Raw genomic sequence first — 134,223 nt, 5'->3', positions numbered from 1 at the left:
GGTTAAGCCGCTGCCTTCGGCTCAGGTCATGATCTCAGGGTCCTGGGATCGAGTCCCGCATCGGGCTCTCTGCTCAGCAGGGAGCCTGCTTCCTCCTCTCTCTCTCTGCCTGCCTCTCTGCCTACTTGTAATCTCTCTCTGTCAAATAAATAAATAAATCTTTAAAAAAAAAAAAAAAGAAAGGGAATTCTGGGAAAAGCACTTCAACCTAGTGAAGCTGACACATTACAAATCCATTAAAGATAACCCCACAGTCTGAATTTATTATAGGACACTTTTGAGGGCCATAGTGTTGTACTGGTTTTCATTCTTGATGCCTTTTTTTTTTTTTTTTTAAAGATTGTATTTATTTATTTGTCAGAGAGTGAGCGAGGGCAAGCAGGGGAGCAGCAAGCAGAGGGAGAGGGAGAAGCAGACTCCTGCTGAGCAAGGAGCCTGACATGGAGCTCGATCCCAGGACCCCTGGATCATGACCTGAGCTGAAGGCAGACACTCAACTGACTGAGGCACTGAAGCGTCCCTGTTGGTATCTTTTTTAAAAAATGTACTTTGTTATTTTTTATTGTGACCGCTCATTTTCCTTAGAATTTTGTTTGTGAGGATTCTTTTTTTTGTAAATATTTTATTTATTTATTTGACAGAGAGAGACCACAAGTAGGCAGAGAGACCGACAGAGAGAGAGAGAGAGAGGGAGGGAGGGAGGGAAGCAGACTCCCTCCCTCCCGAGCAGAGAGCCCGATATGGGGCTCCATCCCAGGACCCTGAGATCATGACTCCAGCCAAAGGCAGTGGCCCAACCCACTGAGCCACCCAGGTGCCCTACTTATGAGGATTCTTACTGGCTTGGTTGGAAGTTGAATTTCTGCAGAGTGTATTTCCATTTGCCTTTTTCAGGAACCTGGGGTATTACCAGTAAAGGATTATGTTGAATTCTCAGCTTCAGATTTTTGCACTGCACATATGTGATCTTAGATGCAAACCCACAATGAGAACTGAGTTGTGGATCCAAATTCTTAGCATCATTTCCCCCCTTTTATCAGTGTCACATTTGACAGAGTTGATTTTTTTTTGCAATTCTTGGGTCGAGAATAGATTTACTTCAGGCTTACATTTATAGTGAGAATAAGCCCTCTAGGTCCCAGAGTTGGCTTGCAGAAGGGAAAGAATATATTTTGTTAGGTTTATACATTAACTTGTCCCCAGGTTTTATATTAATTCCCCATTGTGGGATTAAGAGAAAGAAATACCTTGAAGGGAATATTTTTAAAAGCATAATTGAATTTGAACATTAAAGTTAAAATTATTTTAAGTGAAAATATTTCTAAAATATTTCCCTGTCAATGTTTAATAGAGAATATCAAGAGTAATTTAACTTGTTTATGCTTACTCAGAATAATCATTGTAACTTCTTGAACTTCTAATCAAAACAACAACCCTACAAGGCAGATATTATTAAAATTATTCACTTAAATAAAACATAAAACACTAAACTGAAGTTCTGAGATCACCAGGGAGTAAGAAATGATAAAAAGAGTCCCAGATGATAATTTTTATTATTGGCAAGATCCACAATTATTACATTTTAAAAGATGTGTCCCCTCATTGGTATTTCTTATTCAGTCTTGCCTTAAGAGATGGTCAGTGCCCGTTCATAGATTCAACCGACAATTATTGACTGCTTGATATTTGCCAGCATCGCTCTACATGTTTAATTCTCACAAAAATTTTATGTGGTTGGTGCTATTTTTATCTCCATTTTATAGTTGTGGAAACTGAGGCAAAAGGAAGTTAAATAATTGGTTCAAAGCCACCCATTTACTATGTTAAAAAAGTTGCAACAGGAGGGCAGGAAGTTTGGCTCCCTAGCCTATTCCTTTAACACCACACCACATGGCCCCTCACCAGGCTGTTGGTTTTTTTTTTTTTAATTTAAATTCAATTAGTTAACATAAAATGTATTATTAGTTTCAGAGGTAGAGGTCAGTGATTCATCAGTCATATATAACATCCAGTGTTCATCACATCACATGCCCTCCTTAATGTCCATCACCCTGTTACTCCATCCCCCCACCCGTCTCCCCTCCAGCAACCCTTAGTTTGTTTCCTATGATTAAGAGTCTCTTGGGACGCCTGGGTGGCTCAGTTGGTTGGACGACTGCCTTCGGCTCAGGTCATGATCCCGGAGTCCTGGGATCGAGTCCCGCATCGGGCTCCCAGCTGCATGGGGAGTCTGCTTCTCCCTCTGACCTTCTCCTCGCTCATGCTCTCTCTCACTGTCTCTCTCTCTCTCAAATAAATAAATAAAATATTAAAAAAAAAAAAAAAAAAAAGAGTCTCTTACAATTTGTCGCCCTCTCTGATTTTGTCTTGTTTTGCACAGAGAGTGGATGTAGAGAGCTGTTCTCCACTTCTGGAGAATAAATACTAAATAAATAAAGGAAATAAATCTCCACTTTAGGAGGCAGAGTCTTTGCACTGTCTTCTTTTCATCTCATTCCTATTTTGAAAGATTTCAAGCCCACAGAAAATTTGCAAGGACAATGAGCAACTATATATTCTTTATCTAGACTTGCTCATTTTTAATCTTTTGCTTCTCTGTTTGTATCTTTCTGAGCTGTTTGCAAACATCATAATCTATAAGCCCTCAGGAGGTACAAGCAATTTGTATATGAAGCTATTCTCTTACATTAGGGTCTCTAACCCTAACCCTAACCCTAACACATTACCAAATTTCTGTAATTATTTGAGTAGTCTACTTTATAGGTTTATTCATTTTTTTTTAAATCCAGGATCTAAAAAAGGATAACTCATTGCAATTAGCTGTTGTACTTCTTTAGTATCTAATCCAGAGAAGTTTCCCAACTTCCTTTTTTTTTTTTAAACTCACATTGACACTTTTTTTGGGGGGGGGGGTCCAGGACAGTTATTATTACAGATTGCTCCTCAGTTTAATTTTATTTGATTGCTTTCTCATGATTCGATGCAGGTAAAACATTTTGGAAAGGAGTACCATAGGCAATATGGGACCTTCTCCATGAATCACATCATGGGCAAACAGGGTGAGGTTGTGTCATTATGGATAATGTTGAATCTGGTCATTTGGTTAAGGTAGTTTCTGCTAGATTTCTCTATGGTAAAACCAACATTTCCTTTTCAAATTAATAACTAATACTAAGGTGAAATCTGGTGACCATGTAAATATTTTTTCTCACATAATCTTTTACCCAGTAGGCCTGATACCCATTTATGACTCTTGGTGAATCACTTATTACTCTGGTGATTGTAAAATTGTAAACATGTAAATTTTCTACTTCCATCATGCCTTTGCATTCAGTAGTTGGCATTTTTTGGCAAAGAACTCTTCCTCCACCTGGACTTTCTAAAAAAAATTTTTTTATCAGCATCAATAAAACTTCATGGATCCTTTCTCTTCAGTGTGTAATATCCATTCCAGTGTTTTTTTTTTTTCTTTTTTTCCCAAGATTTTTAAAATTTATTTGACAGAGATCACAAGTAGGCAGAGAGGCAGGCAGAGAGAGAGGAGTAAGCAGGGTCCCCGCTGAGTAGAGAGCCCGATGCAGGGCTTGATCCCAGGACCCTGATATCATGACCTGAGCCAAATGCTTAGACCAGAGGCTTAACCCACTGAGCCACCCAGGCACCCCTGAGTGGTTTTCATTTTGATGAAAGCACTGTCTGGAATATTGCCAGTAGTTGCCCCTTCATGATGACTCCTATAATATTTTAAAATGTTCTCATTTGTTTTCAGTACTACCTTGCTTTCTGGCACTTCCTTAATTTTCTACAATAAGATGTCCTAGGTCATGGGAAGTCCTATTTAGGGTCTTCTATCTCTGCTCGTGATACAGTGTCCATTCATAGATTCACATCTTTCTCGATTTCTTCTCTCTTCTTCCATCCTTTCCATAGTTTTCCTCCATTCTCCTATTCACTTCAGCCATTGTGCTCACGTAATGGTCTTTCACACATATTATAGGAAATCAAAATGCATCATGCCATAAAACTTTGGTCTAATCTGTAATCTGAAATAGTCTCCTAACTTGTCCTCTGCTTCTCTCTTGCTTCCTACAGTTCATTCTTCTGAAAGCAATCATTTAAAAACATAAATGAGATACTAGTTACTTTCGTGCTTATGAACTTCCAGTGGCATCCCATCCATACAGACCAGAAACATACAGCATAATGATTTGACTTACATATATTGTAAAAGTTTACCACAATAGTTTCAGCTAACATCCATCTTCTCGTATAGATACAGTAAAAAGAAAAGAAAGAAAAAAAGAGAAAGAAAAAAATTATTTTTGTGATGAGAAGTCTTAGGATTTACTCTCTTAATAACTTCCTTAAGTGTCATACATTAGTGTTAGCTATGTTATCATGTTGTATTTTAGCTATATTATCATGTTGTACATTATATCCTTAGTACGTATTTATTGTATAACTGGAAGTTTGTACCTTTCAAGCATCTTCCTTTCATTCTACCCCCACCCCTTCTCCTCTAGTAACCACAAGACTGATCTCTTTTTTAATGAGTTTGCTTTTTTCCCTTCTTTTTAGATTCCACTATAAGTGAGAACATACTGTATTTGTCTGTCTCTGTCTGACTTATTTCACTTAGCATAATGTCCTTAAGGTCTATCCATATTGTTGCAAATAATGGAATTTCCTCTTTTTTGTGGCTGAATAATATTCCATTACACACACACACACACACACACATATTTATCTTTATCCATTCATCCATTGATAGACACTTAGGTGTTTCCATATCTTGGTTATTATAAATAATACCACTATGAACATGAGATATCTTTTTGAGTTAGTGTTTTTGTTCCTTTGGATATATTCCCAGAAATAGAATTGCTGGCTCATATGGTAATTCTATTTTTTTACTTTTTGAGGATCTTCTATATTATTTTTGATAGTAGCTAAATATATTTACATTCCCACCAACAGTGCATAGGAGATCTTTTTTCTCCATATGCACACAGGCATTGTTGTCTCATCTTTTTGATGATGGCCATTCTGAAAGGCATGAGGTGATATTTCATTATGTTTTAATTTGCATTTTACTAATGACTAATATGGAGCATCTTTTCAGTTACGCATTGGCCTTTCATATATCTTTTTTGGAGAGGGTGCCTGGGTGGTCAGTTAAGCATCTGTCTTGGGCTCAGATCATGACCCCATGGTCCCTGCATCAGGCTCCCTGCTCAGCAGGGAGTCTGCTTCTCCCTCTGCCTCTCCCCCCTACCACCCACTTCCAGCTCATGCTCTCATGTCCTCTCTCCCTCTCTCAAAAATAAATAAGTAAAATCTTAAACCAACCAACTAACCAACCAAACAAACAAACTTATCTGTTATGGAGAAGGTCTATGCAGGTCCTTTGTCCATTTTAAAAATGGGCTATTTGTCTTTTTCCTATTCAGTTGTGTAAATTCTTTGTGTGTGCTGGATACAACCCCCCTACCAGATATATGGTTTGTGCGTATTTTTTTACTATCTTGTAGATTATCTTTTCACTTTTTTGATAGTTTCTTTTGCTGTGCAGAGTTTGATATAGTCTCATTTTTAATTTTATTGCCTGTGCTTTAGGGATCATATCCAAATTAGAAAGAAAAAAATGAAACTGTCACTCTTTACAGGTGACATAACATTATATGAGGAAAACCCTAAAGATTCCGCCAAAAAATTATAGAACTAATAAGCAAATTCAGCAAAGTTGCATGATACAAAATCAATATAGAAAAATCTATTGTACTTCTATATGCTAATAATGAATTATCAGAAAGAGAAATTAAGAAAATAATCCAATTTATAATGGCATCAAAAAGAAAAAAATACCAAGGAATAAATTTAACTAAGGAGGTAAAAAAACTGTATATTGAAAACTAGAAGACATTAATAAAAGAAATTGAACAGTACACAAAAAAATGGAAAGATATTTTGTGCTCATGCATTGGTAGAATTAACATTGTTAAAAGGTACATACTACTCAGAGCAATCTACAGATTCAGTGCAAATCCTATGAAGATACTGGTGGCATTTTTAGAGAAACAGAACAAACAGTACTAATATTTGTATAAAACCATAAAAGACCTTGAATAATCAAAACAATCTTAAGAAAGAACAAAGCTGGAGGCATCACCACCCCCTGATTTCAAATGTTTACTGATATATGTATAGATAAAGAAATTGTGAAACAGACACACATGGAATATTATTCAGTCACAAAAATGAGGAAATTCCAGCATTATGACAACATAGATGGACCACAAGGACATCATGCTAAGTGAAATAAGTTAGCCAGAGAGAAACAAATACTGTATGATCTCTTTTATGTGTGGAATCTATATATATACTTATATATTAATATATTTAAGATAATATAATTAATATTAATGATTTATATATTTGTAACAACAATGTATATATCATTAATAATAATTTATATTTATTTATATAATAATATTATTTATATATATTATATATTAAATCTCATAGATACAGAGGCAGATTGATTGGTTGCCAGAGGCAAAGGTAGAAGGTGGGAGAGAAATGGGTGAACTGTTTTTGTTTTTGTTTTAGTTTAAATAAATTGATATATAACTAAATTAAATTAAATTTTTAAAAAAGACATAAAGAAATGCCAGGCTGAGAACAGAGAATTTAGACCTATTCTAGAATTTAGACATACTTCCTCAAAGTACAGGTGCTAGACCACCCACATCAGGGATATTTTTAAAATACAGATTCCAGGGATGCCTGGGTGGCTCAGTCAGTTAAGTGTCTGCCTTTGGCTCAGGTCATGATCTGGGGGTCCAGGGATTGAGCCCTGCATTGGGCTCCCTGCTCAGTGGGGAGCCTGCTTCTCCCTTTCCCACTCCTCCTGCTTGTGTTTCCTCTCTCACTGTGTCTCTCTCTGTCAAATAAATAAATAAAATCCTTAATAAAATAAAATACAGATTCCTGAGCCCTTCTGGATTCTGAGGATTAAAGATTAAGATGGAGAGGAAGAAAAGAAAAATCCAGTCCCTAAGCTCTAAAGTAACTATAGATCTCATAGTTGTAAAATAACATACATGTAACAGACCATCAATAATTATAAGTTGAATGAATAATTCATACTTTCCATATCCATCTTAACTTTCTTAGTGTTATCCGAATGCTGTTTTTCTCAAGCTTTGGTAATCATTTACTCAATACAAATGAATGTATGTTGAAACTAAGTTGTACGTTCTGTGTGTGTTTCCAGTTTCCTGTACTTTCCTTCATGCAAGGGATATCATTGAGCTCCTCGTGAAAGGTAGAGCTTGCACATGTGTTAGCAAAAGCAAACACTGGATTTTAGGAATATTTAGAAAGACATTCATTAAAAGGAACAATCAGCAAAACTGGGGCATTGGGAGTTAAAGGACCTTTCTCCCCACCCCAAAGCCTCAGGATGGCTGCAGGGACCCTTTTCATTTTAGTGTATATATAGTCTGTGTACGAGGCTCACATGATCCTTATCAGACTCAAAGACTAGGAACTGACATCTGAACTCCCTCAGCTTCCCATGAATTTATATTCAACTTTATGTGGAATTCCACTGAACAAACTACACTTCAGGTTTTCATACCCTTGAGGTATTCACAATGTAGGCATGCCATGGAAATGAACTGTCACCCAACACCTCAAATCCTATCCCAGGATGCACTGGCATTTTGTTGTTAGTGCTTACTCAGTTATATCTCTTATGCATTCTGGACTTTAAGCAATGGGCAAAGGGAACTGTGCTGATTTTGTTACCCATTTTCTGTCTGGTAGCTAACACAATGCCTGACACACAGTAGGAGTTATTATTAACTATTCCAGGCACTGCGGGGGTAAGGAGGCAGCACAAATGTGAAAGAACTGGTTGTTTCCCCCAAGAACTTGTAACTTTGGTAAGGAAGATTGATGGGAAAATAACTAACAGTAGTGTAAGTCATTAACATAAATGGTAGGAAGAGATTTAAATGATCAGCTCTAGTAGTCTCCGAAACAGGGGAAGTTAATTGCTAATTTATGGGCTCAAGGAAGGCTTTACAAAGGAAGTGTTTTTCAGCTGCATCTGGAAATAATGCAGTCGAATATATGGTAGATTCCTTCTGTAGCATGCATTCCCCTTTTCCTGACTTCTAGTCTTTTTCCTGAAAGGAGAAATTTTTAGAAGTCTTCCTGTTACTAAGGGTCTGCTTCCTGCGGAAAATCCTGAATAGTATTCAGTGATTTAAAAACAAGAACTTCTGTGTGGTAATAATGGATGCAGATCTGCGTGCTTCAGTCTGGAAGGAAAATATTAACCAAATTTTCAACCCAGATGTTAGTCCAGGGCCTTTGTGTGTCTCTCTGCTTTGGTTTAAGCAATTGGTTTTTGACTCACAAATAATCTCAGATAATAGCAGCTTTTCTAATTAGATCTTAGTCCTGCTTACTATAATTCATTCAAGGGTATGAACAATTTTTTAAACTGGATTCATTGTGTTTCTGAATGTTCTGATGACTAAGTGAAAATATATAGATTTCTGTAATTGGATTTTCCAACTGAAGGGTAACTCTCTCTCTCAAAAGAGAGAGAATATATAAGAAATCCATTTGAACTCTGGTATTTTCTTATAAAAGGATTACACACTTATATAAAATATTTTGCTAAAATACTGCAAGTTTTGGTAGGCTATGTCACTGGTTTACATGAGGAACCTGGCTGAAAAAGTGAAAGAGAGACAAATCATATTGTTTTTCTTTAAATGATTTCTTTAGCACAGAAAGTTTAAAAGACCTGCTTTAAACTTTAAAAGAAAGTTTAAAGACCTCTTTATCGCACAGCAGAATCATTAACTGTATGCTATATTATGTGCTTGCTTTGTGGCTATAAAAGTATTAAAAAAAACCTTTGCCCTTAATAATAGAGTTTTCACTAACCACTCAAAAAATGAGGGTGTTACATTGAGATACCACCTTACATGAATTAGAATGGCCAAAATTAACAAGACAGTAAATGATGTGTGTTGGAGAGGATGTGGAGAAAGGGGAACCCTCTTACACTATTAGTGGGAATGCAAGTTGGTGCAGCCACTTTGGAAAACAGTGTGGAGATTCCTTAATAAATTAAAAATAGAGCTTCCCTATGACCCTGCAATTGCACTACTGGGTATTTATCCCAAAGATACAGATGGAGTGAAAAGAAGGGCCATCTATAACCCAATGTTTATAGCAGCAATGGCCACGTTTGCCAAACTGTGGAAAGAACCAAGATGCCCTTCAACGGAAGAATGGATGAGGAAGATGTGGTCCGTATACACTATGGAGTATTGTGCCTCCATTCAGAAAGGATGAATACCCAACTTTGGTAGCAACATGGGTGGGACTGGAAGAGATTCTGCTGAGGGAAATAAATCAAGCAGAGAGAGGCAATTATCATATGGTTTCACTTATGTGTGAAGTATAGCAAATAGCATGGAGGGCAAGGGGAGATGGAGAGCAGAAGCTCCTTGGTTAACTAAAGTAAATTTATATTTTATGTAGTGAAAGAAACATTAATTTATTACATAGGCTTATTAATTCAGTATGTAGACTTTTCACAAAATATTTGAGGCTTCTTTTTACATCATGGAAGAAAGTCAGGAAAAGGTTCATCAGAAAACAAAGAATAAAAGATATTTTGTCTGTCTCTTTCGAGTGTTTTCCTCTGCAATTTGACTTAACTCTGGATGAAAGCAACACAAGCTCATCAACGTTGTTGCTGTGATAATCTCCACTTTGAGAAAGAATTGCAAATGAGCAAGGTGATATTTTGAGCATGCTTAATCAAAGGTAGGTGCTCTTGCTAGTAACCAAAGAAAGGCAATTCAGAGTTATCATTTTATGTCATCTGAGTTGAAGGTCAAGTTTAGATACAAATATGTGACAAAGAATATTTCAAATTGACATATTTACCTTTAAAATGTGTAAGATAACACTGAGTAAAAGCTACAAAGATATTCATGTACTTTGACTAAGTAATTCTACACTAGAGAATTTTTCCTAAGGAAATATTTTGACAGACACGGGACAGATGTTTCTATCTGTAAAAGAAAAAAAAAAGGAAAATATTAAATATCCAACAATAAGGAGATAGTGTAGTTAATTACAGATTGTAAACAAGAGGGACTCCAGTACAACCATTAAATACAATTTACGTAAGCTAGTAAGAATACAGAAAATGTATTTTTTAAAAGCACAATACATAAAATGACATGTAAACTATGTAATTGTAGATAGGATCTGGAAGTTACATGAAAAAATAAAAATAGTGTTTAGAGCAAGGTGGAATTGAGGGTGATCTCTTTCATTTGTTCCATCTTAGTCCAAAATATTTTACTATTTGTGCCAAGCATTGTGTCATGCCAAGGTCACCACCTATGCGTAGAAATAAATGTTTTCCCTCTCTCCAAACATCATGTAGACTTAAGAATTTGCTTGTTTTATGTTCTTATGTTGAATAATCTGAATGATGGAGAACTCTTTATGAGTACAGGACTACCAACACAAAGGACAGAAATGTTCAACACAAAGTTCTTCAAGGCTTTAGCAAGATTGATGATATAGTGTCCGGTAAGTATCAGAGTGGCCTACTTTCTTCATAATCCATAATTTCTCTTTGTTGTTTATCAGGCAGCTACTTGTCTCTTATCCTTGGGGAAATTCTTGAGATTAACAAGGCCTGCTGTAGTTCACTCACATGGAGGTTGTATTCAAGACACACCATATCTGTTGCTAGGAAAAGACCTCAGTGAATAAAAGTAGTTCCTTTTACTAGAACTGAGAGTCTTTCTTGAAAAGAATGCAACTGATGCAATAATATCTAGAAAACACTTTCATTTGCCCTTTCAGATGAGGAAGTACTGGACCATGGTGAATGTAGGCAGAGCTGGGCTAAGACAGCTTGAGAGGGTGAAGCAAATACATACACTTTTACTTCCACATTGCTCCGAGTCTCCATATAAGATTAGAAAACCCTAAATTATAACAACAATCATGTGTCATGGTCAGAATGGGACCATGTTCAGTAGGAACCACACCTTCAGCAGAGAGGAATACACTTCTGGAGAGAAACCTCTGCACTATGAGTAAGAAAACTTGTGTCCCAGTCACAAGAAATATAAATTGTGAGAGACAGTAGTTGTCCATACAGAAGCATACATTAGAGGTATAGTGGTTCTCAATCACAGGAGTACGACCTCTTGGTAGGCATTTGGAAATGTGGGGAGAATGTGTGATGTCAGAAGAACTAGGAGATGCTGCTCAATGCAGTGAGTTAGGAATACTAATGTGTCCTACAATGTCCTAGACTGTCTTGAACAGTGAAGAATCATCCCCCATAAAATTCCATTATGGCCCTACAGAAAACACTAGAAGATCAAAGCTGGGAATAATCATGAAATTATCATCAAAAATGGAAAAAGGAGGGGGGATGCAAACAAAAAACATTCTTCTCTGAATAGTGAGTTTTGTTTTGATGGTAATGATTCAACAATGTAGCAATTACTGAGAATGTTAAGAAAAGCTTTATTAAAGACTCTTATGTAACATTGTTCGAGGAAAAACCAGTTGCTTTGGAATTCCCCAGTTAGATGCATTCTGAAAGTAGTCACATTGAGAGATTTAAATAATTAATTTATTTTTAAAAATTTATTTATTTATTTGAGAGAGGGAGAGAGTGAGGTGGGCAGAGAGAGAGAGAGAGAATACTAAGCAGACTCCCTGCTAAGAGTGGAGCCTGGCATAGGACTCAATCCCATGACTCCAAGATCATGACCTGAGCTAAAATCAAGAGTCAGATGCTTAACTGACTGATCCACCCCAACACCCTGAAAGATTTATTTTAGAGAGAAGCTTACAAAAATCAGGTTTCAAAAATATACCCGCTAGAGTTTTTATTGACTTTATAGTTTTTCTAGGCTTTACAATTTTACCTACTTTTAGGATGGAGAATTTGTATACAGAGAATACCAAACAGATAAAGAATACTTTTCATTTACATTTTTAATTTTGAGCCTAATTCTACTCAAAACAATCCAATACAGAAAGAATATCCAATGCATAGCCATCAAAAGAAATGAAATCTTGACATTTACAATGACATGAATGGAACTAGAGAGTATTAGGCTGAGCGAAGTAAGTCAATCAGAGAATGACAATTATCATATAATCTCCCTGATATGAGGAATTTGAGAGGCAAAGTGGGGGGCTTGGAGGGTAGGGAAGGAAAAAATGAAACAAGATGGGATCAGGAGGCAGATAAACCATAAGAGATTCTTAATCTGAGGGTTGCCAGGGGGAAGGGGGTATGGAGAGGGTGGTTGGGTTATGGACATTGGGGAGGGTATGTGCTATGGTGAGTGCTGTGAAGTGTGTAAGCCTGATGATTCACAGACCTGTAACCCTGGGGCAAATAGTACATCATATGTTAATTAAAGAAAATGTTAAGGGCACCTGGGTGGCTCAGTGGGTTAAAGCCTCTGCCTTCAGCTCAGGTTATGGTCTCAGGATCCTGGGATCCAGCCCCGCATTGGGTTCTCTGCTCAGCGGGGACCCTGCTTCCTCCTCTCTCTCTGCCTGCCTCTCTGACTACTTGTAATCTCTACCAAAAAAATAAATAAAATCTTTAAAAAAAAGAAAATGTTAAAAAAAAAAAAGAATATCCAATGCATAAAGAGGTGAAATATACACACAATGGAAGATTATACAGCCATGAAAAAGAATGAAATCTTGCCATTGTGATAACATGGGTGGACCTAGAAGGTATTACGTTAGATGAAATAAGTCAGACAGAGAAAGACAAATATGGTAGGATTTCACTTACATGTGGAATCTAAAGAAACAAAACAAATGAACAAACAAAACAGAAATAGACTAATAGATATAGAGACAAATTTGGTGGTTTCCAAAGGAGAGGACCATCTTGGGATGGGTGAAATAAAGGAATGGGATTAAAAGGTACAAACTTGGGGTGCCTGGGTGGCTCAGTGGGTTAAAGCCTCTGCCTTTGGCTCAGGTCATGATCTCAGTGTCCTGGGATAGGGCCCCATGTCGGGCTCTCTGCTCCTCGGGGAGCCTGCTTCCTCCTCTCTCTCTCTCTGCCTGCCTCTCTGCCTACTTGTGATCTCTGTCTGTCAAATAAGTAAATAAAATATTTTTTTTAAAAAGATGCAAATTCATAGTTATAAATAAATAAGTTACAGGGATATAGTGTACAGTATAGGGAATATAGTTAATAATATTTTTAGAACTTGGGTAATAGATGGTAGTTAAATTTATCTTAGTGATCATTTCCAAATGTATATAAATGCTCATTATGTGGACATTTATACCTATGTTGTACACCTGAAATTAGTATAATATTATATGTTGATTATACTTCAGAAAAAAAGTCTGATAGTCTTTTGGCCTCACATTCTTTTTTTGTCCAATTTGTGGATAGTTGGGTTGTACTAATGTGTTTATCCATGCAGCATGATAGACTTTTAATGAAAACTATTCTCAGTAATGAACTTACTGAGCATAAGGATGTCTCCATGACACATATTCTTCATTTGTTAGCTTCATGCAAAGGCATTCTGGCAACCATAGAGCTGCAGCTCTGTGTTCAATCTGTAGTTTTAGGGTTTGACCAAGCCTTTTAATTTTAATCTTCTTTTCCCTATGACTGATTCTTCTTTATTACAGAAGATTAATATACGGGAAGGATTAGTCTAATAATGACCGTTCCCTAATTGCATTTTATATTATAAATAAGGAAGAAAACCGTAATTGAAGTACACCACCCATCAAATTAAGGGCAAGTAAACACACTGAGAAGAGATATTATCAACTTTTTTTCAGTCTTTTCCAGATGCTACTAATGTATTTGAAAGTATTTGCAACTTGGGAGGTGGGTGGGGGGTGGGCAAGATGGGTGATGGGCATTAAAGAGGGCACTTGTTCTGATGAGCACTCGGTGTTGTATGTTAGTGATGAACCACTGAATTCTATTCCTGAAACCACTATTGCACTGCATGTTAACTAAATAGAATTTACATTTTAAAAAGTATTTGTAATCCTAAATCTAGGTTTCCTCATAGAAGAGACTTTAGTTTCCCTTAAAGAAAAATTAAAATCTTTCACTCACTCACTTTGACTCTGTCCCTTCCTTTTTTCCTCCTTCTTTTATGAAGAGGATTCTAGTGCTTTGGCTACTTCTCAATATATTTTCGTTCTCCAAGTGCTTTATTTTTACCCATCTTGAATAATGGAAGCCAGTGAAGAAGAAGTACCTTTAAAATCTTGTCACACCTTCTCACCCCTTCGCTGTTCTCCTGGTACAACTCGTGCCATGTTGCTTTTGGCTAAGTCCTCTGGCACATTTACTGCTGGGTCATCCGGAGAACAGGGTATGGGTCAGCTTCCTAGGTGGATTTTTGGAGCCTGAACTTCTGCACGGACAGGAGAAAAACTCTCTAGTGATTGGAGAGAAAAGATAAAAGACTGTTTTTCTTAGTTTATAGATCAAAATAGGAACCTGATACTTGAGCTTGGATTTTTGGTGCTCCCTAACCCAAAGAAGCCGGTCAGAAGAGGGAGGGCAGGGAGTTTCTCTCCACTTAGGAGGTCATAACTCCATTCCCAGAGGCATTCTCTCCAGAGCAAAATACTGCTCACAGCCTGGGTGGCCCTGAAGTTCCCTCCTGGAGAGATGAACTGAGAGTAAGGGAGTGGCCTGAGCAGTGGGTAGGTGAGCTGTTTGTGCTAATAATTCTTCCCTACACTGCCCAGGGGGCTTCTGTTGGGAGCTCAAGTTGGGAGGGCTGATGGAAACAATTTCTGTTTTGAGTTGTTTTAAGTGAGAGAAATATGACTGTATCATTCCATTCTGTATCTTCTCTTCAGCCCTACTTCTAGAGTATACATTTTTTTTTCTCTTCAGTTGATAGCACTAACTTTAAAAACAGTTTGTAATGATGGTTACTTGAGTGTATATAAGACGACACACAAGGTAGTCTGAAGAGACACATTTCCCTCCTGATAAATTCTGGTAGAGGCAGAGCACCTGAAGGGCTCAGTCAGTTAAGCTTCTGACTCTTAGTTTTGGTTCAGGTCGTGATCTCAGTGCTGTAAAATCAAGTCCCTCCTTGGGCTCCACGCTCAGCAGGGAGTCTGCTTGAATTCTCTTTCTTTCCCTCTGCACTCTCCCCCCAACACTGCACATGTGTGTGCATGCTCTCTCTCTCAAATAAGCAAATTTCTTTAAAACTTGAAAAAGTAATTTCTTTAAAAAGAAATTCTAGTAGAGGCTTATCATGCTGTTTCTGTTGCTTTCATTGTCCACTGCATTTTCGTGTGCTTGGAGAACCGCTACTAATCCTTCTTGGCAAGACCTTCCCTGAGAGCATTTCCTTCCCATCTTGTTATGACTTCCCAGTGCCTTACCCTGGTGGAAATAGCACTTTATTAAAACAGCATTCTCAGGGCACCTGGGTGGCTCAGAGGGTTGGGCCTCTGCCTTCAGCTCAGGTCGTGGTCACAGGGTCCTGGGATCAAGCCCCCCATGAGGCTATCCTCTTAGTGGGGAGCCTGCTTCCCCCTGCCTCTCTGCCTGCCTCTCTGCCTGCTTGTGATCTCTCTCTGTGTCAAATAGATAAATAAAATATTAAAAACAAAAAACAAAAAACACAGCAGCATTCTCTTAGCACCCCTAAGCGGGCAAGTTTCTTACTAGGATTTTGTCTGCTCTGGGACAACAGATCAAGTAGTCAGTTGGGCTCAACCAATCCCCATGGCTTTCTGGGATGGCACCTATAGAGGGGTTCTTGAACTTGAGATTTTCAGAAAGGCAAAAGCAACAAATCTACAGAAAAAAGATGACTGAATCTATAGGATGAATGAAAAAAGTTTACATTTGGCTACAGTATTACCTTAAATCATTGTGCTGGATTTTCTGTTGGGATCTAAGCAATATTCCAATTCCACAATATTAATCTCCCCTCCAACCCAGCCCTGTATTCCCTATTGTAGGGTTTGCAGGCCTGGAAACTACTTTTTCCAAACTGCTTTGCCATTAGGCTTATAGTATAGGTTCCAAAAATGCGAAACACTCCTACATTTAGGACATAACAGGAAGAAAAAAGAGAAATAGAAGTTATCATTGACTCAGCTGCTGTGGATAAGCATATAAATTCTAGCAATGGGCAGACATAAGGCTTTGCCTGAAGTTTCTAAATATTCTTCTGGAAATCACTCACTCTCGTGCTGTGGAAAGCTGAGATCATTGGCAGAGGTTTCTTCTGAACCCTGAACTTCTTGATTTCTAAATACTGCAAGGAGCTTCCCTGACATTTATTCTCTGCATCCTTCCAGTGGTTTTGTGCAAGAGCTCTGATTCTCTGTGTTAAATTCCTCACTGCTTGAAACACCTCGAGTGGTTTCTGTTTTCTTGACCAGACTCTGACCGACACAATCTATATAATCCCATAGAAAAGACATTAAGGGTGAAAGGGTGGATTTCTTGATACGAGATTTTGGTTACTGCTCATTAAGGCTCAAATGATTAAACAACGGTCATGCTTTTTCTGATGCTGTCAACTCTGCTCATCCTCTTTCGTGTGTTCCATTCCTGTTTTGTTTCATACTTGCATTGTGATTTGCTTTTCATGTAACAGCTCTTACTCTTACATAGTACAACGCTCTGCACATAGTAGGACCACAATACTTAATTTGCTGAATTAAAAAAATATGCTTATGTTCTTGCCTTAAATTCATTTCAGCTTTAATATTTGGTAACTGATTAGCAAGTAAAGGAGGCTGCTCTAATTCCAAAATGTTTTGCAAAATGTCTTATGGTAATACACACCAAGAAATAGTTTATAATTCAATGTAAATGGTGTTGAATCATTGCTTATTTGTTCTTCCATATTTTACTCTCTCAGTAAATATTTATCGATCCCCTACTAGGTGTCAGGAATCACTATAAGTACTTGGGATGTATCAGGGAACAAAACTCACTGCTCTAGTCATCTCACTGCTTTGATCTGATTTTGAAACCTGAGACTGAATGCTATTTTCTTTGGTTCTTTGTTAAGTGCCTCATTGTGACTAAGGCAATCACTCTTGGTGGGATAGCCAAGTGTTCTGATTGCCAATACAAATGGAAAACAGAGTCTCCTTATTTAGAAGCAGAGTCCAAAGCCCTGTCTGTGAACCTCATATTCCTGGGATGCTTAATACAGGGGTGGCACTTTCTATCTTCCTTGTTACTCAATGTCACATACAGATATGAACACATTTTTTTTCCTGTGTGAAAATCCAAACATCTTCCTCTTTATTTGTAGAAGAGTAAGGCATAGTTTCTCCCCAAGTCTTAGCAAGTTGTTCTACAGAGATGGATAATATGCAATAGCACTCATTCAAGTTTTTTCTTGTCTATGGTTTATAATACAGCTCTTATTGTTTATATTTAGACATAAAATAGTCTGGAGTAGTTTCTTATTCTGTATCTTGTTTTTGGCGTATTTCCATGAAAACGTCCTCCTTATCTTTGCTCCTATACAACTTCTGAGTGATTTCTGGGATGAGACTGACTCATTGCTTAGGACTATGTTTGGTAGATTTTCTTTGGAAGGGATTACAGTTAGCCTTAATACGTAACAATTCTGAAATACTGAGTAATTTAATTATGGGTATATGATGGAGAGGTACTGACTTAATGTATATATGTGGTCCTTTTTAGTAGGAGGACATCAGGAGAACTCACCGAAGCATAATTTAAGTTAATTTTACTTCTATTTATGAATAAAGGAGGCTGAAGTAGTCACTGTACTCCTGGTGGTCTCAAAGAGTGGCCAGAAGGAAACCAGGGACTGTTCGTGTTTCTGGTTGATTGAGTCCCAGAGATAATGCCTTGCCTTTATTTCCTTCTTCAGTCTGTAGCTCCTGCCTTGCATCAAGGGGGTGATCCTCTGAACAAGGCTGAGAAGGGCAGGGCGAGGTGAGATCTGCTGACCTAGGCCAGAAGAGTAATGGGGAGTCAGGCAATATCATTACTTATTTCCAGCCTTTAAGATGTTTGGTTTGGGCAGCTGGGATTTGGCTCTATTCAAAGGAACCTGTGATTAAAGGCATAACATAGGCCAACTGAATTTGGATTTTAACAATTCAGGCCAATTAGTACGGCATGGATTTTTTTTTTTTTCCCCAGAAGATGGGAAACACACACTTCCAGATTTTTACTCTCTGTCCAGACATAAAGGTAGAAAACAGCAAGTCAGGACAACTGTATTTTACAGTGTGTATATCATGTTGCCTGGTTGCATATTGAAACACACTGACCTAGGTGGAGGAAAGACCAAAAAATTGTGAAAGGAGTAGGCCGAGAAAAAAAAGAGCAAGGTAGTGGGGAAGACTTATAAATCAGTTATTGAAAACAAAAAATACAAGGGTGGGGCACCTGGGTGGCTCAGTTGGTTAAGTATCCAACTCTTGATTTCGGCTCAGGTCATGACCTCAGGCTCCTGAGATCTAGCGAGAGTAGGGCACTCAGAAGTGTGCTCAGCAAGGAGTCTGCCTGAGATTCAGTCTCTCCCTCTGCCCTCCCCCCTGCTCTCCCTCAAATAAATAAATAAATCCTTAAAAAATGACAAGGAAAGGAAATACTAGAGGCTTACTTTTAAAAACGCTTATGAATTGTCTTAAATCAACAAAGGAACCCGAGCCAAAAACAAATGAGCAAAACACCTCAAACAAACTTTGTAGGGCAGTATACCAACTGAGAAATTAATTTTACTTTGTCATATAAATAAAATCATAATAAAGGGTTTTAACTCTCAGGAAAAAAAGTGCTGTAAGCCTGAGGCAGAGATGGAAGGAGAAAGATGAGGCTTAATGATTGCTCTCCCTTTTGTAGTGTAGTTCCACTTTAATCCGGTCTTTTAACATTTTGCATGTTATTTATTCAAACTGAGGAAGGTATATAAATACACTAAATATAGGGAAGGCATAGCTGGAGATGTTCCAGCTTTGAAAATGTGGGTAGGTAAAATGGCAGTGGAGCTCTCCTGGCCAGCAAATTCCAGTTCCCTTGGCTAACCTAAGGGTGGTAGTGCAAAGAAATCCTAAGCAAATATTTTTTCAGTTAATGGGAACAATTATTGAAATTTCACACAACACTTCCATCTTGCTCTGCAGTTCAATTTCCCTTCCATACTTAATATCCAACCTTTAAAAATAAACATTTACAGAGCTAAATTTACTTTAGTAAGCTTCAAAAAGTCCTATGAAATGGGTGGGAACATGCTTTGTCTTGTTTTAGGCTGTGAATTTCTTCTCTTTCCCACCTCTTTTTTTCTCCACATTTTCTTGTCCTGATTTAGGGGATGTGTTAAAGCAGGGAAGCAGGTGGGGTCTAGAGGCAAGAATATGAAAGGGAGATTCCTGTATACTAGCTGGGGTATCTTTTCTTAGGATGAAATCTTCTTAGTCAACATCCACAACCTTTTACATACCAATCAACATATCTTTAGTATCTTCTTTATTTTACCAAGATTATTTCTACAAAGAAAGATGTGAGATTGTAATTAAAACCATATCCAATGAATGGAATAAGAAAGTAAATTTAAAGGTCATATAGTGCAGGAAATGAAAATGTAATGGACTATTGCTTATATTTAGATCTTTAGAGTAACCAAAACAAGAAAAGAAATACATGCATGTATTTATTGAGATTTTTGCAATGTGCCCAGCTCTGTATTTGAACACAGAAAAGCACTCATAATAATAGATAATAATGTCCAACTATATCATCTTTGGCATCTTCACCCTGAAGAAAATTTGGTGATAATTAGCTTTATTCTGACTATAGTTAATATACTATATATTAACTGTATATATATTATATATATACATATATACTGTATATATATTATATATACATATATATATATGACTGTAATTTACTGTGATAGTCAAAATACACATTAAGCAGTAGTCATACCTAGGGAATTAGAGACCTTTTGTAAACATGTCTAAGGACGTGAAAAGGTGTTGTTAGCATAGGTAATTGAGGAGTCTGGCTCCAGACCAAAATTCTATGTGTGATCTTTCAAGCCCAATTATAGGCAATTAGAAAGGTTTTATCTGGTAGACCTCTTGAGAGAAAGCTGCCTTTGCCACTGTTGATGCTGTCTGGAGGGTATTTCAGACACTTGGTTCCCCCACAGGCCAGCTGTGCTGTTGCACATATCTATATTCCTAGTCCAAATGCCTTCACTCAGTGGCCTTCTTCTCAAGCAGACTTCAAGACCCTTTTCTACACTCTGCCTCAGTGTTTAGTACTTTTCCACTCTTGTCCTCCTCCCCATCCAGAGCTTCCCAAATAGTGAGACAATCTCCTCATCCTTGTTAATACATCTAAATCTCACCTAGAGCTGACCTATGAGACAGAAATAGAACACTGAGGGAGACAATGCTTTTATTATTTTGCCTCTTTATTATACTATTGTGACAAGTCAATGTAGGCTAATAGACCCTGCTCTGTAATTTGAGCATAAAATATCAACCAAATTCTTTGGGTTCCAGTTTACTCCACTATAAAATGGAGACTTTAGACAAGTGGATACCTAAGATGACTTTCACTCTATGATTTTATGAAGAGAGTGATTGCCTGGCTCATCACCTCTTCATTCTTGGGTGTAGGTCATGTGATTTATAAATAACTTTACTAGGATGTGAGAAAGGTGGAGAAAGTAGATTGGGCAAGAGGGCATAGTCTTTGGTGTCTTCAAGAACAACTGTCTGGTCCTAGATCATTCAAGGGGGAGCTCTAGGATTTCGAAAAGAATTTGTGTTTCTCCAAGAACAAGAGTAATTTGGCTTGGGAATTTTACAACTTTATATATATTTTCCTGAGCAGACAAGCCCATGGTTTCATTTTAGGGCATCCCCAGGTTAGTTTCTAGATATTTGGTAAATAATGCTTTTCTCTATTTATGGACATAGGGGATTACTTATTCTAGTATTTACTAAATGTGTAGATTTTGAAAAAACATGGCTGTTTTGGATTGGATTGTATCCTTCCAAAATTCATACACTGAAACTCTAATACCCAAGGTAACTCTGCTTAGAAATAGGACCTTTAGGAAGACAATGAATGTTAAATGAGGTCATAAAAGTGGGGCTGTAGATATATATATAGGGCTAGAGTCTGCATAAGAAGAAGAAGATCTCCAGTGATGAGGCCAAATGAGTACACAGTGAGAAAGTGGCCATCTACAAGCCAGGAAGAGAGATCTCATCAGAAACCAACTCTATCAACGCCCTGGTCTTGAGCTTCCAGCATCCAGAACTATAAGAAAATAAATATGTTGTTTAAGTCACCTAGTCTGTGGTGTTTTGTTGTGGAAGCCTGAGCTGATTAACACAGTGGGAGAAAACAATCATCTGTATAAAACTCATTGTCTGAATATGAAGCAAACAAAACATGTGGCATGATAATGATTGATGAAATATAGGAAAAGAATATTCATTTCATCTCAACATTGGAAAATTTCCTTCAAGTAGCAATGTTTATTGACATAAGCTTCAGTTCCACTCTTTCATTTGTTCTGCTGAGAATAGCATTTCCTTAATCATATATTAAATATTTGTAATTGTTTTTTAGTTTTCATAATTCGGCTTTTAGACAAAGTTTAGAACATTGAATTATAATTGCATGTATGTAAATCCACATAAAGTAAAAATACCATAAACTTCAATAATGTACATATTAAATGTAGAGCTGATAAGCTGGAAGATGATGTAGAAGGGAAGTTGGAGCAAGAATGTAGGGAACTAATTCTTCATTTTATAAATTTGGTAGTTGAGAAATACTATCTGAAGCGGGGGATAGGGAAATAGGAGCTATAGTTCTTTAACATTACAAAGATTATGAATAGTAGAGTCATAAGTAAGTGTTGTTGGAGCCTCTGAAGAGAACTTGTCAATGGAACTCCTCTTTCCCAACCAGTTTCTGAACAAATTGGTGGGTAAGGCAAGGGTAGGTTGATGGGAGATTCCAGTGTAACTCTAGTATTTATAAAAGCTAAGCTGGAGTATATGATGGTTGTGAGAACTAAAAGGCTCATTCACTGCCTGTCAGTCAGAGGAACTTGAGCCACGCAGTCTTATATAAAAGTGCTAGACCAGGGTAGCCCTTCCTGAAGTGCAGGCAGAGCCCACATCTGGACGAGCAGCAGAGGACAGCTTCCCCCTGAAGGTCCAGCCCACAGTTTCTTTCTCAAATTCTCAGATTAAGCCATTTATTTATTTTCATTTTTATTTATTTATTTGTTTTTTAAAAGATTTTATTTATTTATTTGTGAGAGAGAGTGAGAAAGAGGCAGAGAGCATGAGAGGGGAGAAGGTCAGAGGGAAGAGCAGACTCCTCCTGGAGCTGGGAGCCAATGCTGGATTCCATCCTGGGACTCCAGGATCATGACCTGAGCCAAAGGCAGTTGCTTAACCAACTGAGCCACCCAGGCACCCAGATTAAGCCATTTAAAAAACAAATTCCATTGTAGAATGGAGACAGGCCAGGAATGACACATCCCCATGTGGAAGGAAAAATCAGGCATAGGAAGTATTTCCCTTAATTGTCTCTGGGGAGCTGAGCCTGTGTAGGGTGTGGGGTGAGGGCAGGAGAAGAATTTTACTTTTCATTATATATTCTTTTGTACTCTTTATAGTGACTCATAATAATATAATGATATTAAAAAAAAAAAAACGTAGGAAGACTAACTAACAGTAGAGGGAAAGAGGTGAGTGATGGCCTGGTCTGTGCCTCACCTTCACTATGGCCTATTTTTGTTCTTATTTTACCACTTCTTAATCCCCCTGGATTTAGGTTGAGCCAAATGAGAGGAGGAGATGATGAAAGATTAAAGTAAGAAGAGAGGAACAAGTGCCAGCTCAATATTGTAAGTCATTCTCCTCAATATTTATCTCCAACCCACATCACCTCTAATGTAGAAGCCACACCTCCATCTCCTTCTACAGACTTACCTTTATTTTGTTCGCTGAGACATGGGCCTGAGGTGCTACCTCAGCCACAGTGACCCGTTTTGGGGATTCTCAACAGCCTTGCTTTCTTTTCTTACATGTCAATAAATTCTAACAAAGAATGAAAGTCAAGGGAAGACCCTCAGGCCCTGTGAACAGACTGAGATGGGCTACTCCCAACAATACAGATCTCTCTTGACTTAAGATGGGGTTATGTCCTGCTAAAACTATCAAAAGTTGAGAATATCTTAAGGTAAAAATGCATTCAATACATCCAACCTACCAAACATTATAGCTTAGCCTAGCCTACCTTAAACGTGCTCAGAACACTTACATTAGGCTACAGTTGGGCAAAATCCTTTAACATACAGCCCATTTCATAATAGTGTTGAATATCTCATGTAACTTATTAAAATACTGTATTAGAGTGAAAACCAGAATGGGTGGCAAGCATAGAATGATTGTATCTGTTGTTCACCCCTGGGAGCGGCAGTTCGCTGTTCCCGCTCAGCATCGTGAGAGAAGATCACACTGCATAGCGTGTTGGGCAGCTGTGGCTAGAAATGTTTGACATGAGAATGTTTAATGGTTTATATTCTTAGAATCCAGAAGCGCTGGACATAAGAGTTTAATTTTTTGAGGAGTGCTTCTTTCTAGTGATGCCGCCCACAATCCACTTATTTTATCAAAATAACAAGATTTCGGGAAGAAAATAAAGACCTCCTTCAACTTTCCACCAAGAAAGAAAAGAGAGGAAAAGATGAGATTCTTGAGAATGTTGCGGAGTACAGATGTGTCCCGTCTCCCCCTGCCCGCCAAGTGGAGGTGAAGATGTTGCGGGAAAATAGGAAAGGGTAGTTGAGAAATGAGATGACGTAAAAGCCTCTCCTAAACAGAGTAAGGAGAAAGAGGAGAAATGGAGGGCATCTAAGAGGGAATAACAGGAGTCAAAAGAACTGCCATTTGTTCTTTGTGGTAAGGTGGTGGGGCCTTGAACCTTCTGCTGTCCTTATGAGCACAAGGAGTTAACACTTCCAAAAGAGGATAGGAGGCAAACAACCCAATGTCCACCAATGAGGACTAGTCTAATGAACCATTGTCTATCCACCTGACGGGATGATTCTAGTTCCGAAAGGGAAGGAACATTATGTCTCTCTACTATTATAGACTGATCTCCGGGATATGCTTCTTGAAAAGTAAGGAGGATAAAATCATGGATAATGAACTACCATTTAGTTAAGTGTGTAGCTATCTATCTATCTATCTCTCATCTATCTATCTTTATCTAATGTATACACAGATTTGCTTTAAAAAAGCAGGAGGATAAACTATAAAATTAAACAAAATGAATTATAAATGAGGAAAGAGTGGAATGGGGAAGGGGGTAGAAGTTAATCTTTGAATATACTTTGTTCTATGGTTTTAATTTTGGAATAATGTATGTTTTACATAATTGTAAAATAAGAGAACAAATTAAAAATCAATTCCCCAAAATATAAATTAAGAAAAAGACAAGTGAAATCTAACTCTGAATCAAGTTAGAGGCATAACCATTTAGTAAGTAGCTATTCTAAATGACTCTTTATAGCAGCAATTTGTAATCCTAGAGGGGTATTTTCTACGGGAAACTATAAAACAGAGAAACTGTTTCATCCAACAATGACAACAACAAAAAATTTCCAAGGAAAATAAAACGAAGAGAGATGGAGAGGGAAACCTATAGACTTAAGAAGTCTGAGGGGGCATATCCAAATCCATTGCAATGTATGGATCACGTGTAGATTCTGATTCAATTGAAAACAAACATTCGAAGACAAAACATTTCTAAATAATGCAAAAAACCCAAATCATTCTAAGACAATAGGGAAAATGATACGGACTGGAAATTTCATGATGTTAAGAAACAATTGTTAATTTTTAAGATAGGAAACCTTTATTGGTTAAATTTGATTTTGAAAAGAATTCTTAGGACTTAGTGATATAAATAGAAATAGTTCAAGACAAAATGAAGCCTGGGATGGCTTCAAAATAATCCTGGGAGAGGGGAAGTGGTGATAAGTACATGGAGGCTCATTATACATCTTTTTATATCTTTGAAATTTTCCAGTCTAAAAAATAAGTTATATATAGGCCAGTAGGAGAGAAAATTCTCATTGAATGGTACATTTGCAAGTTTTATGAGTAAAGTTTTCTTCACACAATTGAGGTCTTTAGTTAGATTTGGGTATGTGTTCCCTCCTGTGAGATTCAAAGCTCTAGAGATAACGTACTTTTTCAGACCACAAGAGAATAATGAAGGCTTCAGGAGATCAGAATTCAGAGGTTCATGAGGTCTGCCAATTTTCAAATGGTCCCTCAATTTGTTTCACTCATTCATCTTTTTTTTTTTCTATTGCCACCAGCCTAATTCCAACCTTTTAATAATTCATGCTTACGCTATTATAGTCACTACTTTATTATTTTCTCCTATAGTATAAGGCTAATAGAATAGTATCATCTCTATAATAAACACACTTGAGACCTCCTTAAATTTTAGTTTAAAAAGAGTTTAACCAAAAAACCATTATATTGAAGAGGCACTATTGATTAAAGACATTTTGCACTAATGATCAGAATTTATTTAGGCTTATTGTCTAGTCAGGTAAATAGTGATTTTTAAAAAACAAATTGAAAAAATGGAATTATATACACATGATAGAAAATTCAAAAAGTACAAAAAAATATACTGTAAAAACAAGTCTCCTTTCTACATCTAGTCCCCCCAGTTCTCTCCTTGGAAGCACTAATATTAGCAGTTTATTTTGTATTTCTCCAGAGATATTCTAAATATATTTGCAGAAAATATAATTATATATCATAATGGTAGAAAATTAAATTATTGAATAGTTTTTAACTTTTCCCAATCTGTGATTTATTTTAGTGCTTCTTTTTATTTCTGAACTATCATTTACATAGCCAGCTCAGAAAAACACAATTCTAAAAAAATATTTACCTCACATTTATATTTTTCTTTGGTTTGAAAAACCCACTGAATGTCAGGAATATTGTAGACATTGGGATGCAAAGACGAAGAGGGCATTCCTTCAGAGGGAATTCAATCTAGTTACAGACAGTCATATTTTCAAATAGAGTTAACATTTGACTGTCTTCATGTATTCATCACTTTAATGGGGACTGCATTATATATATTAAAATATAATATTAAATATTAATTTAATATATATTTAAACCTGTAAGACAAAAAATTCACATTAATCAATTTATTTGAAGTCTGAAAATTATAAACTCTCCACTTAAAAAATCAGAGGAGGGGGCGCCTGGGTGGCTCAGTGGGTTAATGCCTCTGCCTTCGGCTCAGGTCATGATCCCAGGGTCCTGGGATCGACCCTGCATCAGGCTCTCTGCTCAGCCAGGAGACTGCTTCCTCCTCTCTCTGCCTGCCTCTCTGCTTACTTGTGATCTCTCTCTGTCACATAAATAAATAAAATCTTAAAAAAAAAAATCAGAGGAGAATGTTTACCAATAACTTAATACATTAATGATTGATGTTTAAAGTTATTTGAAAACCATAAAAACACACCTCCATTTGTTACAGATTTTCCTAGTGATGAAGAAAACCAACTCCCTCTTCTACGTGCCTGATTATTGCATTTACAGATGATTCAGATCTTTAATTTTTCCACTTTTCTGTGGACTTTATTTTTTAATTAAAATCTCTCCCTAAGATGAGTAGAAGGAGACAGGGAATGAAGGTTAGAGCAACGCTCAGGTATACCTAGGCTAGTCATGTAACTTCTTGCTAGCACCTCTGTTCAATTTCTGTGGTGCGAGTAAGCCAAGTCACTAACTACTGTGAGTCTTCAGGGTTATCACTGAAGTCTTGCCAGTTGTGATCATATGTATTTTTTACGAAGATCCTCTTTATTAAAAAATGCTATTAACTCCCTTGGTGGTTCTTCTTTCAAACCAAGTCTCCAATATACTAGGTGTTGCTGACACTGGTTGCCCAGAAAATGGAGAAATGGATTGTCTAAAGCACTTTTTCATAAGTAATAGATCTGGGAAGACAATTTATTTGCCAGATGGCAACCAATCTATTATTCTACCTCTGGTATTTAATACATACTTCACCCTTACATATTTCATATACTTACAAGTGTCTAACCATGATATTCCAAGAAGGGATAGAGAGTATTCTGAACTGTTTCAGATAATTGCTGATGTTTATTCTGGCAGCCAGAGTCCTTGCTGAAGACAAAATAGGATATTCTGGGCAGTTACTTCCCAAAGCAAGATTCTTGGTTTAGACAGGAATATCTTCTTTATTATTATTTTGGCAGGATTTAAGGGAGGCCAATGGAGATTGAGAGGCAAGTTTTGCATTATTATCATTATTAATTGTTTTACTTTTAGTTTTGTGCTCATCTTAGTTAGCCATGAGTGAGGAAAGAAATAAACTTGTCTCTGATCATTGGCTAATTTGATCAGTTGTTGCTTCTGCTATTACTGAAAACCAAGAGGGTGAGCATTATCCCATGCAAGAAATTATTCAGCAGAGACATACAGAGGTATACCATCAATTACCATAGCAAATTACGTTTCCATGTTTTGAACCTAAATTTCAATATTTTCCTCATTAACTGTGAACAGTGTTTGAAAACAAACGGTTTCAGATGGAACGAAATGAAGGTCAAGCTTGCCTTTCACACCTGAAAATGATGAAGTTCTCTGGAAACATAAGCCGTCAAAAATACAGCATGAATAGTATTTATAAACATGTGCCTTGGACTTGGCCAAGTGTATATAGATCACCCTAGAAAATTTGAATGGCAGCAGTGCTCTCTACTGGAATGTTGTAATTTTGATATCAAGAGCACATACCACATTGGTTTTTGTCGGCTTAAAGAAACTAGGATCAGTGCTAGCAAGTGGAAGACAGAATATAACCCCAAGCGTAAGAAATAGAAATAAAAAAGAAGACCGGATGTTCTAATAGGCAAGCAAGCATTATGAGCTATTTCCTTTCTTATAGCCATGGGCAGAAAGGTTGGTTACTAAGTGGTAAACAGAAGCAGCATTAAAATAAGTCTGTCGCTCTGTAGGCTTAGTAATTGGCAAGTCATTAATATTGTCATTAGTTCCTCTTTTAGAAGTCATATATGGTTCATTCTCTAAGAAGGACTGAGTCTGAAAAGTCCAGGAAGATGGTTACCTGGAGTTATTTTCTTAAGTATTTTCATTTATTTCATAATTAGAGAATAGATAGATATTTAATTTTTTTAAAAGGGTACTCAGATAATGGGTATCCAGGTTGGGAATGAAGCATAAAATTACAAAATGTAGTTTATCACCACTAAATCATGTCCACGATGGTAACCATGGCCATATGGGGCCAATGACCACTTAAAATGTGGCTAATGCTCCTGAGAAACTGACATTTTAATTTAAATTTAAAAATACTCAGTTTAGATATGTGAAAAAAAATTTCATCTTCATCCTCTCCAATATTCTGCAACTCTCTTAGTCTGAACCCATCATTCACCACTGGGGCTCTTGCAGTAGCTTCTTAACTACTTTTTGGCCTCTAGTCTTAAACTCTGCTAGGGCAGTCTTAAAAAAACTTCCTGTTATAATTAAAATTCAAACTTTTCACAAGGTATATGAGAAATACATAAAAGTACACACTTATAAGTATACAGTTTGATATATCATAAAATGAACATGACTGATAAATGAACAACCAGTTAAAAAAATAGAATGTTAATTAACATTAGTTAATCACACTGCAGAAGTTCCCCTTTCCTGGTCTTTTCCTTCTCTCCAAAGACACAAATGACTTGTTTTATATAAATGGAATTGTAAGATTATGCATTACTTTGTGTCATTCGTTTTCCTCAATATCATGCTTGTAGAATTCACCCATATTATGATAGTTATCTGGATTTCACTCATTTTCACTGTTGTCTAGGAATTTAATATATGAATTTGCCACAATTTATTTACCTCTTCTACTCTTCATAGACCCTTTGATTATTTCAAGTTTTGGGCTATTATGAAAAGGACTGCTTAGAACATTTAAAATTTGGTTTTGTGCACACATTTCTGTATGATCTTTTCCTAAAAGTGAGTTACTGGCTGACAGAGTATGCTTATATCCAGGTTTGGAAGATACTGCCCAACAGTTTTCCGAAGTAGTTTTTATCAGTTCATTCCTATAAATGGTATATGAAAGCTTACATCCTACATCTTCATCAATGTTTGATTTGTCAACCTTTTTTACATTTATTCTGTGAGGATTTAAACTGTGAGGATTATCATTGCGTTTTATTTAATTTCTAGATGATTAATAAAGTTCAGCATCTTTTTGTATTAGAAAATAGAAATTTGTTGTCTTTGAAGTGTCTGCTCATCACTTTCTCATTTTTCTATGAATTTTTATTTTTTTAAATTTTTTTCTATGAACTTTTTTATTTATTTGCAGGAATTATTTATATATTCACTTATGAGTTGCAAATATCTTCCATTCTATGGTTTTCTTTTTCATTATTAATGGTGTATTTGATGAATGTGTTTTTCATTTTATGTTACCCATTTTATCATTGTTTTCCTTCATTGACAAAAGTGTTTTGGGTTCTATTTAAGAAATCTTTCCATATTCCTAGGTTTTGAAGATATTCTAAGTAATCTTTTAGAAGTGTTATCTCATCTACTAGTTTAGATTTATAATCCACCTGAAGTGTATTTTGTATATAGAGTGAGGTGAGGGCTGTTTAATTTTACATGATTATCCAATTGCCCCACTATAATTTATTGTAAAGACCATCTTTTTCTTACAGCTCTAAAGTGCCACTTTTGCTTAGGGTGATCAACTCATCCCAATTTGCCTGGAACTTTCCTAATTTTAGCTCTGAAAGTTCTGTGACCTGGGAACAGCCTTTCTTAGGCAAACTAGGATGTATGGTCATCTCACTTTTGTCATAAATCATATGTGCATATACTTTTGGGTCCATTTCTGGATTCTTCTGAACAGAATAATTAGCTCACTCTGTGTTTATTTTAGCTTTGTAATAAGCCTTGTTATCTTGTAAAGAAAGTCATCCTAACTTGTTTTTCATTTTCAAGAATCTGGCTAGTTTTGATAAATTTTCCATTTCTATCTTAGAATCAGCTTCTCAATTAATAAAAAATGAAAAAAATACTCCCAAGATTGGGAATATCTTGATTCTATATGTCAGTTTAAGAAAAATTAGATATTTATAATATCGAGCCTTCTAAGCCATGATTTATTTGGGTCTTTTTTTTTTTTTAAGATTTTTATTTATTTATTTGACAGAGAGATCACAAGTAGGCAGAGAGGCAGGCAAAGAGAGGGGGTAAGCAGACTCCCCGCTGAGCAGAGAGCCCAATGTGGGGCTCCATCCCATGACCCTGAGCTCATGACCCAAGCAGAAGGCAGAGGCTTTAACCCACTGAGCCACCCAGGCGCCCCGATTTGGGTCTCCTAAATGTTTTGTAGTATTCTGTGTGGAGGTCTTATACATCTATTATTAGGTTCTAAAAGATGGATTTTTAAAATATTACTATATATGGTATTATTGAATTTTATATTCTAATACTTGTCCTGATGTATAGATATACACTTAAATTTTATATATTGGCTTTGTATTCAGAGAACTTGTTAAACTTCTTAATTCTAAAAGTTTATATGTTATATATAGCATTCTTATATCATTTTGGATTTTCTATGTAAATAAGTGGCTGGCTCTCACAGGGTATAGCTTGCTAAATCCTAGTTTAATCCGTGTTTATACTTCTTTTCCTGGAAGGTAGTCTCTTGTCTTTATGGTATGTGCTAGATGCATGGTGGATCAGCAGGATATCTAAATTGCTGCTCATGGGCACAGTGTGAGTCTTGAGCTTTTCCAAAGCCGTTCCTCCATTCATGGATATTCTATAGAGTCAGTGGTGCCAAATCTGCTCCCAGTATTCTTCATTCATTTATGTAGATCCAAGTTTCCATCTGGTATCATTTTCCGTCAGCCCAAATAATTTTTTTTTAACGTATCAGGGAGTGCAAATCTTCAAGGAAAAATTCTTGCTTTTGTCTATAAATATCTATTTCATCTTCATTTTGAATGACTTTTTCACGGATGCAGTGATTATTCACAGGTTCACAATTTTTTTTTCTTTCTGCACTTTTTAGATCGAAGTCATTCCATTGTCTTTTAGCTTGCCTATTTTAAGACTGTTTTTCTTTGTTTTTATCGGGGGTCACCTTTTTATTTTAAAAAAATAAAGTGTTCTAATAAATATTTTTGGCTTTGTGGGCCATATGGGCTGTCACAACTACTCAACTCTGCCTTTGTAGTGTGAAAATAGCCACAGACAATAGGTAAACAAGTAGCTGTGGTGGTGTTCCTATAAAACTTTGTGAAAAACCTGGAGGCAGGGTAGATTTGGCTTGAGGGTCGTATATAGTTTGCTGACTTTTTGTGGGTAATGTGTTCTTTTTCTTTGGCTGCTTTAAAGAATTTCTTTGTCCTGGTTTTTAAGTAACTTGATTATGATGTCATCATGAGATTTCATGTTATTCTGCTAGGGTTGAACCTCTTCAACTTTCCACTCCTTTCTCCATTGTGTTCATGTTTTTCTTTACATTCTTTTAAACTCCTAGTTTGTCAATTCCCTTTCATAATTTCTGAATCTGTTTGTATTCTCTCCATCCCCCTACCCCGAATATCTATATATTTTTTCCTTTGAATGTCTGGTAAGTTTTTAAAAGATGCTAGAATTTTATCTTCTTAGTCTATGTGCTGCCGAAGCAAGCACTAGAATTTTATCTTCTTAAATGGTAGGCTTATTGTACACCTTTAAAAAGCGCTGGAGTTTGTACTACAATTAAATTACTCACAGATGAGTTTGATTGTTTTAAGGCCTGCTTTTAATCTTTATTGTGTGTACATAATCAGCCTTTACTTTAGGACTAATTTCATTCCACTACTAAGCCATGGCCTTTTCAAGCAGAAGCAGTAAGATGCAATCCAGAATAAAATGGGAGACTAATCAGCTTGGGAGTATAGTATGAGAACACTTGAGCATAGTAAAAGGTGAGCAGGAATTAGTGAACAGAATGCAGAGAGGGGAAAGTAGATTAAGGAGAATGGTATGCTCTACTGAGACTTGTATGTGCAAAAGCCTAGAGATGGCAAGAACACAATGTTTGAATAAGAACTATGGAAGATCTGGTAGGACTGAGGGAGGACAGAAGGGGAAAAATGGAAGAAATTAGGCAGGTAAGCAGAATTAAACTGGTCTAGCAAATGAGTTTGCTAAGAATCATGTTTTAACCATTTAGATAATTACCAACAGGTTTTAACAAAGCAGATCTCTATTTTTGGAATCATATGTAAGGGCACAAGAAGTGAAACATAGAAATTTTGTTTCAAAAATTTATTGCCAAGCCTTTATTAATATGTAATTTGCGTAGTTTTTAGTTCACATTTATTCTTGTTACTATATTTCCACTAGAATACTGGCTCTGGAGTTCTTAAGACTTAGGTTAAAATTCAATTTTGATTTTAAGAAATCTCAATTTTTTATTTTTTAGCTGCATGATTTCGAGCAAGTTCCTTAATAAGAATTTACTTATTGATCTGTAATGGGGTTAGGGAAAGCAAAGTTATGAGCAAAAAATACATATAAATATCAACCAGTCTCCTGCACATGGTAGACAGTCAATATGCTAGTTCTCTTGGATAAAAGCCCTAGGAAAAAACTCCTTTTCTAGTCCAGAAGTTCTCAACCAATGCTGCACATCAAAATCACATGAGGAACTTCAAAAAATATTGATGCCCAGTCCCCACATAATTTAATTGGTCTGGGGTGAGGCCTGGGTATGCTATTATTTTTTATAAACTCTCTTAGTGATTTTAACATGAATGCAAAGTTGAATACTGCTGATCTAGCTAGGGAAGGCTTTTTCATCTCTCTGAAATCAAGGTGTATGTGTACGTGTTTATGTGTATGTGTGTGTGTGTCTAGCACACAAAGCAAAATGTGAAAACATGAGATCAAGAAAAAAACAACTGCATGCCATAACTGACACTGATGAGCGCTGGCAACACACTTGGCTGACTTCTTAGATTCTATTTTTAATGCCAAATCCACACTGGTTATATAACATTGGGGCTAAAAGTTTTACATAACAAGTCCCTTTGAATCTGTAAAACTCAGGTTGTTGATTTTATAAAAATCTTTATTTCGTTTCTTTAAAAATTAGTTCTATTGCGATTTCTTTTTATAAAGGGAAGCTGCAGTTTCTTTACAAGATTTTTTTTTTTTAAGCCCTCTTTATTTTAAATCCTCCATTCATTCTGAGATTCACTCACTCCTATGAAGAACTCTTTTAGAAAATTAACTTAGTAATATCAAAAAAGGCTAATACTATAATGGTACGTAATAGTTTGGTAAGTGCTTAAGATTGTATATATGGAGCAACATATATTTTAGATTTATTTTTTAAGCTTGAGATAATTTTTAATTTAAATTTGCTAGCTGTTGCACTTTAAGCTCTCAGATTACATTATCCAAGGTTTAGCCTTACTCCCTCAGATGACCACATTACTGAGTTGTTAATAAAAGTCAGTTAACGCTTCTCTGTATGCTTTTATAAAATGTGAATGATTTATCCTTCTTTACTTCACAATAGTTTTAGAAATCTAAACTCATTAGAAAAAAGCCAAGGATGAAAGGATTTAGAAAGCATAGCATTCATACAAGAGAAGATACTATACATAAAGGTATGGTATTTTCTCTGAACAGTCACTTAAAAATCTCTCCTTGTATAGTGTATATTATGTGAAGTGCACAATCACAAGAAAAAGATATACTGAGAATTAAGAACTGGAACAAAGTATACAACATTAAAATGGCAATTTCCATTAACATCTGTGTACTGCACAGACTATGACAATTTTGTTTTTCTTCAACTGTGGTGCACACATAAGCAGCATTCAACCCCTTCTTCTAAGAAGGTAGCAGAAGTTTTTTAAAGGGGTAGTATATGAAAAGACAACTGTTTTTGTAAATAACATGACCATAAAAGGAATAGAACTAACTGAGAAGAAATACTACAGATTTCAGCTTAAAACTTTAGTTTTGGAATATTTTTTGTTCTTTCTAGATTTCAGCTAATACTAGGCTTTTTTGAACCTGTTATAAGGATCCCCACTACCTCTACACATTATGAGGAATCTTTATTTTTACATCCAAAGGATTCTTCTGGAGTCTTAAGGTATGGAGACCAAAGTTAGGGATCTCAAGCCCAATGCTGCTCTATCTCTGATTATTCAGCGGGAAGAGAGGTGGTGGGAAGAAGCTTGAACAAAGAATGAATTAGATTCCATTCTCCAACTTGAGCTATGTAAATTGTCATGAGGCAGAGCTGCATAGGCACCTGCTTAGTGAATGGATTACAAGGGCTTGCATGACTGACCACATTACACACATTTTCTTCTTTGCCTATCTCTCTGAAGAAAAAAATCTATTTTTTTCAATGTGTCAATAAAGATCTTTGAAAGGAACAGACTTAGATTTCCGGTTTTTCATTTTTGTTGGCGGTGTGGTGTAATGTGCTCTTTTAAGCAGCACTGAGCAGCTTCATTTGAACTGATTACCTTGGCATGAACTAAAACAGCAATAATATTCTGGCCGAGTCAGACCTTATAAAATTTGCAAGAGGCAGAGGAAAGCACAAGGGTTAGGAATGTAAGAAATGGAGCCTCTGGTTATTCTGGTTTCAAGTTTCAAGTTCATTTACATAGATATAAATACTTTAAATTCAGCAAATGATTAATGTTATTACAGTTTTAATCTGAGAAGGAAATCCTTAATTTCAAGTTTTTGCTACTGGTATGAAATTATCATCTGAATAGTCCTAGTATTATTCCATCTTTTTATCATTTTGAAAACTCAGTATGTATCACCTTGACAGACAAAATCCTTGAATGATTTGGTATTCATAGATAAAACCACGTGTAGGTCGGTCTTTAAGAAAGTTCCCAGGGGCAGCTGAGCCCAATATGAATGTACCAAGAATTAAATAACTTCACCAATTTCAGTAAATGCTAACACTAATAAAATCTGATAATAAATCATTAATTAGCCAGTGGGTAACTGAACACATAGAGTATCTCCAGAATACACTATTAAGACAAGAGGAAGCGCACAGGAAAAGACAGCATGATAAAAATTTGTGTTTCATTCATTTATAGAAAAGACAAATCTCAATCAATTCTGCAAAGAATTTCCAGTTCTAATCCAATCAGTTTTCCTAATTTTCCTGGTGACTGGAAACAAGTTAGGAGTGGGATACAGTGGAATGAAGATGAGGAATTCTGTTTTTAACAGAATTAAAAGGTTAGGAAAAAGATAAACTCCAAATCACCAAAGAACACCCTTTCCTTTAAGTGTTTTCAAAATAAATATGAGATAGATTTTAGAACAATGTACAACCATGGATAAGTTAAAAGTTTTAGGGAAAGGGAAAACTGGGATAACTATAGAATACATATAATCAAGACCCAGGAGAACTGACTTGTTTTTCACTCTCTGGTAAAAGAAAATGCAGGATGGTAGGGTCTTACATTTCAACATTTTATATGAAACTATGAAATAGAAACAACTGTGCAAAGCACAAGATTCAAATGAAAGAAAAATCCCAAATGTCCAACTCTAAGAATATGCAATTGATGTTTAATAATCAGAGGATTAAGTAACAAAATCAAAAGATTTTTTACTTGCCTAGATTCATTCCCTCTGAATTCTTCTATGATTTAAAAATAATCTATCATACTTATTGATTTAGAACCGTCAGATTTTACTTCAGGAATATCTAATATCTTTCAAAAAGTTATAATTTTAATGTTAGCACAAAAAATTACTTTCTAACATTTCATTTTTAAAAACTTTTCCGCAGCCAAAGATTCCTATTTTTTAATTACAGTACTGCAAGGCACATACAGAACTCACCTTCTTCAAAACACACAGAAGATATACTCCCTGAAATAGAATTTAAAAATCCTTAAACAATTAGAAATACTACAAAGTTAGCAATTTTTAGGTAAAAATGTTGTTCCTACAGGATCATGCACCTTTCTTAAAATCAGTTCAGCATATATGTATAAATAATCCTTTTTTAAAACATTTATACTTGAATTGCAGATACAGTGATGCTGAAGACAGCACTAAACAAAAACCTTTAAAGTTCTATAGCTTGATAAATTTTATGTTATTGCCTTCATTAGAGACTGTATTATCTTTAGCATTTTAAAAGATTTGAATTTAATAATGGGGTACTATGCATGAAATAAAGGATTTTTTCTTTCTTTTTAAACAATATTTTCATTATTTGTAGCATCAATTCTTTTATAAAAGATGCTAAATGAATCTTTTTTTTTTGTTAAGTACAACTGAGAATGAGACCATTTAAATGCCTTTGCTAAATTTAATGCAGCTTAATTAGGGACCGGGTACATATTTTCCTCTGAAAATTTTTGGTCAAGCATGTCTAACCATGAAAGCAAAATGGAATTTTAAGAGGTAGATTTTTTTTCCCATGATGCACTTGTTAATAAAGGTATTGTCAAGAAAAAATCAAAACAAGCACTGAGTGTGTTTTCTTAAAGTATAAGGGTCTAATGAAAAGAAAAATAAAAGATAGGTATGATATTTGTTAACAGTCATAGTATTAGATTTTTGTGACCAGTGCATTTTGGATTCTCTCAGGATCAAAATACGAGTCTGCCAACTGTATTAAATCCTCCTCCACCCCCTCCACCAGTTGGTCCACAGCTTCCTGGTGGGTCATTGTCATCAAATCCATTGGGCCGAAATGAACAGGAGGCAGATGCAGCTTGTAGGGCCCGGGCTCGAGCATTCAACTCTTGTTCCTAAAATTAAAAAGAATTTTTATAACGTTAAGATCTTAAATACAATGGATGTATAAATATTTTAAAACTGACTTAATTCTTAATAAGCATCCATCAATCTCAGTAATTTAAAAAGTATTGACTATACTAATCCTTACCAAATATTACTAAATAAAGTACATAATCACAGATGGAACAAGTAAGACAGAGAACAAAATCCTGGTGTAACTCTACAGAATGACAAACCCTATGGCTTGTTCTGTTTCAATACTTCAGTCTGCAGAAGAGAAAACTGAAGCCCCACATCCTAAAATTCCTCTACAGGAATTCTATAGTTCTTGTAAATACTCACCAATACACATAAAAATAGATTTCCTTGCTAATATACAGAATGTAGATATTTAAAAGTTACAACAATGGATTATCTACTCTTTATCAAGTGGGGCTATTTTGTATGTGGGTGATACAGTAAAAGGTATAAATAATGAAAGAAGGCTGAATGTTAGCTACCCTTTCCTTAGAATATTTCTCAGTAAATAAAGGTAGAATTTCAATAACATTGCTAAGGAAAATGGAACCTTACAGTATTACTTATAACATTTTCTCTACCAGATTATCAGAACTTTTATGAGGAACCAGTTGTACTGGTCTATGTGCCAGACACATATTAGGTGTTCAATAAATACTAATGATCTCAGATTAGAAAACTTTATTTATTTATAGAATTTATTTATAAATATTTTTAGGATTTACAAATATAAATATAGAATTTATATATTTATAATTTATATTTATAAATTATATATATGCTATAATTATATATAATTATTTATTTATAATTTATATATGTTACATATTATATATATTATTTGTACTTATATGTATAATTTATATTTATGTGACCTTAGATAAGAAATTCTTGTAACAGAATGGCCTCATTAACCAGTCACAGGAAGGATTTAGAAAGGTTTTTAAAACTTAATTTGTAAGATAATTCTCAAAAACTTTTTAAATTACTGTACTGATTCCTTTGTATAATGTTTTTTTTTTTTTTTTTTTTTTTTTTTTAATTTTGTATTTTTTATAAACATATATTTTTTTTTAAGACATAATCTATTATTTAGTCTGTAGAATTAAAGAAAAAATCAAAATAGAAACTAAAATTTTCAATATTACTGATAGAAAATAAAAGCTATAGGTATGTATATAAGAAACAGACACAAAAATAAGAAACAAAATCCTCATTGCGCTAGCTCTATAACCTGTTAAACTATCCAAACAAGCAATGAAAATGACTCTAAGATCTGGTTTCAGATATAGATCATGTTCCCTAATGAAATAAATAAAACTGAATATGCAAGGTAGAGTTCAAGAAGTTCTGCTCCCAAAAGATAGGCCAGATTTTGTTACAAAGTAATTCCCCCCCAGAAGCAGTGTTAAAGGACACACACAATACAAATTTAACCCCATTGCTTCTGTGATGCATGAGAGCTACATTGTATTTCAAAACAGCTTCCTAAGGAAGGAATATTCCTTTTTTGCTTTTTTTTTTTTTTTAAATTTTTTATTTTTTATAAACATACTTATAAAAATATATGGCTGACAGAGAAAAATGTATGATATCCAGTTTTCAGAAGCTTAATGGACTGAAGCAGGGAAAACTGCTTCTCATTTTACTTCTTTTAGCACAGTGAGAGCACTGTGTAGAATGCTAAAAATTATGATTCTCAGAGTGTATATTTTATATTCCAATTTTATATCAAGTATTAAAATTAATTCTTAGTACAGTAATGGACTATAGGCCTGGAGTTATTGTTGCTTTGGGACAAATAACTTTCAGAATATTTAGATCTCTCATTTAAGTAAATATGTTAACATTAAACTAATCCATCTTTTATTTTTCTTCAAACTACACAGATATATTATATATATTCTTTTGTATGTATGATAAAGAAAAATATTAAGACACTAAACTACCACCTCCTTCAAAGAAACAAAGGAAAGAAACCAAAAATAAAGGACAGAAGGTCTGTCTGTAGTTGATGCGGGACACGTGGAGATAGGTGGTGATATCACTTCACAGTGTGGTGCTGGTGCTACTCACACAACATTTTTCTCGCTGGATCCTAACTAAAAGCATAATTTTTGGAGTGTAGACACTAAAATAATAGAGACATTCTTTATGCAAGTTGGATCTAAGGGAAAGAAATAAAAGAAGAATAAAACCTTCCCAAAATTTACTTTGAGATCCACCATCTGCACTGCTATGTGTCAGGCTATGATACACAGTTATGATACTGCTATCCTATGTGTCAGGTATGATGATACAAAGCAGAAAATGGTTTGGTCACATAGGATTTTTTGCCTACTTTTCAAAATCACTAGTCTCATCAGCACCAGAAAGAGCAAGAGTTTTTCTCCAACACATGTCAATCTAGATGTGATTTTAGTAAAATTTAAAAATGGAATCCCCCCAAATTATACAAGATGAATTTCCAATGTAATTATGAAGAATTAAAAAAGAAAGTAGCTACCCTGATATGTACTATGGTGGTAAATTCATTTGGAGTATTACTCAAGAGCAAAGGAACTCAAAATATTCACTCTGCATTCTACTAAGACTTAGTTAAGTTTTTGCAGTTGTTTTATAAATAGGTATAAAGCTATACCTTAAAACCAAAGTTGTAAAGCATTATTACTATGAAATGAGCAGAAATTTTGAACTATGCCTCAAAAATATAAAAAAATGAAAATAAAAAAAATATATGCCCTGTATTCAAAAAAGTACAAGTCTCTTAATACTAACTTAAAATACCACAATGATTCAGTTAAATAGTATGAGAACCATCACAATTCAAATTTCATCATAAATCAATTACATTATTGAATTTAAAAGTAAATAATACAAAGTATAAATGTATTTAAATTTTTAAGAGTTGAGTTTTTATTATCATAATTCGCTTTAAAAAGGTAGTTTGATAATATGTTTTAGGAGCCTGTCTTAATGCAGGTTCATAAACATCTTAATGTAAACAGACACATAGACCAGAAGAACAGAGAGCCCAGATACGGACCCACAACTCTATGGTCAACTAATCTTTGACAAAGCAGGAAAAAATATCCAGTGGAAAAAAGACAGTCTCTTCAATAAATGGTGCTGGGAAAATTGGACAGCTATGTATAGAAGAATGAAATTCAACCATTCTCTTATACCATATACAAAGATAAACTCGAAATGGATAAAAGACCTCAAAATGAGGCAGGAATCTATCAAAATCCTAGAGGAGAACACAGGCAGTAGCCTCTTTGACATTGGCCACAGCAACTTCTTTTAAGACATGTCTCCAAAGGCAAAGGAAACAAAAGCAAAAATGAACTTTTGGGATTTCAAGATCAAAAGCTTCTGCACAGCAAAGAAAGAGTCAACAAAACAAAGAGGCAACCCATGGAATAGAAGATATTCACAAATGACACTACATACAAAGGGCTGATATCCAAGATCTATAAAGAACTCCTCAAACTCAATACATACAAAACAGATAATATGTCAAAAAATGGGCAGAAGACATGAACGGACACTTCTCCAAAGAAGACATACAAATGGCTAACAGACACATGAAAAAATGTTCATCATCATTAGCCATCAGGGAGATTAAAATCAAAACCACATTGAGATATCACCTTACACCAGCTAGAATGGCCAAAATTAAAAAACAGGAAACAAGTGTTGGAGAGGATGTGGAGAAAGGGAAACCCTCTTACACTGTTGGTGGGAATGCAAATTGGTGCGGCCACTTTGGAAACCAGTGTGGAGATTCCTTAAGAAATGAAAAATAGAGCTACCCTATGACCTTGCAATTGCACTCCTGGGTATTTACCCCAAAGATACTGATGTAGTGAAAAGAAGGGCCATCTGTACCCCAATGTTCACAGCAGCAATGGCCAGAGTTGCCAAACTGGAAAGAACTAAGATGCACTTCAATGGATGAATGGATAAAGAAGATATGGCCCATATATACAATGGAGTATTATGCCTCCATCAGAAAGGATGAATACCCAACTTTTGTATCCCATGACGGGACTGGAGGAGATTATGCTGAATGAAGTAAGTCAAGCAGAGAGAGTCAATTATATGGTTTCACTTACTCATGGAGCATAAGGAATAACACGGAAGACATTGGGAGGAGAGAAGTGAGTTGGGGGAAATTGGAGGGGGAGACAAACCATGAGAGACTCTGGACTCTGAGAAACAAACTGAGGGTTTTGGAGGGGAGTGGGTTGGGGGTTGGGTAAACCTGGTGCTAGGTATTAAGGAGGGCACTTATTGCATGGAGCACTGGGTGTGGTGCATAAACAATGAATCTTGAACACTGAAAAATAAAATAAAATAAATCAGTTGAAAAAAAAATAAAGCAAAAAGGAAACAGAAAAATAAAAAAATAAAATTTGGCAATATCTTTTAAATTACATTAACTTGCCAATCTGAGACTTCGGATGGAATTTAGAAAAACTGCAGACACTGAAAAACTGAATTAACAAAGTACATAATGCTTTCCTTTATAGTGACAATGAAACAATAATGAAAAGAATGGCTTATCACACCCAGATATTGTAAATACTATAATGGGGGAAATAGTTAAGACAGAGAAAATCATTTGGAGGTAGGCTATAATGAAATAGTTATGGTTACAAGAGCTTTTGGCAATCCAATCACAGAAAGAGAGTAGTAGGTTCCTCATCTTTTTAAAATCTATGTCTCTATCCTTGGATAAAGATACTATTTTACCCATCATTGAAATATAATCTGCATACTTCCACAAGTCAAGATTATACTGGGTCTTATTTTCTGTATCTTATATCACAGAAAATTTCTATTTCAACCTAACCCTCTTGCCCTTACTCCTCCTTTTAATCTCCAAGAATCATGACAATTAATATCAGTGCTTATGGAATATCTAGCAAGAAGGATATGATTGAATACATCCTGTTAACTTAATCATAAGTCTTCTGACTGAAAGTCAGAATTTTTGGTGGTGAATCAGGCTTAATAGTATTTCTATTATTTTTTCTGTAAAGTATAAAATTTTTCTGTTACTCCAGGACATTGCCAAACTAATAATCTTTTCAGTGTGCTTTATCTTATCCACCTGAATGTTAGTAAGTGCCCTTAGAATACCTGTCAAACAGTGTAGAATGAAATAAACACCAGATCCAGCAGCTGTTTCCTCTGGTAGGCGGGATTAAAGAGGAGAGGGAAGATACTTCCATTTTACTAAGCTTCCTGTATTTCTGTACGGAATGACTGTATAATGAGCACATCTTTTGTAATTAAAAACAAGTGAGGTCTTTTAAACTGCATCTAACTCCAACTTTTCATAGCTAATTCATAGCATTAGAAAGTAATGGCTTTCTATATATGTAGAAGTATATATAGAAATATATATAGAAATATATATAGTATATATATATACAGTATATAGGCTGATTTCTATATAAACCCAGACCCAAATTTCAGAACTGCCACTGTAAATTCCTTGAAAATGCAGAAGTTGGATTTCAAAATTAGGATACTCATTTAACCACTGTTAAACCAATTGTTTAAATATTTTCCACAGATTAAGTTTCTATATCCAACTTACCTGTAAATATAGTTTATTGTCTTTTGTTATAGCATCCATAAGTTCTTTCTGTAGAGGTGGGTCTCCATTTACCCAGAGTCCACTGGTTGAACTGTTACCACTTAAACCATTAGTGCTATTCTGTTTTTTATACAAAAGCACATAAGCTGTGTCCTTTGGAAACCTACTCGTAATTTTCTGGACTGACTGAAATGAAGTAAATGTCACTCTGCTGTCATTAAATAAAAACCATTCTTTTGACATTTCCTTATTCTCTAAATCCTGTTCAATAACTGCACTGGGACTATTTCTCTCTAGGAAATGACTTTGGGAGGATGCTAATGCCAGAGTCTCAGACTGATGGCACATCTGGTATGAGGACTCTGTACCTGTGATGTTTCTAGCATAAGAATAGTAATGCCCACTTTCAGAGGATATACCAGAGTGAACAACAACAGAACTTAATAGATATGGCACCAATCTGGAGCAGCAAGTTTCTTCAGTTCCAGAAGGCTTTAATTTTTTAGCTAGGTTCTCACTAACATCAGTGAAGTCAACATCTATAGACCAACTTTCTGACAATGAAGAGAAAGAAGTAGTTCTTTTAACTGGCAACTCCAAAACCAGTGGCAGTGACACGTTGTCTAAAATCTTTCTTCTCACATGATACTTTTGATCATATGAAAATCTCAGGAGAGTAAGAATAAGGTACTCAGGCTCCTCCGTGATTTGCATAGTTTTCTCAGCATTCTGCAAAGAGGCACAGTTTTCACAATAATACTGGTTATCGCCAGTAAGAATCTCTGGAGCCAAAAAATAATTTAGTAAGTCAGTTACTGAAGGTGTGCTTCCACCTCCTGGTTTCTGAGGTACATCTTTATTAACAAGAATTGTGCTAGATTCACTGGGGACACAAGTGTTTTCAGTACAGCAAAACTCATCAGAAGGACTGCCTAACATTCTTTCATTCATAGCTGAGTCACAAACAAAGGCAGCTGTTGCTGGATTATAAACTCCTGGTTCTTCTGAAGGACCAGGTACACTGGCTTGCATTAGGCCACCGTCTTGTGTACTGGCTGATGATGCTGGATCTTGAAAAGACAAGTTTTCGACAGAAGAGGAAGGACAAAAGGCCAGTGAAAGATCGGTAAAGGCTTCCACTTTTTGTGAGGTACTCCTGCAGTTCAAACAACATATATGAGTTCGTAGTTTTCCTCCAAACATTTTTTCTATTAAAGTCTTCTCACCATCACTTGTGCAAGGGCTCTCTGCTAGTACAGCTGCCTTACTGGCTACTTCCTGTAAAGAAGTTTCATTGCACCCCAGACTTTCAGATGGCTTGTGTGAGGACTGAACTTTCAAGATCTTTTCTTCTTCATGTAGCCTGCAGGAGAGTATATATCATTATATTGCTGCTTCACTTATGTTTCAATATCATTGCTATTTAAAAATATTGGTGGCTTAGGGGCGCCTGGGTAGCTCAGTGAGTTAAGCCTCTGCCTCAGCTCAGGTCATGGTCTCAGGGTCCTGGGATTGAGCCCAGCATCGGGCTCTTTGCTTGGTGTGGAGCCTGCTTCCCCACCTCCTCCCACCCCCCACCTGCCTCTCTACCTTCTTGTGATCTCTGTCAAATAAATAAATAAAATCTTTTAAAAAAAATTGGTGGCTTATATAAATAGCCAAATTATTTTTTAATCAAATATAATAACTTAAAAAATCAAGTTTTTCCTCTTTTAATCCAGAGGAATATTGAACAATTTAAGAATATAGATTAGAAGTTAGGGGCTATCACTACCTTATAGTCTCATTCTTTCTTCATACTGCTATTTTATAGCACTTATTACATGATAGTAAATGATATATGTCCACTAATTATCTTCTATGTCTTTGTCTGCCTGACATCTCATAGAAAGCCTGGTACAAAGAAACCGCTCAACATGTCCTTAGCAATCAGCTAATCAGCACATGTTAAGTTCAACTAACTTTACTAGTCATTTATGTAATAGAAGGAAGGCAATGATCTGGAGAAGAAGATAGAGGTTTTATTAACTAAGTGGTAAGGATACAACAAAATACACCAAACTCATCTAATTATATACTGATCTAAAGGAGCAACTATTAAATTTTTGGTCTCCAAATCCCTTTATACTCTTAAAAGGAACTGAGGAAAATTGAGGAACCCAACAGCTTCCATTCATGTCGTTATGCCCATCAATATTTACTGTATTCAAAAACTGAGAATAAAAGTAATAAAATAATACATTTGAAAATAATAAACCCATTATGTGTTAATATTCATTATGAAAAAGTTGTATTTTCTAAACCCACAAGATTTAGTGAGAAGAATGGCACTGTTTTACATTTTGCAAATATTTCAAGTATCTGGCTTAATAGAAGACAGCTGGATCCTCATAGCTGCTCTGCATTTAATCTATTGTGATATGTTGCTCTGGATGAAACATATGAAGAAAATCTGGCTCAATTACATATACACAGATATATAGTTAGAAAAGGGAAGACCCCTGAGAATGTTTTTGGAACCCGCAGGGGGTCTTTGTACCACACTCTAAGAACAGCTGGTCCAAAGTAAGAAAATCAAAAAAAGAAGCCAAATTAAAAACAAAAGAACACTTAAATATATACAGTAAATGCAAGGTATTTTAAAGATTAACATTTGAATTATGTTTTTAAAGGCAAAAACAATATGCCACAGAAATAATGTTATGAAAGAAAACAATTCAAATCATAACTTTCAAATACTTTTTACCTGTCTAGCAGAAACCTGAGGTATTCAGAACAGTCTTGTTGTGATCTGGGGGTAAACCATGGAGGTCTAGAAGCCTCAAAGAATACCCGAGGTGCATATGCTTCTCTCTTGATATCCGTAGAGAAAATACAAGGAAGTGATTCTCATACCATGAATCAAATAACTAAAATCTTAATATACAATGTTTAATAAAGATCAATTAAAATTATATTGCACTTAACACTACTACAAAGACCCAGAAATGGGGACAGATAAAATTAGAAATAAATTTAGGTAATCTTCAGTCATAACTTCTCATTCTGCAGATAAGAATTAATATCTAAAGAAACATGTGACTTGCCCAAGGTTTTACAGTTAAAATAGTACCAGAGGGAACCCAGGTCTCTCAAACACTTAATATAATGCTACTGGCATTATCTCTCTTACAGTCACATGCTTGCATCCAAATTTTTTGTAAAACCAAATCTGAAAAAGACATGCTAATGAATACATATTTTGGATAAAATAATAAGGGGAGTACCATATAGGGCCACACATATTTACTTTAGGTGAAAATTTCCTTGACTAGGTACACACTTCATAAATGCACAGAATGTAAGTATACTGTTTAGGGTCCTTGCTGATCTTTTTTGGTGTGGTGGAGGTTTAGTGAAGTGGATGCTCATTGACTTTGAAGCAATCTTGGCTCAAATCCTAGATTTTGCAACAACAAAAAGTAACTGAAAAGGCATCTGAAAAGATGTGATTTAAACCTGAAAACTTAGAATTCTGACATTTTGAATATTTGTGGAATGTAACAGAGTCCTCAGTTGAAAAAATTTTTTATCAAAATGGGGTGTTGATAGCATTCTGAAGGAAGGAACTTTAACATACTAGTTAAGCATGAGTTCTAGAGTCATTTGGTTCATATCATACCCCAATTTGCCACTTGTCTGCATGACGCTGAAAAGCAGGTAATATAAACCCAGTTTTTTCATCTGTAAAATGGGGATACTATCTTATTACTTCATAGATTGTTTCTGAGGATTGAGAAATAATACATGTAAACTACTTAGGATAGAAGCTAGGCAAATTTAAATGCTTAATAAATGTTAGCTTCCTCAGTTGTAAGAAAAAAAGGCTTTTCAATTATATAGTGAAATCTATCAATCCAAAAAAATCCTTGCTGGCTTGCTATCAGACAAGGTCTCAACTATGACAGAACTTTTATTAGGTTCTCTGGTGAATTCCTGTCTTCTTTTCCTTGGGAGCATGGAACCCTCCTATAGTTTTTTTTTCTAACAGCTCTGATTCAGAAAGGTAATATAGTATATATAATGTATTTATAGCTACCTATACACACATAGATATATATACATTTTATATAATATATGGTAAATACAGACTAGTGATAAAGCAAGTACAGAAATCAATTTACTAGGAAAATAATGTTTGGCAATTGGAGGGAAGAGATTTCATCTCCCTTGGTCCTGAGATGTTAAATTTAATTTGTGAACAGATTTTCTTCAGAAAGAGAATAAAATTATTTCTTTGAGTATACTACTACTTATAGGCCATCACTCATATGTTAATTTTTTCCATTTAAGAAGTTATACTAGGGCGCCTGGGTGGCTCAGTGGGTTAAGCCTCTGCCTTCGGCTCAGGTCATGATCTCAGGGTCCTGGGATCAAGTCCCGCATTGGGCTCTCTGCTTGGCAGGGAGCCTGCTTCCTCCTCTCTCTCTCTTTCTGCCTGCCTCTCTGCCTACTTATGATCTCGCTCTGTCAAATAAATAAATAAAATCTTAAAAAAAAAAAAGAAGTTATACTTGAGCTATTTCACAGCTTATATATAGGAAACAGGCATTCTTATCAACTCAATCCCAGTAAAGCTATCTTCTCTTCTGATTCTCCCACCTACTCCTTTTACAGAAGTAAGACAGAGTAAAAGTAAGACAATCAGAGTAAAACCAGAAAAAAATAGTATACATTATTTATAAATGATATATATATTGTTCATATGTAGTACTCAAAACTTAAGAGTTCCTTGAGTGTAAGGATTGCCTTCCCCTTTGAATGCTTACCAGACTCCATATTGTCTCTCAATAAATGTCTTTATTTATTTAAGTAATTAATTAACATATAAAGTATTATTTGTTTCAGAGGTACAGGTCTGTGATTCATCAGTCTTAATAATTCACAGTGTTCATCACAGCACATATCCTCCCCCAATGTCCATCAATAAATGTCTTTCAAATGAATGTTTACTATATGTGACTTTCTTGCCAGTAGCATAAATTCATTTCCTTGGATTAATTTGTGGACATAAAAGATCATCTTAAATCTTAAGCCTTAGAACTTAATGGATAAAGTTGTTTACCCATTAGGCTCTAGAGCTTAAAATTTTGGTCATAATAAGAATGAGAAGGTACATACATTAGAAATAGGAGATAAAAGCCAATGTGCCACAAAATTATTTTATTAATTATTATGAAAAATCTATCAATTTAGTATTATAAACAATTAGAGATGCATTTAAAAAGATGTTTTCATGAAGATATTTATTTATTAGAGAAGTAATCGGAGTTTATCTATATTAGAAGAATGGGTCAGCATAATATTCATCTACAAGAATGGGAAACAGGAGGAAGAAATAAAAACTCAAAGCATATCCCGATTTTAGGCAGGATTTCTAGTACATCTAAGTGGATTTGTTATGCTGCGTCAAATACATATTATTTAAACAAGATTCATCAAGGTTGGTATAATGTGAAGTTTAAAGAATATTATCAATGAAGTTAACATATACATACTATACACACTTACACTCACCTGTGTATGAGCCAAAAAGGCAAAGAGATGCTGTAACTTTTTCATTAATGAATTGCACCCATTTAGATTTAAAGATAATACTTGTCTCCTGAAACTGACAGAGAATAAAACAGTGATTCTTGTATACATGTACATGTATATACACACACATTTTTTAAAAGCTAAAAGGAAATTAGTTCAAGAACTTATTACCTTCAAAGTAAAACATCACTCATCTGATGGCCCTTTACCTAGCAGAGTTACTACTTACAATGTCGTGAAGAAGGAAGGGAAGAATGACAATAAAACAGTTACTATGGGACCAGACAATGGCCTACGTGCTGTCATATATTATTACTATTTTCTGGATTAGCAAACAGAAATGGATTAAGCTATTAATTAGTAACTAAATAAGCAACTTTTAAATTCTTTCATACACCTGCATGAAATAAAATATATTGTCAACAAAACATACTATAACTTTAGAGTGCTTTATAGACTGGTACAAGTTCGGGATGGGAAAAGGATAAATTATTCAAACAAAAGAATAGGAACAATTTGATATCCATTTAGAAAAAAATGGAATTAAATAAAATTTTAAATTATTACAAATGTCACACAGGAGTAATGAGCTAATGTAAAATAAGAAAACTATTGAAGTATTTAAAAGAAAAAAGATGGGGGAAATGTCGAGCAGGAAGCCTTCCTACGATTCAGACACTATAAATGAGAAATAGCAGATTTCACTGGGATGCCTGGGTGGCTTAGTGGGTTAAGCCTCTGCCTTCGGTTCAGGTCATATTCTCAGGGTCCTGAGATCAAATCCCGCATTGGGCTCTCTGATCAGCAGGGAGCCTGCTTCCCTCTCTCTCTCAGCCTGCCTCTCTGCCTACTTGTGATCTCTCTGTCAAATAAATAAAATATTCATTTGTAATAAAATTACAAATGAAACACTCTATAAATCTGAATCACACCGACTAGAAGGGAGCATGATAAAGGATTATCATCCAGAGTATATATAAATCAGTATGAAAAAGAAAAAGACCCAATAGAAAGGTGCACAAAAGAAAGAACGGGTTATTCAGAAAACAAACACAAATGAACAAAGCAAAATATAGACAGAAAACTCTGTAATGGTCAGTAATACTACAAATTAAAGCAAAAAGACACTTTTGCCCCAATTAGAAAAAAATCTCAAAGACTAACTATATCAAGTACCACTAAAGGAATGGGGTCACAGGTATAATTATATATTAATATGTAAGTTCAAATGCTACAGTCTTTCTGGAGAGCAACTGGCATACCTATTCAAAGCAAATCCTCTACATCTGCATATGGGCAGAGAGATGTTAATTATGAGCAAAACAATCTAATGTTCATCAACAGGAGTATGGTTACCTAAAATATAGTACATCTATTTATTCAGAATGACAGTTCTTTCATTACCCTATCATGGGGATACTGCCAACATGAATCATTAAAAAATAAAAGTTCTAGGAAAAAACCATATAAATAAGATTATAAATATTTTTTAAAAACAATGCATTTGTTCTTGTTCTAAATAAAATCTTGTTAACTGTAAAAAAAATTATCTGAAACAATGCACACAAAACTGTTAACCAATTACTTTTATGAATGGGGATGTCTGATAAAAAAATTTTTATACCTGATTTTTATTTTACATACTTCTAAATTTATCTTTTTAAACCACAAAGAATTCACATATTACCAAGAAATAAAATATGTTATATGCCTATTTTTAGATAGTATAATTGGCTTATTCAATAAGATGGCTTTATGAATTGCTGTTGCCAGTTACACTTGCTTTGGGTTTCTGCTTTCACCATCATCTGGCTGGACTAGATGACATCTGGTGGTGAGATACAGATTTGAATTTAGTTTTATGCTTGTGTCTGAGTGTACACATTAAAAAAAAATTTAATAATCTCAAATACAAACAAATAAAAAAAATAAAACACTGAGCCAAACAAAAAATCACTAGTGTTATAGCAGATTCTGGGGCCAGAAAATAAACTAAACCTAAGAATTCATCTTTTAGTTTATGATTCCTCTAGGGAAGCATAAAAACTTACAAAGGCATGGAACTCAATTTGTAAAGACCATTGGTCAAGTTCCATAAACACTCTACTGGCAATGAAGAGAAATATCCAACCATATTTTTGTCTTTAGGAAAGGTTTATCATTATTTTGTACTTTTACACACAGCACTCAAGTAGCTAACAGCCTCTGATTTCGTATTTGCTTGGCTACAAAAAAAGAAAATTAATTTGAAAGCAAATCTGTAAGAGAACAAAGGAACATAAATGTTTACATATTTGTTCAGTATCTGCAACTTGTGGAGGGAAACAGAGCTTATGCTTCTTTCACAGTAACAGAGAAGTTATCAATCTGATAAACAGCAAAATAGCTATAAGCAGAAAAAACTAAACATAACTCCCTTAAAAGATATATAGGCTAAAAAAAATACACTGTCTTATAGGATAATAATAAATTAGTACTTGAGGACACTTAAACTCTTTGGAATAAGCCCACTTAATGCTTCTGTTATACTAAGAAATATCCAGCCAGAATAATCAAAAGAGTCTCAATGCAATACACAATATAAATATAGAGCAGAATTAATATAAGTTAACATTTTAATAGCTCCTGAGCACTGACAGCAATTACATTTCTAAATAAGGCAATTATATACAAATATTAATATTTCTGCCATTTATAAGAAATAATGTCAAGACAATCCCATCATCTTACATTTCATCAGTATGCATCAATTTCTACAGTTAACAAAAAAGGTTCAAATTTAAACTTACTCTGTAGCCATAAACAATGCTTGTATAACACTGTTCATATAACATGTATTTCCTAGATTAATAAGACCAGTTTTCCCAGTTTCAGATTTTCCAGAAAGTCTAGACAAGCAAGAGGCCAAAGAATTGGATTGAGAAGTCCAGGCACTTTGACTGAGAATCAATTTGATCTTCTCTTCACTGGGCTTAGGAAAATCCTGTAGAACATCAAGAAGAGAAAAGCTTAAAAATAGAAACTATTTTTGTTATTAAATTAACATCATAAAGAAGATTCTTCCACTGACATTTAACTTTTCTTTTCCTCCACTAGTTTTGAAATCACCCCTAATACTTGACAAAATACTTGGCAAAAATAATTGTCTCTTAAAATAAATAACTACGTCCTAACAGTAGAGTTTATCAAGTGAAGAAATATTCAAGAACCAGGGATTCAAGTCACAATGGAACTATTTATGTTCCAATGTGCCAGCAAAATGTTTCAGAATAGAACTCTGAGACCAGAGAATATACTGCAGTGCTACTCAAAGACATCAGAATGAGGACCTAAATTAGCATACAACTGAATAGCCTAGACAATTTGCTTTCAAATTTTCTAGTGAAAGTAAAAAATATCTCCTTTTCATTCACTACTATTTACTCAATATTAACCCTTAGAAATAAAAGCTCAAAGTAATCAGGATATGAAAAACAAAGCACCTAAGCACAATGACTTCTGACTTCAAAAAATTAAACTCAATCTCATGTTTAACAATATAATTATAAGATATAGATTTTTTTATTTGCTCTATGATAATTGAGATATAATTATTTATTTATTTATTCAAAAGATTTTTTTTTTTTTTTATTTGAGAGAAAGAGAAGGCAAGAACAGGGGGAACGGCAGAGGGAGAAGCAATGAGCAGGGACTCCAATGCGGGGCTCCATCTCAGGACTTGGGGATCATGACCTGAGCAGAAAACAGATGCTTAACAGACGGAGCCACCCAGGTGCCCCACGATACAATTTTAAATCTAAGTGATTTCAAGTATGAATGGAGCAATGCAGAATAATGGAAGTTGGTAACATCATTAAGCCTATTTTTGGACTGATATTATCATCTGGTTCTTAGACCTCAGAAAACATTTTCTGAAGGAATTTTAATCTCTTTAATTCTCTTGTTGTTGACAGCTAATAGAACAGTGTTGCCCTTGGATTGAGAGTGAGAACCTTGCTTCTTCTGAGCCTATTTCAGTTATCAGAATTCTCAACACATAAAGCACTGAAAAATGGCAATTAACAGCAAGAGGTTTCATCTATGGACACAGAGCGACACTGTAGAGAGAGATTAACATTATTATTAAATCCATGATAAAATGCTACTGTACATAAAAACATTTACTTTTTTTTTTTTTTAAGATTTTATTTATTTATTTGACAGAGATCACAAGTAGGCAGAGAGACAGGCAGAGGGGGAAGAGGAAGCAGGCTCCCTGCTGATCAGAGAGCCTGGTGTGGGCCTCGATCCCAGGACCCTGAGATCATGACCGGAGCCAAAGGCCCAGGCTTAACCCACTGAGCCACCTGGGAGCCCCAAAATATTTACTTTTGAAATGTCAAATATAACACTAGTGGGATACCTAGTGGAATACCTTGTTCAACAGTCTTGTTTTACATTCAACCAAAATCAGTTTGATTTAGCTAGAGCTATATAGTAAAAAGATGTATTCATTTCAGATATAGAAGAGGTAATAAAGATAATGAGGCTTATCTTGTATTTCAGCGTAAAAAGGAACATTATTAATAGAACTGATTTCTAATAACTTCTCATTAGGTCTGCCTGAGGCACATTTTCCAATTCTTTTGCAATACCCTGATTATGTAGTCAATTTAAGAGTGAAGTATGTCTATGTGTGACCGATTCTTTAAGACAAATAGAATCAGTGCTTTTTAGGTCTACTAGTTACACAAAGTTGAAAAACAGGGTGAGTTCACAAAGAACTCAAGTAAAGATTCTATAAAATATGGATATACATGAATAGTTCACAACAAAAATGGAATAAAAGTAAGTAAAGAAACAAAGTCAAATATTTTGTTAAACTGTCTTTTCTTGATTCTAAGATTTTCTTAAATATTTTAACACTACGACAGGAGCCTGGGTGGCTCAGTCCATTAGTTAAGTGTCTGCCTTTGTCTCAGGTCATGATCCAGGAGTCCTGGGATCAATCCCCATGTTGGGCTTCCTGCTCAGCAGGGAGTTTGCCTCTCCCTCTCTTTCTGCCTGTCCCCCTGCTCATGCTTTCTCTCTCTCACAAATAAACAAAATCTTTAAAAAAATATTTTAACAATTCTGATATTAGATATTGTACGGATTCACTTAATGTAGCATTTAATTTTAAACAAATTTCCCCAACAGCTGTTATAAATTTAAAGATATGCCTTATAACTGATGGTATTGTAGAACTGAAGAAATATGGTTATTAATTTAGATTAGTTATAGCAAATAAGAAAGAGATTACTCCCTAAATATTAATGAACCCCCATTCTAATTACATTTTTCAAATAAAAAGCATATTACCATAGAACAGTAAATTGAGTATCTAGTTATATAAATGTTTCACTACATTCATCTATCACATCATGGTTTGCAGCTGAACAAATACTGGTGCAACTACCATCATACCTTTATTGCTTCCAGAATAGGTTCGTAGAGATCTGGAAATCCAGAATAATGATACATCATACAGTGTATCAGTTCTGTTAACTGCACTAAGAAGGCTGTACTGGAAGGCAGACCATCACTTTTGAAGGAGTGAACCAAACTAACTACGTGAGGAACAATCTGAAGAGAAAAAAGACACATATTCCAATATAAAAAGACAAACATTCTAATATACAAATGGACAACAAATTCTCTAGCCTACAAATGGAATGCAAATGTTACATGATCAGCAAGTACTTTTCTGTATGTTCAGTCACAGTCTTTTTCTAAAAAAGTTATGAATTTAAAATTTCTAGAGTATCAAGGTAAATCAAAATTTCAAAGTCACATGTAATTTTAATTCCATATAAGACCTCTTTCCTTATTCTTATACTCCACCTAAAACACAAACTAAGGTACAAAATAGAAGTCGTAGTCACTTCTGCCATTCTGAAAAATGCTAGGCTGAAAAATGTTAGGACTATTTTATTTACCAGATTGTTCAATAGGAACAAACTTTTTAAAAAATGTAAACCTAGAATTAGCTTAAGAGCTCCATCTAGTGTGAAGTTCAGATTTTTCACTTGAAAGAATTAAACACAGTACATTGCACATTAAAGTCTACTTCAAGAAAGTAACGAACTTAACTGAAATTAGAGCTCAGCTCTTCTTTTAGGTAAGTATGGAGAAGATACCGAGAAGATGTCTTATGTTAGCATTGTTATTCTTTTTAACAACTCCATTTCCCCACCTCCAAAAAGAGGAGATGGTTCTAAAGAATAAATGGAATCAAAAATTTCTATTACTTTTAAGAAACTAGAGTTAAAATGGAAATCTAAAATGCTCATTGTTCAAAAACATGCGGAAAACTTAGTATTGATAATAAGCACAACAGTGTGCTTTCATTACAAAATTAAAGTCAATACAGGGTCATCACATATTCAAGAGGTTATTAACAACATGAACTCGGTTTTGCAGAAATGCCTCTTTCCATGAGTGCAGATATCTTTGTTCCAATTAATTATTAATCATAATCTAATAATACATGTTTATACTTCACATGTAAAAGGTCTCTAATAATATTACGTTCTATTTGTAGAACACTTTTTTGGTTGTTAACTTGTGATAAAGGTGAAGTTACGGCTCTATCGTCTTATCACTAAACGGCAATAACAACAATTATAGTAGCATCATAATCAACTCCCTTTCCTTCCTCCTAAAAGGAACAATCATACTCTTTTTTTTTTTTTTTAGAGATTTTATTTATTTATTTGACAGACAGAGATCACAAGGAGGTATAGAAGCAGGCAGAGAGAGAGGAGGAAGCAGGGTCCCTGCTAAGCAGAGAGCCCGATCCAGGGTGCGATCCGAGGACCACCTGAGCCGAAGGCAAAGGCTTAAACCACTGAGCCACCCAGGCACCCCAGGAACAATCATATTCTTAAATTAACAGTGCTACTCTCATTTTGCTCTGATTCTATGCCTGAGGTCTCAAAATCGCTTTTTAACTTTTGCACATCCTTCTTTGATCTTACCTCCATCACCATGAAACCATCAGTTTCTAATGAGCTCACTGTATTGCTCTCATCTCATTTCTAAACAAAGCTGAATTATAATTTTGCTTCATATAGCTATATCTATCAGATAGTCTCTTGCTAAAATAGCAGAAATCCAAAATTATTATGCTTCCTCACAGGTGAAAAGAGAGAGAGAAGTGGAAGAGAAGAGGAAATAATTTTAAAAAAATGATTATTTAATTTACAACTCTAAATCTTCCAAACACCTTCCTAGTGTAGATTTGGTCTTTGCAATCAGGTAATATAGTTGTCTACTACTATATCCTGTATGGTCAAAATTATCACTGACATAGAAATGAGACTAAGTTCTTCACAGGTACATAGATACATGTCCAAGAAGGCTATTACATTCTAACTGCTTGAAAGTTGCTTTTTTTGGAGTGAGTAAATCTAAATATTTGTGGACATTACTGTAATACTCACTAAACTTAAGTTACCATTTGAGAAAATGTGTATGACTTATTAGCAACTTTGATATTTTTCTTTGGTTTAAAATAAATTTCTTTCCACTTATAAAAAGCATATGAAAAGCAATTTGGTCTATAATAATATATATTATAACATCAATCTTAGTTTGCTCTAAAATGCTATGAATAATGATGTTGGTGATTCCCAGTTATTGCTCACATTTAAGAACTTCTAAGCCTGCATCCTTTACTGAGTTAGAGTAATACTGATTTAACTACTACATGACCATTAGATGCCCAAGTTCATTTTAGTTGAGTAGCCAGTCAGGCTACATACAGTATATAAGCAATAATTAGATCTTAGTTTTTAGAATTTACTAAGCCAGATGACAATTTTCAATTTCAGATCTAACTAAACCTTAAGTAAATGATTTCATATCAATAGTTCAATAAGCCAAATATTTCAAAGTCAACCATTTTTATTTCAACTATGTTTTTCAGAAAAAGAAGTAATACAACATATGGAGGTATCTTCCATCTTTTAAAAAAACTGGGAGCCAAAAAATAGGTTTAGAGTATGGCATAAGTGACAAATCAGATTAAGAAATGTCGTCAGTGAGAGGAGCAGTAAACATTAGAATGGATGAGTAAGTTTTATTAAAGAATCTCCTTCTCAAGAGAATCTGAAAATAAACCTTTTCTCAACTGGCCTACACATGATTATGCCTGAAGACAGACACAAATAATTGATGTTCTTTACCTTGTTAGACTTAGCTAGTACACATGCTATCTTAGCTTGAGTTCTGAGTTTTGTTTATGTAACAAACCAATATCGGGTTATTGGTTGATGCATCAATTATGAAATTAATTGTAGAAATTCTCAGAAAAACCCTTTCGAAGTGACAATGGATGACAGAATTACTTGTTGATAAGGATTACTTTCTATAAAGCCTGCAGATTTTCCTTCAGTGGCAGTGAGGCACTAAGCAGCCTAAGTATGTACATGGTTCTTTGAGGCTAGTTTTGTTTCTAGCTAATAATCAACAACTGGAATTCAGCACTTCTTCATCAGTCTCCCTTGAATTTGCTTGTATTGGGTCAGCATTCCTAAGATATTTATATTGTGGGTGTACTAGTAATAAGATTCTAATCCTGTAAAACTGGGGACCAGACCCTAAAAGAAGCAAATAACCATATAAAGCACTGCTTTCCTGCGATGCACTAGACAGATAAATGGACAGTCTCAAAATAACATTTTGTCATTTCCACCTGTAATGACTGATAATCAAAGAACTGAAATCAAATCAAATCAAAACCAGTGATATAGCATATTAAAAGTGGTAGGGTTCTGGATATATTTTAAAGGTGGAGTTAACTGGATTTATAGGTTATGGGTTGGGAGAGAATGACATCTCAATTCTGGGGCTATAAAAACAACATCTAATCTTTTCACATTTCTGAAATTCTAAAGCATTTTTCTTCTACATTGTTCCTATGTGCAAGAGACAACCATCAGTGATGCTGACATGTAACATCTCTCATGTAGAGCAATAATATTTAACTGCTGGTAGTGGTTCCAAGTGCAGCAGTTTTCGTGAGACTCAAAACATTTTGAAAATATACTTTTTGGAGGGAAAACCCACAACCTCAATTTTCTAAGAAATCATAAAGCTACAAGAAAATAGATTCAGGACTAACTTATAATCTTTTTCACTATATACAAATGTGACTCCATATTAAACTAAAATTTTAACACAAAGTTCTTCAGTGCAGAAAGCTTGTGTCCTAACTTACCAGATGGAACGCCTCTGGAGAATGCTGAAAACTGAGCAGCATGTGAGAAAGAACTGCAAGAGCACCAGGTCTCACAAGAGGAAACCAAAGTCGATTAAAAACCTTCAAAAAAGAGAAGACATCCACCTTAGGAGTTTGTAGGGAAATCATTAACCCAATCAGTGGCTCTTTTCCTTGGACCAAAAATATTTATGTGACTATCTCCCTTCCTGGAAAGTTCCATCATAACATGTCACTTTGGGAGAGAAAGTTGGGAAATAACAACATAACAGAGATCAAGAGAATATAGTGGTCTAAAAAACTCTTAAAACCCCTTGATCAAATACAAATCTGTCAAGCTTTACCTACAAAGTGATCGTTCCTTGGCCCACACTTCATTCAATTTCATTCAACAAACATTGATTGAGTATCTACCATTGCTTGGCATTGTTCTAGGCACTGAGGATACAAGAGTGGATTAAAAAAAATCCCCAATTTGATAGGGCTTACTGTCTCTAGGGCAGGTAGACAATAAAAAGTAACATGGAGATAAATACCGAAAATAGGGTATGAAGATAGGGACTGCTGAGTAGCAAAGGGACCTGCTATTTTATTATTCAAAAAATGTGTCATTTAAAAGGTGATATCTGTATATATAAAAAAGCTGAAGGAAATGAAAGTAAGCCTGCAGACACCTGAGAGAAGAGCATAATAAGCAAAGCAAAGGCCAAGTACTGCAAAGGCCCTGATGTCTTCAGCCTAGTACTAGAGATAGAGCAAAAAGGGCAGTGTAAGCAAAGTACAGAGACTGAGGCAATAATAGTGGAAGACTTGAGGAGAGAAGGAGCAATGGACTAGATCATGTAGGTCTTGTGTGACACCTGTCGGGGCCAAAGGGGAGGAGCAGGGAGACTACTGCAATCTGTACAGCAAGGGATGATGAGAGCTTTGGACCAAGGTGGTAGTGATATAGCTGGTTAAAAGTGATAGGATTCTGGACATTTTAAAGGTGGAGTCAATAGGATTTGTAGGTTAAGGGCTGAGAGAGAATGAAAAGCAAGAAGGATAGCTTTCAGGTTTTGTCCTGAGCAAGTAGAAGGATGGAGTCACTATTTAAGATAGGGAAGACCAGGTCTGGGAGGGCAAAATCAGAAATTAGATCGTGGATAAGCTGGATTTGATATTCAAGTATAGACACTTGGATACATGACTCTGGAGTTCATGGGACTATAATGAACAAGAAATATATACCTGGCAGTCATTAACTTAGAAACATTATTTTAAAGTGATGGGACCCATATGCTGTGAGAATGGACTGAGTAGAAAATGGCTGAAAAATTAAACTCTAAAGCACTCTAAAGTTAGAAAGATCCATTATGGGAGACTGAAGTGCCAGTAATAAACTAGGACAAAAGCCAAGAGAACTAGGACAAAGTGAGGCAAGTGTTTCAAGAGGGAGCGATCAACTGTGTCAAATGCTGCTGATAGGTCAAATGAGAGGAGGCCTAAGAAACAACTCCTGAGTTTAGCAATACTGGCAAGCACTGGTGTCAAAGATGGTTTTGGTAGGATAAGGGTGGTAAAAGCTTGATTAGCCAGATTTAAGAGATAATGGGAGGAATGTTTTCATATTAGATACTTGAAAACAGCAAAATTCTTTTAATTATCTATACTAAAATACCATTCTTAATTTCTATTTCAAAATTATGATTCAAAACCAACTAAAACCAAGAACATATTCAACATTAGATGCTTTATAGGGGACTACCCAAAGATTAAAAGATTGAGACCATTCATTCAAAGAGATTTATATACTCCCACTTACCAGTTCTATTTTCAGTAAAGTAACATCTATCAAAATAGTAAACTTCTGGACAGCTGCCAGTCCTTTTAGGAGTGCAATCACCCATGTATCCACATGCTGAGCCAATGGCCAGGATAGCCAGTCAATCATTCTGAAAATTGAAAAAGAAAACTATCAGTCTTGAAAATGTTTTCAACATCTTTTAGTTGGGAATAATAAAGTTACAGTAGACAATCTCTCCCTTTGTGACTCAATATTTACTGAGCTGGCTTGTGAAAAGCACTGTTCTAGATGCAGAAATAAGTATAAAGGTGCTTGTACAGAAGGAGTTTCCGAACTTGTAAGAAAGTTTCTTACATATTTCAATAAAAAGAAATTCTGATAAAGTGTCATTTCACATAAATGCAGTTTTAAGTTGACTCTACACAGTGCTAGTTAGAATTTATTAGGCAAATTCACCCTAAGAAGAAGAGCTCAAATGTAGCTATTGACTAAGATATACGGAAACAAAATTTTTCCTTTCTGGTGATTGCAGTCTAAAAATGAAATGCACTGTTAAAAATGACTATTTTGAATTGAGAAATAGGTCTTTTTATCCCTTTCATTATCCTACTATACCAAGACAAAGAAGGAAGCTTTACATAGATAAAAGGGCACTGAATCTGTAAATACACTAAATGGCCTCATACTGAATTAATCAGTGTTCTTCTTGAATATCAACCCAGTTAAATGGAAATAAAGACAAAATAATATGGGGTGTGATGGAGACTGTCCTTAATGTTAAATATCGATCACATTAAAGAGCAGTACAACTGTTTTGATCCAATAATCCAGTTTTGGGGATTACATAATAAGAAAATAGTAGTAGGAAAAAAAAAGGGTTTTAAAATCAGAGTGATCTGGTTTCAAAATCTTAACTTACCATTTATTAGTTGGAGGGGCCCTAATATCTATGTCTCAATTTCCTTATCTATGGATTATAGATAAACATGTTTATTTTACAGGGCTGATTTGAAGACTACATGAGTTAATATATGACACTGGAAATACTCATTGTGAATGCCTCTCTTCTACCAAATATTAACACATATGGCAATAAATAAACAACTAAATAAAATGTCAAACATAAATACTAAGTACAAAAGCACATGACCAAAAAGAGCAACTAATATCTTAAAAAAACTGACTTCAAAATTGATATGGTTATTTTCATAACAGCTAATGTTATAACCATCTATATTAACACTGGAGTGTTATCTTCTTTTTTAAAGTTTTTGCTCTTAAGATTAAAATGTTCCATCAGATGTTAAAAGTAGCCCAAAGTCCAAATGCATGTTAGTTATCTATATGTTCCTTATGTTTCCTATTTTAAATCCATATTTTATTTCCTTTCTTGTTTTTCTGGCCATCTTCTTTAAACAATGATAATTACAAATCGTTAAAAGAGCCTCTGACAGCTAGCTGTTCTACATATTCTAACTGTTGTTAAGTTGATTTTCATAGAAGTTTGTAGCCACTCTACATATAGGGAGTAGAGAGACACTTGTATTGGTGTATAAAGAGTAAGTTCACTGTTGCACTGTATTTAGGATATGGAAAAATGCAAATAATCTAAACGTCCATCAATGAGGGAATGGCTAAATATACTATGGAACATTATGTAGAATTTTATTCCTTTTTTTTTTTAAACTTAGTATTTTTTTTTTAAAGATTTTATTTATTTATTTATTTGACACACAGAGAGAGATCACAAGTAGGCAGAGATGTAGGCGTAGAGCAGAGAGCCTGATGGGGGGCTTGATCCCAGGACCCTGAGACCCTGACCTGAGCTGAAGGCACAGACTTAACCCACTGAGCCACTCAGGCGCCCCTAATTTTAAAGAATGAGATGGATCTATATGAATCTATCTGTGGGGATCTAACATGGAAAGATCTGAGATATTGTCCAATTAAAGAAGAAAAAAAGTGCCAATAACTTCTAAAAACTGTTCTTGTTTAAAAAAATCATGCTGGACACAGTTCATATTTTTTTAGTACAAATATACACACATTAAAAAATGTGATTCAGAGAAGTATATGTGAGCACATCTCCTTGGCTTTGTGGACACTGTCCTCTGTGGGGAATGGTACCATCAGAGTAGAAAGAAACTGGGCTCTCCAGAACAGGGGGCGCTGGGCCAGAACTCCCTTTAGCTCAGGTCTAAGAGTAGAGTAGAAAGTTCCATTTGGCCATGGTTCTGCATTATACCTAATCACCCAATCAGCTTTTTCCTCTTCTTCCCATTTCTAGCTTCCCATCTCAAAAGCCTTTACTCTTTACCTTATCCCATATGTCCACAATGTCCTCCAGCATACTAAAGAAACTTCCAGTCAAAAGTAAATGAGTAAGAAGCCATTCACTCAACAAATATTGTGCTTATTCCATAACAGTTACTCTGTTAAGTGCTGAAAACAAAATAATTACAATTTCTGCTTTCAAATTGGCAAGAAAAATTAGGAATTTTGTCAACAGTTATATAATTAATAAACAGCAGTACTGGTGTTTGAACTAAGCTCCGCTGGTGTATAAATGCAATGCTTTGAGCTACACATTAATTATATTCCAGTTCTGCTTCAATTTGATTGGACTCGCATATGCCCAAATCCTTTCAGGCACTGGTATTGTAGGATGAATTATTTTTATGATTAACTACACTAATTTTGTCCAACATATATTGGTTTCTACATGAATTTTAAGGATACTTAACCCTGATATATTGAGTTAATTTCTTACTATTTAAAGAACATTGATTATAGTTATAATTTATGTACTTTGAAATCTTCTTTCCTCCATTAGACCATGAGCTTAAGAACAATGATCTTTAATTTATGGATCTCCAGTACTTAGCATACTATTTGGAGCTGAGAAGGAATTCAAATTTGATGAATAAATGAAACTATCCAAGTTGCAAAAAAATGCAACTTGAAAATCTTTTTTTTTTAAATCTTTTTTTTTTTTTTAAGATTTTATTTATTTATTTGACAGAGAAAGATGACAAGTAGATGGAGAGGCAGGCAGAGAGAGAGAGAGAGAGAGGGAAGCAGGCTCCCTGCTGAGCAGAGAGCCCGATGCGGGACTCGATCCCAGGACCCTGAGATCATGACCTAAGCTGAAGGCAGCGGCTTAACCCACTGAGCCACCCAGGCACCCCAGCAACTTGAAAATCTTAACATTAAAACCGGCAATATTACAAAAGACAAAAAAAAGATTTATTCTTAATTTGTAGAGAATAAAACCAATTTTCACTTTTAGATGGCACCTTCATGGCTAGAGCCAGCCTCAGTTTACCTTGTTCCACTGTTTTAAAAGTTGGGAAATTTCACATAAAAAACTGGATTACAGGCTTTTGAAAAATCAGATCAGCCATACTGAATTCAAATTTCCTTATGGCAACAAGAAAACTGGAGTTAGGATCAGCATTCTCTTTTAGAAGGTACTTATGTACCCCATTCCTTATTATTTCACTTACATCTGGCTAATCTCATACTTTAATGTTACTTATCTGTTTCTGGTATGGTATTTGCATTTTTTTGGATTACAGAAAATAACAGTTCAAGCATAGTAAGTGCTACGTGTGGGGAAATACAGACTATGAGGAAGGAGAAGGTAGGAGAATGATAAAAATAAACACTGCTATCCTGTTGAGTTACATCTTACTATAAGAATAACTACTTCAGATAGACTATGGGTTAAACAGGATCATACAGGATAAATTAAAAATGCAATACTTTTAAAAAGTGGATCATAGCTTCCCACAGAAACAAACAGGCAAAAATTAACTACCAAATATATTTTTAAAAACAAGAAAAATTCAGAAGTTAGATACCATGGCTATTTTGAAAAGGTTGAAAAATTAAGATGAAAAGTGCCAACTGCCAAGAAATGGAATTTGCACTTGATTTAGTACTGTTTGGAAGTCACTGCAGTTTGTTAATCAGAAGGGAGAACTGAATAGATCAGGATGACTTAGAGAAGAGAGAGAAGTGTAAGTCACTGTTGGCAAAAAGACCAATTAGAAGCCTCTGTTGCAATAACTTACAGCATGTAATGAAAAATGTTAGATATTATTACCTAGGCAATGAAGGTGAAAGACCAATGGATTTTTAATTTCACTTTCAGCTATGAAATGTGTAATTCTCTGACTCTTCCTATTTTATTTAAGGACCACATAATTTATGATATCTTCATCTCAAAGAGAAAGAAATTTTAGTGCTGTTGAGGTCATACTTATAATGGAGTGTTACTGCTAAATAGGACATACAGAATTTCATTATGGAGAGATGGATGAGATAGAAGTCTTTCTTTTCTTTTTCTTTCTTTCTTTTTTTTTTTTTTAATAGGCTCCATGACTAGCATGGAGCCTAATGTGGGGCTTGAACACACAAACCTCAGATCAAAACCTTAGCAAAATCAAGAGTCAGAGGCTCAAATGACTAAGCCACCAGCCGCCTTGGTAAGAGTGTTTCTTAAAATTAAAAGTAAACAATGAGAACTTTACATAAAGACTTGGACATATAGAAGACATATAGAAGAGAATTGATAAAGTGATAAAAATAAAGGGAAAAGGAAAAATAAGAAGAACAATATGAAGAAAATCCTAACAGCATGGTGTCACAGGATTTCTATAATTTTAAGGACTACGAATACAAAGATATCAAGATGATGAAAACAAAAATACAGACCACTAAATATGGCAAGGAGATCACCATAAATTAAATGTAGTAGAGATAAAGGCCATACAGCAGGAATAATATTTATATAGGTCTATGGAAGTTTGAGAGAATGAGCAACAAGAAACTGAGAGTAATAGGTACAGCTAAATTGATTTAGTTAAATTTAAGAGCGCAAGGAAAAAAGAAGGAAAGTTGGAAGAGAAGAGTCTTTTCAAACACTAGACAAAAAGGGGGAAAAAGTGGAAAAAAAATTCATGTCCCCAAGTTTGTGTTACAGATAGTGAGATTTGTATACATGTAGCTTTCTGAATATCCAACATAAATACTTAAGTTTCTATGTCATGACTACAATTTTGTAACAGGTACACAGAAACCATTTTGTTCCAAATCCTTATATTTTATTTAGATGTGCCACATACACACGCACAAATGTGTACACTGTAGAAAAAAATTACAAAAAAACTCAGGCAGATGTGAAACAAAAATAGGTAGAGGAGAAAAGCTCGATTAGAAAAATAATCAGTGGGATGCCTGGGTGGCTCAGTTGGTTAAGCAGCTGCCTTCGGCTCAGATCATGATCCCAGGGTCCTGGGATCGAGTCCCACATCGGGCTCCTTGCTCCGCAGGGAGCCTGCTTCTCCCCCTCTGCCTCTGTCTGCCTCTCTGTCTGCCTGTGCTCGCTCGTGCTCTCTCCCTCTGTCTCTGAAAAATAAATAAGATCTTAAAAAAAAGAAAAATAATCACTAAGGGGCACCTGGGAGGCTCAGTTGTTAAGCATCTCCCTTCAGTTTATGTCATGATCTGGGAGTCCTTGGATGGAGACCCACTTTGGGCTCCCTGCTCAGCCAGAAGCCTGCTTCTCCCTCTCCCACTCCCCCTGTGTTCCCTCTCTCACTGCGTCTCTGTGTCAAATAAATAAATAAAAATTTTTTTAAAAAGAGCAGAGGTTGAGGTTTTAAAGAAAAATAGAGTCACTGAAATAAAGAAACTCAATAGCTAGAATAAGCCCTATAAATGGGTACTCTGAAGAAAAAAATCAGTTGAGTTTTAAGACAATATTGACGTTCTTCCCCTTCGATCTCCACAGGCTTTGCTCCCTCTTTTGTGTCTTTACTTCATCTTCATGTTCTCATTGAGGCCTTCCTAACCCACCTAATTTAAAATTGCAAACCAATCTCTCATACTTTATGTCCTTCCTATCTACTTTTTTTCCAAAAACAATTATCACTATTCAAATACTAAATTATAATTTTAATTATCATATTTAAAAAAATCTAAAACAAAATTAATTTTAGGATGTATAATTAGTTTATGTACCATTAAGGCAGGAAAAGTCATGCCAATTAGACTAGAATACCAAGTGACTTTATATTTCCACATTTTAACATCTCTGAAATTAGAATGCATCTTGCAATCAAAGAGATATGTTACTAATTTACTGTCTTCTTCTTCATCTAGAAACTAAATCCACGAAGACAGATTTTTTTTATCCATTTGTTCAAAGAGGTTTTGAAACACTGCCTAGCACTCATGGTAAGTTAAGTGTCTATAAATACGGTTTGAATAAATGAACAAATGAATTAATAAAAGCATGAAAATGCTGAGGATAAATATATTAAGTTTACACCTAGAAATATAAGAATAAACTGAAAAACATCAAGAGACATAAACATTACCAGAAAAGCCTAACTACTCACAAAGGAATGACAACTGGATTGACAGCAGATTCCATATCAGCAATAATAAATGCCAGAAGACAATGCAGTATTATTTTCAAAATGCTGAGAAAATGACTATCAAATTAGAATTCTGCATTTTACCCAATCATCTATTTAAGAATAAGGAAGAAAAAACACATTTTTAAACAGACTAAGGTAGAGTGTATTATCCAGAGATTCTGATTGAAAGAGAAAGTAGAAGTATGTACTTAGCTTAAAAAAACAAAAAACAAAAACCCAGGGAAAACAGGTTGCAGGAAACCACAATGAGTAAGTAAATTAGTAAAATATACTGATAATCCAACCAATTCCTTACTGTACAGTAAGTCCACTCGTGTGTATATTTTTGGAATTAAAAAAGCTGAACTGAAAATGGACTTTGAATTACTTTGAATTTGGGAGACCTGTCAAACCTAGATAGTAAGGTAAATAATTCATTCCAATTAATTTGGAGAATATGTATTTCATTCTACGATTTCAGTTTAAACATCTAAGTTTTTCATTACCCACAAAATACAATAAAGTATTTCCTCCTCCCAAATCTACAACACCACCTACAGTGTCATGAAGAAGTACCTGCAAAGAGCTTGGGTCATACTTGCATCTTTTACATTTGGATCCGTAGTTAGGCTCCTGATGAGAACTGTAATCATCTGAAGAGGAATATGCTGCACAAGGCTTGCCAATGCTACAGAAGGTTCAAATGATGTATCTATTTTTTTAATTAAAAAAAAGAAAAAGGGATATGGCAAGAAGGTTTAAGTGAAGTATTTAGAGAGAAACAACAATTTACAAAAAAAAAATGTATTCGCAGCAAAGGTGTTACTCAGGACAAGCTGTTATGCTCTATCTCATGGACAGGCTAACATCCAAGGAACGTTAAACTACAGAAATGAGGGATGAAACGTGAGCAGCAATGATTGTTCATTATAGACAGAACTACTGCAATATAAAAGCTACTGTTCACTATCACCATATTCAGCTCATAAGTTACTTTATTCTCCTGCATTAGTTAACATTAAGTCATATTAATATTAAGTTGTGTTAAAATATTCATTTGTAAGTCAGTCAAAAAAGAAATTCAAGGTATCGTTTAAATTCCCACTTTAGATCCTCCAAAGTAACTTGTAACTATTAATTGCAGTAGCCATTGTTCTAAGGAAGACTTAAAAGAAATCTCTTAAAGAAGTAAAAATTAAGGTGAATTTTGAGGGGACTTTGTTTAAATTATATAATGATTAAGCAAATTCAAGACAAGTTCCTTTACTGCTACTGTTGAACAAGTTCTGGGGAAATCTAACAGTTCTAGCAACACAGGTAATAAAAGAAAAATTACAATGAAAAAATAAGACAACTCGGATACTGCAAATATTTAGTTGATTATTCTTTCCTAAACATATTTAATTCATCAGAATATACGGAGCTTGTTAAAACTCTACTCTTATTTCTGGTTCCCAAGATAAAAAACACCTCCTTCACAAGTTCAACTTCAAATAGCCAAGGAGAATGGCTGTACCAAGTAGAGAGGAAAGGAACACAGTTTTGGGTCTATTGTCTCACAACTTACAGAGCTGAAAGCTCCAAGTCCAAAAAAGGAATGTAAATATAAGGTACAATTCCTGGTGAGAAAGCATTTTCTTGCCAATTATCACTTGACTCCTTCCCACTTTCTAAGGATGTAGTTCATGGGCTATATACACTGAGCACAAAAACATCTATTTAGGTTCTCATAGTCTTTCCCTCCTTCTACCTATACCCTCTCTCATAAACTACTGTAGAGAAAAAAAAAAGTCAATATGCAAAAACTACATAGTTAAATTGTGATAATCCAGTAATAAAACAAACCACACAGCTCATGAATAAAAAAGTGGGAAAATTAAAAAACAGGAGAAAAACTAGTAACGAAAGATGACAGAGTCACAGTACAATAATAACATGGTAAACATTATTATGCTATCATTAGTCACTAATGAATAGAAGCTTTATTTAGTCGCTGTCATCCTCAAAGCATTCCATAACTTCAGCAGAGGCTAGGTAATTAAGCAACTTACTCAGTGCCAAAGGTCTTAGACCTCAATGTTTTCAACATTTAAAATAGGAACACTGCTCCCCCCCCCCCCGCCCCCAAAGGTACAAAGGGACACCCTAAGTACGGAAGTGGATGAGAATAAAACTTTGGATGAGGGTATTAAGATCTGTTCTCCAGGGCAGAGAAGCAAACATGGTGTGTGTCTAAGAGACATGCTGAATTTCCACGAGAGATTTTTCTGGAATATAATGACACTTACCTGTGGAAGAAATGCTTGCAAAAACTTCCTGCAGGGAAGGCAGGAGTGTGGAGGGCTCGGCCTTCCAGATGTTCTGCAGTAAGTTACTCACTTTTGTCACCTGAGAGACATATTCCCGCAGCTCCTTCTCCTGGGTGGACACGCACTGGAAATGGCCTATCGTTCGAACAAGCTGTTGACAGAAGGTGACGGACAGTTTTCCCTTGGGGATGCACTGCACGAAGTCGGTCAGGAGGTCGCTCAATCGGGCACACAGCTGCGGCTCCGGTCTCTCACACACCATACGTAACACCTCTACTTGCAGCAGGCTGAAGAGGTCCAGCACCGATGGGCAGCTCATGATCAGCTTCAGGCCGTTGTGAATGTAGTCCAGAATGGCTACGTCCTTCCTGTCCAGCGAGTGGTAGCCCTGCTGAAGGAGGCCCAGCACGAACGTCTTGTTGAAGAAGGACTCGAATTCTGGCCGGTGGTATCGGGCATAGGCCTCCAGCACTTGGTGCCCCACCTGCCGCTGGAAGGGGTCTTGGCCCTCCAGAATGAGCCGGGTGGTCAGGTCAAACATGGCTTCACACTGCGCCTCGTCCAGCCAATGCTCCGCCGATTCCACCACCTTCCGCACAATCACCCGCTTTAGGGGCAGTGGGTGCGAAGAACTCACCAGGCCCTCCAGGATCTTGTCCATTGTCGCCAAACTGCAAGGCCGGGGTCGGGGGATTAGGAGCGGGGGGCGACAGTCCCGACGTGGGGCAGGAGAGTCCCGCGGCACAGGTGAACTTGGAGCGCCGCAGCAGCAGCGGGACCGACCACCGCCACCGCAGTCTCAGCAGCCACATTTATCGGACAGAAGGGCCCATCCAAGCCCGGGCGGGAGGTGGCAAGTCTGGGGAGCGTAAGAACCGGCAGCGCCCGCGGCGGGCCTAGGGAGCCAGAGGCTCGCACTCCGCCGCCGCCCCGGGCCCACGCTCCCTCTCAGCATCAGCGCGGGGCGGTTGGCGAGGACCCCCGGCGGCGGCGGTCACTTAAGGCCCGTGGCTGTCCCCCAATAGGTGGAGGAAGCGCGACTTAGCGTCCCGAGGCAGGTGTGGATGTCGGGGCTCAGCAGGTCGTAAGATGAAACCAGCCTTCGGTTGAGTCAGAAGCCGCTGTCACTGAAAGTGCCGGGTCAGCCCCGGAGAAGATGAGGAGGCGAACTCTCCTTGACCCGGATCCAGAAGTTCCCGCAAACAGGAAGTGAAAGACCTTTCCCTCCGGAAAGGCCCGCCCTCCGGCCCTACAGCCCTCGGGCCCTCCGGCCCCTCCCCCCCGCCCCCACCTCTCTGTCCTCCTCTCCCCCTCCAAATCCTCCCCAACTCGCCGCCACCCTCCAGGTTACGCCCCCGCCGCCTCCCCGCCCCTCCTCGCCTTGCCCCGCCCCGCTCTTTCGCAGCTGCGCAGGTGCGGCCGCTTCCAGTGGAGTCGCAAGGCGACGGTCGCGTCATTGGGTAGCGTGTGTCGAGTCACAGGCGGTTTTCTGGCAGGTGCGGCCGGGAGCGGACGCTGAGGAAGTGACCACGATTTTAGTATTCCCACCTTCCGAACTCTCTAGGTTCTGTGCCGGTCAGGTGATTCGTGAAAGCCTGAGGAAGTGCTATTTGTGTAAAATTTTGTGAAAACGTTTTGGAAACGAGAGAAAAACATTTGGGGAGTAAGTAAGGAAGAGAAACGCAAAACTGTGATTGAGGAGAAATGGTTTAGGTCTTGGCTCCTTCATCGAGAAATGAGCTAAGGCTCCTAAATGTGAGTGCCTTCAGTGCTGTGGCTATTAAAGTAAGAACTGTACTGGCAGTATGGGTACGGGTAGGGATTTTTGTCAAGCCTCGAAGTATCTTTTTAGTGAGCTTTTGGGTCATCTTGAAAAACTAAAAGGTGTCCAAACAACGGAAGAGTAAGGAAAGGGTGGCAGGTGAGAAAGAATGAAAGGTATATATTTGCCTATGTCCATCTCGGAGAGTACTTCGACAATAGAAAACCAGGTGAAAACTTCACAGTGTTTAATACCTCATTTTGTTGGACTTCACGTGCTAGAGTAAATAGTGGTTTGCGGATATTGGCTTATGAACTGGAGGCTTGTGGTAACCTTGTGTCAAGCCAGTCTGTTGGCGCGGTTTTTTGAACTGTATTTGCTAATTTTGTGGCTTTGTCACATTTTGGTTTTTGCAGTATTTCAGACTTTTTAATAATTACTTGTGAAGGTAATCTGTGAGTAGTGATTATGATTCACTGGAAGCTCAGATGATGGTTAGCATCTTTTAGCAATACAGTATTTTTAAATTAAGGTATGTAGTTTTTTAGACATAAAGCCATTGCACATTTAATAGACAACAGTATTGTGTAGACGTAGCTTTTAGATGCCCTGGGAAACCCCAGAATTCATTTGACTCTTGTGATACTTACTTCATACTACAGTGGTCTGGAACTGAACCTACATTATCCCTGAGGTCTGCCTTTATGTGAGCATGCTGACATTGAAGATGGTTTACAATAAACAGCTACAGTTATGCTTGTACTTTTTCAAGTTAAAGTCCAAAGATTTGCAATAAGAATATAGCCTTTAATCAGAGGCCTTTAAATTGGAAAGAAAAATAGTGTAATTATAGCCCCATTCACCTTTAGCTAATATTGTTGTGAAATTTGGCATAAATGGCCTCCAATAATGACAAAACTTAAATGATTTAAGATAGAATAGAAATAAGATAGAAATATAAAGCTGTATGTTTTTCTTTTACCAATTTACAAAATGATTACGCCATCCTATTTAACATGCCAGTTGTGATAATCATAAGAATAGCAGTTTAGATGAGAAAGGAACCAAGTAGAGTAAACTTTTGGACGGAATTTGTAGGAAGAAACTGAAGATAAAAGAGAAATAAGGCAGTTGATGAGTCTAAAAGACAACCATGCTAGAGCACAGGAATAACTTTTTAACTTTTCCTTTTCAAATAGATAGAAGGTAAAACTATAGAGGAAAGTTGTACTTTACTGGGAATGGTGCCATATTGGAAGGCAAAAATAATATAAAAAGTGAAACATTAAGAGGAATGAACGGTAGGCCTGTGAATTTGAGGAGTAGCAGAGATTTGGAATTAGCCTTAGTTAAGGATTTGCTAGGGAGCCAACTGAAGATGATTGAAGATTGCTGAGTAACAGGAGTGAAGTAATTACTCCAAAATAGGAGAAAAAAAAATACTGGTTAGTTAAAAACTTAACAGATCATTAATAACATTTCTTTCTTTTTGTTAATATTCTCTCTTGAGAAATTGAATGTTGTAAAATAAGATGTCTGAGACAGCATAGTGCAAGTTGTTCTCAGTCTGCATAACACAGATAACATAGTTTCATACTATCAGGCTTCCAAAAGCACCCATGACTCAGTGTGTTTTTTTTTTTTTTTAAGAATTTTATTTATTTTATTTTATTTTTTTTAAGATTTTATTTATTTATTTATTTGACAGAGAGAGAGATCACAAGTAGGCAGAGAGGCAGGCAGAGAGAGAGAGAGAGGAGGAAGCAGGCTCCCTGCTGAGCAGAGAGCCCGATGCGGGACTTGATCCCAGGACCCTGAAATCATGACCTGAGCCGAAGGCAGCGGCTTAACCCACTGAGCCACCCAGGTGCCCCCATGACTCAGAGTTTTTAAAGTATTTCTTGAGTGATAGATGCATGAAATAAAATATTTAGTAGGTTTTTATGCTCAAATAGTCAAAGCATGTTTTCCTATATTTCCATTGGTTAAAAAAATGTACACGATATCCTGTTCTATTGTTTTAAGATTTCATTTGAATGTGATTTTACATAATTGATTTTATCCCACAACTAAAGGTTATATACAGTACCATGTTCTTGTTCAGCATCTTAAAATATTTTCAAAAGTCTGTGGAAAGGTTTTGCTCAAGTGTGTTCTGCCCCTAATCATTGAATTAATAGGTGCTATTGCCACAGGCTTTAAAATTTTGTATAAAATTTTACTCTAATACTCCAGTTATGAATGAAATGGTTTTAGAAATATCTTAAATCTGAAAGTAGGAGCTGTGATGGGGGTGAACAAGAAAAAGCTCAGGATAGGGAAATATCATTTATTAATCACCCTCTGTTTTCCTGGGACTCAATATAGTATACTTTATTCTTAGTTTTCAAAATAGACTTTGGAAGTAGACATCAGTGGACACATTTTACAGACAAGGTCATGAAAGCACCAGAGGTTAAATAAATAGCTATTAGTTGAGAAGTGTGTGTGCGTTTATATATTTGTGATAGGCAAAGAGGAAAGACATTTTCAAAGGCAGTGGTTAGAGTTGGCCAACTGCAACACCACTACTATGAAGTTATGAGATTATTTATATTTCTCTATAGAATCAAAAGCAAACTCAATGTGTAGATTAGAAAGAACTGTGATTAATAAATCATCTTGTGAATAATTACTAATAATCACTTTATGCATTTTATGTTAATGTACATTTTTTAAATTAAAAAGATGGAAAGAAATATACCGATCACTGGTATGGTGGGGTGATATTTTTTATGATTTCAATAACACACACCAAACTTAACCTAACAGCTTTTATACTTGATCTTAGCCAAAAGGCCGAAAAGCAATTCCCTAACAACTTTTAAAACTGTCAGTGCTTCCTATCTTATTTAGAATAAAATTCAAGCGATTCAAGTGCCTACTATTAACTGCAAGACTTTACATGAAGTAACTCTTGAGTCTTTTCCTACTACTCTCCTCCTTACAATGTGAGCCACACTGTCCTTCTTATGGTTTCTTCCTCAGGTCATCCTCTTTCAGGTCTTTGGGCATTTTTACTTACTGAAATTTTCTTCTCTGGTTACTATAATTTAAATCTGCTCAGAAGTCATCTCCTCATAGGGTCAGTTCTAGATTATCTACCACTCTATTATGTTACTCTGTTTATTTCTTTATAGTACTTAACCATCAACCACTTAAGTGAAATTAACTTAATTGTTATTTAATTGATTGCAGTCCTTTTCTTTCCTCTAAAATCTAAGCTCCATGAGGTCAAGAAACTTTAATTTTCTCAGTAACCTCCATATCTAGTAGTTAGAACGGTATCTGGAACAAAGTAAACAATCTAATAATTTATTAAACAAATGAACTTACTATTTTTAACAAAATGAAGGAATTATTTTAAAAATTCCAAGAAATTAGCAAAACAACTTAAAGTGAGTTCAGCAAGTTCTCAGAATACAAGATAATAGACAAAAATCAATTATACTTTTATATACTAGCAATGAACACATGGAAACCAAAATAAAAAATGTAATACTATTTACAGTCACAACAAAACAATTTAGGTGTAAGTTTTGTAAAACATGAGCAGGACTTACACTGAAATCGACAAAACACTTATTAAAGAAATAAAGGAAAATATAAATATATAGAGATGCGTATTGTGTTCATGGATTCAGAAACTCATAGTAAAGATGCTAATTGTTCCCCAGCCGATGTATAGGTTTAACATAATTCCTATTTTAATCCCAGCAAGATTTTTTTTTTGAGATACAAGAGTATTCAAAAATTTATATGGAAAGGCAAACTGAAATTGTAACAATAATTTTCAAAGAAGAATTAAGTGGGAAGAATCACTTAACCCAAATCTAATACTTACTATAAATTACAGTAATGAACAAAATGTACTGGTAGAGGGATAAACACACAGATCAATATAACAGGTTAGACTACCCAGAAATAGACAGACAACTGAGTTTTGGCAAAGATGCAAAAGCCATTCAGTGGAGAAAGGGTAGCTTTTTCAACAAATGGTGCTGGAGAAATTGGATATTTATAGGCAAAGAAAAATTTTGACCTAAACTTCACACCTTATACAAAAATTAATTCAAAATGGATCATAGATTTAAATGTAAAACATCAAATCATAACACTTTTAGAAGACATAGGAAAAAATTTTGGGGACGTAGGGCTTGGTGAGAGTACTTTGATGTAATACTAAAAGCAATCAATAAATTGGACGTCATCAAAATTAAAAACCTTCCCCAGTGAAACTTCCCCTGTTAAAAGAATGAACAAACAAGTTATAGACTGGGAGAAAGTATTTGTAAACCAGATATCTGACAAAGACTTATATCTAGAATAAAGAACTCAGGGAGTTCAACAATAAAAGGCTTTTGTGTATCTGATGATACTATCAAGCGAGTGAAAAGACTAAACATGAAATGGAAGAAAATATTTGCAATAAATTGGACTTCAACAAAATTTAAAAGCTTTAAAAAAAGGATGTAAATATTCATTAATAAATGAGTGGATAAACAAAATAAGTTATATCTATACAATAGCCAGCCATAAAAAGGAGTGAAATACTACAACATGGATCAAGTTTGAAAACATTATGCTAAGTTAAATAAGTCAGACATAAAAGAACAAAAATTACATGATTTCATTTAGGGGAGGTACCTAGAAAAGTCCAATTCAGAGACAGTTGAATAGAAGTTACCAGAGGTTAGAGGAAAGAGGAACTTGGGAGTTACTGCTTACTGGGTACAGAATTCCTGTTTTGGAGGATAAAAGTGTTTAGAATAGGATAGTGGTGATGATTTCACAACATGTACTGAATTTTGAACTGTACACATAAAAATGGTTAAAGAGTTTTTAGAAAATGGGCAGTAAAAAAATTAAGCAATCCATAAAAAGCAAAAAACATGAAGACATTGCACTGAAGAGTACTCATAGATGGCAAATAAGCACAGGAAAAGATGTTCAATATCAGTAGTCACTAGGGACATACAAATTAAAACCATGAGGTATCATTACACACCTCTTAGAACAGCTCAAGTAAAAAATAGTGTCTATGCTAATGCTGGCAAGAATGCAGAGAAACTGGATCTCTCGTACATGTTGGTAGAATGCAAAATCATTCAGCTACTCTGGGAAATTATTTGGCAGTTTCTTAGAAATTAAATACCCAACTACCATAGACTGAGTCATCACACTGGGTTTTTATTCCAGAGAAATGAGAACTATGTTTGTACAAAAACATACAAATATGCATAGCAGCTTTATTTGTAATAAGCAGTAACTAGAAACAACCATAATGTTTGTCAGTAGGTGAATGACTAATCAACTTGTGCTACATCCATACCATGGAGCACTAATCAAAATAGGAACAAAATAGGTGTGTCTTGATAGACACACCACTTGGATGGGTCTCAAGGACATTACGTTAAGTGAAAAAAGACAATCTCATAGGTTATGTAATGAGATTCCATTTATGTAACATTCTCAAAATGAAAAAAATAGGGATGAAGAATGGATTAATGTTTGCCAGAAGTTAGGGATGGTGGGGTTGGAGAAGAGGAAGGGTGGGTATGACTGTAAAGAGATAACATGAAAATGATTTTTGTGGTGATGAAATAGCTTAGTGTATTAGCATGGCTCTCCAGAGAAACAGATTGAATAGAAACAGAACTGTATGAGATTTATTATAAGGAATTAGCTCACACAGTTATGGAAACAGAAGTATTGGGATCTAAAGTTGATAAGCTAGAGTTCCAGAAGAGTCAATGCTGTAGTTCGTCTGTCTGAAGACAGGCAGAGAAAATGAATTTTCTCTTATTCTGCCTTTTTCTTCTATTCATGCCTTTATTGGATTGGATAAGGCTCATCCACATTGGATAGAGCAACTTGCTTTACACAGTCTAGTGAATCATATGTTAATCTCATTCAGAAATGTCTTTACACACACACCAGAGAATACTATTTGACCAAATATCTGGGCATTCTGTGGCTCAGTCAAGGTGACACAAAATTATACAGTTGTCAGTTTGGCACTCACACACTTCTCCTTAACCATATTTAATCTCCAAATGAAGCAATAACAAGATTGTAATTTTACCAAATATCCTAAAATACTGTTTTCTTGCTTCCCTATAAGAGGAGGTAAAATTTTTGAATGATACTTTCTCTTCTTTATATCCTATAACTTAAATACCAAATGATATAAAATTAATAATACTTGCACACTATGTTCCATGTTACTTAAGGAAATAAGTTACTTAAGGATATAAGAGGAAAGACAAAATGTTTGCTGCATATATATGTATATATATATACATATATATATATTCCTTACTTAAGGACATAAGAGGAAAGACAAAATGTTTGCTGCATATATATATATATATACACACACACACACACACACACACATATATATATATACACTAAGCAAATACTTCTGTTATGCATATCATGCATAACATGCATATTATATATTAAAACATATATATATACACTAAGCAAATACTTGTTATGCATATCATGCATAACATGCATATTACAGACACAAACATATAACAAAAGTCAGGAAAAAATACTTAGGATAATTATGGTCCTCATTTCTTTAACTGGTCATGTAGTTATAGCTGGTATTTGTAAGAATCTTTTTCTCACCTATTTCTCACTATTGCCTTCAGCAAGCACTTTAGCTGGTTATGGTTCTTTGCCCAGTAGAGTGATTCAAACCTTTATTCCTGAAGAGTCTGGTCCATTAGTAGTCCTATTTGGATTAGATTCTTACAGACTGACTTTAATCACTTAGGGAGTATAGTAAGAGATGCCTTAAAGTATCTCTCATATTCTGGACAGAGTACATTCCTCATGTCTAGTGTGGACTAGCAGCCTGATTTCCCCTTGATGGTCAGGTTCAATCAAGCACAACAACTCTTCTCCTTGCCTATTGAATCATTGGTTTGAGTTGTCCAATGTAGTCTAGTGACATTCTCAACTCTTAGTTCATTGGAATCATTGTTGTATTTCCTGGTGGAAGCATTCCTCCCTTTGGATCCAAGACTTCTAAACTAGCAGAGTGTAATGTCTCAGTAAGAGGGAACAAAAATTTTGCTAGCAGGTCACCAGGAGTAATAGTGAGTGGTGTCACTCCTACTTCTACGGCTTGGTTTCTGGACCTGTGAATCCTGGCTGTAAGAGAAACAGCATCATATATCAGATGTTGATTCAGAGAATACACAGACTTCTGGAGAACTTTGCTTTAGCCCTGCAAGTTGTCACCTAGTTGGCACTGTAATTGAGTCTCTAAAATCTTCAGAAGGCTTTTACACTGTTCTGTCAAGCCAGCTGCTTCAGGAAGGGGGCGGGGAACATGAGAAGACCAGTGAATTCCGTGAGTATGGGTCCATTGCTACACTTTGTTTGCTGTGAAGTGAATTCCTTGATCAGACGTAATGCTATGTAGAATACAATGGATGTGGGTAAGGTACTCTGTAAGTTCATGGATGATAGTTTGGGCAGAAGCATTGTATGCAGAGAAGGAAATCCCATATCCAGAGACAATGTCTGTTCCAGTAAGAACAAAATACTGCCCCTTCCATAATGGAAGCAGTCCAGAGTAATCAGTCTGCCACCTGGTAACCGGCTACCACCTCAGGGAATTGTGCCATATCGGGATTAATGTTGTCTTTTCAATTGACAGATTGGACACTCAGCAGTGGCCATAGCTAGGTCAGTCTTGGTAAGTGGGAATCTATGCGCTAAGCCCATGATAACCTCCATCCTTGACACCATAGTGATTTGTTCATGAGTCCACTGGACAATGCCAGGGGTGTTTGGGGCGAAAGTGATTGGCCACAGTCAGTGAATCAGTATGTAATCACGTCTGGCCATTTCTCCTTCCAAGCAAAGTGAATAATCAGGTGCACTGCGCAAAGTTCTGTGCACTGGGAGGGTTTCCCTTTACCACTGCCCTTCAGGGATGTCCCAGAAAAAGGGAATGTAGTGCTCCAGCTGTCCACTTTTGGGTGGTGTCTGCGTATTGTCCAAAATCATCTCTACACCAGGCCAGAATCTTCCTCTGTCAACTGAGTGGAGGGAACTCTCCATGAGGCCGTAGGTGCAGGCTGGGAGAGAGAAGGTAGCGTGGCAGGAGTGAGGACCATGAGCATTTGGGCCACTTTTACATGTAACTTTTGCCTTCAGGGCCTGCTTGAGCCTAATCACATACATACCATTTTCACTTGATAATGGAGTACTGCTATGCATGCCACATTTGTGCCTTGGTGGGTCAGGTAACACCCAGTTCACGATTAGAAACTAAGGTCACACGGTATCCTGGTGGCTCATGGTTGTACATTTAGTTTCTATGAAGTCTCAGTTGCAGGCCAGGAGCTGTTTTACAGAGTAACTATCTGCAGAAGATGGCAGAGTTTTGCTTTAAAATCCTAGGGGCTTGTGTTGTTCACTTCTAGGGACTTGCAAAAGGCTCCAAATAGCATCTCTATCTACCACTGACCTTTCAGTCTCACTGGATGTGGTGGATTATATGACGCAAGTAGCAGAGCTGCTTGTACAGCCACCTGGACCTTTTACAGAGCCTTCTGTTCTAGACCCCAGTCAAAACTAGAAGCTTTAACGTCCCTCAGTAAATGGGGTAGATTAAAATGCCCAAATGAGACAAACCATGAGAGACTGTGGACTCTGAGAAACGAACTGAGGGTTTTAAAGGGGAGGGTGGTGGGGGGTTGGGTGAGCCTGATGGTGGGTATTAAGGAGGGCACATAATGCATGGAGCACTGAGTGTGGTGCATAAACAATTTTGGAACACACACACACAAATTAAAATTAATTAATTAATTAATTTTTAAAAAAACCCTCCCAAATGAAGAATATGCTACCTTCCAAATCCAGAGGCCCACCAAGGGTTCTGCCTCTTTTTTGGTTGCACAAGTCAATTTATTTATTTGTTTCCTCCAGCCATGTTTACATGCACAGGTGCAAATATGGAGTAGGCAGAGAACTGGACATAAACACGGTTGTGGTTTAGCCAAATACAAAGAGATAAGAAAAGGGAAGGAGAGTTAAAGATATATGTGGTATATGCAAGGAAGTGATTATCACTGACCATGCAATTTAAGGTGGATAGAATCAATGAACTGTAGATTTCTGTAGGGTCAGAGACTTGTTGGAATTCTTCAAATATAGGTAGTTAAGCTAGAAAGATAGGAGATGGTGGTCAGAAAGTGGGATGCCTCAAATTGAGATGATTGAGAAGCTGTAGTTATTGGGGATGACAAAGATGGAGGTATGGTCATGTGAGTAAATAACTGGAGTAAGGTGGAGGATTAAATTGGAAGAAAGAAGGTCAAGGCACTGAATGACAATGCATTGGGTGGATGGATCATCTATGTGGGCATAGAAGTCAACTGAAATTTATGACAGGAATAGGGTCTGAGACTGTATTGAGGAGTTAGGAACTAAAATCTTCAAGGAGCAGGGTGGAGGAAGATAAGATTGTTCCAGCACTGCAGCAAGGAAATGAGAATTAATGCTGTAGTTTGATGTCATGAAATTTAAATGGAACATGTTTATGGAGGAGGGAAGAAGAATGGTATGGCAGGAGCAACAAAAAATGAGAATGTCATCTCTACTTCCAGGCCTTCTAGTAGTAGAGTTAGGACTTTGAGCTGCAGAGAAAAGGGCTGAGGGCTTGATCAGGTTTTAAAGCAAGAAGTGAAGAGAATGTTCCAAGAAGGCCATTCTGCTGATGACTGAGTCTCAAAAGGCCCAGGTATTATTTCTGGTTTTGGACAGGGATAAGGAATGGGGCCAAAAAAGGGGAAACTCAGAGCCTTATGGGAATTAGAGTCTTGAAGATAAGTTTACTCAGGCTATTTTTGTGACAACTGAAATCAACATGCATAAAAAAGGCATTGTGAAATTAATCTTGATGAAAGTCTTTGATAAAAGCTTTAAGTTCAGAATTGAAGCTGTAATGAACAAATGTCCCCCTTTAGTGCCTATTCAAGGACAAACTTGGGCTCAGATTACTCATGAGTGAAATACCTGTTGGCAAAATGTCTTCCTCTGAAGGGTATAGGGTGGTATGTGAGGTTATGAAGGAATCTGAAGGCCTTGAAGATAATCAAGGCTTATTATACATTGCCTTCAATTTATGTCATAGGCAATTATTGCTGCTATATCAAAGACTTTCATTATCATAAGGGGATTTTTCTCAAAAGCTAAGCAATAATTTTTTCCCTCTTACCTGAGAAGAGTTTGTGTAATAGTAGAATCTTGTTGATTTGCAGACATTTTACCTATTGTTACATTCAAACAAAATTTTAAACTTGAAATTTAATTTTTAAAAGTCACCAAAGATTAAAGCAGTCAGAATTAGCTGAACATGAATTCAGAATAAGCAGTAGGGGAACTCCAAATATGGCCCTAAAAAATGGGCAGAAATGTTTATAGGTACATAAAAAACTATTACAGCTCTCCCTCTGCTGCCTAGAATCATCCACAAATAATACAAGTAAAAACAGTGGGTGAGAATATTCTTGTTTTGGTTAACGCAGTTATTTTCCCTTAGACTAGACCTGGGTCTCTCCTCTTCACTTATTTTTATCAGGAACTCAGAACTACCATTGCTACTGTTAAATGTTGAGAGAGGAGCAATTTGCTGGTTGGGGCAACTGAGGTATTGCCTTGCTCAGAGAAGGACATGTAACTACAGGATGGTGTAAATAGGAATGAAGTGGAGAGCAAGAAAGCAGGGGGCTGTGCAATGGTAGTAGTTTTATTTATTTTGTGATTGGGGTCTTTGCATAATCTGAAAATTCATGTTTGCTAAGACAAGGAGAGGGCTGGAATGGATAATTGTGCAATGCTTGTGTATGAGTTTTGAAGATTTAGACAGAAAATAGTACTGAAATTTTTCATGTACTGTTTCGGTAATTTTTAAAGTTTCTGTCATGACAGTTACTGTGTAAGACGCACTTGGCACACCAAATTGGAGAATAAAACCAGGGTCTGTCAAGAGGTACCTTGTGGTTTTGTTATAAAAGTAAATTAAATAAAATATGCAAGTACATAGCCAGGTGCTTGGCTTAGGTTGAATTTTCTTTCTAAAGAATTTTCTGAGAAATTAACCTATTCATTTTTTTAATGTGTTACAGAAATAATGACTTCTGGTTGCAACAAACTTCTCTAATATTTAGATAAGATCTTTAATGTTGTACTATAAAATATTCTCAGAGCATTCTGTATCTTTCTCTAGCACTCATCACAATTATAATTATTTTTGCTATAATTCTTGAATATCTTTTTTTCTACACGGGGAGCTAAGTTCCATAAGAACAGGGATCATATTTATCTTCATTCCTGTTTCTAACCCAGCACCCAGCACAATATCTCCCAGGACTCAGCATTCAATAATATTATAAATAATTAATCTTGGTTTTAGTTAAGATGTTTCTGGTGATATGCTCATTTGGCAAAAACAAATATTTTTAAAGAGAGATTTGACAGGAAATAAGTTCTTCAGTGATCTTATGTCTCTTTAGGAATTCTGCATCTTAGCTTCTTTAGCTGTAACTTCTATAACACAGGTGTGTGTATATATATATATATAAATATATATGTACATATACACATATATGTGTGTGTGTGTGTGTGTAGGTTTTCTTAAGATAATGTGGACATTGCCAGTCTGTATGTTGTTAAATATTTTTAATAATGTTTTAATGCCTAAATATTTTTGATAATGTTTTAATGCCTTATTTCTGAGGCCTTGTACATACTTTTTCTCAAAGATGTATCACCAGCTGGCTTAGATTTCTTAGATAAAACAAGATGTGATAATCTGTTACAGGTTCCAATGTAGAAAAAAAATTTGTATTTTAGGAAGGTGGTACTTGAGGCAGATTTAGCTATAAAGCACTTTCATGTGAAGAACAATTCAGAGGGTTTATTTGAAGTATCCCTTCTAACTCTAAATGGTGGCAAACAAAGAACCAGAGAATTTGGGAACAAAGCAGGGCTAGTTATCTTTCTGTTTTTTAATATGTTACATATTTTTTTCACTTTCAATTATAGATTAGTGAAGAAAAAATATTTTTTCAAATGTTTTTCAAAACAGACCGAAATGGATTGACCCTACTCTTACGGTGCAGCCTTAGGTTACATGCTTGGACCTTAGTTTCCTCATCTGCAAAAATGCACTCTAGTCCTTACTCCCAGGAATGTTCTATGGATTAAATAATCCAGTGTACATAAAGAGTTTGACACATGATAGCACACAACTATCATTTTTCCTCTTTTATTAGTTGGTGGTTTGGCTGAGGAGAAAACAGCAATGTAGAATTTTACTGAACCATATTCTTCGACACTCAGACCAGGTCTTCCTCCTCTCCTCTCCCCACCCTTCCAGTTTCCTCTCCTCTCCTCCCTCCTTCCCTCCTTTCTTTCCCATTCTTTCCTTCCTCCCGTCATTCCTTGCTTCTGTTTTCCCTTCTATCTGAAACGTAAAGGTTGTGGTTTGGGTTGTCATTTGTTTTTATGAGGAAGCTCACTAGGATGTGAGGTTAATGAAACATACATATTTTCTCAAATATCCATGTCTTTATCTTGGATTGGTTTAGAAAGCTCAGAAAACTGGGGGTGGTGGGGGGTTGTGGTAAGTTTTGGAGAAGAAATTGTTTAGAAAAGCATTGAGGAAAACAGCTAAGGAATTGTTAAATGAATTTATTATTCATGAGTCCATAATGTAGGTGCAAGTGCTAATTCCAGAGTTTCTGTATTACAAAGGAACCCATGAAAAGAAAGAAGTTGGATTGGTGGGCAGGCTAGAGTTTTCTTGTTTATTTGTTTTGGTTGTTTGTTTGAGATAAAAGGATGGGGAGGCACTTTTTTCTAAGCTTGTAGTAAGAACTTTGTAATCTATAAGCATAGTCTTCCAAAGCCAAAGAAAGCCTGTCCCCTTTTAATGTCACTTCTGGAGTAAAGTCATTGCAACTGTATTTATCTAACAGGACAATTTCTGTCTCATAGTTCCATATTTTGGTTCTGGTCAGATCATCTGGAAGTGATGAATCACAACAATAAATTAAACAACGTACTCAATTTAGCTTACAACAGATACAATTATACAAATGATTAATTTGCTCTACTCCAGAGTTTTTTGATTCTTACCAGTGATATATATCACAGTCAATAGCTTTAACTCCTTGTGGATTATTATGGTTAATAACAGATCTTACTTATAAAAAGGAAAGAAATTTCAACTAATCAGTAGTCACAGGCTGTAGGCATTATCTAGTTAATTGAAATTTTTATTAATTGGATTCAAATGCTGGGTCAGTCCTATAATTCAATTCTCTTACTCCCTGTTTGTTGAAATATTAAGTCAGGAAAATGCACTAATTAATTATATTTCTAGTTCATGTTATCCACTCATGAAATAGGTATACTCATTGCTGTTAAACAAGTTTTACATTCATCTCTAAATATTTCATATTCCCCCAGTACCCAAGGACCCTCCCCCTGCTTCTCTTTGATAATATCCTTCTTTCTTTATTAGAAAGATTGAGGACTATCACATCAATTCTATTAATTTCTCTCTTCATTGGAAAAAAGTTTTTGAATTTTTATACACTTCCCATCTTCCTTCTAATCTCAGAAAAGAAAACGTCCTCTTTTTGTTAATTCTGATGCTTGTGACTTCCATCTCTTCTCACCTTTTAGTGATACTTTGCTTCATCGATTTTATCCTTGTATTATCAGTCTCTTTCCATTCTCCTCACTTTCTAAGTACATGTTCCTTTCTTAAATCTTGTTATCATCTTATATATTTACCCTTTAGGAGATCATAGTATTTTAACAAAACTTTATAAAGTAACATGCTTTACACTGTCTAAACTGTGTGGAAAAGAACATATACTTATAGCTCAGGAGTTATGCTTTAGTGAGCTTCAGTGAGAATTACTAGTGAAATTCGCCTTAACCATGTAATTCACTTTGGCATATGCACTTCTAAATTATTGAAAAAGATTTCTATTAATTATTTATGTGATTATAAACATATCCTCATTTTAGTAATTTAATAACAAAATTATTTTCCTCTGTTCATATTTTACTCAAGAGTGATCTATTAGACAAAGATCGATATCATTTACCAGGAAAAAAGAGATATTATTTTTGCAGGAAGAACCCCCTCTTGGGTACTTTTGTATCTCTCTGAGTCTATGACTTTCTACCCTGAAAAACAGTCATTATTTCAGTGACTACTTTGTAGTTATACAACTACTAAGATACTTTGCTGTCCCGGAACTAATCAAGGCCAACTTTACCCTAGAAAGAAGAGTGATATAACCTTTTAAAAACTACTTTAAAAACACCTCATATTGCTTGTATCATTTAAATACCACCGTACCACAGTGAAATAGCCAAACAACTACCTTTTCATCACACGGCAAAATATATGTCTCATAAGATTATTTAATAGAACTGGTATGATTGAAATACATCACTAACACAATCAAAACATTATTACCAAGGGCCACCTGTTTATATATTAGAATAGCATCTTATATAGAACTGGATAACAAAATTACATTCATACCTAATTTTGTACATTCAAGAATTAGAGAAATAAATTCACAAAAGATACATAGTAATAAAGCTCAAAAGAAATCCATGAATGTTAGATTTTTAATGTAATTTATATTATTGTTGGAAGTACTTTTTTGTGGGAAAAATTAATAAAATTACTAATGTTAAAAACACATTATGAAGGAGTCTCAGAAGCTGGTAGAGTAGGAAGCACCAGGAGCTGTCTTCTCATTGAGATAACAATTACACTGGCAGAATCTGTCTGCTGCAACTTTTTCGCAACTCAGATCTATTGAAGTCTTGCAGATTGCAGGGGATATCTTAGATGGCAAACTGCAGTTAATTTTGGTCAATTTCAGTAGTAATTACCAACTCCCTATTACCAGCCACCGTGGCAGGCAGTTGTGGACATGTTCCTGGAGCAGTTTCCACATAGCTTGCAGGAACCAAACTGGGTAAGAGACCCTATCCTCCAAATCTCAAGGTCTGATCACAGAGATGCAGCTGTTATTTTTCCTCCTCCCACTGTAACAATCCTCCATCCCCCAGGCTGAAGTAACTTCCAGAGGATTTAAAGGGCCAACACCTTTTTCCTCTGCACTTAATTTTTTTCTTTCCCTCACTTTTGGGAGCCAGACACTAAAGATTAGGACATTAGAAAACAAATTCACATAGGGAAAAAGTAGAATGTGGCTGTATAGGCTCAGAGAAGGTCTCAGAAAGGACCTGGATGATCTTAATTGTACACCTGCAACTGATTCTTGGCACAGAGATAGACTAGAACAGCAACAAGAACCGTCACAACTACAAACAAAATAAAAACAATAAAAAATAGTTATGTCCTCAGGGAAGAGGAGAATCTGATTTCCAGTTGTCACATTATTAGATAAAAATATCTACTTTTCAACAAAAAAAAATCCACCAGGCATACAAAGAAAAAATAAAGTATGGCTCACTCAAGGAAAAAAAAATCAACAGAAACTGGCCTTGAAAATATCTAATGGCAGATCTACTACACAATGTTTGTTTTTGTTTTTGTTTTTGTTTTAAAAGTATACTCCACACTGTGGAGCCCAACACAGGGCTTGAACTCACAACTCTGAGATCAAAACCTGAGATGTGATCAAGATTTGGACCTCAACTGACTAAGCAACCCAGGTGCCCCATACTACACAATGATCTTTTTTAAAAAGACTGTCTTAAAGATGCTCGCTCAACAAACTAAAGGAAGATGTGGAGAAAGTCAATAAAATGGGTGTTAAGGAGGGCACTTGTGATGAGCACTGCGTGTTGTATGTATATGATGAATCACTAAATTCTATGCCTGAGATTAATATTACAGTGTATGTTAACAAAATTTAAATAAAAACTTTAAAAAGGAAACAGTATATTATGCAGGTAAAAAAAGAGAGTAGAGCTTTAATGTTGTCACTGTAACAACAACAAAATGTTAATTATGTGAGGTGAAGGATGTGTTGACTAATATTATTGTGCTAAATAATTCACAGTATATACACATATCAAACTATCACATTGTATACATTAAACTTATACAATGTTATATGTCAATTAATATCTTAATAAAGCTGGAGAAAATTACAGAATTAATTAATTATTATTAGTAAATATTTTATTAGTAATTATTTTATATATAAATGATAATCAGAAAATAGAGATTGAGAGAATGGATAGAGCAGTTCAGTTAAACATAAGAATAGACAAATAAAGGTCACCTGGGTGGCTTAGTCAGTTGTGTGTCCAACTCTTGATTTCAACTGAGGTCATGATGTCAGGGTCATGAGATCGAACCCCCATTTGGGCTTCATGCTAGGTGTGGAGCCTGCTTAAGATTATCCTTCCCCTTCTGTCCCTCCCCTATGTGCTCATGCTCTCTCTCCAAAAATAAAACAAACAACCTAAACATTGTGGTAATCATTTTCCAATAAACACATGTATTAAATCATTATTTTATACATCTTACACTAACCCAATATGTCAATTATAGCTCAATAAAACTGGAAAAAATAAGGGAGAAATAGATAATTCTACAATAACATTTGAAAGATTTCAATATACTCTCAATAATTGATAGACAAACAGAAGATAAGTAAGGAAAAAGAAGACAATGCAATGCACTAACATACATATACATAACATACATATACAGAACACTCTACTTAACAACAGTATACGTATTCTTCTCAAGTGGACATGGGGCATTTTCCAGGATAGGCCATATGTTAGGTGACCTATTGAGTCTCAGTAATTTAGAAAAGATAGATGTTATATAAATATTTTCTCTTACCATAAGTGGATGAAGTTAAAAAGAAATGAACTATCAAGCCATGAAAAGACATAGAGGAACCTTAAATGCATGTTGCTAAGTAATAGAAGCCAGTGTGAAAAAGCTACATATTTTATGATCTCAACTATATGACATTCCAGAAAGGACAAAACTAAGCAGAGAGTAAAATGATCAATATCTTCTGGAGGTTAGGGAGCAGGAAGAGATGAAAAAGTAGAGCATAGGGATTAAGAAAGATAAAAAAAGATTTTATTTATTTACTTCTCAGAGAGAGAGAAAGAGAGCACAAGCAGGGGGAGGGGCAGATAGAGGCAGAAGCTGCTCCCCACTGAGCAAGGAACCCTATGTGGAACTCCATCCCAGCAATGTGGGATCATGACCTGAGCCAAAGAAGATGATTATTCAACTGAGCCATCCAGGTATCTCGAGCACAGGGATTTTTATGGCAATGAAACTACTCTATGTAATATTATAATGAAGGGTACATAACATTATGCATTTGTAAAGCCGGTAGAATGTATAATAGAGAATAAACCCTAATGTAAACTAAGTATTAATATTAGTCAGTTGTAAGAAATGTACCACATGAACACAAGTTGTTAATAATAAAACTGGGGTTGGAGGCCTATAAAAATTTAAAACTTTCTGGGGGAACTTTTATGTAAATGTAAAACTGCTCTAAAAAATAAAATCCATTAAAAATCTCGTTATGGGGGCACCTGGATGGCTCAGTGGGTTGAGCCACTGCCTTTGGCTCAGGTCATGATCCCAGGGTCCTGGTATCGAGTCCCGCATCGGGCTCTCTGCTGAGTGGAGAGCCTGCTTCCTCCTCTCTCTCTCTGCCTGCTTCTCTGCCTACTTGTGATCTCTCTCTCTGTCAAATAAATAAATAAATTCTAAAAAAAAAAAAAAAAAAAAAAAATCTCGTTATGAAAGATGCTGTTTATCTCATTTGTCTATTCTGGGCTCTGGAATCTTTATTACAGAGTGGAGCAGGGTTTGTTGGTTCTGTGATTTGATTTTACCATGCCTGCAAGCTAGTAAGTTAGGCTGGTATTTTTTCATCAATGCTTTAGCATCTGTATATTTGCATCAGTTCCCCTTGGCCCTCATTCACATGCGAGTGACGCAGAGGGCTTAGTTGGGGGCCTATACATTAGTTGGTTGTGTTACAAGAAAAAAACACCAAATATGGGAATCCCCTGCTTTTATAGCAAGCAATAAAGAAGCCTGCTCTTTGGGATGAGGGCATTAACCTATCTCTCAAGATTGCTCACTGTAAATACAACCTTGAGGAATGGCCAAAGAAAGGGGTGGTTAGGGCTTTGCAATCTTGGCACATTATGTAAGAATGTGCAGGATGCCAATTACCCATGGTGGAGCACCTTTCCAGGTCCTTTTAGTTACGGTATTTTTTTCTAACAATGCTTAGGGAAAGAAATGCTTTACATTAGGGTTTTTAAAAACAATAAATATATGTTTTCATGTGCAGTTGACTTCTGCATACGTATATAAAATTAAGTACACATTCTTCACAAATGGAATACTGATGTCAATTTCCATTGCTGCTTCTTTTTTAAATTTAAACTTTATTTTATTTTTTCAGTGTTCCAAGATTCATTGTTTATGCACCACACCCAGTGCTCCATGCAATACGTACCTTCCTTAATACTCACCACCAGGGTCACCCAACCCCCCACTCTCCTCCCCTCCAAAACCCTCAGTTTGTTTCTCAGAGTCCACAATCTCTCATGGTTCATTTCCCCCTCTGATTTCCCCCAACTCACTTCTCCTCTCCTCCCAATGTCCTCCGTGTTGTTCCTTATGCTCCACAAGTAAGTGAGACCATATGATAATTGACTGTTCTGCTTGACTTATTTCACTCAGCATAATCTCCTCCAGTCCCATCCATGCTGATACAAAAGTTGGGTATTCATCCTTTCTGGTGGAGACATAATATTCTATTATACATATGGACCATATCTTCTTTATCCATTCATCTATTGAAGGGCATCTTGGCTCTTTCCACAGTTTGGCGATTGTGGCCATTGTTGCTATGAACATTGGGGTACATATGACCCTTCTTTTCACTACATCTGTATCATTTCTTCTGAATAAGCATTCTTCTCTGTGGTGGTCCAATCTAGATTTATTTTCTTCCCAGTCTTCCTAATCTTCCTTTGGAAGTTTCCATGCACATCTTCTAACTAAACCTTTTGTTAATTTTCCTAAAACTCCAGTTTTATTGTTTCAGAATTGATCGGAATTGTATCTTTTGGGGGTAACATGGGGATAGGGAGAAGGCTATGCTCAGTGCCATAGCAAAGGCTCATTACAGTTTGAGAAATTGAGAAAAATAATAGTTTTCTCTATTATTTTTAAAAATTTCTCCCGATGTTAGTAACTCCCTAGATGGAAGTCACATTTATTTAGAAACTGCATTAACATTTTAAGACCATTTTGGTGCTAGTTAATATATATACTTTCATCATACTAAAAATAGCACCTAGATAGACATTCCAAAGTGGTTTCAGAGACTTGATAGTATAGCAAGACAGTGTGATTTGAAATAAGGAAAAACAGCTCAACTGAAGAGTTCGAGTGTCTGAGTTTAAAACCTAGTGTTATAATTTACTAGCTATCTGACCTTAGGAAAATGAATTAGTCTTGAGGTTTCAGGCCTCTCATATGATGGTAATAGAGAATTTAGGGCTTTTTATATAATAAATGAGATAATCCATAGAAGGTACTTACTTAGTTCAAGTGGTTGTCACATGTTATTCACTCTATTAAAGATAGCTTTTTAATATTCCTTAGGATTAGAATAGTAGACTAATAATAACAGTACTTGAAGAGTATTTTCTATGAACTTGGTACTGCATTTTCACAAGCATTGACTCATTTAATCCTCACCACAGTTCTCTTAGATAGTGATCTTAACAAAAAGGATTGCATTATCAAATCAATCAAGAATTAGAGATCTTAGGGCACCTGGGTGGCTCAGTGGGTTAAGCCTCTGCCTTCAGCTCCGGTCGTGATCTCAGGGTCCTGGGATAGAGTCCCACATCAGGCTCCCTGCCCAGCGGGAAGCCTGCTTTCCCCCTCTCTCTGCCTGCCTCTCTGCCTACTTGTGATCCCACTCTCTGTCAAATAAATAAATATATTTTTTTAAAAAAGGAAAAAAAAAAGAATTAGAGATCTTATTCTGCATCAAGTTTACTAATCTTTATTACAAGTAATCTTGAAGCACAGGCTTAGTAGGGAGAGGCCTGGGACCACCACCACAGATCTCCATGTCCTTTCTTGTTGTACCAGGATTCACTCTGGCACAGATGAGTATATGAAGTCTCTAAATAAGTAACGCAAGTTGCTGCATTTTTTACACAAAAGGTAACTTTTTCAATAATAACACATTTCCACTTTACACTTAGATAGTTATTGGTACCTGACTCCTAAATCCCTAGAGTCTAGATTCAGCTACTATAAGGAATCAAAACAGATCAGGTACATTCTGCCAAAGGCTTTCCATAGATAAGGACTGTCTTAATCTGCTAGAACTGCCATAACAAAATACCACGACCTGCGCAGCTTAAACAACAGAAATTTATTTTCTCAGAGGCTAAAGGTCCAAGATCAAAGTGCCATCAGGGTTTGTTTCTAATGAGGTCTCTCTTACTGGCTCCTGGGCAGTAGCCTTCTTACTGTGTCATCACAAGGTCTTTCCTTCTGTGATATGAAGAGATACAGAGGCCTCTAGTGTCTCCTCCAGTTCTTATAAGGACAGGCCTATTGGATTAGGCCCCCCTTACGACCCGATTTAAACTTTATTGTCTTTTTATAGGCCTTGTCTTCAAATATTAGAGATTAGGCTTTAACCTGGACACCATTCAGACCATAACAAGGATCTCTCATTAGCATTATCTGGTAAAATGATGACTTGGCATAATTAATGTGTTTACCAGTTTTGTCATTAGCATGTTCTTAAGGAGATTTAACTTTGTCAACTTCTTTTTTTGTGGGGAGGGGGGAGGCCTCCCTGTAGTAAAGGGAGAGAATAGATTGCAGGAATATTGTTAGCTAGTTTCTTCCCAGGCAAGCACTAGTATTATTCCCATTTTAAGGTTGAAGAAATGAGGGACAATGAATTTAAGTTAGTAGCATAAAGTCAACCAGCTAGTAAACGAAGGAGCCTGGAACATAAAGATTGTGATTTATTGAGTATCTACATACAGGAAGCACTAAATTACATAAAAATCCTCAATCAAATTCACATTTAATTTTTTTCTTTTTTTATTTCATTTCTTAATAACTTAAGATTTGAAAGAAGATATTCTTATAGATTCATAAAATATACATTGAATGAGAATATTATACAAACAGAGTCTCGTTTTTTTTTTTTCTTTTTCAGGAATGGCAACATCATCTGCTTCTGCAAACCAGAAATCTTGGAGTTATCCATAGAATTTTCTCTTCTTCATCCCCATATCCAATATTCCATAATGAATTCTGTTGTTTCTCCATTGTAAAAAACAAAACAAAACAAACAAACAAAAACAACCCTGTAAGTGATTTACTTTACTCCACTTTTTCTATTCCCCCTAATCTAAGTACGACTGAGCAAGCGTGAGAAAACTCTCCAGGTGAGAAAACAGCCTATGCTATCACACTCTTAAAATATGGTCTCTACACCACTTGCAAAATGATCTTTCATAATGAAAACCTTATGTCATTCTCCACTTAAAATACATGAGAGATCATCATTGTTAACATAATAACAGAAGTCTTTCCTATAGTCTCTGAGGCACAACATGATCTGGCTCCCAACTATATTGCTAGTCTCTTATCACACTCTGCTTCCCCTTGTTTTCCGTATTCCAGCCACTCTGGCCATTTTGCAAATTTTTGTAATTCTGGTGTTATCACCCTCCACTTAGTTTTTGGACTTGCTGTTCCCTTTGTTTCCTGTCCCTTTTGCTTGTTTGTTTTTTGAGATTTTATTTATTTATTTATTTGGTGGAATTACTATGCCATCAATAGCCCGAAATCTTGCCATTTGCAATGATATGGATGGAACTAGTCGGTATTATGCTAAGTGAAATAAGTCAATCAGAGAAAGACAATTATCATACGATCTCTATAATATGAGGAATTTGAGAGGCAGAGCGGGGGGCCTTTTGGGACTAGGGAGGGAAAAAATGGAACAAGATGGAGCTGGGGACAGAGACAAACCATTAGAGACTCTTAATCTCAGAAAACAAACTGAGGATTGCTGAGGGGTGGTTGTGGGGAGGGATAGGGTGGCTGGGTTATGGACATTGGGGAGGGTATGTGCTATGGTGAGTGCTGTGAACTGTGTAAGACTGATGATTCACAGACCTGTACCCCTGAAGCTAATAATACATTACATGTTAATTTTAAAATATTTATTTATTTGAGAGAGAGGGAGGGAGAGATTGAGAGAATGATTGGGAGGAGGGTCAGGGGGAGAAGCAGACGCCCTGCAGAGCAGGGAGCCTGATGCTGGACTTCATCCCAGGACCCTGGGATCATGACTTGAGCTGAAGGCAGACGCTTAATGGACTGAGCCACCCAGGCACCCTGTTTGGTTGTTTTTTTGAGTTATCCTTCTGACATCAGTTATTTTTGCTCAATGAAGCTTTCCTTCACCAATCAGATTCCCCAGTGATAGCCTCTCAAGATATGAACTCTAGGTAATTTCACTGAGAAACAGTTAACTGAGAGCCAGTTCCATGAAGGACCAATGTTCTAAGAACAAATTTGGCAAATGCTAATTTGCAGATGACCAGTTCATCATCAGATATCATCAGATAGTTCTCTGCAGCTGTCTTTCTGGAAGAGGTAGAGACAGGCAGAAGCTCAAGTCTGAAGACAGTAAGCTGCATTTAAAGAGAAGTCCACCATTTGCTTATATTACAAGACAAGGGCTTGGCATCTGAAATGTGAAAACATGAAATTGATAATCAGCCCAGAGAAACTGTCAAATTTGGGACTGAAGAGCTGTCATAAAAGGACTGACTGCATTGAAACTTCAGTGAAATGAAGTTTCAATAAAAAAATCAATAATTCAGTGAATTGGTTATTTGGTGAAATAATGATTTGGCAGACTACTTTTCATCAAATTGATTTTTTAGAAATTGGCTTTTGGCAAACTTGCTTTTGGTGAATTGTCTGTTAGGGAATTCAGTGAATCAGTCATTTGGAAAATTGACTTTCTGCAAATTGATTTTTGACAAATTGACTTTTTTATAGCACCATGTACCTCTCTTTGTTCCATTTTTCATAGTTTATGTTTTCTATTTGCTTTATGGTATAGGAATGGTGGTATTTGCCCCCACTGTACAAAAGCAACACAAGGGGAAATATCTGTTTTTATTCACTGTTATACTCTCAGCTTCCAAAATAGTGTGTGGCACATAGTTAGGACTCAATAGATATGTGTAGAATGAATGGGGAAAAAATGACAATTTGCTACAGATCAAAAGGGAAAAAGAATGCACTTGGGACACCACTCATTGGGACTTAATCACCAGATACCTGAAAGATCTGATTATGTTGGGGTTGCTTATGGGTATGTGCTTATATAAATGCCATGTATATATATATATATATATATATATATATATATATATATATATTACTTATAGGTATGTGTTTATATAAATGCCGTATATATATGTGTATATATATTACAAAATATAATATAAATATATATAAATATAAATAATATAAATAAATATATATATATAAAAGATGGTACCATTTTAACTTAAAGGTTAATAATAACTAAATTTTACATATTCGCTAATTTTCAAAATAACATTATTAATTCATTTAGTCCTTGCAACAATCCTATGGATTGATGGTCAGAAAGCTCCAGATATTAGTTGGCATTGTGTGTTGTGTGGAGATTTGGGCCACATGTACGTGGGTTTGGGAGCATGTTCCGGCGAGGCTCCTGCCGCTAGTGCTCAAAACCATGGGCCCGGCCCACACAGCTCCCTGAAGGGCCCTGCCACCGGAAGTGAGTTCACTCTCAGGAGCTTTCTGCCCAAATTGATTTGGACAGAGATCTCTCGAACTTTGGAATAGGTTCTCACAACCTGTGGACTAGATCTCCCAGGAGTTGGACTGAAGTCATGTGATGTCTCTGAGTTCTCATGATATATGAAAAGACTTGTCACCAGGTGTCTCCTCAATTTTCGTAAGAATTCTACCGAAATCCATAGATTGGAATTCTCGTGAGAATTCTCTGAGTTCCCAGGAGATTTGGACTGAGATTTCTCAAGCTTTAGAATACGTTCTCACCAGTTTTGGATTAGGTCTTCCAGGATTTGGACTGAGATCACTGATGTTCCTGAGTTCTCAGGATATTTGAAAAGGGTTCTCACGAGATTTCTACCCAATTCTAAAGAGAATTCTACCCAAATCTATTGATTTGGAACAAGATTTCAAACAACATCTCCCGAGCTTTGGAATAAGTTCTCATCTCATATTTGGAATAAGTTCTCACAATATTTGGGTAAAAATCTATGGAGTAGGGCTTGAGTTGTCATGAGATTTGGACTGAGATCTCATACCTCCCATGGTGGGAGCTGACACTGCCACTCCATCCAGAGTCACAAACTGCAACACACCACTGACTACAGTGGCGTCAAGCTGCATAGCCTCATTATCACTGGACCCACACTGCATCTCAACACTACCTCTAGTGTCTGTAAGAATCACTGCAAGCCTCTGGTGTCTGTGACCCTGCAACTGATCTCTGCCTTCAGTGACGGGAACCGATGCTGCCCCTCCCTCCAGCGTTTCACACTGCAACTCTCCATTGCGTCCAGTAGTGTGGAAGGGCATTGCAGCATTTTCCGGCCTCTCACTATGGAACTCACCACTTCCTCCAGTGGACGTAAGCTGCAATGTCAAGTCTTCTTGCTCCTCTCATGGTGTAGCTCACCACTGCCTTCAGTGGCAGTCATCAGCACTGCAAATCCTTTTGGCATCCCTCTCACTACAGCCGACTCAGGCAGAAACCGACATTCCCATTTCTTCCAGGGTCTCCCAGTGTGGCTCATCACTGCCTCCAGTGCCTGCAATCTGCACTGCAATCTGATGTGATACTGAGACCTATCTCCTAATGAAGCTCAGCACTGCCTCCAGTGACAGACATCTGCACTGCCATTGCCATCAAGCAGCTCTCTCCTCATTCATCTTTCCACCACTGGAGGCAGTGCTGAGCTCCAGTGCAACAGATGCTGAAAGTTGAGGCAGTTCAGCTTGCCACCAAGGGAAGCAATGCTGAATGGCTGTAGGCAGGATGCTGGAACACGTGCTGCTGGAGCTTGCCGACAATGGATACAGTGAACAGACACAGTGCAAGGTGTGGGAAGGCGAGGCAGTGTGGATTCCCTCCACTGGAGACAGTGCTGAGTTGCAGTCTGAGGGACGTTGGAAGACATGCCAGTTTGGCTTGAGACCAGTGGCGGCAGTTGTGAAGTGCATTGAGAGATGCTGGAAGGCCCGGCAGTGCAGGTTCACGTCACTGACGATAGTGGTGAGCTGCAGTGTAAGAGTCACTGGAAGGCATGGCAATGCTGCCTGCCACCACTGGAGGCAGTGGAAAAATAGTATTCAGAGAGCAGTGTGTACATTGGGCACAATGTCACATCCATGTCAGGACAGGAGGTAAAACTTCTCTTTAACCCCAAACGTCATTTTCTCTTATCTCCAGTGAAGCCACAAAGTCAAACTGAAGCAGCTGTCAGCAATCTAGAGAGTGGGTGCAAGAGTTCTTTGGTTTCCCTGCAGGGAGAACATGGCAGAGGATCTCTGAGGGGAAAATTGAGCGGCGACTGGAGTTTCTGATTTTAAGGAATGGGAGGCAAGAGATTTGAAAGAGCAGTATTCATGCTGATGTGGTGCTCCATGCCCAGTGAAGGTTTGAAGCTTGGACTTGGAAGCATTGGTATTCAGGGAGGATGTTGTCCAAGCTTCCTGCACACAGAGTCACTCAGCTGGTCTGCCTAATCGAACCAGTTCCTGCCTTTTGAAGGGCAGCTTGAAAGTGGCTTGGAACCCTACTGCACTTGTGGAATGATCTCGATGGGACACCTTTGTTGGCCAGTGTAGACAAGCCCAGGGAATTCCAGAGCTAATAATGAATACATTTCTGAGGCTGGAGTTGGCTTCTCTGTGAGTAGCAGTGAGCTGGGGTGGAAAGCAGTGTCTGGAGTCTTAGGAGTCAACCATGTCAGTAGGTATGAGCCTGGCAGGGCAGTCAGATCAGAGAGCAAGGAGATTGTGAGGCCATGGTGGTGGGCCTTCATTCTTGATACACAGGCCAGCTTGCCCAGGGACAGGGCTCTGCTCCCTAGCCAGCCCTCCTGCTGCAGATGTGATATGAAACTTGTTTCCTGTTTGGTTCTCAAGTCCTCGTCTCAGCAGGGGGCTTGGTGGGAAGCAGCCCACGTGCAGCATTCTGGATTCTTAACCAGTGTGCCCTTGTTTCCTCAGACGAAGCACTGCAGGTGTCCTCTGCCTGGTGTCTGTGAATTCAGCCAGCAGACACACTTCTTCCAGAGCCACACCCCTGAGAAAGCCTCCACTTTTCTGTGCTGTGAGGAAGAGGCCAGTTTTCATTTGGAACTGAAATACCAGCTCCTGCCATTTGGTTCCAAGGCTATATGGCACACCAGTCTCCTTGAAGCTCCAGTTCCACATGGGGCCTGATGTGATACTGAGACCTAACTTGAGCGGCCTGCAGCTGCTGCTGCTGCAGGTTCCTTCCTGAAGAGTGTGCCGCAAAGCCTGGTTTGTGATGACATCCCAAGAAAGGGGGACAGGTGCACCATTCTGCCCCACCATAGGAGAATACTGGGTGTCAATCACAGGTGGCTGCTGCATGTAGGAGAGACGTCTGTTTCCCAGGACCTTGGCCAGAGGGACATTTGGATCCTGGGATGCTTCTCTGCTCAGCTTTCTCAAATGAGCACATTAGGTAAGGGGAGGAAATGTGTGTGCTCACCTGGAATCAAGGAAGGTGTCTGGTTTCAGGTCTCATGTGTAAGTGAATTCCTCTTATGGCTCAGTTTCCTGATGGTCTTCAGGGTGCCATAGGTGGGACCATTGCCTCAGGCATCCTGACTGTGCAAGAGCTCTGGTCACCTTTTCCCCTGGGCTCTGGACTAGGAAATCGGAGGGAGTCAGTGGTAAAAGCACCTGAATAAGCCTCCATTTCCCCCTTGCCAAGATGCCTTTGTGACTATGATAACTGCTATGGAAACAGAAAGCAGAGGAGAGGGCTGGGGTGCTGAAGGGGAGGTGGTGGTGGTGCTTGCTAGTCACATAGGGGCAAGGTGGGACTTCACTAGGAAGGTGATACTTGAGTCAAGTTCAAAAGAAAGTGAGTGATATTACACCAAGAGCTTCTAAGTGGAAGGGAAAGCACATGTGAAGGCCCTGGGGCAGGCAGGTATGTCCAGGAGCAGCAAGAAGGCCCTGTGGCCACAGGAGATAGCTTAGGATATGACCTCAGGGAAGTGACAGCAGGGTGACAAAAAGCAATTGGAGGGCCATGACCCCATGGAACCCTGTTTCACTGGGCCATCCTGGCTACAGTGTTGAGAACAGATGACACAGGGTTGAGGGTAGGCAAGGGAGGTCAGTGATGAAGCTTTTCTGGGAACTCAGGCAAGAGATGGGCTCCAGTGGGGACCAGAAAGGTGGCCTTGGAAGGAGGGGTTAGTGCTATTCTGGGTACCTAGTGAAGTCAGAGCTCACAGGATTTGCAGATGGGTTTGATTTGGGAATGGAGGTAGGAGGAATTGAGGTAACTCCTAGATCTTGTAGGTTGTCCTGAGTGATGTGAAGGAGGTTTCTTCCACCTGCTGAGGAAGGTGCCTTTCACAGTGGACCTGCTCTTGTTTGTGTCTGGGAGAACTCTGAACTTCTACCCCCTCAGCAACTTTCAAGTACAAGTCTTCCCCACTTTTCTCAAAGTTCATTTCAAGACACTTGGCTTTTTGGAAATATTTGTGTTATTACCTGGATCTAGTACAGGAAGAAACCTGGAGAGGATTTCCTTCTTATGATAAAAGTTAAAAAGTGGGCATCGCATTCAGCATCTGTTTTGTGGGGAACCACTACAGAGGTGGTGTGCACCTCAGCCAGCTTCTTCCTGGGCACTGCTCTCTGTGTTCAGCCACCAGCACTTTGAATTGTGTCTGTGAGCATCTGCTGTGCTTTGTCTCTATTTATTTTGGATCCATTAGGGTGTTGTGTCCTGAGGCCCAAGAAGAGCCATAGAGAAGGAACTTTTGGTGCCTGAGCATGCTCACTCATTTTTCTGCTGTGAAAGGTTTCTAGGAATACTGTACTTTCAAGTAGTGGGGGAGCCTGTACCCTATCCTGAAGGGTTAGCTTTCATCTCCATGCTGCACAGAAAATTCCATTACTTGCACAGACTTTATCACTTAAACATGGCACCTTTGACTATCTTCACGTTTCCCCCTACCATCCCTGAATCTGGCAACCCCCAATCTGTTCTCATTATCTATGAATTCAGTATTTTTTTTTCCATGTGGGATGTCCATGAGAGCCCCTGGTATTTGTGTTTTTGTATCTGAGTTACTTAGTGTAAGGCTCCCAAGGTCTATGTTTCCATATCTGATTATTGTGAATAATGCTGCTGTGAACATGGGACTACATCTCTTTTGGAGGGAATGTTTTTGTGTTCTCCAAAGAAATACTCAGTAGAGTACTTACTGGGTCATATGGTAGCTGTATTCATTTTTTTCTGGAACCTCCATAACGTTTGTCACAGTGGCTGTACCAATTTTCATTCCCACCAACAGTGTACAGGGTCCCCTGTCTACACACCCTTGACCACACCTGGTGCCTGTCTCTGGGATGATTGCTGTTCCAACCATGGTTAGGTGATAACCAATGGCAGTTTTGACTTGTTTCCTTGATGACAATTAATAATGCTGAACAACTTTTTCTGTGTCTGTTGGCCCCCTGTATGTCATCTTTGGAAAGTATCTATTCACATATTTCCCCCAGTTTATATTCAGTTTTTGTTTGGATTTGAAGGAGTATTTTGGATATTAGCCTCTTCTCACACATATGATATGAAGATATTTTTTCTCATGGGGAAGGTTGGCTTTTAAGGGTTGGATGGTTTCTTTTCTCATGCAGAAATTTCAGTTTGATGTTCTTCCACTTGTTTATTTTTGCTTTTGTTGCCTTTGCTTTTGGTGTCTGATGTAAAAGACTCTTCACCAAAACCACTATCAAGAAACTTACTACCTGTGTTTTCTTCTTGGAGGCTTATGGATCCAGTTCTTATATTCAAGTCATTCATGCATTCATAATGTATATGTGCCATGTGAGAAAGTGATCCAATCACATTCTTCAGCATTTAGTGTTCAGTTTTTCCAGTATTGTTCACTGAAGAGTCAGTCCTTTCCCCATTGTATATTTTCTGCTGCTGTGTCATAAGTTAAGACCATACATGTGTGGAGTAGTTTCTGAGGTTTCTCCTTTCTTTTCTTTTATTTTTCCCCCTTTTTTCTTTTTTCCCCCTTTCTCTCTCTCTCTCTCTCTCTCTCTCTCTCCTTCCTTCCATCTTTCTCCCTTCCTTTCTTCTTTCTTTCTCTTACCATTTATTTGTTGGGAAAATATTTTTCCTGTCAGAATACATGCAGTGTGGACTTCATTGATGATGTCTTCATACTCTTTGTTAGGACTTTTCGCTAACAGCCGTGTTTCTGTAAATGAGTAGCTGGATCTATAGCTTTCAACAGGTTGAACATTTGGGCAGAACTACGTAAGTAGTATTCTATTCTTCCCTCAGACACATCAGATTGTGTCTGATTGTCTTCTTTTGTGATGTTCTCAGTTGTGATGATGGGTATCTATATTTCCTTTTCCATGGTAGATTTATTAAAGTGAATTTAATTTTTCTTAAAGTTTTGGATTCTAAATCATCCTTATTTTATAATATATACTTATCCAAAACAGAATGTTTAAAGAAATGCATTTATTGGAAGCAACAGTTGGAACAGGACATTAATATTATTAATTCCCACTCAGAGTTAATAATTCTATCAGAGCTAAGTTTAAGTATACCTTTAATGGAGGAATGAATAAACTTTGCCAAGAGTACGATGATTATCAGTTTCTGAGCTTTCCATTGTGTTCCATTGACCTGTGTGTCTGTTTTTATGGCAGTACCATGGTGTTTTGATGACAGCAGCTTTGTAATCTAGCTTGAAATTGGAGTATGGTGATTCCAGGTTGCTTAGTTGCTTGTTTGCTTGCTTATCAGTGAGATTATTTATTTATTTATGTTTATTTAGTTTATATTTGCATTCTAAATTTTTTTCTTTCACTTCTTTTTTTTATTATGATCATATAATATGTTATTTGTTTCAGGGGTACAGGTTTGTGATCCTTCCGCTTTACACAACACATAGTGCTCACCACAACACATACCTTCCCCATGCCCCTCACCCAGCCACACCATTCCCCAATCCCCATTCCCTTTAGAAACCCTGTTTGTTTCCTGAGTTTAAGTGTCTCTTATGCTTTGTCTCCCTCTCTGGTTTCATCTTGCTTCTTTTTCTTCTCTCTTCCGCTATGATCCTCTGTCTTGTTTCTTAAATTCCATATATCATCCATGAAATAAGTCATAGAAGGACAGTGATAATTACCTTCTCTGAATGACTTATTTTGCTTAACATAATACCCTCCCATCCTATCCATGTCATTGTAAATGACAAGATTTCATTTTTTGATGGCTGTGTCATATTCAATTCATTGTCCTATCCATTCATCTGTCGATGGACATCTGGACTCTTTGAATACTTTAGCTCTTATGGACATTGCTGCTATAGACATTGGGGTGCAGGTACCCCTTCAGATAACTCCATTTGTATCTTTGGGTTAATTACCTAGTAGTGCAATGGCAGCGTTGTAGGATAGCTCTATTTTCAGCTTCTTGAGGAACCTCCACACTGTTTTCCAGGGTGGCTTCACCAGCTTGCTTTCCCACCAACAGTATAAAAGGGTTCCTTTTTCTCCACATCCTCACCAACACCTGTCATTTCCTGACTTGTTTGTTTTAGCCATTCTGACTGGTGTAAGGTGGTATCTCATTATGGTTTTGATTTGTAGTTTCCTAATGTCGAGGGATGTTGAGCACTTTTTTATGTGTCTGTTGGCCATTTAGATGTCTTCTTTGGAGAAATGTCTGTTCATGTCTTTGGTCTATCTCTTGATTGGATTATTTGTTCCTTGGGTGTTGAGTTTGGTAAGTTCTTTCTAGATTTTGGATACTAGCCCTTTATCTGATATGTCATTTGAAAATATCTTCTCTCATTCTGTTCATCATCTTTTGGTTTTGTTGACTGTTTCCTTTGCTGTGCAAAAGCTTTCCATCTTGATGAAATCACAATACCTCATTTTTGCCTTTGTTTCCCTCACCTTTGGAGACATCCCTAGCAAAAAGTTGCTCTGGCTGAGTCAGAGAGGTTGCTTCCTCTGTTCTCCTCAAGGATTTGGATGAATTCCTATTTCCCACTGAGGTCTTTCAACCATCTGGAGTCTATTTTTTGTGTATGGTATAAGGAAATGGTCCAGTTTTATTCTTCTGCATTTGGCTGTCCCATGTTCCCAGCACCATTGGTTAGAAAGACTTTTGTTACCCATCTGATATTCTTTCCTGTTTCGAGGAAAATTAGTTGACACTAGAATTGAGGATCACTTTCTGGTTTTTCTATTCTGTTTGATTGATCTACGGATCTGTTTTTATGGAAGTAGCATACTGTCTTGATGACTACAGCTTTGTCATAGGGCTTGAAGTCTGCAATTGGGTTGCTACAAGCTTTGGTTTTCTTTTTCAATTTCCGTTTGGCTATTTGGGCTCTTTTCTGCTTCCATACAAATTTGGGGATTATTTATTCCAGTTCTATGAAAAATGTGGATAGCATTTTGATAGGTATTGCATTGAATCTGTGGATTGTTCTAGGTAACATAGACATTTTCACAATATTTATTCTTTTAACCCATGAGCATGGAACATTTTTCCATTTCCTTGTGTCTTCCTCCATTTCTTTCATGACTGCTATATAGTTTTCTGAGGACAGAGCCCTTGCCTCTTTGGTTAGATGGTTAGATAGTTTTGGGTGCCATTATACATGGGATGGACTCCATAATTTCTCTTTCACCTGTCACATTTTGCTGTAGACAAATGCAACTGGTTTCTGGGCATTGATTTTTTTTTTTTTTTTTTATCCTGCCACTTTACGGAATTCCTGGATGAGTTCTAGCAATTTTGGGGTGGTCTTCTGGATTTTCCACAGAAAGTATTCTAGTGTCTGCAAAGAGTGAGAGTTTGACTTCTTTGCTGATTCAGATGCCTTTTTGTAGTTGTTGTGTAATGGCTGAGGCTAGGAATTCTAGTACTAGGTTGAACAATAGTGATGAGAATGGACATCCCTGTCATGTTCCTGACCTGAAGGGAAAAACTCTTAGATTTCCCCATTGGGAATGATAGTCTCTGTCAGTTTCTCCTGGATGGCCTTTATAATGTGGAGGTATATACCCTCTATCCCTCCATAGTGGAGAATTTTGATCTAGAAAGGATGCTTTCATTTATCAGATGCTTTTTCTGCATCTATTGAGACAATCCTATGGTTATTGTACTTTCTTCTATTAAGGTAGTGTATTCAATGGATTGATTTGTGGTTATCGAACCACTCTTGCAGTCCAGGAATAAAGTTGATTTGATTGTGGTGTATCATCGTTTTAATGGACTGTTGGGTCCTATTGGCTAGAATGTTGGTGAGAATTTTTGCAACCATATTCATTAAGGATAATGGTCTGTAATTCTCCTTCTGGATGGGGTCTTCATCTGTTTTGGAGATCAAGGTTACACTGGTCTCATTCAAAGGGTTTGAAAGTTTCCCTTCCAGGTCTATTTTTTGGGGATGTTTCAGAAGAAGAAAGCTTGGGTGCCAGGCCTTGGGCACAGAATTCAGGAAGCCCAAACTAGGGTTATAGGGTAGGGCCTAGGAACATTGGTACCTGATCCGCTGCCACTGAGGTGAGCTCCTGAGAGTGCAGAGTCAATGGTGTGGGTCAGACTGAGCATCAGGATCCAGGTTTGTGTCCATGGGGCCACTGAAGGTGGGGGTGGCCACAGTGGACATGCAGATGTCTCCTGCTCTGAATCCTTTGAAGAATTCCAAATGGGATGGTTTATTTCTGGGCAGAAGGTGTAGTCTTGGGGAATGGTTCAGGTGTCCCCAGTCTGAAGGGCTTGGGGGTCACAATTCAGGGATCTGAAGCCAGAAAACCAAACATACGGTTAGCGTTAAGGCCTGCTAGCATGGCAGGCCCATTTTGCAAGTGCTGAAAGGAGCACCACAGGGGCTGAGTTGAGGACGTGGGTCAGGCTGAGTTTCAGGCTCAGGGATTATGTCCAGGGGGCTTCAGGAAGTGGGTGAGGCCCCAGGTGGTCCTGCAGATGTTTCCAGGTCTGAATCCCTTGTGGAGTTCCAAATGGCATGGTTTCCTTCTTGGAGGCAGGCAGAGTCCTGTGGTGTGGCTCAGGGATCCTCAATCTGAAGGCCTTGGGTGCCAGGCTTCTGGGGACAGAAGCCTGAAAACCCAACCTAGGATTAGCTTTATGGCAGAGGGGCAAGGCAGGCCCAATCTGCCCAAGTTGAGGGCAGGGGTCAGGCTGAGCATCAGGTTCCAGATTTGTGGACTGGGGGAGGGCGGTGCTGAAGGTGGGGGTGGCCTCAGAGGGGCATGAAGGCTTCTCCCATTTTGAGGGTTCTGCACAGCTCCAAATGGCATGGTTTCTTCCTGAGGAGCATGTGGAATCCTGGGATGTGGCTCCAAGGTCCCTAATCTGGAGGGTTTGGGGTCCAGACCTCTAGGAATAAAAGCCTGAAAACCTAGGGTTAGGGCCTGGGGGCAGGGCAGGTCCAACCTGTCATTGCTCAGGCAGGCTACCCAGAGGGCTGAGTAGAGGGTGGGTTCAGGTGGTGTGTCAGGCTCTGGGTTTGTAGCCCAGAGGGGCGCTGAATGTGGGGGTGGTCTCAGGGAAGCATGCAGGTTTCTCTCACTCTGAGGGTTTTGCACATCTGCAAATGGAAGGTTTCCTCCTGGGTGGCAGGCGGATTCCTGGGGTGTGGCACAGGGGTCCCCAACCTGAGAGCATGTAGGCCAAGTAGAAGCCTGAAAAACCAACCTAGGATTAGGGTCAAAGCCTGGGGGCATGTCTGGCCTTATCTGCCAGCGCTGAGGGGACTCCCTGGGGGGCTGAGTTGAAGATAGGGGTCACGCGGTGTGTCAGGCACTGGGTTTTTTGGGGGGGGGTACCGAATATGGGGTGGCCTCAGGGAGCAAGCAGGTTTCTCCCTCTCTAAGGGTTTTGCGCAGCTCTGAATGGCACGGTTTCCTCCTGGGTGGCAGGTGGAGTCCTGGGGTGTGGCTCAGGGGTCTCCAATATGGAGGTGTTGGGGGCCAGGCCTCTGGGAATGGAAGCCTAGAAACCCACCCTAGGGTTATGTTTAGGGACTGGGATATGGCAGGCCCGATCTGCTGGCACTGAGGTTGGCTAGCTAGGGGTTGAATTGAGGTTGGGCATCAGATGGCATGTCAGTCTCCAGGCTTGTGGCCGGGGGGCTGCTGATTGTAGGGGGTGGTCTCAAGGGGAGCATGCAGGTTTCTCCTGCTCTGAGGGTTCTGCACAGGTCCAAATGGCAGGGATTCCTCCTGGGTGGCAGACGGACTCCTGGGGTGTGGCTCATTGGTCCTCAATCTGGAGGGTTGGGGGACCAGGCCTCTGGGGACAGAAGCCTGAACACCAACCGAGGGTTAGGGTTAGGTACTAGGGGCATGGCAGGCCCAAGCTGCCAGCGCTGTTGTGGGCTCCCCAGGGGACAGAGTAGATGGCTAGGGTTGCTGGCATTCTGCAGCGATTTGGGGCACATGGGTATGTGATGTTTAGAGCGCATTCTTGCAAGGTACAGGCCACGACCCTGCGGGAGCATGGGCTGGACCAAGGCGTTTCAACTGAGGGCCCTTGCTGCCAGAAGCAATTTTGCCAGGTATTTCTAGCCAATTCTCACGAGCTTTCTGCCCGAATCAATATTGATTTGGTCAGAAAGTTTGTGAGAATTGGCTGGCATTCTGTGGCTATTCTGGCCACATGTGCATGTGAGGTTTGAGAGCTTTTTTGTGAGGTTTGATCTGCAACCATGTGGGACCACGGGCCGTGCCCAGATGGCACCCCTGACTGCCTACACCATCAGAAGCGAGATTGCTGGATGTTTCTGGCCAATTCTCCCAAGCTTTCTGCTCAAATCAATTTAGACTGAGATCTCTTGAGCTGTGGGATAGGTTCTCATGATACACGGACTAGATACATCAGGATTTAGATGAAGTCATGTGATATCTCTGAGTTCTCACAATATTTGAAATAAATTCTCATGAGGTTTCTACACAATTATCATTACAATTCTACCCAAATCCAGAGATTTGGATAGAATTCTTGTGAGAATTACTCTAGAACTCAGAAGATTTGGACTAAGAACTCTAGAGCTTTAGAATAAATTCTCATGAGATTTGGTCTAAATCTCTCAGGATTTGTACTGAGGTCATGTGATGTCTCTGAATTCTCACAATATTTGAAATGACTTCTCACAAGGTTTTTACCCAGTTTTCAAGAGAATTCTATCCAAATCTATCAATTTGGGTACAATTCACATGGGAATTGTCTGAGTTCTCAGGAACTTTCAACTCAGATCTCTCAAGCCTGAACTACCGCAGAGCGCTGGCAACCCCTGCCCTCTACTCAAACACTCCAGGGTGCCCATCTCAGGTCGGCATATTGGGCCTGCCATGTCCTAGGCCCTAACCCTAACCTTAACCCTAACTTCCCTGGCCACCCCCACATTCTGCACCCCCCCAAGGCCACAAACCCAGATCCTGACTCTTTGCCTGACCCTTCCATCAACTGCCTTCAGTGGGCATCCTCAGGTTAATTGCGTGAGCCTGGCCTGTGGTCTGGGACGGTCGCGACATGCACCTAGTAAGAAAGTGCTCCAAACATTGGGTGTGCACGTGTCCTAAATCGCTGTACAGTACTGAACAATTCTCACAAGCTTTCTGCCCAAATCCATATGGATTGGGCAAATCCATATGGATTTGGGCAGAAAGCTTGTGAAAATTGGACAGAAACCCCCACTGAACTACCTTCCAGTGGCAGGGCACTTCAGGGGAGCCACCTAGGTGTGGCCCATGGTCCTGAGTGGTCACGGCCCAAACTCTGGGAGAAAGTGCTCTAAACACCAGGCATACCCATGGTCCAAATCACCTCACAACAGCGACCACCACTGTGTTCTACTCAAACCCGGGAAGCCCATCTCAGATCGGGCCAGCCATGCCCCAGCCCTATCTCTAATCCTAGGTTGGGTTCTCAGGCTTCTGTCCCCAGAGGCCTGGCTCCCTAGCTTTCCAGATTGGGGACCCTGGAGTCACATCCCAGGAGTCCACCTGCCACCCAGGAGGAATCCATCCTGTTTGGAGCTGCGCAGAATCCTCAGAACAGGAGAAACCTGCGTGACCCCTGAGGCCACACATACCTTCAGTGCCCACCTCCCAGCCACAAACACAGAGCCAGATGCTCGGCCTCACCCCTTCCTTCAACTCTGCCCCTGGAGAGCTCGCCTCAGCAGGGTCCCACAGGGGAGCTGTGTGGTCCTGGCCCATGGTTCCTGACATTTGCAACATGTACCTAGAGAGAAAGTGCTCCAAACAATGGGTGCACACAGGGACCAAACCAGACCACGCCGGCCAATTCTCATGACTTGGCTCACTTGTGAAAATGGCCTGGAAGCCCCTGGCAAACTCGATTATAGCAGAACAGCCTTCAGTGGAGCTGCCTGGGCATAGCCTGTGGTACCGAGTGGTCCCGGCCCCAACCCTGAGAGAAAGCACTCTAAACAGCAGGCGCTCATGCAGCAACCCCTCCCTCTACTCAGCTCCCTGGGGAGCCCACCTCAGCCCTGGCAGATCCAGCCTGCCATGACCCTAGACACTAACCCTAACCCTAGGTTGGGTTTTCAGGCTTCTGTAACCAGAGGCCTGGCCCCCAAGCCCTCCTGATTGGGGACCCCTGAGCCACACCCCATGAGGCTGCCTGCCACTCAGAGGAATCCATGCTGTTTGGAGCTGCGCAGAAACCTGAGTGGGAAAAACCTGCATGTACCCCTGAGGCCACCCCCTTCCATCGGCACCCTCCCCAGCCACAGACCTGGAGCCTGATGCCCTGTCTGACTCCAGCCCTTTTCAGTCCTCTAGGGATCCTGCCTCATTGGCAGCAGAGCAGACCTGCCACGCCACTAGGCATTAACCCTAACTCTGTGTTCGGTTTTTCAGGCTTCCGAACCCTGAGACCTGACCCCTAAGCCCTCCATATTGGGGACCCCTGAGCCACACTACAGGAGTCTGTCAGCCACCAAGAGGAAATCATGCAAAACCCTCAGAATGGGAGCAATCTGCAAGGCCAACCAATGCCAAACACTTTCGGCATCCCTCCCCAACCCCCCCAGCTCACAAACCCGGAGCCTGATGCTTAGCCTGTCCCCTCCCTCAACTCTGCCCCAGAATGCTCACCTCAGAGGGAGCTTTCAGGGAAGCTGCGTGGGCCCAGCCTGTGTTCCCAGATAGTCGCAACTCATGCCTACATGCGCTAACCCTAGGTTGGGTTTAGGCTTCCATCCCCATAAGCCTGGCCCGGAAGTTCTCTAGATTAGGGAACCCTGAGAAGCACCAGAGGATTCTACCTGACACCCAGGAGGAAACCATGCCATTTGGAGATGCCCAGAACCCTCAAAGCAGGAGAAAGCTGCATGCCTCCCTGAGGCCACCCCCAGTTTCAGCACCCCCCACTTCTGGCCACAAACCCAGAAACTGATGACCCACCTGACCCCCACCCTCAACTCAGGCCCCCGGAAGCCCACCTCAACACCAGCAGATCTGGCCTGCAATGTCCCTAGGCCCTAACCCTAACTCTAGGTTGGGTTATTGGGCTTCTATCCCCCAGAGGCCTGGTCCCAAAGCCCTCCCAGTTGGGGACTTCTGAGACACAAACATCAGGACTCCGCCTGCCACCCAGGAGGAAATCATGCTGTTTGGAGTTGTGCAGAACCTCAGAGTGGGAGAAACCAACATGCCCCCTAAAGCCACAACCACCTTTAGAGGGCCATGTGGCTGCAAACTCAGAGTGTGATGGACCCCTGTCCCATGCCCTCAACTCAGCCTCCAGTGGAGCATGCATTTGCACTGGCATCGAGCCTACCATGCCCATAGGTCCTAACTCAAACCCTAGGTTGGGTTTTCAGGCTTCTGTCCCCAGTGGACGCCTGGCCCCCAAGCCCTCCAGTCTAGGGACCCTGGAGCCACATCCCAAGAGTTCGCTTGCCACCCAGAAGAAAACCGAACTGCTTGGAGCTCTGCAGAAACCTCAGAGCAGGGGAAACCTGCATGCATCTCTGAAGCCACATTTGGTGAACTCCTGGCCACTAAAACAGAGGCTGACACACCGCCTGACAAGCACCCTCAACTCAACCCACCATGGAGCCCACCTCAGCCCCCAGGTAGATTGGGTCAGTCGTGCCCCTAGACCCTAACCCTAACCCTAGCATGGGTTTTCAGGCTTCGGTCCAGAGAGGCCTGGCCCTGAAGCCCTCCTGATCAAAGGTCACTGAGCTACAGGCCAGGACTATGCCTGCCACTCAGGAGGACACAGTGCCCTTTGGAGCTGCACAGAACCCTCAGAGCGGGACAAACCAGCATGTGCCCCTGAGGCCATACCAACATTTCATGACTCCCCAGACACAAACCCAGGGGCTTATGCACCACCTGACCCCTGCACTCAACTCAGCCCTCCAGGGAGTCCACCTCAGGGCAGGAGGATCAGGCCTGCCATGCTCCTAGGACTAACCCGAATCCTAGGTTGGGTTTTCATGCTTCTGTCCCCAGAGGCCTGGGCCCTAAGCCCTCTCAACTGGGGATGACTGAGACAAACTCCAGGACGCTACCAGCCATCCAGGGTAACACAGTGCCATTTGGAGCTGCTCAGAACCCTCAGAGTGGGAGAAATCTGCATTGCCCCTTGAAGCCATAATAACATTCGGCGACCCCAGCCACAAAACCAGGGGCTTATACACTGCCTGAATGCCACCCCCAACTCAGGCCCAGGGGAGCATGCCTCATTGCTGGCAGATCAGGCCTGCCATGTACCTACCTAAACAAAGGTGGGGTTTTCAGGCCTCTGCCCCAAGGCCAGAACCCAAGGGGACCACTGAGTCACACACAGGATTTTGCCAGACCTGTGGGCTGAGTTGAGGGCAGTGGTGAGGCTGTGCATAAGACCATGGGTATGTGGTCAGGGTGGCTGCCAAGTGTGCGGGTGACCTCAGGGGTGCATTCAGGATTCTCCCTCTCAGAGGATTCTGCACAGCTCCTTACAGCACAGTGTCCTCCTGGGTGGCTGGAATCCTACATCTGCGCTGGCTGATGGGGGGCCTCCCTTGACCCTAGACCCTAACCCTAACCCTAACCCTAGGTTGGGTTTTCAGGCTTCGGTCCAGAGAGGCCTGGCTCCAAACCCTCCTGATTGGTGATGGCAGAGCCAAAACCAGAACTCCAACTTCCAGCCCAGAGGACACCACATTGTTTGGAGCTGTGCAGATCCCTCAGAGTGGGAGAAACCTGAATGCACCCCTGAGGACACTCATTTGGTGGCCCCCCTACCACAAACCCAGGGACTTATGGACAGCCTGACCACTGCTCTCAACTCAGGCCCCAGGTAGCCAGCCTCAGTGCCAGCAGATGGTTGCACCCATACCCATAGGCCATAATCATAACCTTAGGTTGGATTTTCAGGCTTCCATCCCCAGAGGACTGGCCACTAAGCCTTCCCAACTGGGGACTCCTGAGCCACAAGGCAGAACTCCAACTGCCACCCAGTAGGACACCGTGCCCTTTGGAGCTGAACAGAACCCTCAGAACAGGAGAAAACTGCATGCCTCCCTGAGGCCACCCCCAAATATGGCAGCCTCCTGGCCAACAACCCAGAGCCTGAAGAACCCCATAACCCAGTCATCAACTTAAGACACCTGGGGATCCTGCCTCAGTGCTAGCAGATTGCGACTGCAATGTCGCTAGGCCCTCCTAACCCTAACCTTAGGTTTGCTCTTCAGGCTTCTGTCCCCAGAGACCTGGCCCCCAAGCCCTCCAGATTGGGGACACCTGAGCCTTACCCCTGGACTACTTCTGCCACCCAGGAGGAAACCATGCCATCCGGAGCTGCGCAGAACCCTCAGAGTAGAAGAAACCTGCATGCCCCCCACAAGGCCACCTCCACATTTGGTGCCCCACCAGCCTGTAAACATGGAGGCTGATGCTCAGCCAGACCTCCACCCTCAACTCTGTCCCTGGAAAGCTCTCCTGTGAGGAGGCCCTCGAGGGAGCCGCGTGGGCCCCGGCCTATGTTCCCAGATGGCCGTAACGCACACCTAGCAAGAAAGCGCTCTAGACCACGGCTGCCAGCGAGCCCAAATGGCCACCCAACACTGGGCAATTCTTACAAGACTTCTGCCCAAATCGATTTCAATTCGGGCTCATGAGAACTGACGGGAAAATCCCAAGCGAACTCATTTCTGCTGGTGGCACTGCAGGCCCAGGGTCCCGAGTTGTCATGGCCCGATCCCTGGGAGAAAGCCCTCGAGGAGTCATGCACACATGACTGGCTTCTCTCCCTCTGAGGGTTCTGCACAGCGCAAAATGCCAGTTTCCTCCCACATGGTGGGCAGAGTCCTGAGGTGTCACTCAGAGGTCCTTAATCCAGGGGCTTAGGGGCCAGGTCTCTTGGGATGGAAGCCTAAAAACCCAATCTAGGGTTAAGTTTAGTGTTAGGGACTAGGGGTATGGCAGGCCCAATTTGCTGGTGCTGAAGTGGGATCCCTGGTGGGTTGAGCTGAGGGAAGGCATCAGGTGGCATTTTGGAGTCTGGATTTGTGTCTGGGGTGGTGCAGTTGCAGAGGGTGGCCTTGGGGAGGGGCATGCAGGTTTCACCCACTCTGAGGTTTTTGTGCAGCTCCAAATGGCACGGTTTCCTACAGCGTGGCTGGTGGAGTCCTGGAGTGTCACTCACAGGTCCTTAATCTGGAGGACTTGGGAGCCAGGACCCTCGGAATGGAAGTCTAAAAACCCAAAGTAGGGTTAGGGTTAGGGCCTAGCAGGGCCTTGCAGACCTGATCTGCCACTGCTGTGGGAGATCTGAGGTGGGCTGTCCTCAGGGCTGACTTGAGGGCACTCTTCTGGTGGCTCCGCAGAATCAGACTTTACTGCCGGTGGGCCGCCTTTGGTGGAGGTGGCTTTAGGTGGGCATGCAGGTTTCTCCCCCTCTGTGGGCTTGGTGCAGCTCCAAATGCCATGGTTTCCTTCCGTGGGGTGGGTGGAGTCCTGGGATGTCACTCAGAGGTCCTTAATCCAAGGGTCTTGGGGACCAGGCCTCTTGGGATGGAAGCCTGAAAACCCAAACTAGGGGTAAGGTTAGGGCCTAGGGGCATGTCAGGCCCGATCTGTCCATGCTGAGGCAGGCTCCGCTCAGGGCTGAGTTGAGGGCGTACATCCAGCGGCACAGTGGAATCTGGCTTTATGGTCAGGGGGGATGCTGATGTTGGGGGTGGCTTAGGGGGTATGCATATTTCTCCCCCTCTGAGGGTTCAGCACAGCTCTAAACAGCACAGTTTCCTCCCGTGTGGCAGACAGTGTCCTGGGGTATAGCTTGGGGGTCCTTGATCCGGGGGCTTGGGGGTCAGGCCTCTTGGAATGGAAGCCTGAAAACCCAAACTAGGCTTAGGGTTAGGTCCTAGGGGCATAGCATGCCTGATCTGCTGGCACTGAGGTGGGCTCCCCTTAGGGCTGAGTTGTGGGCATGTGTTCAGTGACGCAGCAGACTCCAGCTTTATGGCCAGGGGGCCGCCGGTGGTGTGAGTGCCTTTAGGGGGGCATGTAGGTTTTTCCCTCTCTGACAGTTCAACAAAGCTCCAACTGGCATGGTTTCCTACCACGTGGCAGGAGGAGTCTTGGGGTGTATGTCAGGGGTCGCCAATCTGGAGGGCTCCAGGACAGGCCCCTAGGGATGGAAGACTTAAAACCCAACTGAGGGTGAGGGCTAGGGCCTACTGGCATGGTAAACCCGATCCGCCAGTGCCGGGGCGGCCAACCCAGGGAGCTGAGTAGTGGGAGTTATTCTCCTCATGTGTGCCTGGCTCAGAAAAGCTTTCTCACAGGGTTCGGGCCGTGAACACCTGGGACTGAGGGCCAGGCTGAGGTGGTGGCCCTGCGGGCTGGCGTCATCAGAATCAAGTTCACTGGGGGTTTTCTGGCCAATTCTTACCAGCTTTCTGTAAAAATCAGTATCAATTTGAGTGGAAAGCTGGTGAGAATTGGCTGGCATTGGACACCAATTCAGGCCATGCTGTTGTCCATGGTCTAGATCGCTTTCTTGCTAGGTGCGTGACAAGGCCATCCAGGAACATGGACAGGGTCCACATGGATCCCGAGAGTGTCCCCATGCAGGGGAGCTTTCCGGGGACAGAGATGAGGGAGGGGGTCCAGCTGAGCATCAGCCTCTTTGTTTGCGGCCAGTTGGGGCACTGAAGGTGGGGGTGGCCTCAAGGGGGACATGCAGGTTTCTCTGACTCAGAGAGTTTTGCCCAACTCTGAATGGCAAGGTTTCCTCCTGGGTGGCAGGTGGAGTCCTGGGGGGCTCAGGGGCTCCCAATCTGGAGGGCTCCAGGGACAGACTCCTGGGGATGGAAGCCAGAAAATATAACCGAGGCTTAGGGCCAGGGCCTAGGGGTAAGGCAGGCCTGATCCGCCAGCACCGGGGCCGTCACCCCAGGGGCCTGAGTAGCAGGAGGCATTGGCTTTAGATGCACCTGTCTCATAGAGGGCTTTCTCGCAGAGTTTGGGCCGTGACCATTCAGGACCTCGGGCTATGCCCAGGCTGAGGCCCCAGGACTCGTGTCACGGGAAATGAGTTTGGTGGGGGTTTTCCAAATGATATAGACTTGGGAAGAAAGCTCGTGGGAATTGACCGGCGTTGAGCAGCGATTTGGGTCATGCTGGCGCATGAATTCTAGAGTGCTTTCTCTCTAAGTATGTGTTGTGACCATCCAGGAACACACACCAGGCCCATGCGGCTCCTCTGCTATGGCCCCATGCGGGGGAGCTTTCTGGGGGCAGAGTTGAGGGAGGGGATCCAATGGAGCGTTAGCCCCACATGGGGGCCCGGAGGTGGGATGGCCTCAGGGGAGGCTTGACGTTTCTCCTGCTCTGATGGTTTCACGCAACTCTGAATGGCATGGTTTCCCCCGGATGGCAGGCAGAGTCCTGGGGTGTGGCTCAGAGGTTCCCAATCTGGAGGGACAGTGCCAGTGTGGCTTTAGACCTGTGGAGGTGCTGTGAGCTGCTTTAGGAGTCTTTGGAGGGCCATGCCTTACCGGTTCAAGCCACTGGAGGGAGTGGTGAGCTGTGGTGTGAGACATCCAGGATGGCATGGTGTTTTCCAGTGGGAAACACACCAGAAGAGGAGTCAGCGCAGCCTGCTGGCTCTGAGGGCAGTGGTGAGGTGCTCGTGAGAGACCCTGAAAGGTGAGGCACTGCAGCTTGTTTTTACAGGAGGGAGCAGTGAGCTGTAGAGTGTGTTTCTCCAGGCTCAAGAGTGGTGGTAACAATCCCTGGAGCTGGGCCACTACTCAGCATCTTGCCCCGTTTTCCCAGGTTTGGTGGTAATGTGCTGTCAGGATGGTTCAGGAGGGTCTTCCCGGTGGGGGCCTGGAGCTGGAGGGAAACCAAACCCAAGTCTTTTTGCATTTGGAACCGAGGAGTTGAGTGTTTGTTTGGAAGAGTATATTTGCTTCTTCAAAAAGGACAAGGGCATTGGTTGGCATTAGAACGAAGTTAATTACCACTGAAGAAACAAGCATGTGTCTCTCCTTCTCCCAGGAATTGCAGCAGGTGTGAGGATTTGGGTGGGAGGAGCCTGCTGATCCCCACCTGCCAAGCCTTCTTCACTCTGGCTCCATGAGGCCTGAGGTTTGGAAATCAGGGTCTGAGTCAGTCATGCTGCTTGTCCCAGGACGTTAGTGCTCAGAGAAAACAGCAGGCCCATTGGGTGCAAGGTCACATCCATGCCAGGATGGAGGTAAAACTTCTCTTTCCTTGGTGTGTGTTTCAAGCACAGAATGTGTTCCTTCAACTAACAGTGTTTATTCCACTGGGCCTAGGCTGTGGTGGGATGGCCAGCACCTAGAGTTAGGTGGCTGTCTGTGGTCAGATAGAGACTTGGATGATGTCTTCTCCTTTGTCAAAGGTGATGTATGCTAATGGATTCATGTTTTCATACAAGGAGTTCCAATGAGAGCAGAGGGAAAATTCAAAATGATTCTAAGGAGCCTTGGATGTTAAAAGGGAAGCCTGACTTTCTAGTTTCACTCAGTGGACCATCTATATAGTTGGTCATGCCATATTTTCTCTGCAGTTTTGTGGGTGGTGAAGTCAGAAGGACGGTCTTTGGGAATTCCCCTGGATTGAGGCATTCTGGTGGCTTCAAGGGACTTGGTGTCAGGAACCCTGGGGTGAATTTCTGGAACTGCCTGCCTGACTCTGGGTGAGTCAGGTTATCCCACAGGTTTTCCATTTCCTCCTTAGGAAATTGCTGGCAGGCAATGTTCCGCTTAAAGCAGAACCCTCCGGCACTACTCGGTGGGCATGTGGGCAGCCACTCTGGAAAAGAGTATGGTGGTTCCTCCAAAAACTAAAAACTGAACAACCCTAGAATCCAGCCATTTACCTCTTAGGTATTTCCCCAAAGGGCACAAAAATGCACATTCAATGGGGTGCAAGCAGCATTATCAACCATAGAGAAACTATGGAGGGAGTCCCAATGTCCATTCACTGATGTGTGATTATATATTTATATAATCTCCCACATCTTCTTAATGGAATAGGAGCCAGCTTCAAAAAGAATGAACTCTAACCATCTGCAAGGATGTGGATGGGTCTAGAGCAGATTTAGTTAAGCAAAATCAGTAAGAAAAGACCAATAGCTTATGACTTGACTGCTGTGGAAATTCAGAAAGAAAACAGATGAACATAGAGGAGAAAGAGAGGTCAGTGAGGAAACAGATGCAACCTTAGGGCACAAACTGGGGGTTGGTAGAGGGGAAAGTGTGGGGGAAGCGTTCAATGGGTGATGGCTGTTAGGCAGGGCACTTGTTGTGATGAGTTCTGGGTATTCTATGCAGGTGAAGAATCACGAAAACCTACCCCGGAAACAAAGGAATTAACACTGCATGGAAACGAATTGGAATCGAAGTCAACGAAGGAAAGAAGACCATGTTCTAGTTCATGAAGAATGAGGTAAAAATGGAGTGATTTTCATTCTCCTGTTCTGTAGATGATCATTTTCACACACTGTGGTAGGATACACTAGTTTGTGATTGCCTAAGGAGCCCTCAGAAAGCTGTCATGAAAGATTCATATCTCAGAGCATGTACACGTTCCATTGATATGTTCCTTACAGTTTGCCCAGGTACAAATGTAAGTGGAGAGAAATACCGCAGAAGAGGAAAGGAGGTGTTAAGTATTCAGGAGGGAGCCTCTCTCTTTCTCATGAATGCCTTGGGCCAGTGTCAATTACGAAGAAAGAGGTGGGATCCCAGAGCTTTGTGGCAGACAGAGGATTTCCAAGCGTGCTTAGAGCTGACAGAGTTCCTGAGGAAAGCTGAGCTTGGGGCATGGCAGGCCCAGACTGTTGGTGCTGAGGTGGGTTCCCTGAGGGCCTGACTTGAGGACGGGGTTCAGGCAGCACATCAGGCCCCAGGTTTATAGCTTGGGTGCTGGAGAATGTGGAGGAGTCCTCAGGGAGGCATGTAGATTTCTCTGGCTCTGAGGGTTCTGGGCATCTCCGAAGGGACTGGTTTCCTGCTGGGTGGCAGGCGGACTCCAATGATGTGGCTCCAGGGTTCCCAATCTAGAGGTCTTGGTGGATAGGCCCCTGGGGAAGGAAGCCTGAAAATGCAACTTAGGGTTATGGCCTTGGGGCATGGCAGGCCCCATCTGCCGGCACTGAAGCAGGGCTCCCCTCGGGGTTGAGGGAAGGCATCCAGTGGTGCAATAGAATTGGGGTTTGTGGCGAGGGGGCATGCAGGTTTCTTCTTCTCTGAGGGATCTACAGAGCTCCAAATGGCATGGCTTCCTCCCACATGGTGGACAGATTCCTGGTGTGTCTCTCACAGTCCTCAGTCTGGGGAGTTGGGGGTCAGGCCTCTTGGGATGGAAGGCTGGAAAGAGAAAGTAGAGTTAGGGTTAAGGCATTGGGGTATGGCAGGCTCGATCTGCCGGTGCTAAGGCGGGCTTCCTTGTGGGCTGACATGAGTACGGGATTCAGGTAGCATGTCAGACTCTGAGTTTGTGTCCAGTGGGGCCTCAGGGTGGCATGCAGGTTTCTCCCTCTCTGAGGGTTCTGCGCAGCTCCAAATGGCACGGTTTCCTCCTGTGTGGCAGGCAGAGTCCTTGGGTATCGCTCAGGAGTCCTTAATCCAGGGGCCTTGGGGTCAGACCCCCCAGAATGGAAGCCTGAAAACCCAATCTAGGGTAGGGTTAGGGCCTAGGGGTGTGGCACACCAAATCTGCCAGCGCTAAGGTAGGCTCTGCTCAGGGCTGATTTGAGGGAATGCTTCCAGTGTACACAGTAGAAACCAGCTTTATGGCTGGGGCGCTGCCAATGGTGGGGGTGGCTCTAGGGGAGCATGCAGGTTTCTCCCTTTCTGAGGGATCTGAGGACTCAAATGGCACGGTTTCACCCCGCATGGTGGATGGATTCCTGGGGTGCCACTCAGGGGTCCTTAATCTGGGGAGTTTAGGGCCAGGCCTCTTGTGATGGAAGCCTGAAAAGAGAAACTATAGTTAGGGTTAGGGCTTAGAGGCATGACAGGCAGGATCTGCCAGCACTGAGGCTGGTTCCCCTCAGGAATGAATTGAGTGCATGCCTCTGGCGGTGCGACAGAATCCAGTTTTATGGCTGGTGGTGTTGATGTGGAGGGTGGCTTTAGGGTGGCATGCAGGTTTCTCCCCCTCTGAGGGCGCGGCGCAGCTCCAAAGGGCATGGATCCCCCCTGCCAGGTGGTGGGTGGAGTTCTGGGGTATCATTCAGGGGTCCTTAATCCTGGGCGCTTGGGGGACAGGCCTCTTGGGATGGAAGCCTCAAAATCCAAAGTAGGATTAGTGGTAGGGCCTAGGGGCATGACGGGCCCAATCTGCCAGTGCTGAGGCAGGATCCCAGGTGGGCTGAGTTGGGGGTGGGTGTCAGGCGGCATTTCGAATTCCTGGTTTGTGTCTAGGGGGGCCATAGAAGCTGGGGGTGTCCTCGGGGAGCATGAAGGTTTGTCCCGCTCAGAGGTTTCTATGCAGCTCCAAATGGCACCATTTTGCCCTAGACAGCCAGTGGAGTGCCGGCATGAGTCTCAGACATCCCCAATCTAGCGGATTTGAGTCCAGGCCTCCGGGCACAGAAGCCTGCACACACTACCTAGGGTTATGGTTAGGGCCTAGGGGTGTTGCAGGCTCGAGATGTCGGTACTGAGGCATGCTCCCCTCAGGGCTGAGTTGAGGGCATGAATTGGGCAGGCCCGACAGAATTCGGCTTTATGGCTGGGGGGTTACTGATGGTGGGGGTGGCTTTTAGGGGGCATGCAAGCTTCTCCCCTTCTGAGGGTTTAGCACAGCTCCAAATGGCATGGTTTCCTTCCATATGGCAGGCTGAGTTCTAGGGCATCATTCAGGGACCCTTAATCTGGAGGGCTTGGCGGCTAGGCCACTTGGAATGGAAGCCTGAAAACCCAAGCTAGGGTTAGTGTTAGGGCCTAGGGGCATGACAGGCACTATCTGCCAGCGCTTAGGCAAGTTCCCCTCAGGGATGAATTGAGGGCATGTGTCTGGCAGTGTGACAGAATCTGGCTTTATGGCCGAGGGGGTGCCAATGTGCGGGGTGGATTTAGGGAGACATGCAGGTTTCTCCCCCTCTGAGGGTTTGGCTCAGCTCCAAATGACAAAGTTTCCCCCCACATGGCAGGCGGAGTTCTGCGATGTCCCTCAGGTGTCCTTAATCCTGGGTGCTTGTGGGACAAGCCTCTTGGAATGGAAGCCTCAAAACCCAAATTAGGGTTAGGGTTAGGGCCTAGGGGCATGGCAGGCCCAATCTGCTGGTACTAAGGCGGGCTTCCTGGTGGGTTGAGTTGAGGGCGGGCATCAGGCGGCACGTCGGATTCCTGGTTTGTGTTCGGGGGGTCCACAGAACCTGGGGGGTGATCTCAGGGGGCAGGGCATGCTGGTTTCTCCCACTCTGAGGTTTCTACGCAGCTCCAAATGGCAGCATTTCACCTTTGGAGGCTAGCAGAATGCTGGTGTGAGTCTCAGGTGTCCCCAGTCTGGAGGGCTTGGGGGCCAGCCCTCTGGGCACGGAAGCTGGTACAACCCAACTAGGGTTAGGGCATAGGGCGTAGGGGCGTGTCAGACCTGATCTGCCAGTGCCGGGGCAGGCACCCCAGGGGGCTGGGTAGTGGAAGGCATTGACCTCATGTGTGCCTGGTTCATAGAGGGCTTTCTCCCAGGGTTCAGGAGGCGACCACTTGGGATCTCGGGCAAAGTCCAGGCAGCAGACCTGCGGGCCCGCGCCACCAGTGGTGAGTTCTCCAGGTGTTTGCCCACCAATTTGTATGAGCTTTCTGCCCAAACCAATATCAGTTTGGGCAGAAACCTCGTGATAATTGGCTAGCATCGGGTGGCGATTCAGGCTGCCCTGTCACCTGCGGTCTAGAGCGCTTTATTGCTAGATGCGTGTCGCGGGCATCTGGGAACACTGGCCGGGCCCACACAGATCTCTTAAGGGCACCCATGCAGAGCAGCTTTCCAGGGGTGGAGTTGAGGAAGGGGGTCCGGCTTAGCATTAGACTCCTTGTTTGCAGCACAATGGGTCACTGAAAGGGGTCATGGCCTTGGGGGGTGGGGGGCACGGAGGTTTCTCCTGCTCTGAGGGTTTTGTGTGCTCTGAATGGCATTGTTCCCTCCTGAGTGGCAGGCATAATCCTGGGATGTGGCTCAAGGGTCTTCAATCTGGAGGGCTTGGGGGCCTGGTTTCTGGGGAACGGAAGTCTGTAGAGCCAACATTAGGTTAGTGTTAGTCTAGGTGCATGGCAGGCCTGATATGTTGGCGCTGATGCAGGATCCCCAGGAGGCTGAGTTGAGGACATGGGTGAGGCAGCAGGTCAGGCTCTGGGTTTTGTGGCCAGGGGTGGCCGCCAGAGCTGGCAGTGGCCTCAGGGAGGCATGTGGGTTTGTCTCAGTCTGAGGGTTCTGTGCAGCTCCAAATGGCATGGTTTAATCCTGGGTGGCTGGTGGACTCATGGGGTATGGCTCCAGGATCCCCAATCTGCAGGGCTCAGGAGACAGGCCTCTGGAAATGGAAGGCTAAAAACCCAACTGAATGTTAGGGCGAGGGCCTAGGGCATAGCAGGCCCGATCCACCAGCACTGGGGTGGGCACCCCAGGATGCTGAGTAGTGGGGGGTATTGGCCTCACATGTGCCTGGCTCATTAAAGACTTTCTTGCAGGGTTCAGGCCGCAACCACTCGGGACCATGGGCCAGGCCCAGGCAGTGGAACTGCCAGCCTGCTCCGGCGGAAGTGAGTCTGCCCGGTGTTTTTTGGCCAATTCTCACAAACTTTCTGTTCAAATCGATATCAATTTCGGCAGAAAGCTCATGAGAATTGCCTGGCATTGGGTGGCAATTCGGGCTGCGCTGGCGCCTGCAGTCTAGAGTGCTTTCTGGCTAGGTGCATGTCACGGCTATCAGGGAACACAGGCCGGGCCCAGGTGGCTCCAGTGAGGGCTCCTGTGCAGGGGATCTTTCTGGGGGCAGAGTTGAGAGAGGGGGTCCGGCTGAGCATCAGCCTCTGTGTTTGCAGCCCGGTTGGGCATGGAAGGTGATGGTGGCCTCAGGGTGTGCATGCAGGTTTCTGCACTGAGGGTTTTGTGCAGCTCCAAATGGCATGGTTTCCCTGGGTGGCAGGTGGAGTCCTGGGGTGTGGCTCAGGGGTCCACAATGTAGAGGACTCCAGGAACAGATCCCTGGGGACAGAAGCCTGAAACCCTACTGGGGGTTAGGGCCAAGCCGCAACACACCCCTAGCGAGAAGCACTCTAGACCGCGGGCACCAGTGCAGCCCAAATCGCAGCCCAATGCCAGCCAATTCTCATGAGCTTTCTGCTAAATCAGTATGGATTTGGGCTCAGAAATCTCATGTGCATTGGCTGGAAAACCCCTGGTGAACTCACTTCCAGCAGGGTGGACCAGCAGATCTGCCACTTGGGACTGGCAATGGGTCCCGAATGGTTGCGGCCTGAACCCTCGGAGAAAGGGCTCCATGAGGCAGGCACACATGACACCAATGCCTCCTGCTTCTCAACCCTCTGGGGTGCCTGCCCCAATGCTGGTGGATTGGGCCTGCCATGCCCCTAGACCATAACACTAACCCTAGTTAGGTTTTTCAGGCTTCCATCTCAGGAGCCATGGTCCCCTAACCCCCCAGATTAAGGACCACTGAGGGACACCCTAGGACTCCACCTGCCATGCGGGAGGAAATCTTGTGGTTTGGAGCTGCGCCAAAGCCTCAGAAGAGAGGAGAGACCTGCATGTTCCCTAAGGCTACCCCCACAATCAGTGGCCCACCTAGCTATAAAGACAGATTCTACCTCAGTGCTGGATGCATGGACTCAACTCAGCCATGAGGGCAGCCCACGTCAGTGCCAGCAGATTGGGTCTGCAATGCCCCTAGGCCCTAACCCTAACCCTAACCCTAGTTTGGGTTATCAGGCTTCCATTCTGAGGGGTCTGGCTCACCAAGCTCCCTAGATTAAGGACCCCTGAGTCACACTCCAGGACTCTGTCCATCACGCAGTAGGAACCCGTGCTATTTGGAGCTGCGCCGAACCCTCAGAGGGGGAAATACCTCGTGCCCCCTCTAACGCCACCCCAACAATTGGCAGCACCCCGTCCATAAAGTTGGATTCTACCATGACACCGGACGCATGCCCTCAACTCAGCCCTGAGGGGAGCCCACCTCAGTGCCGGCAGATCGGGCCTATAATGCCTTCAGGACCTAACCCTAACCATAGTTTGGTTTTTCAGGCTTCCATTCCAAGGGTATTGGCTCCCAAGCCCCCCAGATAAACGACCCCTGAGCGACACCCCAGGACTCTGCCAGCCACATGGTAAGACTCTGTACCATTTGGAGGTGTGCCAAAACCTCAGAGAGGGAATAACCTGCATGGCCCTCAAAGCCACCCCCACCATTGGCAGCCCCCTGGGGATAAAGCCAGATTCTGCCATGCCACCTGATGTATGCCCTCAACTCATGCCTGAGGGGAGCCTGAGGGGAGCCGCATAGCAGATCAGGCCTGCTATGCCCCTAGGCCTTAACCCTAGGTGGATTGTACAAAGTTACGTGCTCAGATGGCTGGCTCCAAATCCCGCCTGATTGGGGATGCCTGAGACTCGCGCCAGCACTCGGCCAGCCTCCTAGGGCAAAATGCTGCCATTGTCAGCTGCGCAGAAACCTCAGAGTGGGAGACACCTGCATGCCCCCCTAAAGCCATACCCACCACTGGCGGTCCCCCAAGCCATGAAGCCGGATTCTACCAGGCTGCTGGATGCAGGTCCTCAACTGACCCATGAGGGGAGCCCAACTCAGTACCAGCATATCCATCCTGCCATGCCCCTAGTCCCTAACCCTAAGCCTAAATTGGGTTTCCAGACTTCCGTTCTGAGGGGCTGGCTCCCAAGCCCCCCGGATTAAGGTCCCTCGAGCTACTACTCCAGCATTCTGCCAGCCACTTGGTAGAAACCATGCCATTTGGAGCTGTACCAAACCCTTAGGGGGGGAGACACCTGCATGCACCCCTAAGCCAACCCAACCACTGGCAACCCCCTTGTCCTTTAAGCCGGATTCTGCCATTCTGCTGGACGCATGCCCCCAACTCAGCCCTGAGGGGAACCCGCCTCTGTGGAGGGCCTCCGGGAGCCTCATGGGCCTGGCTCACGGTCTCACAGGGCCACAACACGCACGTTGTGAGAAAGCTTTCTCAACATGGGGCCCAAGCACAGCCTGAAGTGCCACCCAACACTGGCCAATTCTCACGAGCTTTCCACCCAAAGAGATGTCAATTTGGGCGGAAACCTCCTGAGAATTGGCCAGAGAGCCCTGGCAAACTCCCTCCCAGTGGCTGGGGACTTTGTGAGAGCTGCCTGTTCCCAGCCCCAAGTCCCACATGGTATCACCCGAAGCCTACGGGAAAGCGCTCTAAAGGGCGGGTGCGTGCATGGTCCCGGTTGCCTCCAAATGCCAACCAAACCTGTCCTCTTCTCAGCCCCCAGGGAGCCCGCCTCAGCACTGGGAGTTGGGGCCTGCCATGCTCCTAGGCCCAAACCCTATCCCTGGGTTGGGTTCTCAGGCTTCCATCCTCAGAGGCCTGGCCCTCAAGCCCTCCAGATTGGGGACCCCCTAGCCATACTACAGGACTCCACCTGCTGCCCAGGAAAAAACTGAGCAGTTGTGAGGTGCGGGAAACAGTGGGAGACACCTGCATGCCCACCTCAGGCCGCCCTCACCTTCGCCGCCCCCTTCTGCCATTAAAAGCCCGAACCTGAGGCTCAGGCTCACACCCTAACTCAACTCTGCCCTGGGGAACTCATCTCTGTGGGGTCCTCCGGGAGCTTCGAGGGACTGGCTCGCTCTCTCACATGGCCACACCACGCACCTAACGAGAAAGCGCTCTCAGCACGGGGCCGGTGCACACCTGGAATTGCCACCCAAAGCCAGCCAATTCTCATGAGCTTTCTGCCCAAATTGATGGGCAGAAGGCCATCCTCATCTTCGGTGCCCCCTTCTGCCAAAGACAGCCAGAGCTCAAGGCTCAGACCCACACCCAAACTCAACTCTGCCCCCTGGATGCTTGCCTCTGCAGGGGGCCTCTGGGAGCCCCGAGGACCCTGATTGCGGTCTTGCACTACAATCACAACAGGCACACAGGCATGTAGCAAGAACTCGCTCTCAGTACGGGGCCAGAGCATGGCCCAAATCGCTGCCCAACGCCAGCCAATTCCTAAGAGCTTTTTGCCCAAATCGATTTGGGCAGAAAGCTCATGAGAATTAGCTGCGAAAATGCAGGGTTCCCTGCATTCTCATGAGCTTTCTTCCCCAAATGATATCGATTTGGGCAGAAAGCTCGTGAGAACTGGCTGGAAATCCCCCAGTGAAATCGCTTCCTGCGGCACATGTCTGCAGGGCCACAGCCTGGGACTGCCCAGGGTCCAGAGTGGTTGAGGACAAAACCCTTTGAGAAAGCCCTCTATGAGCCAGTTGCACATGAGGCTAATGACACGTGGTACTCTGCCCCAGGGGTGCCCATTCTGGCGCTGAAAGATGGGGCCTGCCATGCATCTAGGCCCTGGCCTGTACTCTCGGTTTGGATTTTAGGCTTCCATCCCCAGAGGCCTGTCCTTCAAGTCCTCCAGATTGGGAACCCCTGAGACATACCGCATGACTCCACCTCCCACCTGGGAGGAAACTGTGCTACTCAGAACTGTGTAAAACACTCAGAGCGGGATGAACCTGTATGCCCACCCTTAGGCTCCCCCATCCCCACCTTTGGCAGAGAGAGAATGAAATCCCCTGCCAGGTTCTTCCTGCAGAGAAACTCAGGAACTCTGACACCCACTCTAGACTACTGACAGCTGCTTCAGTGTGACTTTGTGGGTCCACTGGAGACAAGAGAAAATCACAGGAGGTTTGGGGAGAAAGAGAAGTTTTACCTTCCATCCTGGCATGGATGTGATATTCTGCCCAATGGGTCTGCTGTTTTCTCTGAACGCTGACGTCCTGGGACAAGCTGCTTGACTGACTCAGACCCTGATTTCTAAACTTCAGGTCTCATGGAGCCAGAGTGAAGAAGGGTTGGCAGGTGGGGATCAGCAGGCTCCTCCCACCTAAAGCCTCACACCTGCACCAATTCCTGGGAGAAGGAGAGACACATGCTTGTTTCTTCAGTGGTAATTAACTTCGTTCTAACACCGGCCAATGCCCTTGTCCTTTTTGGAGAAGCAAATATACTCTTCCAAACAAACACTCAACTCCTCAGTTCCAAATGCACCATGAGTCAGGTTTGGTTTCCCTCCGGCTCCAGACCCCCACCGAGAGGACCCTCCTGAACCATCCTGACAGCACATTACCACCAAACCTGGGGAAACGGGACACAATGCTGAGTGGGGGCCCGGCTCCAGCGGTTGTTACCACCACTCTTGTGCTTGGGGAAACAGAGACTCTACAGCTCACCACTCCCTCCTGTAAAAACAAGAAGCAGGGCCTCACCTTTCAGGGTCTCTCACCCAGCTCCTCACCACTGCCCTCAGAGCCACAGGCTGCACTGACTCCTCCTCTGGTGTGTTTCCCACTGCAGCTCGCCACTGCCTCCAGTGGTGGCAAGCAGCATTACCATGCCATCCAGGGTCTCTCGCACCACAGCTCACCACTCCCTCCAGTGGCGTGAATCGGCACTGCCGGGTGTTCCACAGACTCCTAATGCAGCTCACAACCCCTCCACAGGTCTAAAACCACACTAACACTGTACCTCCAGATTGGGGACCTCTGGCCCACAACCCAGAAGTCTGTCTGCCACCCAGGAGGAAACCGTGCCACTCGAAGCTACGTAGAACCCTCAGAATGGAACAAACCTACATGCCTCCCTGAGGATACCCCCAACTTTGACAGCACCTTGGCCACAAACTCACAGTCTGGTGTGCTTCTTGACCCCCATGCTTGACTCAGCCCCCGGGGTTCCCACCTCAGCGCCAGTAGATCGGGCCTGGATACCCCTAAGTCCTAACCCAAACCCTACATTTTATTTTAGGCTTCTGTGCCCAGAGACCTGGCCAACAAGCCCTCCAGATTGGGAACCCCTGAGCTACACCCAAGGACTCCCCCTGCCATCCAGGGGGAAACCATGCTGTTCAGAGCCACCCAGAACCCTCAGACCAGGAGAAACTGCATGCATTCCTGAGGTCAGCTTCACCTCGAATGGCCTGCATGACAAGAAAACCCAGAGCCTTACGTGCCACTTGACCCCCATCCTCGACTCAGACTCCTGAGGGTCACACCTCAGCACTGGTAGATTGGGCCTGTTATCGCTAGGCCCTAACCCTACATGTGAGTTGGCTTTTCAGGCTTCCATCCCCAGAGACCTGGGCCCTAAGTCCTCAGACTGGGGACACACAGGAATCTGGCTACCACCCAGGAGGAAATCGTGCCATTTGGACCTGCGCAAAACCCTCAGAAGAGAAGAAACCTGCATGCTCCCCAAGGACACCCCCACCCTCAGCAGGAACCTTGGCCATAAAGCTGGATTCTCCGTGGTGTGGGATACATGCCCTCAACTCACCCTGTGGGGAGCCTGCCTCAGTGCTGGCAGATCAGGTCTTCTATGCCCCTAGGCCTTAACCCTAACACAAGGTGAAGAGTACAAGCTTCTGTACCCAGAGGCCTAGACCCAAGTCTGCCAGATTGGGGATACCTGAGACTCACTGCACAGGAAGCTCAGAGCAGGAGAAACCTACATACTCCCAGCATCTACGCCCCCTTGGATCAAACCCAGACTCTGACCCTAGGCCCTAAACTTAATTCTAGTTTGGGTTTTCAGGATTCCATCCCAAGAGGCCTGGCACAGCAGCCACCTGGATTAAGGACCCCTGAATGACACCCAGGACTCCGCCCACCATGCAGGAGGAAACCTTGTAGTTTAGAGCTTATGGAACTCTCAGAGGGGAAGAAAAGTGCATGCCCCCTTAAAATCACCCCCACCATCAGCAGCCCACCTGGCCATAAAGCCAGATCTGCCGCAGTGCCTAATGAATACCCACAATTCACCCCTAAGGAGAGCCCGCATCAGCACCTGCAGATCGGGTGTGTAATGCCCCTAGGTCCTAACCCCAACACTAGTTTTGGTTTTCAGGCTTCCATTCTGAGGGTCCTGACTACCAAGCCCCCTGCATACAGGACCACTGAGCAACACCAGGACTCCACTAGCCACACCGCTGGAAACTGTGCCATTCGGAGCAGCACCACATCCTCAAAAGGGGAGAAACCTGCATGGCCCCCCAAAACCACCCCAAGCAACAGCAACTCCCCGGCCACAAAGCTGAATTCTGCCGTGGTGCCAGATGCATGCCCTCAACTCATCCCTGAGGGGAGCCTGCATCAGTGCTGGCAGATCAGGCCTGTAATGGCCCTAGGCCCTAACCCTAACCCTAGTTTGGGTTTTCAGACTTCCATCCCAAGAGGCCTGGCCTCCAAACCCCCCGGATAAAGGACTCTGCCCTCCACTCAGGAGGAAACCTTGCAGTTTGGAGCTGTGCCAAAACCTCAGAGCGGGAGAAAACTGTGTGTCCCCCTAAGGCCAACCCCACAATCAGTGGCCAAGTGGGCCATAAAACCAGATTCTGCCGTGTCACTGTACATATGCCCTCAACTCAGCCCTGAGGGGAGCTCTCTTTAGTGCCGGTAGATTGGGCCTGTAATGCCCCTAAGCCCTAACCATAACCCTAGTTTGGGTTTTCAGGCTATGATTCTGAGGGACCCGGTTCCCAAGCCCCCAGGATTAAAGACCCCTGCGTGACACTCCAGGACTCCGCCAGCCATGCGGTAAGAAACCATGCCATTTGTAGTTGCGCCAATCCCTTAGAGGGGGAGAAACCTGCATGCCCCCCCATAGCCACTCCCATCTTGTCCATGACACTGGAAGCATGCCCTCAACTCAGCCCTGAGGGGAACACACCTCAGCGCTAGCAGATTAGGCCTGTAATGGGAGGCCCATTAGGGCCCTAGGGAGGCCCCTAACCCTAACCCTAGCTTGGGTTTTTAGGCTTCCATCCCAAGAAGTCTGACCCCCAAGCCCCTTGGATTAAGGACCCCTGAGTTACAACCAATGACTCTGCCTGCCACACAGGAGGACACCTTGTGGTATGGAGCTGCGCCAAACCCTCAGAGGGGAGACACCTGTATGCCCCCGTAAAGCCACCCCCACCATCAGCAGCTCCCTGGCCATAAGGCCGCATTCTCCGCGGCGCTGGATGTATGCCTTCAACTCAGCCCTGAGGGTAGCCCACCTCAGTGCTGGCAGATTGGGCCTGCCATGGCCCTTGGAACTAACCCTAACCCTACTTTGAGTTTTCAGGCTTCCATTCTGGGGGTCCTGGCAACCAAGCCCCATGTATTAAGGAACCGTGATCGACACCCAGTACTCCGCCCATCGTGAGGTAGGAACCTATGCTATTTGGAGCTGCACCAAACCCTCAGAGGGGGAGAAATCTGCAAGTTCCTCTAAAGCCACTTGAAACATCGGCGTGCCCCCTGGCCATAAAGCCGGATTCTGCCGGGGTACTGGACAAATGCCCTCAACTCAGCCCTGAGGGGCCCGCCTCAGTGTCAGCAGATCAATCGTGTCCTACCCCTAGGCTCTAACCCTAACCCTAGTTTGTGTATTTAGGCTTCTATTCTGAGGGGCCTGCTCACCAAGACCCCTGGATTAAGGACCCCTGAGCTACACCCCAGGACTCAGCCCACCACAAGGTGAACCCATTCTCTTTGGAGCTGCACAACTCCCTCAGAGCAGGATTAACCTCCATGCCCACCTAAGGCCACCCCCTATATTCAGCCCCCACTGGGCGGCAAACCCGAAGGCTGATGCTCAGCTGGAACCCCTCCCTCAACTCTGACCCTGGAAAGCTCTCCTGTGCATGGTCCCTAGTGGGAGCCACCTGGGCCCAGCCCATGTTCCCAGATGGCCATGACAGGCACCTAGCGAGAAAGCGCTCTAGACCACAGATGCCAGCGCAGCCCGAATCACTGCCCAACACCAGCCAATTCTCAGGAGCTTTCTTCCCAAATTGATATCAATTACGACAGAAAACTCTTGAGAATTGACTGGAAAAAAATCCGGCAAACTCGTTTCCAGCACCGCAATTCCGCAGGGCCACTGCCTGACCCTAGCCTGGTGTCCCCATTGGTCGAGGCCCGAACCCTGTGAGAATGACCTCTAACAGCCAGGTGCATGCGACAACAATGCCTCTCGCCCCTCAGTCCCCTGGTGTGTCGGCCCCAGCACTGGTGGATCAGGCCTGCCATGCCCCTAGGCTCTGGCCCTCACGCTCGGTTGGGTATTCAGTCTTCCATCCCCAGGGGCCTATCCCTCAAGCCCTCAAATTGGGGACCCCTGAGCCATACCCCATGACTCCACCAGCCATCCAGGAGGAAACCATGCCATTTAGAGCTGTGCAAAACCCTCAGAGGGGGAGAAACCTGCATGCCACCCCTGAGGCCATCCACCACATTCAACATCTCACCTGATCACAAACACGGAACTGACGCCCAGCTGTACCCACTCCCTTAACTCTGCCCCCAAAAAGCTCCCCTGTGTGGGAGTCCTCAGGGGAGCCTCGTGGGCCCTGCCATTGTTCCTGGATGACTGCCACACACACCTAGCGAGAAAGGGTTCTAGACTGTGGGTGCCAGCGTGGTCTGAATCACCGCCCAATGCTGGCCAATTCTCAACGAACTTTCTGCCCAAATCGATATTGATTTGGGCAGAAAGTTCGTTGAGAATTGGCCAGAAAACCCCCAGCGAAGTCGCTTCCTGCAGCACATGTCTGCAGGGCCACAGCCTGGGACTGGCCAGGGTCTTGAGTGGTCGAGGACCAAATCCTTTGAGAAAGCCATCTATGAGCCAGTTGCACATGAGGCCAATGACACCCAGTACTCTGCCCCGAGGGGTGCCCACACTGGCACTGGAAGATGGGGCCTGGGCCTGCCATGACCCTAGGCCCTGGCCCTAACCCTCAGCTGGGTTTTCAGGCTTCTGTTGCCAGGGAACGTACCCAGCATCTGCACCCTCCCAGACCCAAACCCAGACTCCAATGCACCTCCTGACACCCACCCTCAACTCAGCCCACCAGGGAGCCCGCATCCGCACCGGCAGATTGGGCCTGCCAAGCCCCTAAACCCTAATCCTAACCCTATTTTGGGTTCAGGTTTCTATCCCAAGAGGCCTGGTCACCAAGCCCCTCAGATTAAGGACTGCTGACAGACAACCCAGGACCCCGCCTGGTGTCCTTCAAGCCTGCCACGCTTGAAGAAACCCTGCAGTTTGGAGCTGCACAAACCCTCAAAGGGGAGAAACCTGACTGCTCCCCTAAAGCCACTCCCACAGTGACCCATCTGACCATAAAGCTGGATTCTGTCGCGCCGCTGGGCCAATGTCTTCAACTCACCCCTAAGTGGAGCCTGCCTCAGTGCCAACAAATTGGTCGTCCATGGCCCCAGCCCTAACCCTAACCCTAGTCTGTGTTTTCAGGCTTTCATTCTGAGGGGCCTGTCTACCAAGCCTCTCAGATAAAGGACCCCTGAGCAACACTCAAGGACTCCTCCAGCCACGCTGTAGGAAACTGTGCCATTTGGAATTGTGCCAAACCCTCAGATGGGGAGAAACCTATGCTCCCCTAAAACCACTCCCACAATCTGCGGCCACAATCTGTGGCCCTCTAGCCAAAAAGGTGGAGTCTGCCACTCTGTCCAACACATGCCCTCAACTCACCCCTCAGGGAGCTTGCCTCAGTGCCGGCACATCAGTCATGCCATGCCCTAACCGAACTCTACTTTGGGTTTTCAGGCTTCCATTCTGAGGGTCCTGGCTACCAAACCCCCAGGATAAAGGACCCCTGAGCAACACTCCAGGACTCTGCCAGCCAGGCGATAGGAAACTGTGTCATTTAGAGCTGTGTCTAACTCTCGGAGCAGGAGAAAACTACATGCCCCCTAAAACTACCCCACTAATAAGTGGCGCCCCAGTCAGAAAGCCTGCTTCTGCCATGGTGCCGGACGAATGCCCTCAGCTCAGCCCTGAGGGGAGCCCATTTCAGTGCTGGCAGATTGGGCCAGCCATGCCCCTAGGCCCTAACCCTAACACTAGGTGGGGTGTACAGGCTTCCGTGCCCAGAAGGTCGGCTCAAAAGCCTGCCAGATTGGGGACCCCTGAGACTCATGCCGGCACTCTGCTTGTCGCTGAGTATGAAATCGTGCCACTTGGAGCTGCGCTGAACCCTCAGAGGGAGAGAAACCTGCATTCCCCCTAAAGCCACTCCAACTATTGGGGGCTGCCCTGTCCATAAAGCCAGATTCCGCCGCGCTGCCTCACACATGCCCTCAACTCAGCCCTGAGGGGAGCCCGCCTCTGTGTCAGCAGATTGGTCATGCCATGCCCCTAGGCCCTAACCCGAACCCTAGTTTGTGTTTTCAGGCTTCCATTCTGAGGGGCCTGACCATCAAGCCCCCTGGAATAAGTACCCTTAAGCTACACCCCAGGACTCTGCCCATAATGCACCACAAACCTGGGCCATTTGGAGCTGTGCCAAACACCCAGAGGGGGAGAAACCTGCATGCCTCCGAAAACCACCCCCACATCAGCAGCCAACCTGTCCATAAAGCTGGATTCTGCCACAAACCGGATGTATGTCCTCAACTCAACCCTGAGGGGAGCCCACCTCAGCATGGACAGATTGGGCATGCCAGGCCCCTAGGCCCTAACCCTAACCCAGGTTTGGGTTTCAGGCTTCCATTCCAAGGGGCCTAGCTCCTAAGCCCCCCAGATTAAGGACCTCTGAGCAACTCCAGGATTCCATCAGCTATTGGGTAGGAAACTGTGCCATTTGGAGCTGTGCTGAACCCTCAGGGGGGTAGAAACTGCATTCCACCCTAAAACCACCACGGTGGACCCCCTGGCGATAAAGCCAGATTCTGCCTCACCACCGGATGCATGCCCTCAACTCAGGCCTGAGGGGAGCCTGTGTCAGTGCCTGCATATCCGGCCAGTAACGCAGCTAGGCCCTAACCCTAGTTTGTGTTTTCAGGCTTCCATTCTGAGAGGCCTGGCTCCCAGGTCCCCCAGAATAAGGACCCCTGGGCCACATTCCAGGACTCCGCCAGCCACACAGTTGGAAACCATGCTATCTGGTGCTACGCCAAACTCTCAGAGGGGAAGAAACCGGCATGCCCCCATAAAGTCACTCCCACCATAGATGGCACCCCTGTCCATAAAGCCAGATTCTGCTGCACCACCAGACACATGCCCTCAACTCAGACTTGAGGGGACCCCACCTCAGCTCTGGCAGATTGGGCTTGCCATGCCCCTAGATCCTAACCCTAACCATTGTTTGTGTTTTTAGGCTTCCATTCCAAATGGCCTGGCCACCCAGCCCCCTAGATTAAGGACCCCTAAGCTACACTCCAGGACTCTGCCAGTCACACAGTAGGAACCCATGCCATTTGGAGCTGCACTGAACACTCAGAGGGAGAGAAACCTGCATGCTCCCCTAAAGCCACCCCCACCTTCAGCAGCCCCCCTGCATAAAGCTGGATTCTACCATGACACCGGACGTATGCGCTCAACTCAGCCCTGAGGGGAGTCTGCCTCAGCACCAGCAGATCTGGCCTGTAATGCACTTAGGCCCTAACCCTAATCCTAGTTTGGGTTTTCAGGCTTCCATTCTGAGGGGCTTGACTCTCAAGCCCCCCAGATTAAGGACCCCTAAGCCACACCCCAGGACTCCAAAGCCACACGGTAGGAAACCGAGCTGTGCTGAGCCCTGAGAGGGGGAGAAACCTGCATGCCTCCCTAAAACTACCCCAACAATCAGCAGCCCCCCTGTCCGTAAAGCCAGATTCTGCCACTCCGCTGGTCACAGGCCCTCAACTCAGCCTTGTCTGCAAGGCTGCCACCTGGGCCTGGCCTGGGGTCCCAAGTGGTCATGGCCTGAAACTTGCGAGAACAATCTCTACAAGCTAGGCTCATGCGAGGCCAATGCCACCCACTACTCAGGACTCTGGGGTGCCCACCACAGCACCAACTGCTCGGGTGTGCCATGCCCTCATCCCTCACCCTAATGCTTGATTGGATTTTCAGTCTTCTGTCCCCAGTGGTCTGTCCCTCATACCCTCAAATTGGGGACCCCTAAGCCACACCCCATGACTCCGCCTGTAACCCACGAGGATACTGTGCCATTCAGAGCTGAGCAAAACCCTCAGGACAGGAGAAACCTGCATGCCCCCATGAGGCCACCCCCACCATTGGCGCCCCAAACACGGAGGCTGATGCCCAGCCAGAGCCCCTCCCTCAGCTCTGCCCTTGGAAAGCTCCCCTGTGTAGGGTCCCTCACGGGAGCTGCCTGGGCCCAACCTGGGTTCCCACATGGCCATGACACGCGCCTATCGAGAAAATGCTCTAGACAGTGGGCGCTAGTACAGCCTGACTCGTGGCCCAATGCTGGCCAATTCTCACGGGCTTTCTGCCCAAATTGATATCAATTTGGGCAGAAAGCCCGTGAGAATTGGCTGGAAAAACACCAGCAAACTCGCTTCTTGTGGCGCATGTCTGCAGGGCCACCGCCTGGGCCTGGCCTGGGGTCCCGAGTGGTCACATCCTGAACCCTTTGAGAAAGCCCTGTATGGGTCAGGTGCAGGCGAGATCAATGCCTTCTGCTACTCAGACTCCTGGGGTGCCCGCCCTGGTGCTGGCAGATCGGGCCTGCCATGCCCCTAGGCCCTGGCCCAAACCGTTGGTTGGATTTTCAGGCTTCTGTACCCAAGGGCCTGTCCCTCAAGCCCTCAAATTGGGGACCCTGAGCCACACCCCCATGAAATGGCCTGCCACCCAGGAGGAAACTGTGCCATTCGGAGCTGCGCAAAACCCTCAAAGCGAGATCAACTTGCATGCTCTCCCTGAGGCCACCCCCACCTTTGGCGCCCCACTGGGCCGCAAACACAGAGGCTGACACCCAGCCAGAACGCCTCCCTCGACTCTACCCCCAGAATGCTCCCCTGAACGGGGGCCCTCCCGGGAGCTGCATGGGTCTGATCTGTATTCCCAGATGGCCGTGAAACTCACCTAGAGAAAAACCACTCTAGACCATGGACGCCAGCACAGCCTGCATTGCTGTCCAATGCCAGCCAATTATCATGAGCCTTCTGCCCAAATCATTATCAATTTGGGGAGAAAGCTAATGAGAATTGACTGGAAAACACCTGGCAAAATCACTTCAGGTGGCGCCGGTCCGCAGGGCCGCCGCAGGGCCTAGCCCAGGGTCCCAAGTGGTCAAGGCCCTGACCCTGTGAGAAAGCCCTCTATGAGCCAGGCGCAGGCAAGGCCCATGCCACCCGCTACTCAGCCCCTGTGGTGCCAGCCATGGCGCTGGAAGATTGGGCCTGGCATGCCCCAGGCCCTAACCCTAACACTAGGTTGGGTTTTCAGACATCCATCCACAGAGGCCTGGTTTTGAATCCCTCCATATTAGGGACCCCTGAGCCACAAAACCAGACTCATCTTCCCCTCCAGAAGAAAACCTTGCTATCTGGAGGTTCACAAATCCTCCAGAGCAGAAGAAACCTGCATAGCCCCCTCAGGTCACCGCCACATTTGGAGCCCCCATGGACACAAACTCGAGCCTGAGACAGCCTGACATCCGAGCTAAATTCAGACCCCAGGGAGCTCACCTCAGCATCTGTACATCAGGTCTCCATGTCCTAGGCCCAAGCCCTAACCCTAGCTTGGATTTTCAGACTTTTGTCCCCAAAGTCCTGGCCTCCAAGAACTGCAGTTTAGAGACCCCAGACCCACACCACAGGACTCCACCTGTCCCCCAGAAGGAAACCGAGCTTCTCAAAACCCTCAGAGTAGGATAAACCTGCATGGTCCCTGAGGCCTCCCCCAGTTTTCCAGGCCACCCTGGATACAATCGTGCAGCCTGAAACTCAGCCTGAGTCCCGCTCTCAACTCAGCTGCCTCCCACACCTGGTAGCTTGTGCTAAAGCCAAAAGATCAGGCCTGCCATGCCCCTAGGTCCTAACCCTAACGGTTGTTTGGGTATTCAGGCATATGTCCCCAGACACCTGCTCTTGATTCCCTACATATGGGGAACCCCTGAGCCACAGAACAAAAATCTTCCCTGCACCCCTGAAGGAAACTGTGCTATTTGGAACTGCACAAAACCCCCAGAAGTGGAAAAACCTGCATGACCCTTAAGGCCACCACCACCATTGGCGCCCCCTGGACACAAACCCACAGGCTGACACTACCTGACAACCCCATGTCAACTCAACACCCCAGGGAGCTTGCCTAAGCACAGGCAGATCTGGCCTCTCATGCCCCAAAAACCTAACCCTTGGTTAGGTTTTCAGGCATCCAACCCCAGAGGCCTGGTCTTGAA

The 134,223-nt window shown here is 41.0% G+C and overlaps 1 protein-coding gene across 1 annotated transcript; it reads right to left on the bottom strand.

Moving 5' to 3' along the window:
* Window positions 1–32,879: 32,879 nt before the first annotated feature.
* On the bottom strand, window positions 32,880–68,662 carry USP38 (ubiquitin specific peptidase 38). Its single transcript, XM_059373034.1, has 10 exons — window positions 67,976–68,662; window positions 66,264–66,399; window positions 59,278–59,407; window positions 57,474–57,575; window positions 53,678–53,836; window positions 51,022–51,215; window positions 48,212–48,305; window positions 45,402–45,508; window positions 42,656–44,018; window positions 32,880–37,037 (listed from the first exon to the last, which is right to left on the bottom strand). Exons 1-10 carry the CDS (start codon window positions 68,655–68,657, stop codon window positions 36,876–36,878), a joined length of 3,129 nt encoding a protein of 1,042 aa, XP_059229017.1. The 5' UTR covers window positions 68,658–68,662; the 3' UTR covers window positions 32,880–36,875.
* Window positions 68,663–134,223: the final 65,561 nt, after the last annotated feature.

The sequence above is a fragment of the Mustela nigripes genome, chromosome 1, assembly GCF_022355385.1.
Source record: "Mustela nigripes isolate SB6536 chromosome 1, MUSNIG.SB6536, whole genome shotgun sequence".
Taxonomy (NCBI): Eukaryota; Metazoa; Chordata; class Mammalia; order Carnivora; family Mustelidae; genus Mustela; species Mustela nigripes.
This window is presented reverse-complemented; position numbering and strand designations above follow the sequence as displayed.

Bases quoted from the DNA above. Each gene is read 5' to 3' on its own strand.
- USP38 (XM_059373034.1), bottom strand. From the start codon at position 68,657: ATGGACAAGATCCTGGAGGGCCTGGTGAGTTCTTCGCACCCACTGCCC. The intron at 44,019-45,401 runs GTAAAAAGTATT...ACTCTCCTGCAG, and splicing joins CTCAGGTTTCTGCTAGACAG to GCTACATGAAGAAGAAAAGA. The intron at 37,038-42,655 runs GTAAGTTGGATA...TTTTAATTTTAG, and splicing joins ACAATAAACTATATTTACAG to GAACAAGAGTTGAATGCTCG.